The sequence below is a fragment of the Armigeres subalbatus genome, chromosome 3 (assembly GCF_024139115.2).
Source record: "Armigeres subalbatus isolate Guangzhou_Male chromosome 3, GZ_Asu_2, whole genome shotgun sequence".
Lineage (NCBI taxonomy): Eukaryota > Metazoa > Arthropoda > Insecta > Diptera > Culicidae > Armigeres > Armigeres subalbatus.
In genome coordinates this window covers 156,947,198-157,066,200 of record NC_085141.1, presented here as the reverse complement: position 1 = coordinate 157,066,200, position 119,003 = coordinate 156,947,198, and the positions used below count along the sequence as shown (strand labels likewise).

General features: G+C 40.9%; 1 protein-coding gene and 1 long non-coding RNA gene across 3 annotated transcripts; one reads left to right on the top strand and one right to left on the bottom strand.

Annotated features, from left to right (window-relative positions):
• Positions 1-11,680: 11,680 nt before the first annotated feature.
• On the bottom strand, positions 11,681-80,985 carry LOC134220287 (carboxypeptidase D). Of its 2 annotated transcripts, XM_062699299.1 has the most exons (13): positions 80,060-80,985; positions 54,414-54,649; positions 53,391-53,718; positions 53,188-53,336; positions 53,018-53,124; positions 50,404-50,521; positions 32,428-33,058; positions 31,959-32,368; positions 31,629-31,902; positions 31,197-31,570; positions 30,250-31,113; positions 29,892-30,187; positions 11,681-12,394 (listed from the first exon to the last, which is right to left on the bottom strand). In XM_062699299.1, exons 1-13 carry the CDS (start codon positions 80,546-80,548, stop codon positions 12,291-12,293), a joined length of 4,380 nt encoding a protein of 1,459 aa, XP_062555283.1. In that variant the 5' UTR covers positions 80,549-80,985; the 3' UTR covers positions 11,681-12,290. The 2 variants fall into 2 exon arrangements, with proteins under 2 accessions (XP_062555283.1, XP_062555284.1); XM_062699300.1 differs by lacking the exons at positions 11,681-12,394; positions 29,892-30,187; positions 30,250-31,113; ... (3 more) ...; positions 32,428-33,058; positions 50,404-50,521 and adding an exon at positions 50,915-51,978 and having other exon boundaries at positions 80,060-80,971.
• On the top strand, positions 62,925-64,054 carry LOC134220292 (uncharacterized). The gene is made up of 3 exons (XR_009981839.1): positions 62,925-63,382; positions 63,443-63,661; positions 63,736-64,054. It is a non-coding gene; the product is annotated as an uncharacterized LOC134220292 (long non-coding RNA).
• Positions 80,986-119,003: the final 38,018 nt, after the last annotated feature.

Here is a 119,003-nt window from a genome sequence, read left to right as displayed (position 1 = left end):
CGGCAGGTTGGCAAACCTCGGACAAAATGGCGATGACGCATGTCCACATCGGTGCAAATATTGCCCAAAACAACCGTGTCCGGACAGGAACTGTGTAAGGTAAAAGTTCATCTCACCATACCTCCTACTCACCCACGTTGACACATTGGGGATGAGCCGATGGGCCCACCTTCCATTATCCGCATTGTCCCACACCTGCTGCCACTTCAACATAGTGTCCCAGTCTCATCGGTACATTGCTCTAAATATAATATCTGAGGCTGGAGAGTGAAAACTCTCCAAAATGTCACGTGTCATTTGACATAATGTCATTTGAATGACATTTTGCCTCCCACGCCCCAGATTACAAACTAACAGCAATGTCTTGTTAGACGAATTTGTAGGTTGGGTTGGTTGAGATAGGTAAAATTTTGTCGAAGTTCAAATCAGCATAACTTTGCGTAGAATGGTGCGATTTCGATGAAACCGGGACCTTCGGACGCGGAAACTCTTCTAGTATACTGTCCCCAAAACCTCAGATTGGCCCTTGGCCACCGGAAATGTTTCGGGTTTTCTGAGAATATGTTCAAAATGCATTTTTCTTCTGCTTGTCGTTTTATCTGACGTTTACTGCCATCATGTTTTACACTTTCCCTGGAAACTAGAACTAATATGCTGACCAATGCTGGCTGCAGATCAAAAATCCGTTAGGTAAACGCAAAGAAATTGCCATTTTCGTAAAATCGATACGAGATTGGCCATACACCCTGAATAAATGTCACTTTCGCAGAACACCCGGAACCTATTACAAAATGGCCAGAGAGTGTTACAGTCCTCAAAATGTATCTTTAATAAAGATCCTATATTCATCGTCTTGGGAAAACATGAATTTTGACACCCATATACCCATGGTTCCAAACGGTGCCAAAGCCGGCTCCTCCTGGAAGGCCCTTGGAACCTGCTATAAGGGTGGGAGTGGACACTATCATTCTGGAAATGTTTCTGTAATCATCGTCTCGCAAAGCCATAAAGATACATACAGCGATTCCACGGGAAAAGAATAGAGTTAAAAAAAAGTTGTCCAATTTTGCTCAAAATCGCTTGGTATGTTCTTCATTGAAAATAATTAGACCCGTATTTTTTTTTTTTTTTTATTAGAGTGATATAAGGTCACCAGAAAAATCGCTATTTTTCGAAATTTTTTATTCAAAAATAATCATAACTTTTGAACCACTGGATCGATGAGCAATGTTTTTTTATGGATAGAAAGCTTATTACTTCTAGTTCTTACTAAAAATTTTGGTTTGGTGTATTGGTGTACTCAAATTTGCTAAAATGGTCAAAATATTCGTTTTTTATGATTTTTGAAATGTTGGACCACAACGACTATATATTTTATATTTTTTATGAAAATTCAAACATTTTTACATAACATATCAAAATTTAGAAATGTTCATCGAGCCGTTTTTGAGTTACATTTTTTTGAAAATTTTAAGTTTTCTACCCATACACACATGGAATGAACGTTATTCTCCACTATTTCAAATAGCTCAAATTAAATCAAAAGTATGAACATGTTATTCAAGAGTGTTTGTTTGGTCTCGTTTATTAGAAGAATTTACGAATCGCAATAGTTGAAAATAATTCAATCGGAATAGTCTGGTGTTGTTATTGATGACTTCAATCTCCAAAATCGGCAAAGCAATATGTCGTTTTTCAAAAAGGTTGGTTTTCAGCGATCCATACAATAGGTTACCTGCTTTGTTTATATGTTTTCAATATTTTGATGCAGATAATTCATTGTATTTTCTTTTTTGATTATGATTCATCTGTCTCCTTTTCCTTGTTCACTCTACCTAAATGATACCCAAAGGGACTATTTAAAGTGGTCTATAAGTGGTCTATAAGATAAAGTATATGTCAGTCAAGAAAATCAGTGAAATTGTCCAGTTGCCTTACTGAAGAAACGTTTAATACAATGAAGCACGAATGCTCAAATTGCCATGTTTGGAGTAATTGTTACAGGAAACTTACTCCTAAACTGTATTATTATGCAGCGGAAAGGAGAATAAAATTGGATAAAGCTGTTCCTACATTTGTAATACCTGCTATTGCCGACTTTATCGCATTATCAAGAAAGGAAACGAGCCAGCAGCTCCAAGTGCAGTTAATATACCTAGAATGTGAAAATCAAGAACTCACCGTTTCTGAACCATCGAAACTTGATGATCTCGCCGTTGCCGGACCATCAGGCACCAATAATTTCGCCGTGGCGGGACCATCTAGAGTGAACAATTTCGCCGCACCAGCAAACATCAATAATGGTGGTTTTTCGACATAATCGATCCCAATGCCGCTGGATCATCGGAAATTGACGCTGTTCCTAGTGTTGTTAATACAATGAAGCACGAATGCTCAAATTGCCATGTTTGGAGTAATTGTTACAGGAAACTTACTCCTAAACTGTATTATTATGCAGCGGAAAGGAGAATAAAATTGGATCAAAGCTGTTCCTACATTTGTAATACCTGCTATTGCCGACTTTATCGCATTATCAAGAAAGGAAACGAGCCAGCAGCTCCAAGTGCAGTTAATATACCTAGAATGTGAAAATCAAGAACTCACCGTTTCTGAACCATCGAAACTTGATGATCTCGCCGTTGCCGGACCATCAGGCACCAATAATTTCGCCGTGGCGGGACCATCTAGAGTGAACAATTTCGCCGCACCAGCAAACATCAATAATGGTGGTTTCGACATAATCGATCCCAATGCCGCTGGATCATCGGAAATTGACGCTGTTCCTAGTGTTGGTAAGTAGAATAATCTCTTCTTTTTGTTCATTCAGACATCATGATTTGCTACGTTATACTTGTTGTACTCGATTATTCGAAATTGAAAAAACATCAGTTCCGTATAATCTTACCTAATCCGACCTAGTAGCTCAATTTGTAGAGCAGTTGCCTATCATGCAACAAAATAGAATAATCGAATACAATATGTATTACATTATATGAAGAAAAATGCTCATAACTAATAGTTATTTTTCCATCTTTTCAATCTTTGTTTTCTTTGGAATCAACGAGTGCTGAATCAATTGGTAGCGCTGGTGCCCAGAAACCCGGAGACGGTCAGGAAATTCTTCAACAAATGAAGGCAAAATTTGATGAAATATCTGACAGAAACGATCGATATAGGATTCTAACTTCCCTTCCCAAATCCTGGACTGCATACAAAATGATGCAAGAATTCGGTGTTTCGCAACGAACTGCTCAACGTGCAAAGAAATTACAGATTGAAAAAGGTTTTATGAGCACACCGGAGACCAGAGTAAATATGTTGTCTTTGAGCGATGATACTCTAACTGTAGTTAGGGACTTTTATAATAGTGACGAGATAAGCAGAGCATGTCCTGGGAAAAGGGATTTCGTTATTGAAAATATGGCAGGAGAAAAAGTGCATGTACAGCGCAGGTTACTTTTATGTAACCTTCGTGAAATTTATTCAATTTTCAAAGAGCAATATTTTACTTTTAAAATTGGATTTTCAATGTTTTCCAGCAGCCGCCCAAAAATTGTATTCTAGCTGGTTCAAGTGGAACGCATACTGTCTGCGTATGCATTTATCATCAGAATGTTAAATTAATGTTTAAAACCCTTAAGGACAAGAAACTTATTCATAACCATTTAAAAACGTATCATGACTTGTTTTTTAAAATACTTTGTGAAAATCCTACAGAGAAATGTTGGTTGAAAACCTGTGATCATTGCCCGGGTACTGGAGAATGATGAATTAAAGTTTACAAGCTTCATAGCAATCGCAGAATTTACTAAACATAACCATGTTGCCGTTCGGCTGTTTATAACAAATTGTGTGAATTTCATTAAAAAAAAGCTACCTTACCTGAAAAATATCCATTTCCAGTCCATATCCAGTCAATACAAAAATAAGATGACTGCTTTCAATTTGTGCCACATGTACAAAGACTTCGGTCTTAAAGCAGAGTGGAACTTTTTTGCCACTTGCCATGGAAAAGGGCCTTGTGACGCTTTAGGAGGTGTTCTAAAGCGAAACGCTTCAAAAGCAAGTTTACAAGGCCATCATAATACAACTGCATACGAACTTTACTCTTGGACTGTTTCTAAAGTAGATTCCAAAATATATTACGAGTTTTTCTCGGAAAAAGATCACAATGCAATGGAAGAGAAAATAAAGAACCGTTATACTCGTGTAAAACAAATCTCTGGGACACAATCGTTTCATTACTTTAAGCCACAAAATGAAAATTACATTATCGTGAAACGGTTTTCGTTTTCAGATGAAGAAAAGTGTGTTAAATTGTAAGAATTTTGCTATGTAATATTTTTTTGATGAATTATGAAAAATAAAAATAATCAAATTAAATGCTGAGTTTTAATTGAAGGTAATCAGAGAAAACCATTGCTTGTAGTCTAAAGCTTTGAGATTTGAGCTACCATTCCTCAATATAGCAGAGCCAAGATTCTCTCAGACAGCGCTGGTTGCCAAATTTTTAATAATACCAATGGAAAGCATTCATTACACAAAGAATTTCAACGTAGATTTCATTGGTCGGAAAAAATGTGTTTTTTGGACTTCAAAATTGATTTTTTAACTTCACTAAATATAAAAAAAATTCTACACGCTAAAAAAAATATATTCTAGTTTCAGTTCGGTTCACTCAAAATGACCCTTTTGTGGAATAATTCAAAATAGTTAAGTTTACTCAGTCGTGGTTTACGCTACCACTCAAATTCGGCATGAGTGCCTCTGCAACCATTATGAGCACTCATGCTGAATTAGGACGCTAACGGACCATTGTGGTTCCAGTTAAAGCGTAAACCATGGTTGAGTAAACCCTAGCAATGTTGGTCTCTGCTTTTAAACAATTTGAGGGTGATTTATAGTTCTTACATTTAATGGGGTCAGAATTGGACAAGCCTCCCCTACTTTTGATAGGTACATTACTTCACAAATAAAACTAGATTTGTAAACATGGTTATCATGAATTTATTAGGAATAAGTTTGATAACTTCAACAGAATGATTCCCGCAGTTATTTTGAAGTGATGGAAAATTATGCTCATTCCATGTGTGTATGTTCAGAAAACTTGAAATTTTCAAAAAATGTAACACAAAAACGGCTCGATGAACATTTCTAATTTTTTGATATGTTATCAAAAAATGTTTGAATTTTCATAAAAAAATATAAAAATATATAGTCGTTGTGGTCCAACATTTAAAAAATAATAAAAAACGAATATTTTGGCCATTTTAGCAAATTTGAGTACACCAATACACCAAAGCAATATTCTTAAACTAGAAGTAATAAGCTTTCTATCCATAAAAAAAACATTGCAAATCGATACAGTGGTTCAAAAGTTATGATTTTTTTAAAATAAAAAATTTCGAAAAATAGCGATTTTTCTGGTAACCCTATATCGAACATGGTCACCCTAATAAAAAAATAAAAAAATACGGGTCTAATTATTTTCGATGAAGAACATACCAAGCGATTTTGAGCAAAATTTGACAACTTTTTTTTCAACTCTATTCTTTTCCCGTGGAATCGCTGTATGTACAAAAAAAAATGAGGGACACACTTTTTGTACTTAGCCATATCCGATTTGCTTGCAACAGGGTGCATTCGACGCGGAATCCAGCCTAATTTTTCGCTATCTAATATTTCGCCAGCCTATTATTTCTCGTAACATTTTAAAATACACGAGAAGTTCACCATCAGCGCTAGGTGGATTATTCTATTTTTCTTTAATATCAATAGGAAAAGTGAAATTTTTATCACACTTCCATTGGTAATATTTTTATAGGTCTACCAGTATTGCTCTACCAACTGCTCAGCAACTATTACAAATTTGCTAAGTATTTTTTGACAGTTCGCTATCATGAATACCGAAAGATCGGTAATTGAATTCGATTATCGAGGTGACTACCGAGAAAACGGTAATTCATTTACTGAGCCCGCCAAATAGAATTAAGTGTGCAGTCGTAGAGCATAGCGTACAAATCGTTTTTGAATTCGTTTCAGCCTGCCAATCCAGTTTGTTTTGAATGGATACCACACAACTGACGAGGATTCCAAGATCGACCAAACTAGCGAGAAGCAGAGTGTTTTTAGACAGCTAATATATGTAAAATCTTGTGTTGTTCTCATCATGAACGTCAGCTAATGATTTGAACAATCGACAGTCTGGACACCCAAATCACTTACTAATAAGGCAATTTTTTTTAAATATATGTTAACTAATAATAAATAAACTAATAAATTTATTAACTAAAATTATTTTTTTTATTTATCATCAGACTAAGGCCGGAGTGGCCTGTGCTGCACATAAAAGACTTCTCCATTCAGCTCGGTTCAAGGCTGCACTTCGCCAACCACGCAGTCTGCGGAGGGTCCGCAAGTCGTCCTCCACCTGATCGATCCACCTTGCCCGCTGTGCACCTCGCCTTCTTGTTCCCGTCGGATCGCTGTCGAGAACCATTTTCACCGGATTACTGTCCGACATTCTGGCTACGTGCCCGGCCCACCGCAGTCTTCCGATTTTCGCGGTGTGAACGATGGATGGTTCTCCCAACAGCTGATGCAACTCGTGGTTCATTCGCCTCCTCCACGTACCGTCCGCCATCTGCACCCCACCATAGATGGTACGCAACACTTTCCTTTCGAAAACTCCCAGTGCGCGTTGGTCCTCCACGAGCATCGTCCAGGTCTCGTGTCCGTAGAGAACTACCGGTCTTATAAGCGTTTTGTAGATTGTCAGTTTGGTACGGCGGCGAACTCTATTTGATCGGGGCGTTTTGCGTAGTCAAAGTATGTACGATTTCCAGCCACTATGCGTCTCCGAATTTCTCTGCTGGTATCATTTTCGGCGGTCACCAGTGAGCCCAAGTACACGAATTCTTCAACCACCTCGATTTCGTCACCACCGATAGAAACTCGTGGTGGGTGGCTCACATTGACCTCTCTTGAGCCTCTTCCTATCATGTACTTCGTCTTCGACGTGTGACTAGTCCAATCCGTTTAGCTTCGCTTTTCAGTCTGATGTAGGCTTCCTCCATCCTCTCAAAGTCACGTGCCATGATATTAATGTCGTCGGCGAAACCAAATAACTGGACAGACTTCGTAAAAATCGTACCACTAGTGTCATTCCCCGCCCTTCGCATTACTCCCTCCAAAGCGATGTTGAGTAGCAGACACGAAAGACCATCACCTTGCCGTAAACCTCTACGCGTTTCGAAGGGACTCGAGAATGTCCCTGAAACTCGAACTACGCACATCACCCGATCCATCGTCGCCTTGATCAACCGTATCAGTTTATCCGGAAATCCGTTTTCGTGCATTAGCTGCCATAGCTGGTCCCGATCGATTGTATCATATGCGGCTTTGAAGTCGATAAATAGATGATGTGTGGGCACGTTGTATTCGCGGCATTTCTGCAATACCTGACGTATGGCGAACACCTGGTCTGTGGTAGAGCGTTCACCCATAAATCCCGCCTGGTACTGCCCCACGAACTCTCTTGCAATTGGTGTTAGTCGACGGCATAAAATTTGGGAGAGTACCTTGTAGGCGGCGTTCAGCAATGTGATTGGGCGGTAGTTGCTACAATCCAGCTTATCGCCCTTTTGTAGATGGGACACACGACACCTTCCATCCACTCCTGCGGCAGAACCTCATCCTCCCAAACCTTGGTAATCACCCAGTGCAGCGCTCTAGCCAGTGCTTCACCACCGTGTTTAAACTAAAATTATATTGTTTTTATTTTACCGAAAATGTGGCTTGCACTATTAATGGGTAAACTGTTCTTCTAGTGGAGGTAAAATTTAGTTTTGATTCCCATAGTGGTGCTATATCTATCACATTTGTATGGGATCCACCACTAATTGGTACAAAAACTATACTATACTAGCTGTAATCGCATAATTGCCCCATATGAATAGGAAACCCAGAATAGAAGAAGAAGAATAGGAAACCTAGCAAAGATGGGACAACTATGCGATTGCAGGCAGTATAGTAATTCAAGGATTACCTTCAACAAAAATCTTCGTAATACGGAAAATCTCTTCATATAGTAATTCAAGCATTACCATCAACAAAAATCTTCGTAATACGGAAAATCTCTTCAAAAATCCATCGCCTCTATTATGGGTACTATCTCCACTAAGGATAAGATTACCCTACCTAAGGATAAGGTAACTGGCTACTACCATTGAATTAAGGTGGTTATACAACAAAGCCACAAATCGGCCATCTTGAAAACCACGTGCTTTTTCTATTGATTTTTCAAGAGCACGAATTGAGAGAACCACAAAGCCCATGGTGATGAAACATCCGTAGATCGTTTGCCTACTTATGCTAAACAATCGACTTTAATTTCAGCGTTGTACGAAAATTATTACGTTAGATTTGAACTTTTGATGATAGGAGTAGAAACCGTGTGGTGAATTTGAATTTCACCACTTGGCTTGATGGTCCAATGCACCGAATGAACACAATGACGTTTGAGACGGGCGCTGTTTACTAAAAATGAACACTTACATGAACTCGATGAATGAAAAAGTATTCATTCTTAGTAAACAGCGCACCGCTCAAACGTCAATGATGAACTCGGTGCATTGGACCATTGTATAATCACCTTAATTCAAAGAAACGCAACGACTTCTGATGGTCGCTTCCATGAATTTGACCCTACCTGCCCCATCAGGTATACGCACATTACGAGGGGAAGCACGTGGTATGCACTCACTCTCTTACCTTGCTGATTCACTCAAATGCGAAACGCCGGTCTCTGTGGCACACTAAAATGAAATATAACAGCAGTGTGTTGTGTATCGTGTATGACCCATAAGCAAGGCATAAAAAGCAGACCCTAGACCAATGCTGTGTTATCGTATCGTCCCATCTGGATGCTGTCTTCCCTACGCTTGCTGTTCTAGAATTTAATTCTCTTCCAGTTAGAAAAATGGGTTGAATGAGCGGATGGTTTGTTTGTTGGCCGATACACAATTTGGTTTCGACTGTCCTGTTTTTTAAATACCTAGGGTAACCGTACCCTTAGTGGAGGTAGCACCAATAGTGGAGGTAGTGGGGTTTTAATGAGATTTATCATATTTATACAGTTTACGATGGTTTCAGTTGATGCGTCGTGCTTTAAATATCCTGTTAAATGCAACTTATCTTAAGATTTCGCTTGAAAACTATTGAAAACAATGATTTTCCTTAACAAAATTGACTCCCTTGCACCTATAGTGGTGCAACTGTACCAATAGTGGCGAGTCTCATAAGAAACCAATGGATAGCACCACTATAGGAACCAAAATTAATTTTTACCGCCACTAAAGGAACAGTGTACCCATAGTGGTGCAAGCAATATTTGGTAATTGTTGATGTTAAATGACATCTATCTCATTTTTGTTAGCAAATTTATTAGTTTATCTATCGACCAAGATATAAGAGCAGTGCATTTCCCATAATTATCAATTTTTAAAAAATATTTTCTTTTGTGGATCTACTAATACCTCCACTATTGGTACCGTTACCCTACTAGGTATTTTTTTTGTATTTCCAAGGCTTTGGTCCGAATTGCAAATAAAATAAAATTATTATGCATTTAACACAAATTCTAAAAACCAGAGCTGTACATCTATCAGCATTTGTTACTTCCGACAAGTTTTTGAAATAAGTAGGGGGAAAGACGGCTTTGGCAGGTTTTGTTCTATTATTGGCAGGGGGGGTTGTGTCGACCAAATTTTATGAAATTTGGCCACAATATTCTTTGATAGGCAAAGAATGTTTAGGCCAAATTTGAGCATAGTCAGTCATAAAAACCCCTGCCAATAATAGAACAAAACCTACCAAAGCCGTCATTTAATTCATTGAAATAATAATTTCGACTGAAAATTGCAAATCTTGGGTTGAATATTACATTACATTCTTCCTTTATCTTTACTCTAGTTCCTCCATTTACCTTCTTCCTTCTCTCTTCTTTGTTTTTATTACATTCTTTCATCTTTCTTTCATCATTTTCCCTCTCTGATTTCTTCTTCGTTTGTCATTCTTCTTCTTTCTAGCTTTCTTAGTCGTTTTTCCTTCTTTCTTTTTCTTCCTTTTTTTCTTTTTCCATCTCTTATTTCTTCTTCTTTTTCAATTCAACTTTCTTTTTCGTCTTCTTCCATCTTTCTCCTGCCTTTAGTCAAATATTAGTTGAAATCGGTCCAGGGGCTCAAAAGGTACAACGAATTTTTCAGGTTTTTTCGTCTCCTCATAAATTTGATAATCTAATATAGCACTAGGGCCCTAATTGCAGCCTGGTCAGATGTGATGCCACGGACCCTAGGCTTCTCCTTACACTGACCAAAGCGTTCTTGTAAAGTTTTTATCACGCATTTTAGTGTAGTGAGGTCGACTGTAACGTTCAATCATAAATATGAATTTACAATGTTGTGGAAACTGGAAGATATTGATTTGGAAAATGTATTGGAGGCAACCACTTTCCCTTCGATGGGACTCGAACCCATGACCCTAAACAGTACGCTAGACTGGTGCTTTAACAAACTAAGCTACGAAGGACCTCCGTCGGCCTTCGCAACCTAGCGGCTACTGAACGAGCTCGAGATTCCCAAATTGGACGCATAGTCAAATCCATTTCTCAAGCCAACACTTCTACATGTGTATAGTACACGTTCACTGTCCCGTGTACATAGGAAATACCAGCAAACATGGGACAAATATGCGTATGACGGCAGTATATCATGAGGCTAACACGATGATACTTTTATGCCCAGGGAAGTCGAGACAATTTCCATACCGAAAAATAGCCTAGACCGGCACCGGGAAACGAACCCAGCCACCCTCAGTATGACCTTGCTTTATAGCTGCCCATCTTACCGCACGGCTACCTAACGTTTAAATGTTCCGGATATTCGAATGATTTGTAGCTCACTTTTTTAAAGATCCGGTTTACAAGTGAGTAAGAGAAAATTATAGAATGTATAGTTTATTTAGTTTAGTCCTGAATGACAACCGTTTCACGGTTTCACCATTTTGCATTCTTCTTACGCTCTGCTCTAAAGATCAGATCCGTATGAAAGATTCCAATCATTAGACTGAATTACCCAGATCTGATAAGTTTTGCCCATCTCCCAGAGCTAAACCGAATGTAAGCTCTTATTCCAGGTCGCACGTTCTTGGGCCGGCAGTCGCCAACCTCCCTGTACGCCGACCGCACGCGCATCTTCCTCGATTGCACACAGCTAGAGTGCGGGGTCTACCACGGAGCCGACGTTCTCTTCCAGGTTCTCTGGTAAACATGAAGCTGGCATCTCTTCGGCATACGCACTACATGTCCAGCCCACTGTAATCTGTCGTATTTTTTCAGTCTGCCGATTAGTTGGCAACAGAAATCTAAAAATTGGAAGATGGGTAGATGGCTGCATCATGCTTTTTAACATCAAATCGCCAAATTTTCATTTCACGCGATCATCATTCGCCTACAAAATCAAAATGACATAGTGGAATACAAACTAGGGTTGGAGTAGAACATGGATTAACCCAATAAATGTCTGGCTTAATAAACACCCCATACATGTGCGGCAACAATAGAAGAAAATAGTTCATAATTTGTAAAATGCTTTCTTTCATTTCCACGTTTCAACACGAACAGTTATTTCTAGCGTAGGTATTATCATTTATTACAAAAATAAGTCGTTCGCAATTAATGACGTTAGAATCGACATCCTCTGAAAAAACAATTGTCCAAAGATTCGCTTTGAACACCTACCGCACCAACAACATCTATATTTTAACCGTTAAAGGAGAGCGCGTCGTAGAATAACAATAAGTAAATCAACTAAGAGATAACTTTTTCCGTTCGATGTATTTCTAATCGAACTATTGATTGCCTTTGTGCAATTTTATTCTTTCATTTTAATAATCGAGTTATCACATTTCACATATCATTGTGCTTACGCTTATTTGCAAGGAAATAGTTGAGTTACTCTTGATTGCACAAGTATAGGATTTTCATTATAGGAAATTGACTGTTTCAATTGACATGAGATTGGAATGATTCGATTTCGGTCGAAAAATAAAAGCAATATTATCAGACTTTTGATCCTTTATGCAAAGGTGTTAAATTTTTAAACTGATTATTTCCAGCTAGGGATTAGCTATTTAAACTTAGCGGGAACCGTAGAAGGCGATTAGATCTTAAATATTACCTGCTGATGGCAATTCTGTTGTAACATTTTTTTCTCCAAAAGAACGATACTAGCCTAGCTGTTTCGGAAAGATGAATTGAGCATCACAATTTCTTCCTCACTGTCGTCCTCGGTGTCAGTGATTGGGTCTTGTTCATCATCGTAATAAGGTTGGAGCTCTGTGGGGGTAGAGTATGATTATATTAAATAATGAATGAATAGGCAATAATAATATAGATAGAATTGAAAAATCGTTTCGCAGTGCTACATATTTTAATAGTTTTTACATAATGGTCGTATTTCATTAAAATATAAATAGCTTTGGCTTTCTGTGACGGGCTCGCTACAAGATTTACCATGGTCACAATGTCAGCTACAGGCAAATCCTGACCCAACGAATACCTTCCTTAATATCTAACTTGTACTTATGAGGGTATCACTGGGTCGTATGAATAAAAAGTAGCAAAACTCAACGCTTGTAGTATCTACTCAAAAATAAATTCCACAGAGAAAACTACATGTTTGATATGAATAAAAACATTTTCGAACTTATGGCATATGCTACATTCGAACTTAGTCTTTACTACAGTTTACCAGAGTGAATGTAAATAAGAGTGGCGACACTGTCAGAATTGGAACAGAATTCATCTGTCATTCCCATACAAAATCGTGTTCCAAACGAGCAGGAGACCTGTCAAATGCGGCACATGTCGCCACTCTTAATTACATACACTCTGCAGTTTACTACCATTTACTACACGGAGAAACGTCAAAACAAAATAGACCCCATGATGACGATGATGCTTTCATCATTTTTTTTTTGCGGCTAATCAACAAAAGACATGTCTGTTTTGCTTGTTTTCCCTAAATTGGACTTCTATTTTCAAGAACAAAGCCGATTCGCTTCGATTCTGATGAATAATCTGCATTTGAAACATGAGTAGCAACGTCTTGAGCAGACTACAAGAAATCAGTAGTAAACTCTTGTTTTATTCATACCGAATCAGTTGTTTGTAGTATGTTCGAAATGTGTAGTGTAGTAAAGTCTCTTTTATTCATACGAACATGTTCCACAAGTAAAGTTGAACTTACTACATTTTATTCATACGACCCACTGAGTCGGGAGCCCCTCATTAAGTAAGTACTAAATCAACACTCCTTCCCCTTCCAAAGTTACGGTGGACAGTGACGTGGCCAGGAGTAGTAATCCTCATGCTTTCGCGATTTTTATCCTAGATTTATCCTCAGACTATTCAGCAGCTTCAACTCGTCGGGGATGTTCTTCTTTGGAAACTCATCCTGTATCGCGCGCATTTATATCTATTAACATTTACAAAAAAGTGGTGGAGAATCAGTTTTATTTTCAGAACAATTTTGGCGTTTATAATTGAATATCAGGGTAAATTTTGATCGATTTGGGTCACGTGCCCCAGCTTTACTCCACCAATGCCAACCAGAAAGAAGGGTCCGTCGAAGCTGTTAAGCTGACGGAATGTTGCTTTCCTAAAATACACTACTGTCTCTTTCTCGGCGCGATAGTATCGATATCGTCCACAAATCCCAAAAACATATGTGATCGTGTTCCAATGGTACCGCTCTTTTGGACACCATCTTTCTTAATCGCTCCCTCGAGTGCTATTATTGATCAATAAATTTGAGAGTGCATTGCTTCCATCTGAGGTTATAAGAGAACGCGGAACATTATAGACGTAAGCGGAGACAGCAGACCCCCCTTTTTCAGCAGAAGAAACGCCACCTAGAAGAAGCGGAGTGTGAGGAGATTGAACAGCTGTGCTGTACTCAAGAAACACGCTAGTTCTATCAGAAGCTCAACGCACCCCGCAAAGGCTTCTTGATAGACGAACGTGTGGTGATGGAAAGGTGGAAGCAGCTCTACGAAGAACATTTAAATGGCCCTGAGAATACAGGCAGTGAAAGTCAAGGCAGCGGAGGAGATGACTACGTCAGTTCAGTGGACGATGAAAGCCAACCAGCCCTACCTTGAGGGAAATTAAGGATGCTATCCAACAGCTAAAAACCAATAAAGCAGATGGTATGGATTGTATCGGACCTGAGCTCATCGTGATGGGCCAGGAAAATGGCCACTTGCCTGTACAACCTGATTGTCAGAATCTGAGAAACTCAACAGCTACCGGAGGAGTGGAAGGAAGGGGTCATATGCACCATCTACAAGAAAGGCGACAAGCTAGAGTGTGAGAACTTTCGAGCGATCACCATCCTTAATGCCGCCTACAAAGTAATATCCCAGATCATCTTCCGTCGTCGACAACGGACCAGATCTTTACTGTACGGCAAATCCTTCAAAATGCCGTGAATACCAGGTCCCAATGCAACATCTGTTCATTGATTTCAAGGCGGCATACAACAGTATAGACCGCGTAGAGCAACGGGAAATTATGGACGAGAACTGTTTCTCTGGGAAGCTTACCAGACTGATCAAAGCAACGGTGAATGGTGTGCAAAACTTTGTGAAGATTTCGGCCGAACACTCCAGTTCGTTCGAATCGTGCCGGGGACTAAGGAAAGGTGATGAACTTTCGTGCCTATTGTTCAACATTGCGCTAGAAGGTGTAATGCGGAGAGCCGGATCTAACAGCCGGGGTGCGATTTTCAACAGATCTAGTCAATTTATTTGTTTCATGGATGACATGGACATTATCGTCCGAACATTTGCAAAGGTGGCAAAACTGTATACGCGCCTGAAACGTGAAGCAACAAAAATTGGACTGCTGGTGAATGCATCGAAGACAAAGTACATGCTTGTGGGCGGAACCGAGCGCAACAGGGCCCGCCTGGGAAGCAGTAATACAATAGACGGGGACACTTCGAGGTGGTCAATGAGTTTGTCTACATTGGATCCTTATTATTATTATTATTTGCCTAGTTTACAGAAACTAAACAGATAACACTGAATCAACAATTTGACGCCACAATACACGGTTCGAGATCACATCTCTCCATCCTCGTATGCTCCCCACGCTCTTCAAGTCGTTTTGCACCTGGTCTGCCCACCTTGCTCGCTGCGCTCCACTCCGTCTCGTACCTGCCGGATCGGAAGCGAACACCATCTTTGCAGGGTTGTTGTTCGGTATTCTTGCAACATGCCCTGCTAATCGTACCCTTCGGGCTTTAGCTACCTTCTGGATACTGGGTTCGCCGTAGAGCTGGCTCGTGGTTCATTCTCCGGCGCTACACGTCGTGTACATGACACATTTGGTGTAGTGGTGAATATATTTTGGCCGTAGTTTCTTCTGGAGCCCGTAGTAGGCCCGACTTGCACAGATGATACGCCTTCGTATTTCACGAAGTGGAAGTCGGGCCTACTACAGGCTCTAAAAGAAACTGTGTTCAATAAAGATTTACTAACGCACCAAATGTGTCATGCACAAAACGTACATAAGACCGGTAGTCCTCTATGGACATGAAACTTGGACCATGCTCGAGGAGGATTTGCAAGCACTCGGTGTATGGTCAGGGCAATCTTTGGCGTTGTGGAAGAAGACGATATGTGGCGGTGAGCAGGAGAAATTGGCTCAATAATACCTAATTCTGTTATTGATACCATACTCTGTTATGAACTAGCCCTGCATAAGAGATAAAATACCAAAGGAATAATACCAAAAACTAATATGCGCAATACTTAAGCCAGTTATTAAATTGAATTTCAATACCAAATGCATAACCAATTATTATTCGATTGGTATTGAAATACCTAAGCATGTTATGCCTCAAGCATTCTGCATATGAGTTTTTGGTATTTTTTTTTTTTTGGTATTTTACCTCTTATGCAAGGCTAGTTCATACCAATTTCTGTTATCGAGGTCGTCGCTCCTGCTCGGATGCAGCCTCGAACTGTGTAATGTATACTATAGAGGTGTGCGCCGCACAGAAGAGTAACTAGAACAAATTCGTGGACAAAACCCAAAAAATAATTTTCAACATTTATACATTCTTATATACTTTTTAGATACTTAGAAACATTCTGCATACTATGGCTACTTCAGATGTGACCAAAATTTTGTAAAAAAAAATGTAATTAGGGCTAAAAAAAGGAGTTTTGAATTGGATTTTATTCACTTTATTTGTGGAGAATTTGGAAAATCTGATTTTTACACAACTTAAATGTTATCAACAAGCTATTATTAGTACACAATGAGTAGATTATAGTTGTATGTCTCTATTTTGTTCATGTTTATGGTCAAATTATAAATTTTATGTTTCAGGTGATGACCACTTGAAAATCACTATTTTTTCTATTTTTTTATGTTTTTCTTCAGAGGAAAAGTTAATCTATACGGCAAGATCCGGCAAAGATAAATCACTTGGGTGTAACTTCAAGATATGGACTAAGCATTCCACGTGAAAACTCGTCCGCAAACGTCCGCAAATTAGATTCCGAGCTATTTGAATAAAATGCGATTTTTCATCATTTTAAAACAAAATTTTACCATTTGCTCATAAATTACCACATATAACGAACCCAGAAGAAAAAATATTATATTTATTACATCACCTTGTAGATCAACAAACAATGTGATGTAATTTTGGGATATTCTGGGTCACCTAAACTGTTCTTGAGTTCAAAACTTGCGGAACTTTTTTTTTGTTACATATATTTTATTTATATTCACAGCATCTCCTGGACCAACCAACCAACCTGGACAAACCAAGACCAACTATCATTGTAAAATAGTTATGGGATATTTTGAATCAACCAAACTGTCCTTGATTTCAAGACTTGAGTTCTACAGCTGCTAAAATAACCTTTTCTGTCACACTCATTACATCTCTCGAAAGACCAACAAACACCGCAAGACAGCCTTGATTTAAGTCATCCAAACTGCCTTTGAGTTCAAAGCTTGCGATCTACAGTCATGACAGTAGCTTTTTTGTCACTCAAAGCTCCGATATATATCCGATCTAGCGGCATTTTTATTTGTAATGAATTTCCCAAAGCTCTTTTCCGATGTGTATTGACCTTCAAGGCGAATAAAGGAAGTTTGAACGAAAAAAAAACTTTTTAGTAGCTGTACATCTAAAGTCCTGAACTCAAGTATAGTTTGCATACCCTAGGGCGTCCAAGTGATATTAAAAAGTAGATTGTTTACCGATGTACCTCTATAGGTACGTTTGAATGATAATCTTATTTTGGAACAATACAGATGCTGCTAATGTACTGAATATTTTCTGTTTCCGAACTCTGCTATGTTCAGGACGTTCTAGGTTGTTGTAAGGCTTCAAACGCCCATACCTGATATTATTCCCTGATAGGGGAGTTAAGGAGAAAATAGTGTTCAAGCAGAAAACAGTGTTTACTTTTGTGCATGCGAATTTATACAACCATTTTTCTTTTGGGATCTTGGGCATGGGTTAAAATAAGTTAGATGTTTTTTTCCTATGTAAATGTTAGAAAATCCATTTAAGGATAGAGCTTTAACTACGGGTTTCTTGCTACTTTGTGAAATATAGCCATTTTAGAATCGTTCACGTAGCGGCAGCAAGAGATTTTGATTTTACATAAAACGCGAGGTTTTATTTGAAAACATATGAATTTTGAGATTTTTATCAGGTTTTACACTGTTAGGTGGATAGATTTAGTCAAAAAAATGCATTTTCCTGCATAATTGGCAATTATTACTTCGTCCTAGGAAAATCATGCCCAAATAACCGCAAAAAATAGTTTTGGCCAAGAATTGGCTTATTTACTCCTATGTGCGCCGGTCCGAAAATCGTCGGCGGCGGCGTTTGTCAAAATTTTGGTCGGCGGCGGCGACGTTTTCGGCGTCACGCCGAAAGCCTTTTTTTTGCATTTTTCGGGATATTTTCAAGACATTAAAAGAAAAATCTTTTGAATTTCGCATGAAAAATCTAATGAACTTCTCCAGAAAAATCTATAAGTTTTTCCATAATTTGGAAAATATTTTCGAGCAATCTTTGGAATTACCAAGAGAAGGTCTTTGTAATTCCCAAATAAAATTAAATGGAATTTCAGCAGAAAAATCGTCGAAATTTGCATGAGAAACTTCAGAATTTTCACAAAAAAATGTTCTTAGCTTCTAAGGAAAAGCTTCAGAAATTTACGAAAAGTTCCTGTTGAATTTCTGTTCACAGAAAATTCTTGATAATTGTAGGAAAGTGCGGTTGGTAGAATGGGTGTTTAACCGTTGGCTTTCTCAGTCTAGAATGATAAAGACGGCTATCTTGGCATGGCCAACAATAAAACAGTAAATTCTCAAAAATTTCCGTGGGAGACTTTCAAGAAACAATCTCTGGAATGTTCAAGAGAAATTGTCCGTAAGTTTACGGAAACTTCTTTGGAATTTCCGCGGAGGATTGTTCAAAATGTCTCCACGAAAAATTGTTCTAAAATTATTGGGTTTCTACAGGAAATTCTTCGTACATTAGACGTTCGATAACTAAAAATAATTTAACTGCAATGCTTTTAACAGCATTTCGATAGTTACATCAGCTTTGCAGTTATCGGACAGCTGAGCTTCAAAACGATGTTAATGTCGATGATAGCTGCAAAGCGCTGAACAATCATGTGCACTTCTATTCTGATGCCGTCTGACAATTTTTTGCTGTCTTGAATGCGTCGCAGTTATCGAACGCCATTCGCTAACTGAAACGAAAACAAGTTGCAGTCAGACCGCATCGTGCTTTCGTGCTGTGCGGTTCTTTCTCTCTTTGCGGAAGGAAGTTTTTAATACTACCCGAAGCTATTTTAATTTCAACGGTGCTTCTTAGCGCTATTTGTACCCACTGATCCCGTTACGATCTTTGCAAGGACCCGTGCCTTCGTTTTACGTTGGACCCGTTTGCGGAAGTAAAATTCCGACAAGCGGTGGTAATCCTGCAGGGACACCGTTCTGGGAAAAACCTCTTAGAAGGTCACGTCTCCACACTCAGCCATGAGCATTAATAAAAACAAGAGGAAGGGGGAGTCTCTGAATTCGCCATTTCCTTCAAAGAAACAAGGTTTCAAGACCGTCCTGCCAAAGCGCGGAAAAATAGAAGGAAGCTGGAGAATTCAGATATCCCTTCTAACTCTAATATCGGAAATAATTCTTCTCCAATCGAACTGAGCAATCAGTTCGATTTGATTAATGATGAAATTGAGCAAATCGAATATACCTCTAGCCCAGGTGATTCGATTCATGCGAAAAAGCAAAGGATTCCGCCAGTTGTGGTATCTGTTGCCGAGTTTTCTGGCTTCCGGAATGAGATTTTGAGTAACCTTCAGGGGATCAAGGTTTCATTTCAGATTGCTAGGAAGGGTGACTGCCGCGTTTTGCCGGGATCCTTTGACGATCGCAAACGTCTTCTTCAGTATTTAACTGAGAAGCGCCATAAATTCTTCACATACGACGACAAAACTGAGCGATTGTTCAAAGTCGTCTTGAAAGGTCTCCCCAGTGATGATAAATCACTGGATGAGATTTAAATTGAAATTTCTCAATTACTTGGATTTTCACCAGTCCAAGTAATTAAGATGAAAAAGAAATCCCACTCTGGTACTTCCCAGAGGGGCATTTCTCAAGAATTTTATTTAGTTCATTTTAACAAAAGTGAACTAAATAATATGAAAAGTTTGGAAAAGGCCTGTATTATGTCCCATGTCCGTGTTACATGGGAACATTTCCGCAGGCCTGGGGGGAATTTCCAAAACCCCACCCAGTGCCGTAAGTGCCAAAAGTGGGGTCATGGAACCAAACATTGTCACATGGATGCTAAATGCATGATTTGTGGTGGAACCTCTCATGCCAAGGACGCATGTCCTGTGAGAGAAGATTCCAATAAATTTAAATGTGCAAATTGTGGGGGCAATCATAAATCCAATTTCTGGGAATGCCCTTCACGCAAAAAAGTTTTGAATTCCCGTGCAAAACTGATGACGGGAAATTCCAATCGGATCCCAGATTCGACGGGTAGAAATTTTTCAAACGCTCAAATTTCGATACCGGTTACCGGTCGAGCAATTCATACCCACCACAATTCACAAACAAATTTTGCCGCTCGTCAACGGGTAGCAATCACTTCAGTAAATTCCAACTTTTCCAATGTACCTACGTATGCAAACATCGCTGCTGGTAGAAAAAATTTCTCTTCTCAAAATGAGGTTCATACCCATGTCCCAACGGAAAATAATGGTCATGTTGCCGATTCAGATAGCATGACTGCTCCCGATTTTGATTTTTTAACTGAACAATTGCATCATATGATTGATGCAATGTTTAAAGCAAATACCATACCAGAAGCTGTTCAGGTTGGTATAAAGTACACACAAAAATTGTTATCGGACTCCGTTTTAATGGATCTAAATAATTGTGTGAAAGTTCTAAATTGGAATGCCAGCTCTCTAAAGGGTAAGGAAGATGAATTATTCAACTTCCTAACAGTTCATAATGTGCATATTGCCATTATAACAGAAACTTATTTAAAGCCCGGACTCTCCATTAAAAGAGATCCAAATTATTTTATCTACAGAAATGATCGTCTTGACAGCGCCTGTGGTGGGGTCGCCATTGTCATTAATAGACGTATCAAACATAAATTATTTTCTTCGTTTGAAACCAAAGTTTTTGAAACCTTGGGAGTTTCTGTTGAAACAAATTTTGGTCAATTTTCCTTCGATGCAGCCTATTTGCCTTTTCAATGCAATGGGCAGCAAAAGAATTTGTTGAAAGCTGATCTTCAAATTCTGACTCGCAACAAATCAAAATTCTTCGTAATTGGTGACTTCAATGCCAAACACCGTTCATGGAATAATGCTCAAAGCAATTCCAACGGCAAAATTTTATTTGAAGATTGTTCTGCGGGATATTATACTATTCAATATCCCAATGGCCCTACTTGTTTTTCTTCCAGTCGAAATCCTTCTACAATTGATTTAGTTTTAACGGATTCAAGTCAGCTGTGTGGCCAATTGGTAACTCATGCTGACTTTGACTCTGATCACCTTCCTGTGACATTTGAAATCTCACAAGAAGCCATTTATAATCCAATCAGCTCTACTTTTAATTATCATAGAGCTGATTGGGATTTATATAAAACATATATCGATAGGAATTTTGATGTTAATATTCCTTTGGATTCCAAAAGTGATATTGACAATGCGCTCGTATCTTTGACAAATTTAATTGTCGAAGCCAGAGGCATTGCAATTCCTAAATGTGAAATTAAATTCAACTCCATTATTATTGACGACGATCTTCAGCTACTGATCCGTCTTAAAAATGTGAGGCGAAGGCAATACCAAAGAACTCGCGATCCCGCGTTGAAAGTTATTTGGCGAGATTTGCAAAACGAAATTAAAAAACGTTTCGCTATTCTGATAAATACCAACTTTGAGAATAATGTCTCGAAGTTGGATCCCAGTTCGAAACCCTTTTGGAAATTAACGAAAATTCTTAAAAAAAAACCTCAAAAGCGAATTCCAGCGCTTAAAGAGGGAAATAAAATTTTATTAACAAATGGCGAAAAGGCTCAAAAACTTGCTCAGCAGTTCGAGAGTGCCCATAATTTTAGTCTAGGTCTCACTAGTCCAATTGAGGATCAGGTTACACGAAGCTTCGAAGACATTCTCAACCAAGATAATGTTTTTGACCCTTCGTTGGAAACTAATTTGGATGAAGTGAGATCTATTACTAGAAAATTTAAAAATATGAAAGCACCGGGTGATGATGGTATTTTCTACATACTTATCAAAAAACTTCCTGAGAGCTCTTTATCCTTTTTGGTTAATTTATTTAACAAATGATTTCAATTGACATACTTCCCAGATAAATGGAAAAACGCCAAAGTTGTTCCTATTTTGAAGCCGGACAAAAATCCAGCTGAGGCTTCTAGTTATCGCCCAATCAGTTTGCTTTCTTCAATAAGCAAACTGTTTGGAAAAAATATTTTAAATAGAATGATGGTTCATATTAATGACAATTCTATTTGTGCTGATGAGCAATTTGGTTTTCGCCATGGGCATTCAACCACTCATCAGTTATTAAGAGTTACGAACTTAATTCGGCTCAACAAATCTGAAGGATATTCGACTGGAGTTGCTCTTCTTGATATAGAGAAAGCATTTGACAGTGTTTGGCATGAAGGTTTGATTGTAATATTGATGAATTTTAATTTTCCTCTGTACATTATTAAACTGATCCAAAATTATTTATCAGATCGCTCACTGCAGGTAAACTATCAGAATTCTAAATCTGATAGATTACCTGTTAGAGCTGGTATCCCCCAAGGCAGCATACTGGGCCCATTTTGTATAACATTTTTACTTCTGACTTACCTGATTTACCACCAGGGTGTCAAAAATCTTTGCAGATGACACAGGTCTCTCAGCCAAAGGGCGTAGCCTTCGTGTCATTTGTAGTAGATTGCAAAAAAGTTTGGACACTTTTTCCACTTACTTGCAAACATGGAAAATTTCCCCGAATGCTTCCAAAACTCAGTCTATAACTTTCCTACATAAGCCGGGAGCTTCTTATTTAAAACATTCTAGCAGACATATTGTCAATATGAGTGGGGTTCCAATTCATTGGTTTAGCGAAGCTAAATATTTAGGACTTTTGCTAGATCAAATATTAACTTTTAAAAGTCACATTGAAGGCATTCAAGCCAAATGTAACAAATATATTATATAGTGTCTATATCCACTTATCAACATAAAATCAAAACTTTGTCTTAAGAACAAACTTTGGATTTACAAACACATTTTTAGACCAGCCATGTTGTATGCTGTGCCAATATGGACTAGTTGCTGCAATACCAGAAAGAAGGCACTTCAGAGGATTCAAAATAAAATTCTGAAAATGATTCTGAAGTTACCTCCGTGGTATAGTACCAATGAACTTCATAGAATTTCTAATATTGAGACATTGCAACAAATGTCCAACAAAATAATTTCCAATTTTAGACAAAAATCGTTGCAATCTTCTATTGAAACGATTAACTCCTTGTACCCTTAGTATAAAATAGGTTAAGATTAGTTTAAGTTGAAAACATTGTAATTCCTACATGGTTCAATTCAACCAGAGGAAAAATTCTAACTGCCAGAGGCAATTGAAATGTATTAATAATAACTAAAAATATAACATAGCAAATAAGGATGATAGTGTTAAGAAAACACGGAACACCTAGTCTAAGAGATGAATGCATGTATTAGATAATTAGCAAATAAAATTAGTGGAAAAAAAAAACATGTTGCAGCTATTGAACGACTAATGTATTGTCCATAAGAAATTGTTGGAAAATCCCATTGGCCGCAAGCGACACACGGCCGAACTGGTAATTTGGCCCAAATAGTCGTTTGCCCTAACAGGTCGTTTGGCCGAATAGGTCATCAGTCCAAAAATGCTGTTTGGCCGAAATGGTCGTTTGGCAGAATGGAATATTTGTCCGAAAATATAGTTTAGGCCAACAGGTTATACGGCCAAATGTCAATAACTGAACGGGTAATTTAATCCAAAATATCCATCCATTTGGCCTAATAACATTTACGTTGAAAAGGCTAGTTTTCAAATGATCCTTGAACGAAATTTCGTAACCTCTCTACTTTTTAAGCCATCTAACCAAATCCCATTAAGCCGAATTGATATTCGGATAAACGTCTTTTTGGCAAAATGATCAATTCAGCCGAACAACACTTTTCAAAGAAGGTTGCAGAAAGTACATTTTTGGGCCAAATGGCTCTTTCTACAGAATGACATTTTATACCAATTTTTGGTCAAATGATCTATATTCGGTCAAACGACTTTTTCATCCAAACGGCAAATTCAGCCAAATAGTTAGGGTAAACGACTTTTTACAAGTCTGCCAAAATTTTCCTTTTACCATTGCCACAGCCATTGCTTTCGGCCAAACTACATTTTCGGTCAAACCTGATAACAATTTCCGTGAAACGTTTAGTTTTGCTAAATGGTACCTGGTTAGATGTCTTTTGGCCTAAAGGCCAGTATCGACTTAAAAATAGAGAGGCCACGGAATTTTGTTCAATAGACAAAAAGACCATTTCGCCAAACGAATGGCCAAACAAATGACCTTATTACCCGTTCAGTACGAGGATAAGTCATTGAAATTTGGCTGTATTACCCGTTGGACCAAATGACTTTTTCGGCCAAATGGCCCATTCTGTCAAAAAACTATTTCTGCAAAATAGCATATTTGACCAACGATCGTTTCGGCCGGGCAACCTGGTAGGGCAAACGACTTTTTCGGCCAAATTTCCAGTTCGGCCGTCTGTCGCTTTCGGTCAACGGAACTTACCAAGAATTTCTAATCGAAAATAGAAAAAAAATTCTGAAGAAATACAAAAAAATCCTCAAAAATTACGAGCATTTTTTCGATGTTTTAAAGTTGGCTATGCCAAACTAGCCGTTTAGCAATGATCTTCTCTTTGCGAAAAAAATACTCTAATAAAGGATAAAAAACTAACCGTCTTATATAATCCAGATTGGAGAAGTCAATGTAAAGCATCTCTTTTACCAATCACAATTTTCTGTGTGAATTTCAAAGGATACTGGAACAATTTCCCGTGAAAACTCAGAAATTTTCATGTGAATCCCAAACAATTTTCCTTGGTAAATCCAAAGAGCTCCTCTTGGTAATTGGGTTTTTCGACCCCCCCCCCATGTAAGATTTTTTTTCATACAAATGATTGTTTATTTATATGAATCGTAAGATATTCACCGACCCCCCTCCCCCCATATGTGTACGGCCCCAAAGAGATATTTGAAAATCTGAAAATAATTTTCGAATAACTATTCTGGAAAAACTGGAAATCTTTCGTTAAAATGTTGAGGCGAAAATCAAAAGATTCTCCCGTTATTGTCTTGAAAATATCCAAAATGACTTCAGCCGAACGACACTTTTGACCGAAAATCCTTTTCGACCAAACGACTATTTCGGCCGAAGGACATATTCACGATTTTTTTAGCCAAAGGAACTGTTCGACCAAATGACATTCTCGGCCAAATAACTTTAGGCTAGATATCCTAGCGAAGTCTGAAAACGTAATGAGATCGCATAGAAAACATATTTTGATTTTCAAACATCATGATCATCAAACTGAGTTATTATTCGTTTTCAAATATGTGTAAATCATTATGATTGATTACATATTTTGTTATCGGAAACCAATATCAAAATTAGTTTTCGATTTGCTCTCATCGATGTCACAGTAAGATATTTCTGCTATAACGTTTTGTTATTTTAACCGTTAAAACGATAAAAAAGATACAATTGGATTTTGTTTGGAATTGGATTGGTTTTGGATGGAATTTGGATTTGATTTGAATTGAATTTGGATTGGATTGTATCTGAATTGATGAAATTGAAAAAAAATGAATGAAAAAAGATTTTTTTTTAGATAGAATTTGAACGTGGAAGAGTAAAGGCAAAGGATAATGTGGTAGATATTATATGTAGATAGTGGAATATGTAGATGAGCGAAGATAAATCCTCCGTCTCCAAACGAACTGTCAAACGTGTCTCCAAACGAGCACGACGTCACGATTTCAATGGAAATGTTTAGGGCTGTGACGTCATATGTGCGTGTGCATGGTCAAAAAATCGACTCAACCATGGTTTCGCTTATCTATAGATTCTACTATCTATAGTAGATATAGTTGATAATAAATTCTTGACAAAACTGAGTTGAAAGTGTATTAGTGGGTGATGGAAAATGTAAACAGCAAATGGTGACGTCCATATTTGCACAACTTCTTATGGGAGCTTGTTCGAAACCTTTTTCACGCACACAAAATATGGATTTCCATACCGTATTTATTTCATTGGAATATGAGTGTTTCGACTGTGCGTCCGATTTGGCAATCTTGGGTGTATTCAGTAGCCGCTAAGTAGCGAAGGTCGACGGTGGTTAAAAGCACCAGTCTAGCGTACTGAGAGCCGAGGGTTCGAGTCTCATTGAAAGAATGTGGTTACCTCCAATATATTTTTCAAATCAAAATTTTCCACATAATGTATTTGCGTATTCACATCCGAGTTTTCATAACATTGTAAACGTTTTAAGTAGCAAATTCGTCAGATTTGCTTGAAAGGATTGATGATGATAAGTTATTTGTCTTTCGCAGTTTGTATTTTGGCAGTTTATGCAGCTTGGAAGATGGGACAATTGTTAAAAATATGCTGAAAAAAAGCTGACACTTGCCTGCTTCGCTCATGGGTTGGAACTGACCTCCGCCGAGATTGTGTGTGACGTTGGTGTGCTAAACTGCTCGCGTCGGTTCGTCAGATCACCTCCCGGGAGGGTTGTGTTTTTGACCATCCGGCAGAACGTCCTGTGATGGTGCCATTCAGTCACCTGAGCTGCCTATAGCTCTTGCTTCACCCAATTCTTCGCGTCGGCTGCCGGGAACTTCTATCTCAGGAACTGGCTATTCTATCAAAGCATTTCTTGATACAGTGATCACCTCGTTACTATCCAAGCCATTCCTGGGTGAACGTTAGGCAGAATAACAGCTATTTCAGCAATGATTGTTCTCACATATAGCCCTCTGCTAATCTTCAGTTTCTATTCATTTCACACTTGCCGCTCGCTTGTGGTGTCAATCGAATCTGTATCTTTATTACTTTCATCTACTCTTTTTCGCTTAGACTTAGTATAATTATCACAGAAAAAAAACAATAATGTAATTTCGATATTCTGTCAAATGTTTGAGAGTTTCCCTGAATGCCGCAATGACTGAGGATCCACATGAGGGTAACATTGCTGTTGGTGACCGCTTAATTTGCCTTTATATAGGGATGTTTGCTGACAATGCAATGGTTTGGTAGACGTAGACTGTAGAAAGCTTCTTCAATGGCGTCAGAGGCGAATCTACCTTCGGCTCTCGACACGTCCGTGAAAATGATTTCTGAGTCCGTGTACGTACCACGTACCGTCTCCACGTACCACGTACCGTCCGCCATCTGCACCCCACCATAGATGGTACGCAACACTTTCCTTTCAAAAACTCCAAGTGCGCGTTGGTCCTCCACGAGCATCGTCCAGGTCTCGTGTCCGTAGAGAACTACCGGTACCACCGATAGAAACTCGTGGTGGGTGGCTTACATTGACCTCTCTTGAGCCTCTTCCTATCATGTACTTCGTCTTCGACATGATATCAATGTCGTCGGCGAAACCAAATAACTGGACGGACTTCGTGAAAATCGTACCACTCGTGTCAATCCCTGCCTTTCGTATTACTCCCTCCAAAGCGATGTTGAATAGCAGACACGAAAGACCATCACCAACCCTCTACGCGTTTCGAAGGGACTCGAGAATGCCCCTGAAACTCGAACTACGCACATCACCCGATCCATCGTCGCCTTGATCAACCGTATCAGTTTATCCGGAAATCCGTTTTCGTGCATTAGCTGCCATAGCTGGTCCCGATCGATTGTATCATATGCGGCTTTGAAGTCGATAAATAGATGATGTGTGGGCACGTTGTATTCGCGGAATTTCTGCAATACCTGACGTATGGCGAACACCTGGTCTGTGGTAGAGCGTTCACCCATAAATCCCGCCTGGTACTGCCCCATGAACTCTCTTGCAATTGGTGTTAGTCGGCGGCATAAAATTTGGGAGAGTACCTTGTAGGCGGCGTTCAGCAATGTGATTGCGCGGTAGCTGCTACAATCCAGCTTATCGCCCTTTTTGTAGATTGGATACACGACACCTTCCATCCACTCTTGTGGCAGAACCTCCCAAACCTTGGTGATTACCCAGTGCAGCGCTCTAGCCAGTGTCTCGGGACCGTGTTTAAACAGCTCTCCTGGTAGTTGGTCAACTCCAGGGGCTTTGTCGTTTTTCAGCCGGCCGATCTCCTCCTGGATTTCCTGGAGATTCGAAGCTGGAAGTCGCATCTCCTGCACGCGTGCTAGGTTCATTACCATACCGCCACCGTTGTCTGCCATATCGCCATTCAGGTACTCTTCGTACGTGCTCACGCTCGTTTGTAAGAAGGTTCCGGTTTACGTCCTTACACATATCGGGCTGTGGCACGTGACCCTTACGTGAACGGTTCAACTTCTCATAGAACTTTGTGCGGCACACGGTCGCTTTGGCGGAGTCTACCTGCGGATTCATGCAGCTTTTTATAGAGGTTTAACAAGGCCCACTGTCAAACCCCACCACATCCTAGGCAGGCGCCACAACTCGCAGATGGCCTGGGAAGGGATCGTCAAGCCCTTGTACATAGTCCCTGCTGCCCCCATCGGTTGAATGTAGGTGCAAGTGTTTTGAGGATGTCTGGAAGGTACATGCTTGTCAATTCCAACTTGTAGAGGAGTCTGCTGTTGATGATGGTCTTGGCGACTCAGAGGGGTGTGGGGCGATCGCTTCTAGTTCTTTGTCGGGAGATGGATTTTGTTGGAATATCAGGTAGTGTGCGACGCTTCGCTGTAGATCGAAGATGGATAGGAGGTAGGCGCCAGTTGGTTGTAGTTGCTCTTGGGTAGATTAAGGAATATTGTTATGGATGTATTGTAGATACCTATTGTTGAATAAAGAGAACTGCAGCTACTGGCAGAAGTATCAGTCAGTAGCCTGCCGTGGTGTAGAGAGGGAACTCTAGTTGTTATTCTTTGTAAGGGGGTTCCCTTGCTCCGGCCAACAGATTTGAGCATGTTTATCCTGATCGAACAAGAATTAAACAACAATACGCAATGACAAAATTAACCATGGTGAAATTTAACAGATATCTGCAATTTATTTTGAGTGTGGTTTTGTTTTTCTTTGACTGCATGACAGGATGCATGGTAAAAAAATGCCAACCATTCCCGTCGCTGTGGAATTATTTATTGCAATATTTATTACAATTATGGAACCTCAGAGGACCCCGGTTTCTTCCTTCACTTATCTGGATTTTCGATTCCCGAGCACGACTTGGAACGAGCGTATAGAAAAGAAGTTCTTGACAAAATGTAGTAGGTTTCCGGTGATCCCCAAAAGCTTTAGCTCCTTTAAATCTCCAGACGTCCAGATGCGATTGTAGGCCTTGCAGAAGTTCAAGAAAGCTAACTCGCTAACCAGCTTTCCTGGCCCAAACAATGCAAAATACGTACTGGTTCAGCGGCCCACAATGGAAGGCGTGTTGTCTTCGTATGCCATTAACAATTTCATAAAACCTCCGCATATTGTTCTGTTCCATACTTTCTTGTACCGCAGTTATCACTTGTTTTTATATTGTCTTTACTTCCATGCGGTGACATTCTACATTAACTAGCTGGATCTTAGTCGCCTTTGCGCAGGCTTATAACTTCTCGTGCTGTTCTGTTCACCTATCCATTGATCGACTCCCATAGATCGTTTTAGATTTTGTCGCTCACGTTGATATCACTAATCTGTTCGTCGAGCTTCCGGCGATATTTGACCGATAATTCTTTCCCTGACAATCACTGGATATTGTAACGCATCGTTCGCTGTGATCCTCAACTTCCCAATATACCCCATTTAACTTAAAATTGTAATTTAACCAATTTCCCAGATCTGATCTGCTTAATTGTCAGAACCGTCACCAAGATATCCAATAAGAATGAAGATAGTATAGACAGAAAATAAAAATAAAACAGTTTAAATAGAAGTATGGACAAGTAACAGACATGAAAATAGTACAACGCGAAACGGACAACCGCGCTGATAAAACTTACTCTTCGTTGGCGCTCGAAATAGTTCCGTTTCACCGTCCTCGTCATCCTCGAACAGTCGCTTCGTCTGCTCACCCTTCTGGGGTAGCATCGAGAAGCTGTAGTAGTAGCGAGAATTTCTCCGGCGGGCCTGAATGTACATGAAGCACATCACGCCGCCTGCAATTATGGCAACCGATGCACAGCCGGCCAGAATGACGAACAACAACCTGGGTATTCCCATCACGCGTTCGTCACGTTTCAGGTGGAATATCACACCAGACAGCTCACCGCCCGCAACCGGATTCATATGAAGGGTGCTACGATTTTTAAATACGAACATTAGAAAAATCAATACTCAAAGACCAAGGAGAAATCTTACCGTTCATCAGACGTGTACCCGGAAACCTCCGCGTGCAGAACGAAATCGGACTGTTTTACTCCATCTAGTTGAAATTTGCCCAGATAGTCGGTGTACGCCGTAGCATTGGTTATTCGATTCTGGATAAAGACTTTTGAATTGGCAATCGGATGGTTGCCTTCATCGAGAATTAACCCACTGACCCGGCCTTGGGTCAAACCGCCATCAGTGGGGAAAATTTTCATTTTTTCGTGTGGTTCCAACACACCAAAGCTTCCGTGCTGTTCTGGTTTCACGGTGGTCGAGGCGAAGATTTTCGAGGGGACAGGTTCTACGCTGCCTTCACCTATGGGCCGAGCGGCCAATTGCATCACAATATCTCCCATATCCAGAACTTGGTCCTGATTTAACAGGATGGGTCGGATTATCGAAGTGTAATTGACGCAACTGAATTCGATTTCCATTGAACCGGAGGGTAGAACTACACGGAAGTGGGCCATGTTAGGTGTGACCTTGTAGATCAGGTTGTTTCCTCGCACTTTGAGTATCGCCTTACGCAGGGGGCGACCAGCGGAGTCTCGTACAAATCCCTTTATGCCGGTGTCGATCAATCGGAGGAAATTAGTCATTCTTTCAAGATTCTGACGCCATACGGTGGCGATGTCCGCTTCTTGAGGCATTTTACAGCATCCCAACTGTAGTGTAAACATGGGGACTTTGTATAGACTATGCAGTTGGTTGGTAAGCCGTTGGATGGCGTCGGCTTGGTGAAGTCGTGTAGCCGATTCGGGACACTGCTGGTTCGTAACGACGGTGTATTTGTGTCCCTTAATTTTCTCGGCAAACCGCGGATATATTGCCACTTTGTCATCGGTGTTTGGGTAGCTGCGAAAGAAAAATTAAGAATCTGAAGTTCTATCTAAGAAGTATTTGGGAATTTTAATCTCTGAAGGCCGTTTATTACTTACAATACATCATTTCCACCAGCGGCAAAATTCAGTGCTAAATCGTACTCTTCATCTTGAAGCATCCTTAGCAGCATATCTTTCTGATGATCAGTTTCAGCACTCAGCAATTTATCGGCTAATTCTTCCTGTACGAACGGATCACACACACTTTGGTTGGCACGGAACTGTTCCAACAAATTTTGTGAGTCCATTTTTATGGGCACAAAATGAAGAACTACATTCTTCAACAGCTTTATCAACGATGGTTCTGGAATCCGGTATCCGGCAAGAACATGTCGAGCCAGGTTTATAACCATCTCGCGACCAATAGCTGTGCTTTGAAAGAGCGATGAGAGAACCAGTATATGCAGCTTAGTTTCTTCTGGGGTACCAATCTGTTGAAAAGATCTTTAGGTTCTAAACTATTTGGAATCCGGACCTTGTGAAACTTACGTTGTCAGTCATCTTCACGGATGGGTATGCCATCGCTACTTCGTTATCACCAAATTCCAGGGAAGCGGTCTTGTAGTTCTTATTCTCAAACTCACTCATAATCTCATGCAATTGCGAATCACTGTGGTAACGCGTCCGGACGACATTCTCCAATGTGCGATAATCGTAGGCAGAGGACCAGTGCTGAGGATCGTCGCGCATCAGTAGAAAATCCACCAGGACCGCTGAGGTTGCCTCCGGAGGAATACGAATTTGCATGATTTGGGGTTCGTAGCTGGAAAACAGAAACATTAAACATCCCGTACAAACTACGAAGCGGCTTCGTCTTACCCGGCGGCATCAGCCGTCACATTGTATAATCCAGGTAGCAGCATTCTGTAGAAATCACCTTCCTCGCTGCTAAAGGTTACATGTTGGATGTTGTTCACTTGAATTGTTGCATGGGCAATCGGATGCCCAATAGTACTCTTAACAGTACCATAGATTCCATGCTGGGCCTGCTCCACGTATCGCAACAAGGCTTCCCGATTCTGCAGCCAAAAGCTGGGCAGTTCCTCGGCCTTGGGGAATTTATCACAACCAACTTCCAGAGTCAGTTCGTAGGCACCCCCTACAATATAGGACCAATCTTGCATACCTCCTGTAACGGAGTACCAGGCAGCACCGTTTGTAATTCCGTCCTTGAAGCTTTCCTTAATGTAAGTAGGACACGGCTGACCCAAATGCATCGTAGTGTGAGCCTAGAATATGTTCAAACTTCAATTTGATAACCCCAGAAACCACAAAACCCATAACTCACGTTCGCATACGTATGTGCAAGATATTGGAACATCTCGTCTTCCTCGGTGGGGTTTTTAACCGTTCGAGGATCTCCATACCCATTCGAGTAGGCAAAATCCTTCGGAGAATCATCAAACGGATAGTTTGCCACCAACGCCCCGCCATGCAGATTGGCCGACAGAATGAACGGAATCGACAGCGACCAGTTCATGACGGCGTGCGTCTCCGGCTCCTGCTTCATGTTGTAGCTATTTCGTCCAAATTGGTCCGGGAAATTCCTATTCAAATCCACGTTATTGGCATTGGCTCGACCTTTGAGATTGTCTTTGTCTTCGATTTCGGATATTTCGTACCCGTCCGGGTTCATGCTGAACAGAATATGCAGCCGGGTGCTGTTGACCAGTTTCGTGACCCGCTCGGTGCGGTTGTAGTTCTCGCACAGATATTTGGCAAACAGTAGGAGAAGCTCGCGCCCAACCACTTCGTTGCCATGCATGTTGGCAATGTACTTCACCTCGGGTTTACCGGGCACGTGTTTGCCTGGGTTGCGTGTGATTTCCATTACCCAGAGATCACGCTGCTGTACGCTTTTTCCGATGGAATATAGGCGGGTTATCGACGGATAGTTTCCGGCCAAATCGTGAATCAAACTGAGAGGGCGATAACGGGAACACAGTTAATAGGAGATGGCATTGCCATAAAAGAACTTTAGTTAATAATATTCTACATTGACGTAAATAAGAGGGGACTAGGGGGGGGGGGGAGTTAGCCCTCCATAGAACAAAAAAAATGGCCCCCCATAGGATTTGAAAAGTTAGTAGCAGTGATATCAATTTTCAACACATAGCATAATGAACTACAATAAGTTTGAAGACAAAAGAGTTATTTCACCATATCATATTCTCATTTATGAGAAAGATTCCTGAAATTTAAATTGCACTTGGTGTTAATTATGAGGGGGCATTCAGTTAAGTGAATATCCCTAATATCTAATTGATTTGAAAAAATCAAAGTAAGCTTGATATGACCAACAATGAAGAGCCAGTGACAGTTTATCAGCAGACGTCCATTTGCCTAACATGATGATAATCTCCACAATTACCATCAGAATCCAACACGGTATACAGAAAACAAGGTAGGCTCGTTAGAAAAATGACACTTCGAATGTGACGCATATTTTATCGCCACATGTTGGAGTACAAAAGTAAGCATGCTGCGACCGTAGAGCATCTTCTCGGTCCAGCTTGTGCGAAGATAGCAGTGACGTCACATGTTTACATTCAAACTGAATGTTTACATACTTGATGAGCCTGCCTTGTTTTTTGTATGCCGTGAGAATCCAAATGGAATTCCCATCAGAATTCCTTTCAGAATCATCGAAGACATACATTCGATTCGTAATTGAATCAATTTTGCATTTTAAATTTCTATAGAAATTTAAAAATATATAATTAGGTAGGTATATAGAATTTTGTATTATTTTTTCAGTTTTCTTTCCATTAAAATAAAATCTAGAATTATTAGAAAGTTTGAACGTTCCCATTCAATATTCTTAGAATATCTAAATTTTCAAGGTTTTGGAACTTATTCCTTGTTTTCCATGTAACAAGTTAAAAAATATCTTAGAGTACATCCTTTACCATTATAACCTTCGATTATATTAATTTTAGGTTAGTTGTGGAATAATACTAAACTAAAGATATTTTACTCTTTGAAATCACAAAGTATTAAAAAATTACCATTTTCAATAAATTGTAGAATTTTTTAATTTAAATTTCCAAATAACTTTTGAACATGTGCTTTTGAACTTGTTTCGTGGATTAATTCATTTGTACAATATTAGTTCGAATTTATATTTCACCTTCAATACATTCAATATTTCATCTTCAAATTTTGTTACTGCTTATTTCTGTAGTTTTCTGATACATCAGAAAGAAAAAAACAAATTAATTGAAGTAGATAAGTTTAACAAAACAGGTGCAAAGAATTGCTATTTGATCACATAAAAAAAACTCACTGTTTGGACCCGACAGCTACCAGATATAGCCAATTGGTTTTGCATCATAGATACATTATATATCTAACAAATCATGATTGCTATTTGAAATATGACTAATATTGACCATCTTGACATATATTATAATCAAAATGCATTCGATTGATTTTAATATTGTTGATTCAAACCTTCTAAAATATGGCGAAACATGAATTTTTTGACATTTTTGGTAAATTTCAAATTTTGTAAAAAGTTTACGACATGAGAATCTGATATTCCTGATAGATAAAGGACTTTTCAATAGCTTTCTTTTGTAATATATACAGTGAGTCCAAAAAGTATTCGTCTAGCTGTGTGTTTTCTAGAAAATGTCAAAGACAGAATCTAGTAAGCTCAAAAAAATAAAACTATCGATTACATTGTGTTTTTATTAATTAATTCATCTTTATTGTTAAAAATCAAACAGAAAAATACAACAATAAGAAAAACAAAGTTAACAAAACATAACAATTCATTAAAAACGGGCTCAAAAAGTATTCGTCTATTCAGGTTTAGCGCGCTTTTGAAACGAGTTGTAGAATGGAATTCAATATTTCGTTGGATTCCCCAGTGTATCTATGACGGACTGTAGTTCTTGTGGCATGGAACTGACCAACCCTAGCAACACAGTTCATGCCGATTTGGTTGAGGTAACTCATATATAACTAAATTTGGTCGTATATGAGTAATATAAACTTGTTTACAACATGTGTGCTGCTCGGGAAATTAGCCGTAACTGGGGACGGAATATTCTTCCATTCTTATTTCAACACTAATTTCAATTCGTTGTTGTTGGAAATATGACTTTCACGAATTTGACGAAAAGTTTGTCGTCCAGAACCTTCCAATGGAATTAATTGCATATTATTCGGCAACTCGGCCGTACGAAAACCATTTTTTTGTTAAATATCTTGTTGATATGCACAGCATATGTTGAAATGGACAAATTGATATGAAATTTGCGAAAAGAATCCACGTGTCTTGGAGGACTCGAACCCTCAGTAGGAGGTTGAGGTTCTGAGTCCTCCAAGACACGTGGATTCTTTTTCGCAAATTTCATATCAATTTGTCCATTTCGAAACATATGCTGTGCATATGCACTTCCAATGGAGTTAAATTGGATTCATATCTGGGCTCTGAAGAGGCGTTTTGAGTTGATTGGGGTATTATAGAGTAGCTACAGCTTAGTACTTTGAGCTGTGTGCTTGAGGTAATTATTACCCCGTAAGATGTATGTTGTTCCCTGTAAGCCCAATTTTTCAGCACTGGCGTTCAAATTTTCTTTCAAAATGCGGATGAACATTTTGTGATACATAACTCCTTCAATAATGTGAAATTTTCCCACACCGGTTGCGCTCAAGCATCTCAGAGACTATGACGGAGCCCCCACCATGCTTTACTGCTCAAAAGAGATTCTGCGGCTGTATCTCAATATTCCTTTTCCGCCATACCATACATCGGCCATTTGATCCAAATATGCTGTACTTGCTTTCGTCAGATAACATGACTTGATTCCGAAAGTCATCCTTCTTCCAGCAATATTTTTAGCTGAAATCGAGCTGTTTTTGATAATTTGATGGCTCACTTGAATTTTCTTCCGTGATACTCACCCATTATACCCATACTTTTCACAGGTATTTCTGTTCGTATTGGTTCATATCTGACCATTTCTTCTCTGCAACTCACTTGCCTATATGGGTAAACTCTTTTTACAGGATTTTTTATTTATTTTCCGTACAATAAATCGCTCATCGTTATCAGTTTACCATCGCTGACGACCACTCTGTTATTAAATTTTGTTTCGATAGATTTTTGTGGCGCTGATGCGACCAACCACAATTAAATGGTTGAATTCTTTCTTCCCTTCATGGGCGTAGCCAGGATTTCGAGAAAGGAGGGCAACTTTTTGGTCTTCTAAATCGTAGTTTTATAGCAGTTTTATAAAAACACATGAATATTAACATATGAAACCAAATCCAAACCAAATCGAAACAATAATGATTAAAACAATAATGGATTTAAAAATGCATGATTTATTGCTCATCATTAATTTGTGGGGCAGTACCAGGCGGGTTTTATGGGCGAACGCTCCACCACGGACCAGGTGTTCGCCATTCGCCAAGTACTGCAGAAATGCCGCGAATACAACGTGCCCACACATCATCTATTCATCGACTTCAAAGCCGCATATGATACAATCGATCGGGACCAGCTATGGCAGCTAATGCACGAACACGGTTTTCCGGATAAACTGACACGATTGATCAAAGCGACGATGGATCGGGTGATGTGCGTAGTTCGAGTTTCAGGGGCATTCTCGAGTCCCTTCGAAACCCGCAGAGGGTTACGGCAAGGTGATGGTCTTTCGTGTTTGCTATTCAACATCGCTTTGGAAGGGGTAATACGAAGAGCAGGGATTAACACGAGTGGTACAATTTTCAATAAGTCCGTCCAGCTATTTGGTTTCGCCGACGACATAGATATTATGGCACGTAACTTTGAGAAGATGGAGGAAGCCTACATCAGACTGAAGAGGGAAGCTAAGCGGATCGGACTAGTCATCAACACGTCGAAGACGAAGTACATGATAGGCAGAGGTTCAAGAGAAGACAATGTGAGCCACCCACCGCGAGTTTGCATCGGTGGTGACGAAATCGAGGTGGTAGAAGAATTTGTGTATTTGGGCTCACTGGTGACTGCCGAAAATGACACCAGCAGAGAAATTCGGAGACGCATAGTGGCTGGAAATCGTACGTACTTTGGACTCCGCAAGACGCTCCAATCGAATAGAGTTCGCCGCCGTACCAAACTGACAATCTACAAAACGCTAATTAGACCGGTAGTCCTCTACGGACACGAGACCTGGACGATGCTCGTGGAGGACCAACGCGCACTTGGAGTTTTCGAAAGGAAAGTGCTGCGTACCATCTATGGTGGGGTGCAGATGGCGGACGGTACGTGGAGGAGGCGAATGAACCATGAATTGCATCAGCTGTTGGGAGAACCATCCATCGTTCACACCGCGAAAATCGGACGACTGCGAAGGGCCGGGCACGTAGCCAGAATGTCGGACAGTAACCCGGTGAAAATGGTTTTCGACAACGATCCGACGGGCACAAGAAGGCGAGGTGCGCAGCGGGCAAGGTGGATCGATCAGGTGGAAGATGACTTGCGGACCCTCCGTAGACTGCGTGGTTGGCGACGTGTAGCCATGGACCGAGCCGAATGGAGAAGACTCTTATATACCGCACAGGCCACTTCGGCCTTAGTCTGAATAAATAATAAAATAATATTGCTCATCAGATATGTTTAAATAAAGTGAGAAAAATATTAACGAACTTAGTATTCAGAAAGAATATAAAATCGGCTATAACAATTATTATAAAAATCCTGCATTCTTCCATAAGTTTAAGGTAACTAGAACCATACATCTGAATTACTAAACAAATCCTCTCTGAAATAATATTTATTATAAAATAGACAGAAAAATCAATATGCAAGCTTTCTCCAGGAATTCCTACGACAATTGCTCCTGGCATTGTATCCGAAATTATATCAGGGATTCTTTAGGAATGCCTCCAGCAACTTCTTCGGCAGTGTCTTCAGGAATTCCACCATAAATTTTGCCGGGAATTGATCCGAAAATTCCACCATTATTTACTCCAAGAAAATCTTCACGAACTTTTTTATAAGTTCTGCAGAATTCCCTGCAATAATTCAAATAATTTCGTGCTGTTTCCCATAATTTTTAAGAATAAAAATATTCCGTGGGAATTCCGCAGAATTGCCAGTAAACATTCCTGCGAATTTCACGAAAAATCTTCGAATTTCTTGTGTAAATTCCATAAAATTTTCCGTGAATTGTTTCGAATAATTTCTTGTGATAATTTCAAAGAATTTCTCCAGGAATTCCACCGGAAATTTATACAGAAATTATACCGAAAATGAAATCAACAATGGAATTTTCGGAGGAATTCCTAGATAAATTCGCAATGAGATCCTGAAAGAATTCCGGTGGAAACTTCAAGATTTCCACTGGGAGATCCTCCAGGAGTTTCTCCGAAAATTCCTCCTGGAATTCTTCCAGGAGTTCCACCGGCATTTCCTTCGAAAATTATTCCGGTAGTTCCATCGGCAGTTCCTTTGAAAATTCTTCCGGGAATTTCGGCAGAATTGGAATTTATTTAAGCTTCTTCAGGAATTTATATAGATTTTCCACCAGAAGCTCCTCCGAGAATTTCTCTGCGAGCTCCTCAGGGAATTCTCTGGGAGCTCCTCTGATGATGATGATGGTCCAGCTACAAACCCTAACAAAGGTTTCAGCTAGACGAGATTTGTCTATAAGATAAATTCTCTTGTTTCCGAGAATGCTTCTGGTAGTTTCCCCGGGGTTCCTTTGAAAATTCTTCCAGAAAATTTCTTCGAGAGTTCCTCCGGGAATTCCACCAGCAATTCATCCGGTAGTTTCTCCGGAAATTGCTCCGGGAGTTCCACCAGAAGCTATTCCAGGAAATTATTCAGGCTTTTTTCAGGCAATCATTTAGGCTTTCTTCAGAAATTAAGCTGGAAATTCCTCTCGAAGTTCTTCCGATAGTTTCTCCGGGATGTCCTCTAGGAATTCTTCTAGGAGTTCCTCCTGAAATTCCTCCGGGAGTTCTTACGGGAGATCTTACGGGAGCTCCTCCGGCAGTTCCTTTGGGAATTCCTCCGAGTGAAGTCCGGAAGGAATTCTAGTACACTTCCGCGGAAAATCTCCCGGAGAAATTCCTGAAGGAATTCCTGGAGAAGTACCTGAAGAAACTCCCAAAAAACACCTGTAAGAATTTCTGGGGAAATTCTTGGACGAATTCCAGGAGAAATTCATGAAGATATTTCTAGAGGATTTCTTGAAGGATATTCTGAAGTAATTGCGAAAAGAATTCCAGATTGGAATGCTAGGAAGCGTTCCGAGAGGAATGCCCGGAGAAGTTCATAGAAGAATTTCCGAAGGAATTTCTTATAGATTTACAAGTGAAATTATGGAGCTAAATCGGAGGATTTCCGTCATAAATTTTTGAAGAAACTTCTGGTAGAATTTTGGGAAGAAATTCCGTATGTATTCTTGACGGAACTCTCGAATGCATGCCTGAAGGAAATGCCGGATTCTTCCTGAAGAGAGAATAGCCGAAGAAATATCTAGAAGTAAATCTTGGAGAGAAGAAAAGAAATCTTCAAGGAATTTCCTCATGAATTTCCAAAAAAAAAATTTAGTGGGGGGTTTCTAGATAAGGAGGAATTACAATTACATGAGAAGGATTTTCGAACGATTTTCAGAGGAATTTGTGGATAACTTTCCGGAGGAATTCAGAATTTCCCAGGGGAGCCTCTAGAAGGATTTCAAGGAGATTTTTTGAGCCCGAAATGTTTCGAGTTGTTTTGAACTTTCATATATTATGGATCCTGGATGCCCTAATAAGTTTTTGGGAATCTTTTAAATTTCAACCTGTGCCGGAGACGAGCCAGCCTCGGGCTGAAAGTCTCTTTAATAAAGACACAAAAAAAAAAATTTCAACCTCCCATTTCTGTATATGATTGGATCGTAAAGTGCACATGTTTGAGGGAATTCATTTCAGTACCCGTTCAATCTTTCCACAATTTAGGGGGGGCGACGCCCCCACCCCTCTGCCCCCCTTGGCTACGACCTTGCTTCCCTTGGTCTACCCACATTTCTTGCAAAGTCATAAGTCAACTTGCACTAATTATACAGGTGTGGAATAAGTTTTTTTTTCATTTGGACTCATCTTTTCACTTTTCCTACCCATGGTGCTTCTATTTTCCGCGCCAAGTTCAAACAAAACAAAAACATTATTTGATCTGTCATTGAATGTTGACAAAAATGTTGCTAGACATCACTAGAGTGTGCTAGTGTAACTACATGCGAATAAAACTAATATATTCGTGTTTTACTCGATTATTTTCTGAATAGACGAATACTTTTTGAGCGAACGAAATTGACGAAATTTAGATATTCTCTACATACCAGAAAAAGTTGATCAGTACAGTTGTTGATGAAGAATGTGTATAGGTGCCAGACATTCTAAATACTCACGCTCCTCTAATGTGGACGTGTACTATACACATGTGGTAGTGTTGGCTTGACAAATGCATTGCGAGTGATTTTGACTATGCGTCCAATTTGGGAATCTCGAGCTCGTTCAGTAGCCGCTAGGTTGCGAAGGCCGACGGAGGTGCTTCGTAGCTTAGTTGGTTAAAGCACCAGTCTAGCGTACTATAGGGTCATGGGTTCGAGTCCCATCGAAGGGAAAGTGGTCACCTCCAATACATTTTCCAAATCAATATCTTCCACATCACGTACATATTCACATATGAGTTTTCATAACATTGTAAATTCAGAAAAAGTAATTGAAATTTCTATTTGTTTTTGAATAATAATCATGTGTTGATAAGTTTTCTACCAAATTTAGAAGAAAGTTTTTTGATTTCACTTCTATCACGCCTAAGTTTTACATTTTACTAAAGAATTTGCAGAATATGCAAGTATTCGTCTATACTTTTTGGACCCACTGTAAGATAATGGAGGGATCTCTGCAAGTGCCGTTTTTAGAAGTGTTCGGGCTTCGGGGGTGTCCGGCGCTGGGGACAGACAGGACAGAAAGTGTGGAAAGCGGGCATCGAGCGGCTACCTTCTACCAATTAGCTGTGGCACCACCAACGAGCTGGGAACCGGGTTCATAGTTTTGGGCAAGATGTGCCCACGTGTGATTTGGTGGTAGCCAATCAACGCGAGGATAAAAGGCCGTTTTTCAAATATAGCATCATCAACGTGCACTGCCTACATGAAGGGAGACCCGACGACGAGAAAGAAGCGTTCTAAGCACAGCTGGAGCAGACGTACAAATGATGCCCACTGCGGGACGTCAAAATGGTCATCGGCGACATGAACGCTCAGGTAGGCAGGGAGAAAATGTATAGACCGGTTATCGGACCGGATAGTCTACATACCGTATCGAACGACAAACGGCCAACAATGCATCAACTTTGCAGCCTCCAGCGGAATGGTAGTTCGAAGCAGTTTCTTCCCCCGTTAGAATATCCACGCCACATGGAAATCACCTAATCAAGAAACGGAAACCCAAATCGACGGTAAATTCTTCTCCGACATCACGAACGACCGCGCTTGCCGCAGTGCGAATCTGAATTCTGACTACTACCTCGTTGCAGTATGTCTGCGCTCAAAACTCTCGACGGTTCAACATGCGTCCTCCACCGCGGCTAAACATTGGGCGGCTACAAGACGGCAGACTACGCGCAGCAGCTGGAAGTGCACTCCCAACGGAAGAGCAGCTCGGTGCAGCGTTTCTTGGAGGTGTCTGGAGAAATATTCGATCCGCCATTGGAAGCACCGCAACCGCTGCACTAGGCACGGTGCCCCCGGATCAAAGAAACGACTGGTATGGCGGCAGAGAAGAATGCAGCATGGGCGAGATTGCTGCAACACCGCACGAGAGCGAACGAGGCACGAAACAAACGGGCGCAGAACAGACAAAACTCGATTTTTCGGGCGCCAGCAAGAAGATCGAGACCGTGAAAAGACGGAGCAACTGTACCACGTTAATAACGCACGAAAGTTCTATTAGAAGTTAAACCGTTCACGTAAGGGCCACGTGCCACAGCCCGATATGTGTAAGGACAAAAACGGGAACATTTTTACGCAAGGATGTTAACGATCATTCAGTAATTTGCGTTCGATCATTTAGTAGTTTGTCAATAACACATTACATAAGCTGAATTTCAAAATATGTTGTATAGTGGACTTCTAGTGCGAAGGTTTTTCTACAACTTTGCCTAATGGTTCGTTAGGAAGATCGTAGTGCGCCGTGCTTCCGATTGAACGTGTTTTTATTTCATTATGATTTATTCTGTTCAAATGTATTAAAAAATTAGATTTTTTTCAAGTGCCTTATAAAGTGAAGTGCAGTATTTTATCTGTGTCATATAGGGAAAAGACGACAATTCGGTGAGTTTGTTCCTTGGTACCTCTGTTTAATGACAAAAAAAAACAATTATGGCGTTAGATCCTGTGAGTAGAAAATATCCAAAATTTTACTGCTTTCACTTACTTTAGAATCAATTGGATCAATCGATTTGCTTGATTTTCAATATGTCCAGTAATTTAAAATATGCGGTGAATCTGAAGCATTATCACATAGTTGAAAAAAAAAGTTTATTTTTGTTAAAGTGAAAGAACTTGTGAAGTTTTTGAATATACAGCAGTTTTGTTAGAATTTGACATCATATAAAATATACCTACTCCCTTTGTAACAACATTTTAATACCTTTTTTTTCTAACAAAAATTCTGTTCCATTCCATGTATTTCAATACTTATAATCAATCTTAATGTAGTGGCAAACTAGAAGATCACATTTATTTAACAAATAAAATTGCTGATGCATTTTGCATTTTTCTCTTGCTCAATCTCTTGGTTTAATAATTGCTTTAAATATTTCATATCTGAAATCTCTTTGAAAACTTTGCTAAGATTAATCAATAATTATAATCGTAGCGTTCATAATCATATCATAATTATCATTATTTTTTAAATATAATAACGTTGTTGTAGAAGGGAATGGAGTTTGCAAGTGTTTATATATCTCGTTTCAGAGAGCGATCAATGGCGCTTGAACCTAGGCTTCTTAGCCAGGGCACAGATTAAATACCTTGTCCCATCCCAGGAAGAAGACGACAAAGGAAAACGGAGTTACAATAACTTTCTTAGCAACGTAACTCCCAACGTATTTACGAAATGCATTCTGTTATCACTTGCTTATAGTGATGATTCCCGTACAACATCCCTCCCAACCATCCAACTCCTTGACATCTATGAGGGCGTCGGTGAGTCGCTGGCCTCTTGTTAAGTAGATGTCATATCATCATTTCCTTCCCTTTCCTTGTAACGGAGAAGATGGGCGTGGCCAGCAATGGTAGTTTTCATGCTTTCTCTTCTCAGACCTCCATCTGGATTGCTATTAATTCCCAAATAGTATTCCATAAGCATTTGGAGTAAGGAAGTTAAAGATATACATGACAGCTATCAGTATGCAATCTACGAAATACTCCGTTACCAACGCAACGCAACTTTGCCTAATGGTTCGTTATTAGAATTCAACTAATAACGGAGTTAGAGCGCTAGTTGCAGTAACTTAAACTAAATGATTGGAATTTTGTTATCATTTAGTCCAAGTTACTGAAACTATAGCTATAACTCCGTTAATAGTGGAATTCAAACAACGAACCATTAGACAGAGTTGTAGAAAAACCTTCGCACTAGAAGTCCACCATACAACATATTGTGAAATTCAGATTCTGGAATGTGTTATTGACAAACTACTAAATGATCGAACGCAAATTACTGAATGATCGTTAACATCCTTGTTTTACGAACGAGCGTGAGGTGATCCAAAGGTGGCGGCAGCACTACGAAGAGCACCTGAATGGTGATGTGTCAGACAACGGTGGTGGTATGGAAATGAACCTGGGAGTAAGCGGGCAGGACATACGACTTCCGGCTCCAAATCTCCAGTAAATCCAGGAGGAGATCGGTCAGCTAAAAAACAACAAAGCCCCTAGAGTTGACCAACTACAAGGAGAACTGTTTAAACACGGTGTGGGAGGAGTGGATGGCAGGTGTCGTGTGTCCCATCTACAAAAATGGCGATAAGCTGGATTGTTGCAACTACCGCGCAATCGCAATGAACGCCGCCTACAAGGTACTCTCCCAAATTTTATGCCGCCGACTAACACCAATCGCATAAGAGTTCGTAAGGCAGTACCAGGCGGGATTTATGGGACGCTCTTCCACAGACTAGGTGTTCGCCGTCAGGTATTGCTGAAATGCCGCGAATACAACGCGCCCACACATCATCTATTTATCGACTTCAAAGCCGCATATAATACAATCGATCGGGACCAGCTATGACAGCCAATGCACGAAAACGAATGATCACGGCGACGATGGATCGGGTGATGTGCGTAGTTCGAGTTTCTGGGGCATTCTCGAGTCTCTTTGAAACGCGCAGAAGGTTAAGGTAAGGTGATGGTCTTTCGTGTCTGCTCTGCAGCATCGCTTTGGAGGGGGTAATACGGGTCAGGGATCGACACGAGTGGAACGATTTTCACGAAGTCCGTGGAGGAAGCCTACATCAGACAGAAAAGCGAAGCTAAACGGATTGGACTAGTCATCAACACGTCAAAGACGAAGTACATGATAGGAAGAGGCTCACACAACCCTACTTCATCGAGCGCAGTTGTTGATGACGCAAGTGTGTAGGAGCCAGACAATACTAAATACTCATCCTACTTGGTTGGCATTGTACAAAAATAAATATAAGAGAGTTAGTTCTGAAAATGGATTGCGAGAGTTCAACTACGTGCCTGGTGCTGGGAATTTGGTTTCATCAGTACCCGCTAAGCTGCGGAAGACGATGGAGGTCCTTCATAGCTTAGTTGGGGAAGCACCTGTCTAGCGTACTAGTTTCGTGGGATCAATCCTCACCGAAGGGAGTGGTTACCCTCCAATACCTTATCCAGCCTATCTATCACATGTTGTGCATATGCATAAATCGAGTTTCAGACATAGTACTTAGTCTGATAATTAATAAATAAATCTATGCTTGCCTCATGACACAATATTTATGATATATGTTATTCCAAATGAATAACAAAATGACCTAGTTACAACCCAAATTGGATTTGGGGAAAGGATTTACTCAATTTCTGTACCTCAAACCTCGCTTCATACACACCATGTACTGAAATCAAATAATTTAGTTTGAATGTTTTTGATTAAAATTGAGTAATAAACATTGAAGAGTGAATCTTTTCCTTATATTAGCTTAATTAAAAACTTTGAAGAATTTTGAATGTAACTTGACAAAAATTTATTTTCCCGGTACATGTCCTGAATTCCCGGGTTTTTCCCGATTTGTATTCCGGGGCCCTCCTTAGCCATGCGGTAAGACACTCTCGAATCTACTGTTCAATATAGCGCACTAGGGAGCGATTAGGAGAGCTGGTGTGCCATTACAGTAAAACCTCCATGAGTCGATGTTCCATGACTCGATATCGACTCATGGAAGCAAATTATGTCATATTAAAAAATATTTTCTGGGTTACTGTGATGGTCCCTTCAATCAGCTTCCCAAGGATTTTCTATTCCACATCTCGATATTTCCAAGAGTCGACGGTCCCTTCAACATCGACTCATGGAGGTTTGACTGTATCACAAAATCGCATAAGCTCCTGGGATTTGCGGACGATATCGATATTATCAGGATTGATCGCCGTGCCGTGGAAGAGGCTTTTGTGCCTTTCAACAGGGAGACAGCGAGGATTGGACTCACGATCAATACCAGCAAGATGGTGCTGGATGGTGAAAAATTTGAAGTGGTAGAAGAATTTGTGTATCTTGGAACATTAGTGACGTGCGATAATGATGTTGAAAAGGCGTTTTGTTTTCGCTCATTTCGTGTTGGTTACTACACAGCTGAGTAAAACAAGTTGAAATGCATCACCAGAGCTAGTGTTCCCCGCATTTGGAGCTTTGTAAAAGAAATTTATCATGGGGTATACTGCCGTTCTACGCATGCTTGTACCAAATTAAAAAAACGACAAATGAGAAAATGGCATTTGAAATTGAACACTAATTTTCATTACTGACGTATAACCTGAATGAAATATAAGATTATTACATCACAGAACCATTCAGAAGAATTAATTTCATTGAAATCATTCTATTTTTTTACTCACAAATAGAATTTGCGACAACGATCATGATAATAGTTTGACGGGACAGTTATGCCGAGAAATAGAGCACTTGTTTTGTGGTTTCTACGCATATCAGCCCCGTTCAGTGCATGATTTCGTGAATGACTACTGCGATTGACATATGTCTCCGCATGCTTTATCTATGAAAGTGAACCATCCACGTGGTTGAAGTGATTATGTCGCTTAGAATGAGAATTGTACAAATTGCCCTCATTAAACCAGTTCAACAGGCTAAGATTGCAAGATCTAAACAGAAAATGCTATTTCAATGTGTGTTGCTCCATAAAATATCAGAATCCGCCATAATGATGAATTTAATCACCGCGAGACAATTATGCATAGAAATTAAGCAATGGGACAAATAGACTTGATGTTGTTTTCAATGATTTTCCGAACAAAGTTTGAAATCTGTTAGAGTTTTCTAAAAGTATACATCAAAATAGACTGCTCTATGGTGAAAAGTCAAAATCCATAAAAACTAACATGGGACAATTATACATAGAAGAGCAGTATAGCCTCCCGAATATCTATATCGTATATATATACAGAGATGATAAGTGAGAGACTTGTTCATTATATTTTAAATATATTAGGATTCAATATCTGGTTCTGGCAAATTCGTTCAGTATGATTTACTATCGTTATTGACGAGCGGTAAACTAACTTTCAGCAAAGAAGTTTTCCTCTCTTCTGATATTCCTTTCCTAGTCTTGCAGAAATAATCCATCACTTTGAATCCGTTTCATTTTTTTTTTCGTAGATAGATCGGCTCATTTCCGTCGAGAGCATTGCTGTAGAAAAGCTTGAAGCTTTCCTTTCTAAAAATTATGTTTTTAATTTTGTCAATTTACAGTCGAGTTTTGCATTGATTTATCACGTCGTTAATCGTCGCCATGTTCAGGACATCCATGTTTTTTTTCGCACTTCCAACTATTTCTGAAAAAATCTGAGAATGTTTCAAAATATTTGAATGATATTTTGCGAACGTTCACAACGTCAGAGTTGATTAAAAGTATCATGTGTTGGAACATATTCCAATTTTTAATTTGCGCACTGCAGTTATGTAGCCAAAACATTATTTCTCCCACAACTGGTTGACCACTCGATGGAAACAGCTCGTAATGTGCCAGTGACCACTGGTGGTCAACAAATCAACATGAAATACGACATTTTCAAGGGAAACGTCATTGGAACATAATCCCTAGAAGTGCAAGAATTATGTCCCCTGTTCTGAATAAATTCAGCATACTTCTGAAATAATGTGTGGTCCTTGCTCGTTTTGCCCCGAGGGGGTAATCATATTGATGGTAAATAAAAGGCATCCTAAAAATACCTTTTTTAAACCACATTTTAAGATACTGAAACGTCATTATTCAGTGTTTATGATACCCGGGTAGAAGATAATAGCAAAAGAATAATATATTTCACCATTAATATGTGAATAACAGAATAGCAAAATCTGATGTTAGTTTGTTTGTTAATAGTTGCTAAAATAACTAAAATAATATCAGAAATTATTCGAGCAAATAGCTAAAAAATAACTCATTTTGTTATTATAAGAGCAAACCAATAGCAAAAAAAGAAATATCAAAATCAGTTATTATTGATATATTGAAAATGCAAATGATAAATGAATAACAAACTTTGTGATGATTACATAATCTGTTTTTCATGTGTTGTTCGGCTCTTCTTTACAATGACATATAAAAAACAAATTTTACTATTATAACAAAATTTGTTGTGAAGATGTTATTTTATAATGATATGGAAATGCTAATATCATCTTCCAAACTTGGACGTACATACGTAACACACACGAAATCATTAATTTAGTGTACTACCCTTGGTGGGGGCATCCATCAATTCAGCTGTTGTTGGTCGACGGTACAGCAGCAGTGCCTTTCTCTGCTTTGTTCTCTCCGAGGCAGCCAAGTTGGTTGCGACGAGACGGACGCAATGAGAAAACAGAACTGTGCAATAAAAATCCTATTCGACTAAATGCTGATGTCATATTAGAAATTTGGAGACAGTACTCGTCGATAGCAAATCCTTCCGCACGCGATGGCATATGAGCAAGTCAAACCACCTTCCTTTTGCCAGTGGAGATATATCAGCTTCCACACTGATATTCTTCCCTCCCCTTCATACGGGAGCTTGGCAGAAGGAAGGTCGTGCGATATGTGCCATCACAAATATTGCCCTCCGCTCGCTTTCAAATCGACTTCTATAAAAACATTCTTCATGCCTGCCGTATCCTAACGGAACTATCAATTCTATACTATCGCCTCTAATGCTATCATGAACATGTACGTCCAAGTTTGGAAGATGATATTAGCATTTCCATATCATTGTAAATCGTTTAACTTCACGTAGAAGTAACACACACGAAATCATTAATTTAGTGTTATTTTATGTTATTCATGAATAACAAAACCTTATATAACAGCAAAATTTGTTATTATTATGTTATTTACCTCTACCCGGGTACTCTCGAGGACAAATCAGCAGAATTCGAAAGAGTGTTACAAGGGTTACCACTTAGGGTGGCCATCTTGTCCCACTTTCCCCTACCTAGACTAATTACGATGCTACGATCGAACAATACAATGAGAGAATCGTCTTCACAATGTATGCGTGTATGAAGAATGTAACCACATGTCAGTCACACTCAAATTATTGAAAAAAAAAATGATTGTTATCAATAGTTTTAACAATGTTTCTACTAAAAGCCATTAATTCTGTATTATAGCATGGCTTTTTTATATCAAATCAGTCTAAACACATAAATAGTAGAGAAAACATGCTAAACTTTTGCAAGCTATTTTCTCGTTTTCATTTTTTACAGATGGGACTGACTTGCGATTCGCGGCAGTGTACCAGGTGCAGGGATTGAATCCTAAAGAGAAAGAGCAAGTCTTTCACTTATCATCTCTGTATACAGATACGATATGTAGCATAGCGTGAGAAACTTTTTTCGCAAGCTGTCATGATAGAGAACTGATTCGGAATGTTATACCCCATGATAAATTTCTTTTAGCAAGCTCCAAATGTGGGGAGCACTGGCTCTGATGATGCATTTCAACTTGTTCTACACAGCTGTGCAGTAACCAACACGAAAAGAGCAAAAACAAAGCGAGAATCATCATTTTTCTGTGGGGGCTGCCTATCCGATTCTATTTTTTCGCACTGGTATACAAGTTTGATAAATTTGTTATCATGGCTTGTTATGATTTGGAACAGTTTTTGCCTCTCTTTTATCGTTGTTCGTTATCTATTGAGAGCGATTTCTGCAAACCCTGACCAGGTGTATAAAAGGGCTGGATATTGTTAAGCTTATACAACACGGCAGACTACGGTGGGCTGGACACCTTGTTTGTATGCCGGAAGAAAATCAAGCGAAGATAATATTTAGTGAAGAACCTGGAAGAGGCCGCAGGCTTCGTGGAAGGCCGCGTACACGATGGCCTTTTCCAGTTGAAGAGGACCTGATGGCGCTCAATGTTCAGGGCGACTGGAAGCGATTGGCCCAGGATCGAGTCCAGTGGAGAAGGATACTCCATTCGACGTAGATTCATCGAAGAGCTGTAGCCCATCAAGTATCAAGTAAAGTTTAGGCAAGTAACTTTGAATGTAATTAAATCAACGATTTTTATAAATTGTGCAAGAAAAATCTGCTACAACAGAATGTGAAAAAGTGTAATTCAATCTCGTTCACAAGAAAAATCAATACTGCACAAAGGCCAATAGAAATAGGTAAAAAACAGATGAAAGATGCAAATTGATTAGATGTTATTCTGGATTCCAAACTATCATTCATAGATTAATATATATAATCATATTATTTATAAGGCAAGCAACATGCTTGGTTTCATCATCAGATTCAGTTACAATTTCAATGATCCTTTCACAATCGAATCTTTGTTTGTTACACATGTTAGGCCTCTCTTGGAATACTGCAGCCTATAGAAACTCAAGTACAAGACACTGAAGACGGCTTTACTGTTGAGGTCGAAATACGTATCTCTCAAAGGTACAATCAAGTGGTGGAATTAAATGGAATTGTACGAGCTTGTCTTACGACAAGTAATACATTTTACTTACTTAAACTCTAGACTAGATACATAATCAGAACTTACGATTCCATAGCGGTAAAGTTGTGATGCTCAAATTTGGGTTTAATTAGGAACCCATACTCATCCGGTTGTTGTCGCACCACCCGTGGGTGCTTGGTTTTATCCGCGACAGCTACTGCAACTGAAAGATGTTATGAACCATGTTAGTTACGCTTGTTAATCGTCGTATTAGCAACGGATTTCTTCAGTCACAATAGCATTATAACACATTGGTTATACCTTAATTAGTTACCTTAACCCAGTTAACTCACTAATATGAACAATTTTAATGATAATAAAAGTGCTGCATTCACTTACGCGTACGAATGTAATTTTCCTATTCAAACTGTACAAGCGACTTAATAGCTCTAATGCACCAGAACCGATATGAAGCGTTCGAATTGGTTTAGCACTAACACCATATACGTAATACACATACACATTTACCGCCGCCCGTTGCTATTCGAAATTGAAATCATAGCTTGACAAACCAATAACGAACAATAAAAACCTAAAATCGAATAAAAGACCAGAATTGGGTGAATCAATTCGTTCAAAATTGCTTTATTCATTTTGTGTATAGACATATTTCCATTTTTTATTCATTTTTACAATTTTAACACACTTTCACATCGGTAAAACTTATTCTGTTCATGCTGTGCTAAATAGAGTAACTACTGAATATGTGCATTATTACATTTTGTTTTGTTTTTCATTTAATTCACAATTGTTATTTTTTCCAACACCATTCCGCGTATCGCGTGTGAAGGGATATTTTCTTCTTTTTTTTTTATCAGCAATAATATGTTACATGAAAGAATGGAGGGCTAAGAGAAGAATTGCGACAAATTGACCTCCATTTAGTCACATTTAGTCCTTGAGCTGGGATCATAGATGTAGAACAGTTTATGAAAAGGCAAGGGGCTTGTGACCAAAGGTGCGTTTTTTGTGCCTTTCTTAAATATGTTTAGCGTAATTTCTATCTGATAGCTTGATTGGTTTTTTTAACATTCGAGATTAGCTCCCTAACAGACATCGAGCTATACGGTTTTGATTTATATCATTTTTCCATCTTGTTTCGAAATGTGTATATGTATAAGTATGTGTGGTGGATAGAGCATGCTTGAAAGTAACGTGCCTGTGTATTTTGTCTGTTTTGTGGCTGAATGACTGTGTTTGGAAGTAGGTAGTTGTATCTATAATTCAGAAGCTAATTTTTACATGCACTACTGAATAAATAAATAAATAAACTTTTTTTGCATAATTGTAGAGATTGTTCTTTCACATATTAAGAATTTTATCGTCTATTGTCGACGTACCCCCTGTAGAATTGTGGTTGAGGATAGTAGTTGTAATATTGTTGGTAATAGGAGGATTGTTGAAGTGGAGACTGTTGTTGCTGTTGATAGTTCATTGGTCTGTCGTAGTAACGGTACTGATAGTAGTAGGGACGAGGGAAGGCCATGCGAGTTCCGGTTTGGTACCAGTAGGGTACCCACTCGCGGATATAGGGCGTCTGTGGCTGTCTGACAATTGGGGTGGTCGTCGTCTTTACCTTAGTTTGAGGACGTCTTCTGCGCGTAGGCCTAGGCTTTCTCACTGAAACACGTTCGAATGGTTTGCCAAATAAAGATTAGTACCTACTACTTTTACGGCGCAGTTGTGTGAAGCCAAACGAATGCTATACCTACTGAATGGTAGTTCCGGATGAAGGGTAACATGAGAAGCTTGTTAAAAAATGTGTGTAATTATGTTATGAGACAATACGAACACAAAAGATAATAAATAAATAACTCAAATTGGATTCTGCGGGAAGAAATGCTAAGATTATAGAAAATAGTGGAATGTAAGCAAAATTTGATTAGATCCTCGCTTAAAATGTTTCATAATAAAAAGAAGTGTTAAATTTATAATAATCCAATTTACAAAATATGCAATAATTAGATCTCTAAAGTTGGTGGTGCCATAAAGTCAGAATAGTTATCAAATCTTTCATTTTTTTAATCCTTTTGATTTTGCAGAAATTGAAATTGGTTAAGGATGAAAAAGACTTCGAAAAGTCAACTAGGAATGTGAGAAAAATGCATGCAAATGAGGCAAATTTGAAAGTAAAAATAATAAAAACAAATGATACTGCGGAAATACCTAAGTAAAAAAGTGAAGCAACAAAGTTACAGCTATATTAAAAATAATTAATGATCATCGTATTTTAAGATCAATCACCCCCTTTGTTTGTATCTAAAACGGTGAAGATTTATTTTTTTGCATTCCTAAATTAAGTACATAAAATACAGAATAATTTATGATATTTCCAATCACCCAGAACCTTAGATGATTTGAAAAGACAAACATTTCCAGAATCCGGTTAGTAGACTCATCGTTTAAATACTACTAGAAGTGACACTAGCAATAGTAGAAGTAACGATGAGGATGTCGTTCTGGTTGTGATGAATGCCGTACTGCTGGCTAGAAAGTGAAACAGGCGGATGATGATCATATCTGATGGCAAACCAATCGAACAACTGGTGGCAACGGGTTAACAAGCTTATAAATCCAAACCCATATATCTCACAACTACCGCTGGTGCTGGTGGCAGTGGCACCGGATGCAGCACTATTGCCATCTCTGATTTATTTACCTGTACCATCACCGCCCTCGTCGGCGTCATACGACTTGAGGCTGAAGTTGACACGCAACGGCTGTTCGGCGGCGATCGTAATCGGGACCTCCTGGCTTGGGTAAAATCTGCAGAATCGTAAGGAAATTAGAAATATTGGAGTGGGAGCGAATTAGTCACAGAAGACCTACCCAACGGCCTCGACGCGAAGTTTGTAGTTGCCCGGCACTAACAGTCGCCAGTATTCTCCCCGCTTGGTGGTACGGATGTTCTGCTTGATCCCATCTACGATTACATCAGCATCCTGGATTGGATAGCCATTGCTGTCCGTGACCAGACCCTGAAATACACAGTTCCTTCAACTGTTGAACTCATATTCGCACCAAGAACTTACCCGCACTCCGACATGCGTCAGCTTCATGTACTCGATCAGGGAGCGCTTGTTCTTGTGCCACTCTTTGGGTAGTTCGTTGGCAGACGGATACTTGCAGCAGCTCAGTTCCAGCGTAATTTCGAAACAGTTGCTAAACACGTAGTTGAAGTCCTGCATGCCTCCGTTAAGCTCGTACCAGTACGCTCCGTTAGTGATACCATCCTGGAATGTTTCATTACAATCGTGGCCGTTCTTCATGACCGGGTGATTTTGGGCGTACACCAGCGAAGCGTACTTGAAGAAGTGGTTGTCCGGCGTCGGGCTGTCCTCACAGCATTCGTGGTGATATCTGAAAGGATGGAAGTAATATTTGTTTGAATCGAGATGAACCTCATTTATTATGTAAGCACATTTTCATACTGTTCGCATCCAAATTGTTTATGAATTTTATGAAAAATGTCTTCTCTATCATTTACAATTATCTTCCTGAGTAAAACCAGGGGTGGCATTGCACATCTTGACTCGAAACGAGCGACCATGTAAAACTGTCATACGAAAGAGCTATCGAAAGGAGATGCACAATGAGGCCCAGATGACCGCAAAATTCGAATGAAATGTGTCGTTTATTATTTTTTAATTGCTAATAATATTTAATTTCTTTTTCTGTGAGAAATTTCTAGTGTCTATAAAAATTTAAACTTTAACTCAAATTTAAAAAACTTCTGCCATCAAATTCAGAGCGTTTCTATCATTCTCAGAATCAGACAGTCTGTTATCCACATACCGCATGAACCTACGTCAGGCATGAGCCGGCTCTTAAACCAACAAGTCCTTTGAATCCGAAAATAGATCCAGACCGACATCGTTAAACATCCTGTGGATGAGTCTTCAAAGATAAAAATATATCTCTTTCACGAACAGCAATTTGCACTTACATGTCATATCCTCACCATTCATTCTTAATCCTCTGCAGCATCAAACAACATAAATCGAGTCCCACGAAAGGATCCACCCACACCAGTCAGTATTAACTATTATACTTACATCGAGTTATCGTACGGATAACTGGCCACCACGGCGCCTCCGTGCAGGTTCGCCGACAGCACAAATGGATTGTTCAGGATCCAGTTCATGACGGCCACGGTTTCCGGCTGCTGGCGGTTGCGACGCAGATGCCGCACCCGATCATTGTCGAACCGGTCCGGGAAGTCCCGATTCAAATCGACTCCGGCCGCGTTGTAGCGTCCCACGTAGTTGGGCGGTGATTCGCAGCTACCCTCCTGGAATGGGATTAGACGGGGAGAGAAAATCGATGAAATGATACAACAAACAGATGCGAAAAGGAGATTATGTATGGTGCGAAACGGCTACATAAGCTGCGTGGGTGGGTGGGCATTAGCAACAACAGGTGGGTGTTCTTATTTTCCATAGTCATCAGTAGTGCTAATTCGTGCGTGCGAAAATGCAATTTTGATTTCACCGCTGCTGATGTATACCGTCGTCGGATAGAATATTTTTAGCGTAGGAAGTTCCAATGATTCAGATGGCAATTACATTTTTGCACGGTTGTTGTTTGTCATTTTGATGGGAACACGCTCCAGGCTCATGGTCTGCTGGAGTCAAAATTGATACGTAAAAAATAAGAGCAATCACAGGTAGGCAAAAATCTATTTCAATGGACATTGACAAGGCGTAAAATGGTCAATTCGGAAAAGGAAGGTCCGAATTTTGGTCCTATCCAGAACGTTTTGTTGTGGAGAACAGTTTTGGCTTTCTAGGCATATTATGTTTACCATGTTTGCTGAACTATATCTAGAATCATGCATTGGAAGGCATAGAAATCCTTCAATTAATAATTATGGGAACATTAACAAAGTTGGAAAGCATTGTACTACCTCGAGTAAAAATAGGTATGGAAGAAATTCGAAACCAACGAAAATGACATATTCTTGACTTATTTGCGCCCACGCTGCGTTCAATCGGGTCAAATGGTTTCATGTAACAGATAGATAAATAGTCAATCGGGTCGATGCCGCTCCGGTCAATCCAATTATGGCAAATAATTCGCACTCCATGTGCTAAAATATTGGACATCGGTGCCCACAAAGACAAAAGCAACATCAACTATTTATGCTGTTGCTGCTCAAATGGTTTTATGCTGCCATAGAGAATGTTGCAATGGTTTCATGGCGCTAAAAGGATGTCCGGTGGATTTAATACGACTGGCTGGCGGCGGGCAATGCCATTGATGAGCACGAAGCGAAAATTGATAAAGTAATTACACGAGTTCATAGTGGCTCGACACAATATGTAATTCATTAGACTGATCATCAAAGCGCAACCATCAATAATAGGGGCCTGTCTGTTACAGTAACAGTCTATTTGGATTCGTTTTTTTTTACAGATATCTGTAACGAGATGATAGTTGGATGAATATAAATGTGAAATATTATACAAGTATCATACAAAACTTTTAGTTGGATGCCTAAAGATTTTAAGAATCACATTACATCCAGGAAACTTTTCATAAGATTTTTCAGTCGATTTCAATTTTTTGCTTCTACACAAATAAAATGAGCTAGGCTGATACAAGTACGGAAAGGCTCAATAAACGAGCTTTTTATAGAAGGCTCGTTTATAGTGTCGTACCAATCGAGTCTATGTGTGCGTGTGTGTGTCAGTTCTACCTCGGGAATTGACTCCCCGTAGACCTTGTTACGATTATAACACCAGGAGGGAACTTTAACTTCAGAACCCCGTCGTAAATAAGGTTTCGGGCCCAGTATTGAACATTGCGGAACGCTTCTCTGACAATCATCGGTCTCATCAAGCCGGTGTAACGAGTGCGATGGCATCTCAGCTTGCACTGTTGAATGCGTTCTTTACATCAAGTGTCACTAACGCACAGTATCGAAAACCTAGCCTTTTCTGTTGGATTGCTATCTCGGTGGTCTTCACCACCGAGTTAATAGCGTCCAACGTGGACTTACCCTTGCGAAAATCAAACTGACTGCTTGACAGGCCGTCCGTACCCTCTGAGTACGTGGTCAGCCTGTTGAGGATGATCCTCTCTAGCAACTTGCCTGCCGTGTCTAACAACATATTGGTCTATAAACCGATGGGTCACCCGGTGGCTTCTCAGCCTTTGGGAACAACTCCAATTTCTGCCTTTTCCAACTTTCGGGGAATCTACACTCATCAATGTATCCCCAGACCTCGGATAATGCACGCCATAGTTGATCTTAAAGCGAAATTAGCCTGTTGATTGATAAAACAAATAAACAAATGCTAGATGATCACTATCCAACGCGCACTTGGAGTTTTTGAAAGGAAAGTGCTGCGTACCATCTATGGTGGGGTGCAGATGGCGGGCGGTATGTGGAGAAGGCGAATGAACCACGAGTTGCATCAGCTGTTGGGAGAACCATCCATCGTTCACACCGCAAAAATCGGACGACTGCGGTGGGCCGGGCACGTAGCCAGAATGTCGGACAGTAACCCGGTGAAAATGGTTCTCGACAACGATCCGACGGGCACAAGAAGGCGAGGTGCGCAGCGGGCAAGGTGGATCGATCAGGTGGAAGATGACTTGCGGACCCTCCGTAGACTGCGTGGTAGGCGACGTGTAGCCATGGACCGAGCCGAATGGAGAAGACTCTTATATACCGCACAGGCCACTTCGGCCTTAGTCTGAATAAATAAATAAAAATAGATGATCACTATGGGTGTAATCCTCATCCACCCTCCAATCCAAGTCTGGTGCCAAACGAGGACAGACAAACGTTAGGTTGCACAGTGGTTAAGATTCAGCTGTGTTACTTGCACGGCTTATTCTTATTGTTCTTTCCGATGTTACACGAATACCCACCCATAACGTGGTTACAGGCTTGCTTTTTGCTGGCGCAGATGAGGCACTTTGGTGCCTTATCGCATGCCTGCGCCTTGTGCCCTTCCTCACCACAACGACGAGACATGTTGCTACGGTCCGAGCCCTTACAGTTGTAGGACTTGTGCCCCGACCATAAGCACCGATAGTACCTGTCCACTGAAGGCGGCTGGAATTTGCTTACTGGGTATATTGATCAGCCGAACTTCAACTTCCCTCACACCATTACCTTTTTGGCTTCCGCAACCGGTATTCTAGGGTAGGCTACCTGCGTGCCAAAGGGACCGCCTCTTAGGCGTACACATGTTTTCTCGACCTCTGTACCGCACTGCTCTCTGACGGCAGATACGACGTCGTGCACAAAAGATAGAAAAATGTATTCAACTTCTTATACTAGGTTCTCGCACCATCGTGGTTGAAAATAATTCCATTCGATTTTGCCGTGACACTTGCCATCTACAGTTACCATGCCGGCTTTTGCCTGAAGATCAAGGGACATGGTAAGATGGTTTTGGGCTATCCAGTGTAGAAATCGTGTCGTGTAGAAATCGTTTTTTTTCTTTTTTGGATATTTTTCCAAAAAAATTCAGCGAATTTCACGTCAGTCCGCCATACAACACTTTTTTGTAGGTCTCGTCATTTTAGAGTTACATCGATTTTTAAAAAATCAATGAAAAAACTCAAAGGTGCAGCCCAATGAGAATAGATAGAAGGTGAGAAAGAAGACCAAATGCAAGTGTATTAGTGGATGATAGAAAATGTAAACAGCAAATGGTGACGTACATATTTGCACGGCTTCTTATGGGAGCTCGTTCGAATGTAGTAGTGAAAGGTTTTTCGCCATACACGAAAGGCACGCACACAGTATATGGATTTCCATACCTTAGTATTTATTTTCATTGGGTGCAGCCCAATTGGGTTGTACGCAAAGGTGACGTAGGACTACGTAGCTATTCAAAATTTATGGTATTTGCCATAATAATTTGTGTCGTTTTATTAACATTGAGCAAACTGCCTGGAGGCCAACTGAATCAAGAAGTAGAATAGTTGTTCCCAGTTGGATGGACTTTGAGTCTCTAACCGTGGAATGACCATGACTCATCGTCCACTGAAACCATTCGACTGGCTTTCAGTCGGGGATCACAATCCATTCTTTGCCACGTACGCTTACATCGCGGGCGAAAACCAAACGTTGCAAATAAATATATTTGCGTTTGGTTTCACGCCACTTCTGATTCTGCTTATTTCTCCTTTATTTCGGCCATTTCTGAGGATGGTGATGGTGTCCTCCAAAAAGGTCTTTATACAAAGGAAGGTTGATCCGACAATCCGATATGAACTTTCTTCAAAGTGCAAAACTCAATCGTAACTAGCAAATTTGATAGCGCGGCGGAGGGAGATGATGCAATTAATTTTAACGGAAGCTACCACGCTAAACCCGATGCCGCCGAAACAATCCAGTTTCGCAATTAACTCTTTCTTTCCCTAAAATGCTAGTCCTGAGAATAATTAACCAATTTTTTTTCCCGATGAGTCTTTTCAATAACTAACTGCATTCGAACGCTTGTCAGCACGTTGCGTTGAAACTATCCTACCGCCACTTGATGATTTTTCGCTAAGCCTCCACCATTTGGAATAAATTTTCAGCATTACCACTGCTACCCACGCCCAAGATTTTTTTATGTACAGGTTATCCGACTTCGTCAGTAGATGGAAATAACCAGCGCGGGGGGGAAACAAACATTTTCAGTGCAAAACGTAAACAAACGAGCATAAATTCAATACAAAGATGGGGATATTGACATGTCGGATAACCTGTACATAAAAAAATCTTGCCCACGCCTTCGTGCTGCTGTGTCCGCTCCGCTGCATTAAATTTTGTCGAACCGCTCATTCCGCTCTTTCCGCGGAAACCCGATCAAAATGGCTGGCGAGCGCCGGAAAGCAGCTTTCTTGTATTCAATCATTTAAGCCCGTTAGCGCCGCCCCTTTGTAACTGATATGGGTGTAAATAAAATGTGCACTCATAACGATTAATGAAGGGGCGGGGCTAATGGAATTCCTTCATAAGATATAAGAAAGCTGCTTTTCGGCACGCTAGCCATTTTGATCGAGAATCCGCAGCAGACAACAGACCGTTCAGAGAATGACAAATTCTAAGAATCCTATGAAATTTTCTTGCAAGATTCTGAATTTGGTTATGATATGTTGGTTATCTAAGATGCGTATTGTTGCGAGGAATAACAACAGAAATTTGACTCAAGACGAAGTTTCTTCATATTCCAAAACATTATATCTTGGCATCTGTCTGTCCGAGCAACGTTCACCGATGGGTGGTTGCTGTAGATAGTTTCCACTGAGATGGCGTCTTCATTGATTTTATACAAAAGCCACCATTTTATACAAAAGAAGGTTGATCTGACTATCCTTTAATCTTTCTTCAAAGTACAAAACTCAATCGTAAATAGCGAATTTGATAGCGCGTCGGAGGGAGGGATGCAGTAAATTTGAATAGATGGAACAGAAACCAAGCTACCACGCTAAACCCGATTCCACCGAAACAGTCCATTTTCGCAATTAACTCTTTATTTCCATAAAATGTTGGTCCTGAGAAAATATAATGTGCACTCATAACGATTAATGAAGGGGCGAGGCTAATAGAATTACTTCATTAGATATAAGAAAGCTGGTTTTCGGCGCTCGCGAGCCATTTTGATCGGGATCCCGCAGACAATGGACCGTTCAGAGAAGGTTATTTGCCACTCCCTTGCAAGCGGGAGAAAATGCAACAAAAATAAATAAAAGTTTTCAAAAATTAGGTTTTACGTAAAACAAATCTAAACAAGTTACATTTTCTTAGCAAAGAGTCCTAGTTGGAAAACGCATCATAAGTGAAAAAATCATAAGGGTTGTGCACAAGACACGACCGCCAGACGTAAACTACGTAAAACCGTTTGGTGAAATGAAGAAGCTAGCAAGTCTCATCATTCATAAATATTACAAAATTGTTCTTTTGATTACTTTTGAGACAACACTGGTTTCGAGCAATATTCAAAACATAAAATAAAACGATGGCAATATGTTGCAGTGTAGCGGTAAAATCATAGAGCCAGCATCTGCATTTAAGTGAAATACTCTTGTGATATTCTGACTATCGAATGGTTGCTGTTGTGTTGGTGATTAGGAATCCGCATGATCTGAAATCTGTCCTTTTCAGGGCATTAAATTTTTCATTGGAGGAATTTGGTTTGACTGAGAGTAAATTCATGAGATTGTTGCGTTAAATCGGCAGCAGTAACGCAAAAATTCATTAGATTCAATCCATCATTTGACTTCTGCAGAGTTAGTGATTAAAAATCCATCGAAAGATAAAGACGCTATTAGCGTTTGGAATCTATCCTAATTTCGTGACGGTCTCGAATTTGGAAATTTCCGTTTTACACCCTGTATCTGAGTCTTCCCCTTAGACGTAGTTTACGTCAAAAAATTATTTCAACTTAACCTTCCTCCCAAACATAATGGTGGTCCTGAAAAGAACCGATTCATTTCCACTTATGTGACTCACCAACAGCACGGCGTTGATTGCCAGATTTAAATATGCTGTTGGGAACACGGATGTAAAAATGTACTGCTGTTGCCACGACTGCCACCACCACCCAACGAAAAATTTCATCCGCATCATTTCATAAATCTCAATCAACGAGCCCTTTCGTGCGAACGAAATCATATTTGATTTTCAAGGAATGCCTCACGCTTGAATTTGTAATGCTAAAACGCATCATTTCGCTCATTTGCCAAAACATCATTTTGGTTTAAAACGCATTCGAAATTAATTTGGGGGCAATTTATTGCTTATACATGAAAGAGTGTCTAATATTTTATGCGAGAAACGTCAATTCACTGTTTTTAACAAAGGAGAACAAAAGAAAACATACGATGATTCAACTCATCCAGGAGTTTTAAGGTGCTGAGTTGGGTGCGTTTCAACGCACGCTTGATTAGATTCGTTCATGAGTTTTGAGTTTTTACCACCACAGACCAAACCACAGGCGTTATCGCTGGAACCGCCCTGGTCCGTTCACCGCGACATCCATAATGAAAATGACGCGCACACGCGAAACACGGGGCTTTTTATACACAGGGAAAACAAAACAGTGGATCAAAAGGCCCGTACCTTACTGCAATCTGATGTCCGTGTTGGGGATTTATGAACGGAATTGAATTTTTCACCCGGTTTGGAAAGAAATAACATTTTCAATAGTTTAACGTTGATAATCAATAGTATCAATAGAATTGGCAAATTGCTGGAGAGTTTCCGAATCTATTGATAAGCAAATCTCGAAAATCCATCGAAAGATAAAGACGCTATTAGCGTTTGAAATCTATCCTAATTTCGTGACGGTCTCGAATTTGGAAATTTCCGTTTTACACCGTGTATCTGAGTCTTCCCCTTAGACGTAGTTTACGTCAAAAAAATTGTTTTGCACTTTTTTCCCCAAGCAATTTCGTCAAAAATACAAAAACCAAATATACAAGTAAGGCAAGGCATTTTTGCTAGTCCTGAGAAGAACCAATTTTCTTTCCCCGATACGCCTTTCCAACAACTAACTGACACCACAATTTGTAATAAATGTAATGTAATAAAAGCATCGCCACTGGCGGTACGGGATCGCAACAGTGCTATATTTGTAGTCAACCCTTTCTTCATATAAAATGCTGATTCGTTGAGGTTGAATGATCTGCAGCAACACACCGAGGACCACCACCAATGCGATGGATTTCCGTTGAAAATGTTACCAGCGCCTTCGTGATGCTGTGTCCGCTCCGCTGCGATCGCTTTGATGCGTCCGCTCTGCGTGAAATCTTGTTCAAACTGAGGATTAGATCCAAACCCGCAAGTGATTGATTTTTGATGTCTGTGCTAGTGATGCATGTACGTGATTGGTTGGTTTACCTTATTCTACACTTTTTATCAATTTTCGATAAAAAATAGTAAAAAATCAGTATTTTCAAATAGATACAAAGAAGCGTTGACTCATTCTTGATCGAATGGTCCAAAAAAATTGAAATTCTATCGAGAAACGGCTGAGATATTAAAGTTTAAAGTCTATCATATTTTTGTCAGGAACTAAAAACCGGGACCTGACACTCGGAATTTTTCGGTGTTGCGCGTAATTCTAAATCGGTGTGTAGGAGTCCTAGGTATACAACTGAAAAGACACTAAGCCAGACGCTGTCAGTATTAACTTTTGCGCTTAAATTTCTCGCCGTGCACAACTGACAGCATTGATGTTTTTGTTTTTCGGTAGATCTGTCATCATCATCAGAATCGTCAACATCGTCAATCCATCTGCTCCGGGTTTAGTGAATTCTATTCGTTTTCGTCGCGATGTGAATTTTCTCTAAAAGCTTTAAAAATTAGTGAATTTCGTTCGAAATTAAAAAAGAAATCGGGAGGCAATCGAAAGTTCCGTGATCAAGCACCTTCAATCCCGGAACTAGTTAACATTGCGTTCGCGATAAAGCTACCCAAGTAACCATTAGCACTATATTACGCCAAATCGCCATACAGGACCACTATACGGCTATTTAAAAGCTTACAAGCTTTAAAGTAGCACTATATGGCCGATTTGGCGTAATATAGTGCTTATTGGTTACTTGGGTATTGATTCTTTTAGTCATGTCGAACTCCGACGTAGCTGAATGGTTCCCGACCCAGTGAATTAACACTGCGCTGGAATGAGTGGTGAAAATATGAGGCTATCCAGTGGAATAAGTAAGAAGGTGGATCCGACGGTGAAATAAATTGCTGCAAGCATCCAGTTTTTTAGTAAGAACGACGATATGGAGACCGACGAAATAACGATGTTCCAACCAGGAGGTGCATTCTAAGCGGTCTTGGCATTATATCCCCCATTGGGACATTGCCGCCTCGAAGCATAGTGTTCATTAAGCATTTCCACAGTTGTTAACTGTGAGGTTTCTAAGCCATTTTTGCATTCGTACATCATGAGGCTAACACGATGATTTATGCTCAGGAAAGTCGAAAAAAATTCCTAGACCGGACCGGACATCGAACCCAGCCACCTTCAGGTCTTGCTTTGTAGCCGCGCAGTAGCTGATCGAGGTATGATAAACCGTGAGAAGTAAAATTCAATAAAAACAAATTCTGATTTATAAATTTCAGATTTTCAGATTGAAGAAACAGCTATACGGAATACTTTCTGCCCTTGATGGAAACGATCGATGCAATGAAGGAGGAAAATGATAAAGCTGTCGATGGGAATTATGTACGTTCCAGAGGCAGTTCTGAAGAAGAAGAAACTGGGCAATGCTGTATCGGCTGGAACCACCTGGAACGTTCCGTATATAATCAGAATATGGTTCGAAGCATCATTGGATGTTGGTCGGTGTTGTTGAGAGCACAGGAATATTCCCATTGGAAGCTGTCTCCAATGTAAGTTTTTTATGCAATTCTAGCTAAACCTAAGAAAATCAGCCCAACACGATGATGTGGCAGTCATTCACGGAAGCAGGTTTATGCTACCACCAAAGAAGGCATCGAAAAAAGGCGAGCAGATGGATAAGATGGATAACAGTGAGCTCTAGCAACCCTTGGTGAAGCGCCATCCAACATAGGGGCAATGAAATGAAGTCTCGGAGCAATAATGCTATTAGACAGTTAACAAATAAAAAAAGAAAAGATAGAAAAAAATAATTAGGTTTTATTCTTTGGGCTTCCTTTCATAATTGGTATACGAAACATATCTGGGCTGGATGGCTATAACTCAAGCGAAAGTGTGTCCCACCAAATCTCCTGCAGTAGTTGCTCTGACATACCACTCGGAAATATATCGAATGTCAAACTTATTGATGCGTTGTTTAGCGCATCTTTAGTAAACCTGTGCGCCGATTGAAATTTTACCCGCCGCCGTGATAGATCATTTTCAGTCAGCAGCGGCGGCGGCGGCGTGAGCCAGCGTGGTCTAATTTCAAGCGTCAATAATTCTCCGGATTTTTCCAGAAGTACATCAACGTTCGATGGGAAGATCATCAAGAAATACCTCTGGACATTCCTCCAGATATTTCTTCGGACATTATCCAGGAATTCTTCCAGAAGTTCCTCTAGGATTTCGTCCGGAAGTTCCTCCAAGATTTCGTCCGGAAGTTCCTCCGGGATTTCGTTTTAAAGATCTTCCAGTATTTCATCCGGAAGTTTTTCAAGGATTTCGTCAGAAAGTTTCTTCAGGATTTCGCCCGGAAGTTCCTCCAGGATTTGGTCCGGAAGTTCCTTCACAATTTCTTCCGGAAGTTCGTTCAGTTTTTCGTTCGAAAGTTCTTCCAGGAAATCTTCCGACTGTTCGTCCAAAAATTCCTCCGATATTTCTTCCAGGATTTCGTCTAGACGTTCCTGCATGATTTGGTCCGGAAGTCTCTCCAGGTTTTCGTCCGAAAGTTCCTCCAGGATTATGTCCACATATTTCTTCGGCAGTCTCCAGGAAGTTTTTCCATGAATTCTTCCGGAAGTTCCTACAGGGTTTCGTCCGAGAGTTTCTCCAGGATTTCGTCCGGAAGTTCATCCAGAATTTCGTCTGGAATTTCGTCGTTCCTCTAGGACTTAGTCTGAGAGTTCCTTCAGGAATTTCAGGAATTCCTCCGGAAGTTCATTTATAAATACCTCAGGAAGTTCTTCCATTATTTCCTCCGGAAGTTCCTCTAGGATTTTGTCTGGGAGATCCTGTAGGATTTCGTCCGGAAGTTCCTCCAGGGTTTCATCGGGAATTTCCTCCAGGATTGCGTCTAGAAGTTCCTTCAGGATTTTAACTGGAATTTCCTCCAGGAAAACACATCACATCCTCCAGGAAAATTCTTTTAGATTTTTTTCGGGAGTCTCTCCAGGAATTCTTTCATAGGTCCTTTTTCGCCTGAAAGCCCCTCCTCCGTAGATGCTTGGAGAAATTCTCCAAACTCCTCCAAAATCCTTTTTAAATTTTTTTTGCAGTTCACATATTTCATTGAAGCTATTACGACATGTTTCCGTGACTTTTTCCAGAAATTTAGATTTTTTACGGATATTCCTCTATAATGTCCACAAGTTTTTCCTTAGGGATTCTCCTGAAATTCTCCCTGGAGATCCTCCATGAATTCTTCCTAAATAACTTCGAGAATTCTCCAGAAATTTCCACTGAACTTCTTTCGAATCTCACATAGAATTTCTAAAGCTACTCTCACCCAAAACCGAAGTTTTTTTAGGTATACTAATGGACATTCAATGGTGAATTCCTCCAGGAATTAAACCGGAAATCCCTCCAGGTGTTTACCGAAACGCCGAAACATTACTCCAAGAAGCCCCAGGAGAATAGTTTTGGGATTCTTCAGTTATTTCTTCAGAAAATGTTCTGGAAAATATATATTCGAAGTTCTCCCGGCAGTCCCTACAGAAACATTAACAGAAATTCTTTCCGAAGGTCCCTAATTTGTTGGTCCTTCCACTCAAATTTCGGCCTTGGAAATTCTTCCAAAAATCCTCCTGCCTTCTCTTGCTAGAGTTTCTTCAAGATTTGTTATGGAATTTACTTCAAGATAACTTCTATAGATTCCTCTATAGGTTCTCCAATACTTGCTTTAAAAAAATGGTTCGAATTTCTCCCACAAAATTCCTTCACGATGGATTTTTTGTGGATTATTCGAAGGAGTTCCTGAAATATTTTATGGAACAAGTCCGTCTTGAAGGATACATTGAAGAAGTTTCTGATGAAACTTGCGATGGAATTTCTGGTTCAAATTCCTATAAAATTTATAAATTTAACGATAATTATCAATTTATTAATAATTTTAGATGAAATTTCTAATTGATTTCTCAATGGACTTCCTAGAGTTATACTCAAAAAAAAATCACATATAATTAAACCATCCATTGGAAGCTGAAAAAGAGGTTATTTCGTTGAAAATAAGCTTCTTCAACTAAAAAACTAGCTTGTTCAGCTAAAGTTGTTGGGTTAGTGGTGGGCTGGATATTGTTAAACTTATACGACACGGTAGACTAAGGTGGGCTGGATACGTTTTACGTATGCCGGAAGAGCGTCAAGCGAAGATAATATTCAGTAGAGAATCCGGAAGAGACCGTGGAGCTATAATAGTTCATCAAGTTAGTAAGTAAGGTATTATATTTGTTATTCACCCTTTTTTGCTCTCTCCGACCACCTTTATCTAATTTTATGTCGATTGGACCAAATAATTATACGAAATCAGACATAATCGAACACGGTTTGTTGTAATCGTTTGCCGAAGAAAGGCAACGATTTGTAGGGAAGCCATAACGACACAACCAGGAAGACTGCTCTCCCGCTGCAACAGTCATGAGCCAAACGGTTCTCGGAGAGCACTGCATTAAGGTTTATGTCTAGTTATGGAGAGCTTATGGGTTTCTATGCAACCGTTGAAACAGCTAACATCTTTGTTGAGGGTTTTGTTATCTGTGACGAGAAATTCTTTGCGAGCATGCGCATCCAGCAAGGAGAAGTGCGATTTAAGTCGAAATAAGGAGTGATACCAATTTGGCTAGAGGCACAAGAGGTATAGATTTGAAAAGACTTGGAGCACGTGCTGAAGCAGGCCTCAAGTTGTTTGAAAGTGAACTTAACACGATTTAAGTCGTACGCTAAAACTGGAGGCGAATGATCCTGCCGGAGAGGTGGGCACGATGGTGGCAACTTCTAGTTTCTATATCTGTAGCATAGTTTTTGCCAAGAATCTATAAGATCACGATAATCGGAACGGATGCCTCGCGCAGATCCAGAAAGATCGAAGCCAATCGATGGCAATCCAACTGGAGAGGAAGTCCCAGACTTGTACTCTTGTTCTTTCGTCTAAAATATAAGAGCTGAAAGGTTTTAAATAAACGGATGCTACTCAAGGATGCAAAATTTATTTGAAGTACTGAATGCCAGAAACGTTCGAGCGTTTAAAAAAAATATTTCAGTGGAATTTACTGTTGACACACTACGATCATGTTTTGGATATTATCGTTGCTTCTGATGCATCGCAATCCGGAATATGTGCATGTCTACACAACTTCCCCGATGACTCTCTCAAAGCCGTCGCACATGCTTCCCGCTTACTCACGCCCGCGGAAGCAAATTACCAGTAACATTTAAATCGGTGCGCAGCGCTACTCTCCAGTATGCAGTTCTTCAACAAGTAATCCAGCCAGTACATACATCGTGGATGGCCGTCCAAAATCTGTGACATCGCTAATCCTGTTCTTCTCTCTTTCTTCGCTCATCGAGATGCATTATCGATTGTATTATGATGTCCAATCGTCTGGTCATCCCGGACAGTTTTCGTCAAAGAATTGTCAAGCAACTGCATCGAGGACATCCAGGAATGGAACGGATGAAAGCTGTTGCACGTAGCTACGTGTACTGGCCAAAGATCGATGACAACATTTCGGATTTCGTTAAGAATTGAGGAAGCTGTGCAACACATGCGAAAACGCTCCCAAGTTTCCACTACAGTCTAGTCATTGGACAAGTAAATCATAATGTTCTTCTGGATGACTGGTACGGACGGAAGAAGCTTATCAGGTCACACTCCAACCAACTCAAGTTTCATTCCAGTTAAGTAACAATTAGCGCAACAGGTATAACACCATTGGGTATCCTGGTGGACATGTTTGGTCTCCAACCTCCAAGACCAGCAACACGGCCCGCTAATCAAGGTGAAGCCGAGCATGAGCCACACTCTGTTCGGTTATCCTCCTCGGTTATATCCGAGGATCCCAATCAGCAAATCGAATCAGGTCCAAGCGAGCTCGTTCAAGCACAGAGATTCCACAACCTGCATTCATGCAGAATGGAGAAGACGTATAATCACCAGAAGATTCCATTCCAGAACCAGAACCACTATTGGTCCGACCGCAGAGAGTGATCAGGATGCCTTCTATATTCGAGCCATATATGTTCTGGAAATAGGAAATGAGCAAATGTTAGCCACTGACACAGTTGTCGATGGTTACTATCAATAGTTACCCATAATAACTTATATTACCATATAGTTATATGATATATAACGAATTATCTGTGAAAATTTGTTAAGTCGTTTTTTCAGTCGTTTTTAAATAAAGATGTTATAGAAATATAAATAACAATTATTTAAGAAATTGATCGAACTTCGAAACCAGTTAGCGAGTCTCAGGAAAATAAAACAAACAAAGATTGAGGTTTAGAATAAATGTCAAAACTCACAGCAAAAAAGTTTACACTTCTCGAAACACTTTCAAATAAGTTAACCAAAATATGAGTAAAATACACTAGCGCCTCTGGCGGTGCTGGTCTCGTTAGCTCTTCTGGGTTGCATGAATTTTTAATCGGTTCTTCGGGACACTCACGTCCCGGTTATTTGTTCCTGGTTTTGTGACGGTCCCCGATTTTCGCAATCGTAAAGTGTACCCCAATATAGAAAAGACAGACGTAGTTTTACGTCAAAAATTAGACCATCATCAAATGTTACCCTTGACAATTTTTTAAAAACTGAGTATGCAGAGTGGCTTAGAAATGCCATATATTTTTGCCCACCAAGTTTCATTCGATTCTGAGATAGTGCTGCCAGCCCCATAGAAGGGTTGGCGCGAAATTCGTCAGCTGTATACTATAGATCTCAAGTCCAATGTGGACTACCCAGAATATCCCCAAATTATCTTACGATGTATGTTGACCTCTCAGGAGATGTAAGGATACAATTGAATGCATATTGAAACTTTGAGTATCAAATAAAGCTTCTAACTAGCTGTGGAACTTGAAATCAACTTATATTATATAAAGAATCACAAAAATGAAGATACCATAAAACCGAAATTTGCTGAAGAGATAATGAGCGATTCCAAGCAACTGCATCAAAATTTAACAACATTTTTAATTCATGATTTTCTATTGAGTTGAAACTTTGCACAGTTTTTCAATTTCATCTAAATCGTCATTTTTCGATATCAAATCTTTTTATTGAGTCACGACTAACTTTTCAAAAGGGTGTATGTGAAAATGGTTCAAAAAACCTGTAGATCTCAAGTACCGAACTCAAGGACAGTTTGGATGACAAACAATATTTCAAAACTATTTTACGAAAGTCCTTTACCATAATTTAATGCACGTCGAAGCTTTGAGTACTTATAAGCAGATGTAGATCTCAAGTCCCTAACTCGAGGACAGTTTGGATGACCTAGAATATTTTAAAACTATCTTACGATATCCGTTGACCTCCCAGAAGGAGTAATGGATAGAATTGAATGCATATTGAATCTTTGAGCTTTGAAAAACGATTTTCTTGTAGCTGTAGATCTCAAGTCATGATCTCAAGGATATTTTGGATTACCCAGAATATCTCAAAACTATCTTATGATATATGTTGACCTCACCAGAGATATAATGGATATAATTGAATGAATATCGAAGCTGAGTACCGAAAAGAGCTTTTAAGCAGCTGAAGATCTCGAGATCCGAATACAAGGACAGTTTGGATGACCTAGAATACCTCCAAACTATTTTACGTTATCTGTTGAGCTCTCAGGAGGTGTAAAGGATATTATAAAATGTATTGAGTAGTATATTATTGAATGTAACAAGTAGCCAGGGAATCAATATTCGAGCAACGCCTAACAATATACCCTTTGTCGTCAACAGAGTTTGTTAGTGACAAACGCACCTCGCGACAAGCCCTTTATCAGAACCCAACCACAATATGACAAGAATTATTTGCCTTGCATGCTCTGATATTTCTGAGAATACGATGCTATTTTTGTAATCATAGTTAAATTCTCGAAGATTTCCATAAAAGCAGAACCTATGATACCATAAAACCGAAATTTGCTGAAGAGATAATGCAAAATAACAGGATGATAAGTTAGTAACAAAATTGTCTTCTTTTTAATTGCTGACATTTTTTTTCGAATCTTTGTTATTATTATCTCCGTGAAAAACAAAGCTTCGCCGTTGATTATCCTTTGTCGCTTGTTTCGTATGCGCATCCAAGAAAAATGTATTCCCTGCAAGTAGCTACTTGTTGCGAGGGTTAAATATTACTATCATGGAGAATATGTAATCCCTTCCGTTTGAAACAACAAAACTGTTGGTTGTTTCACAAACCACAAAGTTGGTTGTTTTTAAATCTAAATTAGATCTTTCAAATTCCACTGAAATGTTTGAAACTAATTCGTTTTTTAGGTTGGGATTACCCATACCCATTCGAAAGGTAGAGTGTAGGTGTCCAGCCTACATTAATATAGTGATATTTGACAAAATCACTCGCGGTTTTCAGGAGCCTCTTCGTAATAATGTAAAGATAGTAAATGTCACTAATGAGCGGAATTGAATGAGCACAGTACCACCTAGAGGTAAAGAAGTGTAAAGTCTGCATTTTCCCATATATTTTGTCGATTTTTTCCATATAAACTTCATGCTCATTGAGCATCCACTTAGACATGACGGATCTGGCTGAATTTTTACAGTAGCTTCTGGGAGCCAAACACTTTATTTTCAGGGGGTATACGTCTAGAAAAAATGATTTTGATTTTTTTCATATAAGAGTGGTCCACCTCAGTGTAGGTAGATCGATATTGACTTTCATAACAATCGGCCATTGCTTAAAAAAGTAAAGAAGGGAAATGATTTTGGAATTTACGCGGATTTTTCCTCCTTTTCTCCTTTTCGAAAAGATCGGGAAATACGTAAAAATTCAGAAAAATCGATTTCCAATGAAATTATTTTACGCGGTTTTTTGTATTTACGCGATATTCATGTACGCGGAACGTATCCCCGCGGAACGACTTCGTCATCAAGGGTGACAATCGGCTACTACTTCAACAACTTAATGTCGGTATGATGGAATTAATGTATCTAAGGACAAGAAAACTAAAATATAGGAGAGCTTTTCGAACGATTTAGTTACCTGACAGACTGTTCATAAAGGCGACGGCCCAATCTCACTGTCACCCCCATTGACGATACAAAATGTGTTACAGTCAGACCGCGTAAGTAAAATTTGGAACATATCTCGCTTAACTTTTCAAAAGGACCTAAGTAACATTTTTTTCATGAATTAATTTGAGTACTGCAATCAAAAGCTTTCATGTTGTTCTGTTGATTGCGCTATTCAAATTAATAAATAAAAAAAATGTTACTTAGGTCCTTTTGAAAAGTTAAGCGAGATATCAGCAGATTCCGCTGCAAATCAAATATATTCAAAACTAAAGCAATAGTAGAAAGCTAAGCATTGTAACCGTTATATCTACAAAAGGAATAAGCAGAAAAGGAATACGTAAGTGTGACCAAGAGATAAATTACGGCTATGAATCATTCGCATCATTTATCACATGGCTTCATTAACACATACAGACTAGAATATGAAGTTATTACCTAAGATCCAACAAGATAGCAGAAAAAGATTTGGCTTTAGTAAATCGGAAACATCACTCTGGGGTTTGCATTCGAAAGTAGTAGGTCATACTGAGAGGTGTGAAGTAAATTGTATCGTTTTTACAAATTAACGAGTGCGAGTTAAAAAGGAAATTTTGTCTAATCGTATTCTTTGTTTATTATTATAATTAGAGTGACACGCGGCAATGTGGCCACTCTCTGCAGAGTGCATGCCGGGCAACACACTTTCCGACTTATTCAGCTTCGTAGACCGGCGATCAGAGTTGTTGTGTTGTTGCGCTTCAGTAATTTTATCTTTTCACATAATATTAGAGCAATCACCTAGCCTGTGTTGACTGTCAACGATTAAAAGTTGTTTCGCGATAGAACAATGCCTACAACGGAAATTACCTCACCAATCAGCGACAGATAGAGGGCAGTGGAATTCAGTGAAAGTTATCGCATAACAGAACAATCTGAGGTGCATTTGTCATAAGACGAGTTTGTACTATCCCATTTAATTCCACCACTTGATTGTACCTTGACAGATACGTATTTCGACCTCAACAAGTACGACCTTACTTTTGAGGTTAAAATACGTATCTGTCAAGGTACAATCAAGTGGTGGAATTAAATGGGATAGTGCAAACTCGTCTTATGACAAGTGAAGACATTCCACTAAAAAAAGCTCAAAATATTTTTTTTACAGTCTGAGGTGTTGTTGCTGCTTAGAAGAAATTTTTGAGTTGGTTGGACATTTTCTAGATTTTTCAGGGCATATGAGTATTCATGGCTCGGGCAGCGTGTAGTTAATAACTTCAGTTGGAATGTAGAGCCATTGAAGAAGTTATTTACATACCTCTGCTTCTAACCTTATCAAATAACAAAAGGTGATGGAATATTTTCACAATTAAAATCTTCGCGAAAAATTGAAACAGAGCCTTTTTTATTACTTTTCGTATACAACAAAATTACAAAGTCACACCGTCACCAACGGTCAAAATTGAAGCGAAATTTGTACATGCGTACAATCAAAAACAGTGAAACATTTGTACGATTCAAAATGATGAATGAGATCTGCGTCATTATAATGCTTAACATTGAACAACGCAAGAGGTGTGCCCCATAAAAGTGAAAGGTACAACACGACATGAAGACTGTATCAGGTCAGCGACAAACAAAAATGTTAAATTGCTGTTAGGAAATCGGTTCACCGCACTCGGGGCTGTGACGTTATCAGGCTTAGTCTCTAGCATGTGTTGATGATACATACTGAAACAAGAAAATCTTGAACGATTGAGATCGCAAACATCCAGTACGAGACCAAAATGATTAAATCTTCACTAACGTTCGCGCTTCTGTTTCGTACTAATGTATCGCACTGCTGGTTGCATTTTGATGATGCGAAATAAGCCAAGAAGGGAAGCAAAGTACTGAAAATGCGAATGATGTCCCCGACTGGACGGACATGGGTGAATTTGAATTTAGATGCGATAATTTATCCCACACGTCAATCTGGAAACTAATAGCGCAATGATCCTCGATTCAATGAGCACTGGTGGCCAAATCAACTATATTTGTATGGATTGTAGATTTCACTAAAATTTTGGCATTATTCAGGGTTAATGCAAAATCGAATACGGCTCAAGAATGTATATAGGATGTTCTGATACCAATTGAATACCAAATCACTGTTTTTCCCTTGGAACAAAATGTTTGTTGGTTAGAACGGAAATTCATAGTAGTGAATGAGGTGAGAGTATGCCTTGGTCAAGATATAATTGTTTTCCCTGTGCTTGTAATGTCCGGAATATTCAAGTTGATGAGGATTCGGAATTAGATTTTCATTTCCAAATGCAGAACTTACCCATAGATGCTGTCGACTGACAGGCGATCGTGTGATGCAATCATACGGACTTAACTCAACGGAAAATATCAATATTCCACGACGAACTCCATTTGGACTTCGCTAAGTATGATTTTATTTATTATGTAATTAATTAATATTTGTTTTATGGCGTGCTATTCTGTTTTGTAATAGAGCCAAAAAGTGGTAAAAGAGCCTTCAAGAGCAAGGATTTTTTTTTCAATATTTTTAGCTGAATTTCTTCAAAAAATATTAGATCACGCAAATATTGTCCTACACGTAAAAAAAGTAATTATTTTATTTATTTAATTGGATACATATCCTTCATTATGTATAGCAATATACATTTCATCAAACTGGATATAATCTTTATAACATATTTGCTTACAATATATTTAGCGTGTTCATAAATTTTATTTCGCTTTGCTATGGAAAGTATAGGTTTGCCTAATGGCAAAAATGTATTAAGCAAAACCTATATTTTTGATTAGAATCATAAATGAGAAAAAAGCAGCATGGCGGGAGCAACTTGGAAGATTTGGATGCGGTATTTTTTCTTCACAAGTTTAAATAGGGTAACCGGCGGTAATGTTAGCCCTTCTTCTTCTTCTTCTTCTTATTGGCATTACATCCCCACACTGGGACAGAGCCGCCTCGCAGCTTAGTGTTCATTAAGCATTTCCACAGTTATTAACTGCGAGGTTTCTAAGCCAAGTTACCATTTTTGCATTCGTATATCATGAGGCTAACATGATGATACTTTTATGCCCAGGGAAGTCGAGACAATTTCCAATCCGAAAATTGCCTAGACCGGTACCAGGAATCGAACCCAGCCACCCTCAGCATGGTCTTGCTTTGTAGCCGCGCGTCTTACCGCACGGCTAAGGAGGGCCCTCAATGTTAGCCCTGGATGTAACATTGGCTCATCATGCAAATTAATCAATATTTCAGCGAAAATACGTCGATTTGTAGGAAGATATTAACCACTGTATATATCCTTGACAGTTATAAAATGTAAAACTCGAGAAATAAATATAACTATAACTGTAACATTACTAAAGATGCCCTTAGGTTTATCGTTTTCAATTTCGTCGAACAGTTAGATATACCAATTAAGAGGAAGAGATTCGGTTATGGGCACCCTTTTAATTTTGGTCCATCACTTTGGCCCTATAGTTGATCATCCCAAACTCATATGCTGTTTTCGTTGACTTTATAATTGAAATTGGAAACAAATAGGGGGAAGGGGCATTTTATATATTTTTTATTTTCTTTCTCGTTTCAGAGAACGAACAATGGCGCCTAAACACCGGAACATCATCAATGGAGTGACATAAACTTCTTAGCATGGTCACTCTCAACGTCTATTCAAACTTATTATATCATTTGCTTACGATGATATTCCTAAAATCATATTCTCTACCAATCATCCAACTCCTTGACATCTATGAGGGCGTCGGTGAGTCGCTGGCCTCTCGTTAAGTGAATGTCATATCATCATTTTCTTCCCTAGTAACGGAGAAGAGTTCCCTAGTAACGGAGGTAGTTTTCATGCTTTATTATTTTTGACCGCCAATTGGAGTAAGAAAGTTAAAGAATATACATTACAGCTATCAGTATGCAACCTACGAAATACTCCGTTACAACGCAACGCAACAAAACGCAACATAAACATACCGAACGCCAAAATCCAATTGGGTCTGTATTTTTCAAAATCGTGGTCTTAAAAATCTTGAACACTCCTCTTTTTTGTAGGCGTGTGCGTACGGAATGTTGCCTGTATTTTGTTATTGCTAATCAGATGTCAAAATGGCGTCGATTCAAGAGAAAGAGGCCTGCTCATAAGACCGGTAGTTGTCTACGGACATAACTTGGACCATGCTCGAGAAAAACTTGCAAGCACTTGGAGTATTCGAGAGATGGCTGCTTAGGACCATCTTTAGGGGTGTGCAAAAAGACGGTGTGTGGCAGCGAAGGATGAACCACGAGCTAACCCAGCTCTACAAATAACATCTCTTCAGATAAGACAAAATTAAGGTATAGGGTGGCCAGACCTAACGATTTCTCGGTAGTCCTACCGATTTTTGACTCACCTACCGATTCACAGACGTAGGATCTAAAACTACAGATTTTTCAAAATTCCTGCCGAGAACTACCGATTTTCAACCCGCCAAACAAAACCACGGTCAACATAGTAATTTTTCTTATAAATGATAATTCCAGTTAATTCCCAGACAATTGATTATCAGAATAGTTGAATCTCCAGTGCATACCTTAATTTTGTCTTATCTGTCATTATTGACATTTTGCATCAAATCCACAGTCCAATCCACATAAGTAGATTAAAGACTCGATCAGAGCGTTGAATAATTATCTTTCGTGTCACTTGCAACATTACTTCTTTGGTAAGGATAATTTGAGGATAATCCGCACCTATTACTTTAGAATATCTTTAACAGATTTGCTCAATAATTACCAGTAATGTCATTTTTCTACGAACCTTTACACTAACTTTTGCCTGCTGCTTTTTTGTAGCGTAGAAACAAGTGTGGTATTTCTCAAGTAAATCCAAATGCGATGATCCAACTATTCTTGAATTAAGGAGAAGAGATTTCTCTGATTATTCTACAGTTGTTCCAAATTGCTTCTTCCATGAGCACCGATTCACCTGATTCCGACAACCGGGAGAAAAAAGGATTTTGACATCTCGCACTTTTGAATATCTCACACTTCTGAAGTGCGGAGTCCAACGAATGCAATCAGTTGAGATTCAATTACTGGAAGCTGTCATATCGCTTAGTTCTATTTTCTGCGTATTCAAACCTCAAATAATCCTGAAGATTCTTTTTTTGTTAATTGCTGGTGTTCAGAAAAGTTCCACATTGACATTTCTAAAGTGAATTGGTTTGATTGTCGACTTTACAAATGTGGGGCTTTGCTGAACAGAAATATAGGTTATAATTATAATAAAATATATTTTGAATATAAAAAGACCAGTACTGGACGAACCATGAATTTTGTTCTTTTTTTAGTTTCAGATTCGAACCAGAAAAGTGATAGTGAAAGCACATATGAAAAACAAAACATAGCTCTCAAGAATCAACTTCCCAATAATGAGATTAACATATTTTGGAAGAGGAAAGTGCTTCTTTAATATATAATTCCATAGAATTTGATACTTTTTCCGGCCTACCGATAACTACCGATTTTTCTACAATCAAGTAACCGATTTATCAAAATGAAAATATAATCTGGCCAATCCATTCGAGTGCACAGTAATGAGTAAGCATGAGCATGAGCATGATGATCGACCACGCATTTCGTAGTTGCTACTCCGTGATTGACAAGAGCAATCGTTATTGCACAGGGAATCAATGGATGGCAGCATTGGACTAGCTCTCCAACCTCAATGTGTACAGTTCAAGAACTCTAAAACTCGGCGCTGGCCACGTCCTCACGATCAATCGGGGATGGGAAAAGATGATGCAATCACTAGCCCACTGCAAGCCGAGTTACCACGAGTTGATGCGGATTTTTAATGGATTCTGAAGGTTCCATGACAGTAGTTCGTCGTGGGTAACGGGTTGCCAAATGTGATAGTAAGAAAAGGATGATATATTCTAATTGAATGCCGGAAACAAACTGTACGCTCATTTCAAATTCTAACAGTTGTATGTATAGAGGGACCCTCCTTGGCCTAGCGGTAAGATGCGCGCCTATAAAGCAAGACCAGGGATTCAATCCTAGAGAGAAAGAACAATTCTCTCACTTATCATCTCTGTATACATATACCACATATACGATATGTAGCAAACCGTGCGAGACTTTTTTCGTAAGCTGTTATGATAGAGAACTGATTCGGGATGCTATACCCCATGATAAATTTATTTTACAAAGCTCCAAATGCGGGGAGCACTGGCTCTGATGATGCATTTCAACTTGTTCTACACAGCTGTGCAGGAGCGAAAACAAAGCGAGAATCACCATTTTTCTGTGGGGGCTGCCTATCCGATTCTGTTTTTTCGCACTTGTATACTGCCGTGTCAAGCATATCTGTCCCATGTCAAAAAATATGCAATTGAGAAAAATGCGATTGAAGTTGGAAACATATTTTTTTAGTTTGTAGCTAAATTTGCCCCATGAAATTTTGATTAATAAACGTATATCGATGAAAATAGTGTATTTCTAATGACTTAGTATGTTTCAAAAGATAAACACTGTTTTTTTAGTGGAATTTATTCAGTGGGACATTTATGCTGCGAAATTGAAGACAAAATTGATAATTCCAAGCATATTTGTCCCAGTGCTAAAGTATCATCAGATTACCTTGCGCTTAGCAAAAGTTTAGTTGGGTCTGGATAACAACCAGTTTCAAATTAGATGCATTAAATCTTTTCAAAGCGTATTGTAGTAAAGGGCCGTACACTAATAACGTAATCTTTTGGGGGAGGGGGCTTACGCTCCATAGAAAAAAATATGTATTAAAAAGCTGACATGGGGACGAGTGTGTCTGAAACCCCCAGAGATATTATATCTTACATAAGTATAAGGACAGCGAGAATTGGTTCCTATACATAATTTAATCCTGAAATAAGTTCTGGTCAGTGGCGTAGCCATGGGGGTGGTTTTGGACATGAACCCCCCCCAGAGACAAAATTTTTAAAAGAATTTTTTTTTTCGAAGAAAAAAAGTTCGGAAAACTCCCCCCCCCCCTTTTTCTGGCAACGCCACTGGTTCAGGTGAATTATGTTTCAGCGCAGATGGATTTTTGGAAGAAGCATCAAAATCAGATTACGTGGTAACTCAATACCGCAATACTGCGAAGGTGTTTGATGATTCCTATAAAATTTATTTCAGATTAGCATCTGATGTGTCGAGTGGAAACTTCCACCTGTGTGTGGTGCGTGTGTGAACATTTGTAAACACATGTTAAGGACCATTTATTCGTAATAAGTTGTACTCGACGGGAAATTCGGCCCCATTGTTTGCTATTGAAAATCGATTAGTCACTTTCGAAGCTATTGGAAAAATCTTGTATATATGTAAATTAATTGGGCCTACCTTATAGCCATGCGATTAGAAGCACGACTACAAAGCGATGATGCTTAGGTGGCTTGGTTGGACTCACGGTCAAAGGAATTTTCGGGTGCAATTAGGCATAAAAGTATTATCGTGTTAGCCTCATCATATACGAATGCAAAAATGGTAATGCCAACAAGAAAAGAAGAAAAAGTCTAAATGAATACAAAGAATGCGAATAAAAATGAGAGACTATTCTCACTCAAATTTTAATATAAATCATCTTAATATGCTTCAATTATTACTTTTCAATTTTCATAATGCACAAGAAAGGCATCAACGATGTTAGGTGGATTAACCTTTTTACCCATTGAAACTATACCACAACCCATATTCTTTCTCTGAATGATTTGATAATGAAAATTGGCCTCTTCGAAGTAATTTAATACATGTTATATGAAATTTGTTTCAATGGGACAGTTATGCTTGGAAATTCTACAATGGGACAAAATGACCCGATATTTTTTCGCCAAGTTTTCGAACAAACTATATGTATTTATTTGTTCACAATAAAATATACATTAATTTAGAACGTTTGGTGCATAAAACTCAAAAATGATAAAAATCGACATGGGACAGATATGCTTGGGACGGCAGTATACAAGTTTGATAAATTTGTTATCATGGCTTGTTATGATTCAGTTTTTGCCTCTCTTTTATCGTTGTTCGTTATCTATTGAGAGCGATTTCTGCAAACCCTGAGCAAGACCATGCTGAGGGTCGGTGCCGGTCTAGGTAATTTACGGTTTGAAAATTGGCTCGACTTCCTAATAAACATTACCCCTCGCGAATCTTGTCACCAGTTATTGAACTCATGTGGATGCTAACAGATTTTGGCAGTAAAATGCATAATCTGAGATAAATGGGAACCAGAATCAAGCGTATTTTTTACGAGGATTAAAGCTACCTTCAAGTATTGTTTCAATTATTTTTCGATTCAAATCAATTTCAAACAATATTTCTTGAACTCAATCACTCACTCTGAATACCAGATTAACAGCTACAACTTAGTACGTATCTAGTTGTTAGAAAAATATCCTCTCGTCAATCAATCAGCATTTGTTGTGTACGGAATCTCCGATCGTGGTCATAACATAAACAGTAAACACAAAGCATTGATTAGAATGTTGAATGCCTCGTATGAATGGAATGTGAGCGAAGTATTTTAACCTATATTAATCTCGATCAAATTTACGCTACTTTGCCAAACAATTTTGTAATGCAAATGCATCAACACATTTCCCTTCCCATCGTATTGCATCTCAAGCCTATACGTGAGTTACTTCTGTTTGTCAATCAATTCGGAAGGATGACGTCAGACATTCGCATGAAACACCAGCCCCTCCGCCGCCATCGGCGACACAAACAACAAACGTTGACGTCGAAACATATACAATATGGTGCCCCAGATAAAAAAAAAACATAACCAATTCTTTCCATTCGCCCTTACCTTGGACCGATGGAACCCGTCCGGATTCATGCTGGGCATCAGGAAGATGGCCGTGCTGTTCACCAGTGATCCAATCTCCGGATCCTGGGCGTAGTTGTTGACCAGATACTGCGCCAGGTAGATCAGCAGCTCGCGACCGACCGTCTCGTCGCCGTGCATGTTGGCCACGTACTTGAACATGGGCATCAGCAGCGGCCTCGGGCGATCGATATTCGGTCTTATTTCCACGGCCAATAGCGGGCGGTTCTCCAGAGATGAACCGATGCTGTGCACTTTCACCAAGGTCGGATGGTTCTTCTGGAGCCGCGCCAACAAATCCTGCAGCTCGTCGTTGTTTTCGTAGCGAGGATTCTGAAGGAAACTTTCATCCTCCTCGATTATGGCCCCAGCGGGAGACGACTCATTTGGCAGCGTGAAGCCATTTGCCGCTAACACGAAACAATTTAGAGCAATCACAAGCACTGCGGATAATTTCTTATTTTGCACCATTATCGAGAGCTTCGTTCCGGTGGCTGAAGCGAATCGGACAGATTTCACCCACAATATGGAACTGAAATCTCTTCCAGCCCAACTTTGCCACCACTTATTTTTCCCAGCACTTCACAACAGCACCAGCAAGTAAATCACAACCCCGACAGCTGCGAAATTTAACTTTCCATCAAATCTTCTGTCCGCTGATGGAATCCTTTTTCTTCCTACGCAGAGGGCTGTCTTCCACCCACGCAAATGAGGGCGTTCGGGGAATCCTCCCTCCAAGCACTTTTACTAGACGCGAAAAAAACCCACTAGACCAGAATAAAATGAGAAAACCGCGGACGACGTGTGCTAACTCTACGGACAAAACTTCACGTTTAAATGTCGATTCACAAGTTTCTGACCAGCCAACTCACGGAGCGCAGTGGCCACAAATTTTACAAACACAACGATTTGATGGAAAAGCGAACTGTCAAAAACTTAGTATCCTCGCGTAACTTTTCAATAACTCCTATTTGAAACGATTCATTCCTTCCCTCTTCCGAGGAAAACGATAGCCGAACCATAATACATACGGTTTACAAGTTTTCCACGTTTGATTTTGCTCGGAGGGAGGTTGGTGTATGTCTACACCCAAAAAATAGGCAATGTTTATAGACGAATCCAAGTAAAAATAAGAAGAAGACACACGACGGTGTTAACTTTGACAGATCCTACAGCACAGCGGAGATCATTTTAAAATGCTTGTATTGTATTAAATAGATTTACTTGACCAATGGATTCGAAGGTCGGTTCACTTGCCTATTTCAAACGTTCCCTTTTCCAGCAAGGTTTGCCAATAAATGTTGGGTAGATTACCTTGTTTTTTGCTCCTTGTCTATCAAAACAGATGTTAAACTATCGGAAAAAGAAAGAGAAGTCCGAGGGAAACAGCAAAAAGCACGTGGCAGACTTGCCAGTTTTGACAGATTTTACTATGAAGATGGGTGTGAAGGTGAAAACGCAAGGAGCGACTATTTCGAACGGTCGGGTCCAATAGGGAAATCCACGTACAATAATAAATTCTAGACAAAATGTAATTAAAATCTGATTGATGTATGATACGGAAAAAGTTCCGAACTGTATTGCGCTTTTTGCATAGCATAGCACCCATCTGTTTCTCGACTCAGTCATGAACCCAAACTCTGCTGCGTGGTTGGAATTCGTCCTCATCCTCCAATAGCAAATAGCTACAGGCAAAATTGGCCGCAACTGAAGATGCCGTCGATTCCATATTCTGAATTGTTTAAAATTGGTTTGAAAATTTATCATTTTGAAGCGAAACAACAATGACTAATGCGAGTTAGACGACAAACAATGTACTGTCTTCTGAACAACATTTGACAAATAATTAAACAACATTTTTAAACGTAATATTTGACAAATAGGTTATATTCAAATATTTACGCATCGTGTACTGGCACATGTCAAATAATCAGCAAACATCAAATTTTGTTAAAACATGCTATGACAAATATTTGTCGATTAGACAAACAGTGTACTGAATGCTTAAGAGTTCTGCGAGATTTTTTTTCTCACAGTCATCTTTTTCTCACACTCAATACACTCAAAAAAGTTTGATTTTCCGTGCATAATAAATATTTTAGTGTGAGCCCAATCTGAAAACAAATAGACGTCAAATCATGGCGGGAATCGATTTAGTGTGCACGCTTACATGTGACTAACGAGTAATGGGTTATAATTGGGTAAATTTCAGTAACAAAAATCGATCAAGCCGATCAAGCAATACACTAATAAAAATCCACACATTTTTATTGGCAAAAATCTAAAGAAATTTCCAAATAAATTTTATGTGTGCGTTAATAACCACCCGCTATAGGAGAATCCACATAAAGGTTATTAGTTAATAATGGTTATGTGTGATTCCACATATATGCTATGCGAATTCACATAGCCGTTATGTGGGAAATGCTATAGTCAAAATTTATGTGTGCCACACATAATGGATATGATTGGATTTATGTCAGTGTATATGATAGATACATTTTTGGAAAATATTCAAAAAATTGAGATAAGCTTCCAGATATGTAATTTAGAACTTTTTCCGTACCGTAAATCAATCAGATTTTAATTACATTTTGTCTAGAATTTATTATAAGTAGCATTTTAAAATGATCTCCCTATGCTGTGCTGTAGGATCTGTCAAAGTTAACACCGTCGTGCGTCTTCTTCTTATTTTAACTTGGATTCGTCTATTACACTGAGGTTTATTTTTATGCGGTTATTATTACGGTTATTATTACGAAATCAAGTATTCGGATTGCAGACGAAGTGTCAACCTCGTTTGTGACCTTAGACGAATTGAAGCAGGGTGATGCACTTTCGAATTTATTGTTCAACATTGCACTCGAAGGCGTTATTAGGAGATCTGGCGTGCAGAGGAACGGCACTATCATCACACGGTTGCATATGCTCCTGGGCTTTTCGGACGATATCGACCTTATTGGAATCGATCGCAGAGCAGTACCCAAGTAACCACCAAGCATTAATTCATGCATGTAATCAATCACAGATCAGCATATTAAATGCTAATTGCATTAGATCGGTTTTACCGATGTAAAGATGCATTTATTCATCGTCTGTCAAGCAACGATACACTAGTTCAGCGTTACGAATGCAAATCAACATGTCAAAGTAATAACGGCTTTATTTTGGTCGTAAAAGGGCCTTTTTCCACTTTAAGTCAACAACCATTAAGGCTGTATTATTTGCAAGTATATATAGCTCCTGGTTACTTGGGTAGTGGAGGCTTTTGTCCCACTGAAGAGGGAGACGGCGAGGATAGATTTAACCATTAGCTCTACCAAGACAAAGTACATGGTGGCAGGTAGAGATAGAGGAAGATGTGGATGTGTTTGAAGTTGTTGAATAATTTGTTTACCTTGGAACGCTTGTGACATGTGGCAATGACGTTTCCCGTGAAGTGAAAAGACGTATTGCTGCTGCGAATAGGGCCTTTTACGGATTACGTAACCAGCTTAGGTCCCGCAGCATGCAGACGGAAACGAAATTTGCTCTATACAAAACTCTAATTCTACCAGTGGCCCTTTATGGACATGAAGCATGGACATTAAAAGAGGGGTTTTCAAGCGAAAAGTGCTGCGTACAATACTCGGAGGGAAACTAGAAAATGGTGTGTGGCGCAGACGCATGAATCATGAGTTGTATCAATTATATAAAGAAGAAAATATTGTGAATCGTATGAAATACGGCAGAGTTCAGTGGGCTGGTCACTTAGTGCGAATGTCGGAAGAAAGAATAGCGAAAACAATATTCAACAGAGAACCAGATAGGGGCCGGCGACTTCGTGGAAGGCCACGAACACGCTGGCTGCATGCGGGGGAATCGGACCTGGAGGCCCTGAACGTTCGGGGAAACTGGAGCAACATCGCTCCAGACCGACGATTATGGAGTTCTACAATACGCCAGGCATAGATGTATCGATGATGTAGCCAACCAGGTATCCAGGTAGGTATTATTACGCGGTACCGCATGAATTCAAAACTGTAAAAAATTCAAAAGTCAAGTTACAAAAAAAAAACAAAATTTAGAAAGCAAGATTTTAAGCCCCCTAAATTTGTAACCGTTGGTCCCAATTTTGTAGCTTGTTGGCTCCTCCACAAGCATCCCCATGTCTCGTCCCCCACGCCAGTAAGAACCAAATGCCCAGTCCATCCCTAATGAAAGTAGTAGGACAGCCTTACTGGTGGCGATCCCAGCTGTCCGAAATAAAAAGATTCGGCCCTATCGTGAAAGGCATAGTCCTTGTTTCATTCATCCCCACCCACACTGTACTTTCTGCGGTTTGAGTCTGGACAATAACCCGTAACGGTGTTGACCTAATCAATACCCTGCGCGGAAGTGCTGCCAACCTTTACGAAGATGTGAAGAATGACTCTTCAGTTTTTCGTAAGAGGCATAGAAGAGAAAACGAAATAAGACCAAAAGAAAGATTAAAAAAACTCAGGTAAATAGACCGTCGAGAGGGAGTCGGGGCTTCTTTTCTGTCGAACTACGAAGACAGTTGTAGTGCGCGCCGCTGTGATCATTTAAAACTTTGTTAAAATGATAAAACTTAAGAAAACTTGCATGCATATGAAGTGAATTAGTGCTAAACAAAAAACAGAGGCTAAAAAGTTCCTGTGAGAGACTTGAAAGCTAATAGTACGGTTAGTTACAAGTGATAGTACGGTGTAATTCTAAAGCTAATTGTAAAAATTGTATCTTTTGGTACTAGTGAAAAAGATAATAGCATCTCTTTAGAAGCCAGCTCACCTTCAATAGGTATTAATTTGTATAGAAGAAAAGGTAAATCATATTGTACAATGTGCTTAATTGATATGGGAGAGTGGTGTTAAATGCGCTAGAGAGAGTGATAATATGGTGTGCTAATTGCTACGGGGCAGGCCTGATTCTGGTTCCGGGCCTTTTCTTTTCTTTTTGTGCCCACGGGTGTGACCCCGGAGGACATTCTATGCCGCAGTGCCATCCAGAAACTAGTTCACGATCCCAAAACTGGAAGAAACTAGTTGGCGTGGCTTGTGTCAGTTTTCGGTGAGGCAAAGTACATCAGGGAACGGAATCAATCACCGTCCGAGCCTGCCTGGTCGCCGGAAATCAGCTTTCGATCGACGACGAATAAAGCCCCAAACGCAATACAACGGAACGGCGACGGAAACGGAAAATTTGACAGAGCCCATATATTTTCTGTCAAATTTGCCGTTTCCGTCGCCGTTCCGTTGTATTGCGTTTGGGGCTTAAGGGCGAAGCCAGAGTAAACGCGACGAGCGATGCGACGCGACGCGACTCACGTAAAAGAATAACAATCATTATCAACAGGCTGTCAAATTGCACTGTCGCGTCGTGTCGCATCGCACGTCGCGTTTACTCTGGCGGGCACCTAACTCTCGACCTTCAGCAATCGCCATCGCTCCATTTGGGGACACAGGCCTACAGAACGAGTGGCGAATACGGTTCCCCCCCAGCACGCGAAGTGGAAGTGGACCCGGGTATCCAACTGTAAACCGTCTGGCCATCTCTAGAACCCGCCGCCGGTGCTCACCACGTCGCATACTCTCCACCGCCCAGCCATCTACGAACTTCCAAGACGATCCGAAGCAATCAGGCTCACGAAATCCTCGCATACCGCTGGAGGTCATCCATCGCCATCGACCCAATGCTAGCCGACGAGACCATCGCTGCCTGACAACCCCCGTAAAAGCGCAAGTACACCATTTCTCTCTCTCTCCATATAATATGCCCAAGGGGCGAATAAAATCATAATGTTAAGACAAAGTATTGAGTCAGGTCATTTATGAGCAGCACTCCCTCATTGCATATGCATGGTATTGTTCCGTTCCGTACCTGAATGGTATTCAAGCCTTGGTCTTGGTAGTTCACCTGGATAAGACTCCGTTACCTCGATTTTGGTCCACCTTGATCGATAGAACCGGTTGGCTGACACTTCTCCGCAAGGTTTTTAACTTTTATCGCTCCTGCTTAAGGTAAGTGAAGAGTGGGGCAGTGGGTAAAACGGTGCTATACAATTAAACGACCCAGTGCTCGACAATTTCCCACACTCAATTCCTTCTGAGCAGCCGAGAGGCTTACAAATTATATCCGATGGAGCTCAGATTTTGCATAAGGGCATATTTTAGGGCTTAGGGAATGTTTGCGCAACGTCCGGTTTTTAAATTCGATGAAAAATTGTTTTCGCCATAAGATTTTTTTTTGAATCCCAAAACAGACGTTTTTTTTAAATAATTCTCGAAGTTTCATGCATTTTGAGTCCTTTGGCATCAAAAAACAAAAAAAAATTCCCCCTTGTGAGAAAAAACAAGTTTTGATTAATTTTGAGCACCCCTAAATCATGTCCGAGCTCAAATTTTGCATAGGGGGATAGACTACGAAAACGTTTGCGTATCGTTCGGTGTTAAAATTTGATGAATTTTTTTTCCAAAATTGTTCTAAGAGAAAAAATCGATCATTTCTAAAAACATTTTTTTAAATAACATCAGATCTCGATGTTTCATGCATTATCAAGCCATGGCATAAAAAAAATCGATTTTCGACTTTTTCTTTGGTCCCCCTTGGCAAAATTTTCATGGGTAAAAATTTCAAAACTTTTAATAATTTTAGGCACCCCTAAATCATGTCCGATCAAGCTCAAATTTTGCATGGGGTCATTCATTCATTTATTTAGTCTACATCTAAACAGATAACACTGAATCAACAATTTGACGCCACAATACATGGTTCGAGGCCGCATCTCTCCATCCTCGAATACGCCCCACGCTCGCCAAGTCGTTCTGCACCTGGTCTGCCCATCTCGCTCGCTGCGCTCCACGTCGTCTCGTACCTGCCGGATCGGAAGCGAACACCATCTTTGCCGGGTTGCTGTCCGCCATTCTTGCAACATGCCCTGCCCATAGTACCCTTCCGGCTTTAGCTACCTTCTGGATACTGGGTTCGCCGTAGAGCTGGGCGAGCTCATGGATCATTCTTCGCCACCACACACCGTCTTCTTGCACACCGCCAAAGATGGTCCTAAGCACCCGTTTCTCGAATACTCTGAGTGCTTGTAAGTCCTCATCGAGCATTGCCCATGTTTCATGTCCGTAGAGGACAACCGGTCTTATTAGCGTCTTGTACATGAAACATTTGGTGCGCTGGCGAATCTTTTTTGACTGCAGTTTCTTCTGGAGCCCGTAGTAGGCCCGACTTCCACAGATGATGCGCCTTCGTATTTCACGACTGACATTGTTATCGGCCGTTAGCAAGGATCCGAGGTAGACGAATTCCTCGACCACCTCGAAAGTATCCCCGTCTATCGTAACACTGCTTCCCAGGCGGGCCCTGTCGCGCTCGGTTCCGCCCACAAGCATGTACTTTGTCTTTGAGGCATTCACCACCAGTCCAACTTTTGTTGCTTCACGTTTCAGGCGGGTGTACAGTTCTGCCACCTTTGCAAATGTTCGGCCGACAATGTCCATGTCATCCGCGAAACAAATAAATTGACTGGATCTGTTGAAAATCGTACCCCGGCTGTTACACCCGGCTCTCCGCATGACACCTTCTAGCGCAATGTTGAACAACAGGCACGAAAGTCCATAACCTTGTCTTAGTCCCCGGCGCGATTCGAACGAACTGGAGTGTTCGCCCGAAATCTTCACACAGTTTTGCACACCATCCACCGTTGCTTTGATCAGTCTGGTAAGCTTCCCAGGGAAGCTGTTCTCGTCCATAATCACTTTGTAGGCGGCATTAAGAATGGTGATCGCTCGAAAGTTCTCACACTCCAGTTTGTCGCCTTTCTTGTAGATGGGGAATATAACCCCTTCCTTCCACTCCTCCGGTAGCTGTTCAGTTTCCCAGATTCTGACTATCAATTTTACAGGCAAGTGGCTAGTTTCTCCGGGCCCATCTTGATGAGCTCAGCTCCGATACCATCCTTACCAGCTGCTTTATTAGTCTTTAGCTGTTGGATGGCATCATTAACTTCCCTCAAGGTGGGGGCTGGTTGGCTTCCATTGTCCGCTGAACTGACGTAGTCATCTCCTCCGCTGCCTTGACTTTCACTGCCTGTACTCTCAGCGCCATTCAAATGTTCCTCGTAGTGCTGCTTCCACCTTTCTATCACCACACGTTCGTCCGTCAAGATGCTCCCATCCTTATACCGGCACATTTCGGTTCGCGGCACGAAGCCTTTGCGGGATGTGTTGAGCTTCTGGTAGAACTTGCGTGTTTCTTGAGAACGGCACAGCTGTTCCATCTCCTCGCACTCCGCTTCTTCCAGACGGCGTTTCTTCTCCTGAAAAAGGCGGGTCTGCTGTCTCCGCTTCCGTCTATAACGTTCCACGTTCTGCCGGGTACCTTGCTGCAGCGCGACCGCCCGCGCTGCGTCCTTCTCCTCCAGAATCTGTCTGCACTCTTCGTCGAACCAATCGTTCCGTCGACTTCGTCCCATATACCCGACGTTGTTCTCCGCTGCGTCGTTAATGGCTGCTTTAACTGTATTCCAGCAGTCCTCAAGAGGGGCCCCATTGAGCTCACCCTCTTCCGGCAACGCTGCCTCGAGATGCTGCGCGTATGCAGTGGCGACATCAGGTTGCTTCAGTCGCTCTAGGTCGTACCGCGGCGGTCGTCGGTACCGAACATTGTTGATGACGGATAGTTTTGGGCGCAGTTTAACCATCACCAGATAGTGGTCAGAGTCGATGTTAGCGTTACGATATGTCCTGACGTCGATAATGTCGGAGAAGTGCCGTCCATCAATCAGAACGTGGTCGATTTGTGATTCTGTTTGCAATGGTGATCTTCAGGTGTACCGATACGGAAGGCTGTGTTGGAAGTAGGTGCTGCGAACGGCCATATTCTTGGAGGCGGCGAAATCAATTAGTCGTAGGCCGTTTTCGTTCGTCAGCCGGTGTGCGCTGAACTTCCCAATGGTCAGTCTAAACTCCTCCTCTTGGCCAACCTGAGCGTGCAAATCTCTTATGATGATTTTGACGTCGTAGCTTGGGCAGCTATCGTACTAACGTTCCAGCTGCGCGTAGAATGCGTCCTTATCAGTGCTTCCGGAGTGTGGGCTATGGACGTTGATTATGCTGAAGTTGAAGAACCGGCCTTTGATCCTCAACCTGCACATTCTCTCGTTGATCGGCCACCACCCGATCACGCGCCTTTGCATGTCGCCCATCATTATGACAGCTGTTCCCAGCTCGTGTGTGTGGCCGCAGCTCTGGTAGATGGTATGATTACCTCTAAACCTTCGCACCATTGATCCCTTCCAACAAATCGCCTGCAACGCTACGATGCCGAATCTACGGTCCTTGAGCACATCGGCGAGTATGCGTGTACTCCCGATGAAGTTGAGAGATTTGCAATTCCACGAACCGAGTTTCCAATCGCTAGTCCGTTTTCGTCGCAGTGGTCTTCGCCGATGGTTCCGGTCCGTACTCTCTTGTTGATTGTTCGTTGCGTGAGTTTTTTTTTTGGCTGGCTTGCAGGGCCTGACACCAAACCCCCTAAATTTGCGGATGACCATTCCTCCTTATTTCCGGTGGACCATGGTGCACAGTTTCACTTAGAGTCCCTCGCTGGCACTCGGACGATGATCAGCCGCCCCTAACATGGAGAACAGACGCTGTTGTGAGCCGATCCTAACATGGAGAACAGACGCTCAATAAGATTTGCACCTCCGGAGAGGAGCAAACCCCCCTTCCCTGTCAACGACCATAGTTCCAAATATTATATATTAACAATATAGCCCACTCTTGCTAAAAACAGGCGAACGCGACAAAAGCGCGCCAACGGATGGCGGTCGAACTATTAAATCACAGCCACGCTTGAAGGCGCATCATTGCTTCTATATCGACGCGTAAAAGCGCATCGTTGCATCCAACAATTAAAACAAAACAAAATGTCAAACAATTAAAACAAACGTCATGTCATGCTCCCAATCATCTCAAGCCACCGTACTTCGGCTTCTACTTCCCAACTAACAAAAAAATCCGGTCATCATCTCGACAGGCTTTATTGCCTAATCAAGCTCATATGCAAACATTTGATACTAACAAGCATAAAATTTCATTTACTATCTTTTTGGTCAGCTCATGGAGCAGCTATCCAATTATTAGTTTCGACTTGCGTCTCATGAATATACAAGGGGCCCCATACACACTTCGACATGTTGTAGAACTTTGACACCGCCCCCAGAAAATTTGGTTCAGTCGAGGTGAAGTCGGACCGTCTATGGGCAAGTTGTACTGTCCACGAGTCGTACAACTTGCCTACAGACGGTCCGACTTTACTCTGACCGACCCAAATTTTCGGGGGGCGAAGTTAAAGTTGTCCAACATGTCGTATGGGTCCCTAGACCAGATACTCAATACGTAGGCGAACCAATAGAAGACGTTAATGGCTATCTACAAATATTAAAAAAAATAACACAGCAAATAATTCTTAAATATTTATTTTTTCTTTATAATATTTATGAATCAAAGGGCGATCTCGATGTGGTCGTTAGGGATCTGTTGGGCCCCATGGATGAACAAGCATAAATCAAGAGAGAAAAGCATGTGCCTAATAGTCGGTAACCGTGTATGGAAGATCGCTTCCCATGCTGCATACATGAGTTTCTCTGGTTTACACCCTTTTAAACTTCATCTTCACTCCAACATTCCGCTTGTGCGCTTCCGGGTCCGGACTTTTTTGGATGTTAGCAATCGGGGGTGAGCCCTCGAGATCTTACCAGGTCCTCGTATCGAAGGTTACTATCATTTCTTTCCGGGGTGAGGCTTACAAAGAGCACCAGCACAAATAATCTCTGAAAAAAGCAAGTAGTTGACAATATTTGGAACGACACCATATTTCCAGGGGGCACTCACCTGTGCTCTTCCGGAGTCACACGGAACTCGTTATTGTCTTCGGTATTGCATGTTCCTCTGGTACTTCTTACTAGTGGGTACAATCCAAAACAGGAGGTGTTCTTCCCATTAAACAAGCCCGTTCTTGAGGCCCGTTTGTTGAGGATTTCAAAGTCTGCCATCACAACAGTTCAATTGAGCTTACGATGGAACAGTGACATTTCAGCAACAATTAAAAATCATGGTCAACTTGATCATTTTTACTAAAATGGTCCGACTTTTCAGCACCAGACCGCGCTGCTATCAATAAAACCCAGATTAATCCACCTAGCGGTGATGATGCCTTTCTCGCTCGTTCAAAATGGTTGATAAACATATATGAAAAGTCTAAAATAACAATTGGTGAATAAGACTTATTTTTCACATCTTCACATTCTCGTAAATAAAGATAGATAAATAAAGATTTATTGAATTGAAAATTCACATTTGTTTATACACATTGTAATAATTGCTGCCGGATGCAATTTGTTGCAAGCAAATCGGATGAGGTTAAGTGCCCTGAAAATGTGATGAGGTTGAGCATTTGCACAAATCGAGTTTCAGACATAGTATAAAAATTTGTATTTTGGCCATAACTTTTGAGCCCATTCCCCAGTTCGACCTGATTTTTAATGTGCAACAATGGGACAGGATTCCCCGTTTAAATAATCGGTTCTGGATAAGATTTCGACAAATGAGTTAGATTTTTTTTGCACACACACGCAGACACATGCACATACACACACTTCTTCTGAAAATTCCGTTTTGAAGCCAGAATCCAGCTGAAATTGTTGTTTTGAATAATATGATTCTTCATATAGATAAAAGTTCAGTTGACCATCCCCGTCAAAAATTGTATTTCGTTTCATTGTTTCAGTCGATTCTTTGGCTTATTTAAGGTCAACTTTCCCAAAGAAAATATGGGTTCTTTGAAGCCTCTAACTATTAAATCGAAAACAAAAACCAGCCGCTGCAAACTTATAGGCCTGGAGACACTTGCGCTTCGTTGGACTAATCTGCAAAGGCTGTTTGTTTTTGATATTTTAAAAAATGTCGTGCAGTGTCCATATTTATTGCAAAACGTTACGTTTTACGCTCCTTCTCGGCATCTGCGTGAACGCGATCTTATCATGATTCAGCGTCACAGGACGTCATATGGTTTTAACAACCCTCTGGAAAACTGTTTTCGGTCGTTTAATAGTGCAAGTGCTGTTTTTGATTTTAATGTGTCTAAACTAGTTTTTAAGAATAGAATAAGAAAGATTAGATAAGAAGCAGTCTGAGGAGTTTTTTTATAATTCAAGACGAAGAAATAAATAAATGAAAGCGAAATAAGAAAAAACCGAAAACGTGTGCACGTGTTAACCGACCTGAAAAAAATCACTCGATGTTCGTTCAAAATCGGGCCAATCTTAAAAAACAGCACTTTTTCGATTTTTGTTTTAAATTTAAAAAATACTTAAGCGAATAAAAATTTTTGACGGGAAAGGTCAATTTTTGCTAATGAGTAGTTCCGTTTTTGTCATTATCATTCAAACACTTTTCAACAAGATTTATGAATTTGATCTGATTTAAAAAAAATCTGATCAGAATTCTACTGGGGTTGCTTTTCTTTATATGGAAAGCATTTCGCCATAATTATGAATGTATGGTTAAAATTGATTATTTTGATTTCTAAACTGATCCAAAACTATTTATCAGATCACTATACAGGTAAACTATCCAAGTACAAAATCTGATAGATTACGCGTGACAGAGCTAGTGTTACCAAAATCAGCATTTTTGAGCTCATATTGTGCAATAATTTACATCGTAATGATTACATACCTGATATACTATCAGAAAATCGAAAATCGTTGCTTGCCTTCGGGTAATTTGTTATGGATTGTGGCAAGGATGTTTTCGATCATTAGTATTGTGCCTTGCAACAAAATTACAACTTTCGTGATCATTTTCCAAGGCTCTCAAAGATGTGAAAAATTTCTCCGCAGTACAAATAGCACGTGCTATCCAAGCATTCACCGCCGGAAAGTAACACGTGGCGGCCAAATTAAAACAAATATCGAATTGGCTTTTTTTCTGGAGGTATGTTGTTCTTAGGCGACTATCTGGCGCGTATTTTTCGTTGCGACCAAAAATGAGCGGAGGAGTAGATTTTTTATGAGCGGTACAGTAATATAGGTTCGATAATTTAGTAGTTTGTCAATAACTCATTCCAGAGGTTAAATTTCAAACGTGATATGTGGAGGACTTCTAGAGCGAAGGTTTTTACAACTCTGCCTAATTGTTGTTTCTATTGCACTAATAACAGAGTTATAGCGCTAGTTGCAGTAACTTATTATACAAACTGATCGAAATTTTGTTATCATTTAGTATTAGTAACTAATGCTTTAACTCTATTATTAGTTGAATCAAAACAACAAACTATTAGGCAGAGCTGTAGAAAAATATTCGCACTAGAACTCCGCTGTAACACGTTTTGACATTTAACCTCTGGAATGAGTCATTGTAGTTTGTCAATGGTCGAACTAAGACTATTAAATGATCTAATACATACTTGGATTATAGAAAAGTTTGGATACTTTTTCTACTGACTTCCTAAAATAGAAAATTTTCTCCGAATCCTTCCAAAACTCAGTTTCTCCTTCATAATCCGAGTGCTTTACAAACGAAATTAATATCCTATGGAAAGAACCACGCGAATAAGGTTGATATAGCCATTTAAATGCTAGTGTTCGGAATATGAGTCATTTTCGGGACTTGAGTCAAAACGGTTTATATTTTTCAACGTCCGATTAAATGCCACCGAACCAAAGCACAGCACCCGGTGCGTTACCGCACGTATGCACAAGCAGCCGATGTCTTGATGCAGTGAAATAGTTCTTTATTACAAATCGCGTAGCCTCTTGTTCTTCGAACACTGCCCTGTCAAGAAACAAAGATAGTTCAGGGGTAACGTGATAGGCTCTCAACCAGAGGATTTATGTTCGGTCCTCTTGTTAGCCATCTTATTTTTTTCAAAACTCATATTTTCTAGGAGTGTGGTATAATATTACGCATTGCAAGAAAAGTTTTGAATACTAGAAAATTCAAACAAAATTTTTGTATTTAACATTTTCCATGCTAATAATCAATGGAACCTAATGCTGTGTATTGTTTATATTTATATTCATGACATTTCTATAATTGAATCCATCTGATTATTTGGGATATTTGAAAGAATTCAGGTCTGAACTTCCAGATGATGGAGGAGATAGGAAATGAAACATAAATGCATAAATTGAGAATCGATATGTACTCAACAGTTTTCTTTAATGATTGTTAGCAGAAACAAAATAGCTTTTGATTTACCTCGGTAGTAATCAAACTTGCCCACCGAGTTTCAATAGAGAGTAAACATAAGTGGAAAATTATATTCGATTGCTTCAATGCACAAAGAAAAGATGCCTTACTGAATAGAAAAGACATAATTTTCAATAAAATTAGAAGCTTGCGAGTTTATTGGGCAGCAGACACTATATCCAAGTAATTAAGACCGGGGATTTCCCTCTGCGCGTTATTTCCGCGCAGACATCTAAATTATTCTTTTTTTCCGTGATACTCATGAACCAGTTTCCCCAAACCTCATTTGCTCGGATCAACATTCAACCCAGCTGAGCTAAAAATAGAACATTGCCGCACGCAATGCGATGTGTGTTGGTGATGCTTCATACGGCAATATTCATCCGACGGCAAGAGACTGAAGCGAATGCGCATGCGTCCCACGTCTTCCCGCACACCAGCTGCGCTCCCATATGCTGATTGAACGCCACAAAGAATGATGCATATGCGTAAAATAGAACAGAAGCACGGCTTGCCGCTGATGCTACGATGGTTAAGCCGACCGATCCACAGTGGCGGAAATCCAGACAAAACCTAAAACAAAAATCGTTCTTTCGTGAAGCTGATATTATTTTAATTTTGCACATTTAGTCAAGGACTTGGCTCAAGTTGATGCTGTAAAGTATCTCCTAAACATATATGTATGGGAAAATTAAATTTGACTAAATTTTTTATCGGGAAAGATTCGGAAAGAACTGATATCACGCATTGAAATATATATTTTGTCTACTTAACAGTGGTTAGTTTGGCGAATTGCGCTTTGCTGCACCAAAGCGGAAAATTTACTGTTTCAAGGTTAGAATTAAGACGCTACTGTGGCTGCAGATCCTAAGTCATGGGCTTCCGTAAGTCTTTGGATACCATAGCATATGTCGGAACTATCTATATTTCAAAATGAATTCAGCGTTACAAGATTACTGTTGCTAAATTTTAAGCGCAATCGTAGGTTTAGTCGAGCATTTGTATGGGGGACCACCACTGCGCGACGGCACATTGCCATTCCTTCTTTTAGGCGCATTCGTACGGGAGAGCGTTGAACGTGTTGAACAAAGCACGATGAAAAATATATTAAGCTCGTTTAGTGGAATGTATTAAACCGTCTAAGACGAATTAAGTACTGTCCATTTAATTCCACCAGTTAATGGTGGAATTAAATGGACAGTACTTAATTCGTCTTAGACGGTTTAAAGCACGATGCTTTTTGAAATTGCGTCAGCTGCGCTACTGTTTTAGCAACGCGTTTAGTAGCGACCGGTAAAGTGTCAAGTAATGATATTGCGCTGACAAACGGCTTATACTCACCACGGCATCTTGTTCTAAGTTAATGTATTGAAACTGTATATTTTAATAACCAACGAGAAAAATTAATATTTTCTTTTCTCAATCCATTAATACTTCCAGTATAGGAAACGATACCCTAGCAGGATGAATTCTGTTGCTTATAGAGGCAATGAATATATGCCCAATTCGATGATTTATATTTGTACGTATCTTCTCACATCTTATGTGTATCGATGGTACAGTGGTGTAGTAACCGCTTCCCGTTTCAGAGGTCACGAGTTCGAATCCAGAGTGGAGCGTTTTGCTTTTTTTTTGCACGTTAAAACAGTTTTTTGGCCATAACTCCGAAACGCAAAGTTCGATCGATCTAATTTTAAATAGGAACCAATGGGACTGTATTCCGCGTCGAGTGCAACTTGTTGCGAGCAAATCGGATGATGCTAAATGCCCAAAAACGTGTCTCACATTTTGTACACATACACACACACACACACATACATACACACATACAGACATCACCTCAATTCGTCGAGCAGAGTCGATTGGTATATAACACTATGGGTCTCCGAGCCTTCTATAAAAAGTTCACCAGTGGCATATATGTGATATTGAAGAGTGGGCTATCTTGTACTTAAAAATCTTTGATAGTTCCCACCGGGGTTGGTTACCCGATCTTCCCTAAGGTTACTCGGTTACTACCCGGCCAGCACCGCGGAGAGGTAGGGATAGGAGTTGCTGGGTAAGAGGCTAAGGACCGCGAGATGGGGTCTATTTTATTTTTTCAGGTACGCGAAGTACCAATGGTACGCTTTACATTGGGGTCATGTTTTGGGGTAATGAAACTTGTGAGCAATGTAGTTTTTGGAAATTCGAAAATGTCATTTTCATTGGCATCCTAATCGTCACCCAAGCAACCAAAAGTTCAGATTTTACTTAAATTGGTTCCTAACCGAATCAATTGGATCACTCTTGGTTTACATTGAGTTCTAAGCCCCTTAACGAAACTTCAAAGTTCACTTCTGCTGGGAGCACATACAAAAAAAAATACTTAAAATGCGAGCTGACATCCCATCTTATCCGTACTTTTGGTTGCTTGAGCAGTTGGCCACCTTTATATGGACTACAATTGGGTTGTTTAGCAGAGAAAAATATGAGGTTTTTTGAAGTTTAACATAAAGAGCATGCTTTTCTGAACTCCAACATATTTTTATTTTGTTTGTAAACCTTTTATTTACATTTTTATACAGCAAACAATGAGCCATTTCAATCGATAGAATGACACTAACATTCATAGAATGACAGTTGGCCCATACAGCATAAGAACAAATTTTTAGTCCCACATAAATTTAAAATGCAAATTAAAAATAGTTCCGGGGCTCCAAAAATTCTGAAAAACTGGGGTTAGGCTCAGTTTTTTATGCAGATGCAGAATATGTCTCGCTTAACTTTTCAAAAGGTCCTAAGTAACATTTTTTCATGAATTAATTTGAATAGCCCAATCAACAGACCAATATGAAAGCTTTTGATTGCAGTACTCAAATTAATTCATGAAAAAAATGTTACTTAGGACCTTTTGAAAAGTTAAGCGAGATGTAAAAACATATATACTAGAGTGGGGCGTCATGGTCATTTTTTCAAATCAATGTTTTTCCGAAGCCAATCAATGTTTTTTCGAAGCCAGGACCCAGCTGAACAACTGTGCAGAATTTGGGACCGATTGGTTGCTTCCTCGCTTTCCGCATCGCGTTTGAAGTTTGTATGGAAATTAGTATGGGAGAACGTATATTTTTGCATTTTTACTACTAGAGGTTTCCGTTCATCGTAAACCAAGTGGCACATTACGTTAAAGTATAGCCCAAAGGATGCCGAAAAACTTTGCTGAAGAAGGCACGTTGCTGGAACGTCCACGAAAAAAGTTATAACGCTTCGAACATTGAGTGTTCAAACCATATGCAAAAAATCGTTTATTCTGCCAGCACTGCCGTACTAAGTAGACCAATAATTTAACTGAGTGTTATTTCAAAATAATTGATCTTATAGGGCTTTAGAGCTAATGGGAGCTATCCGGAATTATTTCACAAAGAAAAAAATCCGATAAGAAGGAAGATGGGTTTTGGCCTTCGATAACCATAGGTTGTCCGGTAGTGCTGGCAGAAACACTGATTTCTTGCATATGGTTTGAACAATCAATTTTTGAAACGTAATAACATTTTTTGTAGACCTTCCAGCTACGTACCTTCTTCGGCAAAGTCATCTTCGGCAAAGCATCTTCCAGACTATATACTAACATATTGAGTCACGTGATTGATAATTAATTGAAACCGCTAAGAGCGAAAATACGTTTTCCCATACTAATCTCCATATAAATTTAAAACGCGATGCGGCATGCGAGGTTGCAACCAATCGAGCCCATATGTTGCACAGTTGATTGGGGTCCCAAAACGATTCAGAAAAACCTTGATCTCACTTGATCGGACGAAGTTTGCGTTTTTCCATACAACTGCGCCCCACTCTAATATATACCCCTAAACAACCCAATTGCACCGAATATCGCGCATAAACGGTTTGTTTGCTGATTTTTCTAAAAAATGTTCCCAATACTATTTCAGAGATGACAAATAATGAATGAAGACAATATTTCTGTAGAAGTTCTAGGTTCTCCAAACCATTCTGGATTTCAGAGCCTTGGTCTAGCAGGTCAATTACGCTTGGTACGAAACCATAGCAACGCATGATGCCCATACAGGCCCTTAGCGGCCATGCGCATAGTTTACGATCTGGATATGTCCAAAACGATTGTTTTCCACATCATTTTTGAGTTGAGCCGAATTGGTCTACCAAGTCAACTGGGCTCAATATCAAGGAAATAACCACACATACAGGAAATAACCACACTTAAAGTGCTGCGTACCATCTATGGTGGAATGCAGATGGCGGACGGTATGTGGAGGAGGCGAATGAACCACGAGTTGCATGAGCTGCTGGGAGACCCATCCATCGTCACACCGCGAAAATCGGATGACTGCGGTGGGCCGGGCACGTAGCCAGAATATCGGTCAATAACCCGATGAAAATGATTCTCGACAACTATCCGACGGGCACAAGAAGGCGAGGTGCGCAGTGGGCAAGGTGGATCGATCAGGTGGAAAATGACTTGCGGACCCTCCGTAGACTGCGTGGTTGGCGACGTGTAGTCATGGACCGAGTCGAATGGAGAAGACTCTTATATACCGCACAGGCCACTTCGGCCTTAATCTGAATAAATAAATAAAATAATGATTAACGATCTAGATATGTCCAAACCGGATGTTCTAAGTTCTCCAAATCATTCGGAATTTTAAACGAATTGGTCTACCAAGTCAACTGGGCTCAATAAAAATACAATGTTGTGCATTTAGAACAAAACTGTATGTATGTCGCTGATGAACTGGCAGCAAGGCCATCTTCCGACGAAATTCGCACGGAAAAATAAAATAAATATGCAGCACTGTACGGTGTTATCTGTCACGAAATCGAGCTTGTTTTGTCGCTTACAACGTCGCTGGCACCAAATTGAAGTTCAGAAGTCGATTTCCACACTTCCGTATGAAACGGTTCAGAATTTGATCGGAATCGATTCTGTTTTTCCTTCAACTAACTTCACTTTTGCGCCAAGCAGACGACCAGATCATCTGCATGTGTAGCAGCAAGAATTGTTTGCCCGGTGAGACTCAGGGCGAGTCCATAAAATACACGTGGAATGACTCAAATCGAACCCGTCCTTGTCCGACCACAAGATCGACCCAACGGCAAACAAATTCTCAAGAAATCCCCAATTATAATCCCCAAAATTAATCAAAACCCAATCCAATCCAAACTCTTTCTTCCTCTTGAGCGACTAGGCCAACGTTCAAATTTACAAGCTTATATTGTGGTTCAATTCCTAGCTTCCTAGATTCCAATTGAAATTTCGCACGGCCGTGCTTTGCTTTGGTCCCTATACTCGCTGTTTACAATAAGGATATATCTGACCCAGTGGCGTAGCCAGGGAGGTGGTTTTGGGCATAAACCCCCCCCCCCAGAGACATCATTTCTAGAAGAATTTTTTTTTTCGAAAAAAAAATGTTCAGAAAACCCTCCCCAGACCAATTTTCTGGCTACGCCACTGATATGACCTGAATCTGCTCGCTTCGCTCGAGCTCATGCGTTGTCCAACGATGGATGCGACGATGGGGTGGCGGAGCAGTCTCTGCTGAGTACGCCGCCGGACCAACGAAAACGAAAGTGGTTGGCGGTGAGTTTGCCGCCGGAGCTACGACGACTGTGTCGTAGTGTTGTAATCACGCCGCCGGTGCGACGAAGGTTGCCGTTGTGTGCGTGTGCAAGGCCGCCGGGCGACGAAGAGTCGGTATTGGCGATCGTATCGGGCACGGTGACGATGAGTTCGGTAGTAGTATGCGTGTGCGCAATCGGCTACCCGATGGCTGTCAGTCGTCTTGGTGCTGGTGCTGGTCTCCACCCGGCGGTGCGGTGGGTGGTAAACGTACGCTCGTAGTGTGCGCCGACACTATCTCGTGCAGATCGGTTAGCGTCGAACTGCCAGCTGTCTCGAGGCCAACGAGATGGAGAATCCTTCCGACAATTGGCGATCGGTTGGTAATTCTCGAGAGACGTGGATCTCTCCCTGGCCCGTAGGTACGATGGTGTATCACTGGCCGGACGATGAGGCTTAAAGCCTACAAACCGCCAAGCTTCTGGATCCACCTAGAGAACTCGGAACGTCCGAATCCCCCTACAACCTACTTCCGGGTCTAGAACCCGGCCGGAACACCTTCATGTGAAGGATTTAGGTTCCTTCACGGAGAAAAGAAAGAAGCGCACACGTGTAAATTAAACCACAGCATAACATTTGGACGACACAATCTTATTCCGTATACAACACACAAACGCATTTACCTGAGCCTCGAGCAGCAGATTCACTAATTAGCTGATTAGACGTCAGCTACTATCTTTAACAGATCTACAAAACGTGACACAAAATCTACATTAATTTCTGACTATCATCATGGCGGTTCTACTAACTCACATAAGAAATCTTGATTTCCGCTCACTTGGGCCTTTGCAATTTCCACTAGTATAATTAATTTTCCGAATACTAGAACAATTAAACAATGTATTACAACAATTTAAAAAATATCTATTCGGGCTAAATCTGACTCACTCTATTTCTTCAAACAGCTAATAGTCACTTCACTAAAAATTCCACTTTATTCTGGGACCACGTCCGCTCTAAATCACTGTTTGACTCGGAAAGACCTTTGATTGGATTTTTATTTATTTCTTTGTTGAGTTTTAAAGATTATAGAACATTTGCTGTTACAAGAAACGAACTCATCAGACAAACAAGCAAATTAAGTCAGTGAGTGGTCATAAAATTGTCTCGGGATAAGGAAATAGAGTGGTTGAACTATTAACCACTAGGAGGCGCGACGTTTAATAAAAATTTCAAATTCTGGCTGCATTCTGAGGCTTTCGATTTAATCAATCTTTAAAGACGAAAAGATGGTTAATCGAATTAAAATCAGAATTTAATTGCAACCTTGTTCAATTTTGTAACAGCGTTACACGTATATTCTTTCGACAATGTGTTGGTAGCAAATTCAAATTTTGTTCTGACGTTCATATTTTCGGAAGTAAAACGTCAGAAGTCGGAATACAATTTAGTGATGGCGACATATCGAATCAAAAGTATCGAGTATTTATTCGTATTTACTTGTATCGATTCATTCCTACTTGGAGGCCATATATATGATTAACGATTTAGATATGTTCAAACCAGATATCCTAAGTTCTCCAAATCATTCTGAAGTTCAATTCAATTTATCTTTCAAGTAAACTGTGCTTGCAAGGTACAAAGCCTGTAGCAATCCATTGTGTCTGGCTACTTGCGCTCAGAGACAATGTGCATGGTTTACAATTTATATCTATCCAAATCGACTATCCTTATTTATCCAAATCATTCTGGATTTCAAACCATCTAGTCTACCAAGGCAACTGGGCGCGATATATACAATGATGTTTTGAACTCATTATTGCTTGCTATCGGATCTGTACCTAACGTTAATAGAATGGTGGACTGATTGATCTTAACTGCAAAGACATGGAGAACCTAGAACGTCGTATTCGGTAAATTCTAAACCATAAACCATGAAAATGATAATCAGGGACCTAATTGATACGAAGGAGTCGCCATAGATTTTGTACCAAGCGTAGATGACCTGAACTTCGGAATGATCGCATGGCTGCTAAAGGTCTATATGAACACCATGTGTTGTTTTTGATTTTGTACTGAACCCAATTTACTTAGCAGACCAACTGGTCTGAGTTTGTGTCTGAATTTATGCGAAAATTTTCGAAAAAAATGCATTGTTGATTGTTGGTGATTATAGAATGAAGCCAGAAATCGGCCATTTTGCAAACCACGTGCTTTTCCAATATTTTTTTCAACAGCACGAGATGAAAGAACCATAACGCGTATGGGGCTGAAATAATGGTAGATCGTTTGCTTAGTTATGCTGAACAATCATAATTTGAGTTTCGGCACTGTACGAAAACTATTACGCCAGATTTGCGGTTTTGGAAATGTATGTAGATAAACATGTGGTGAATTTGAAATTCACCACGGGCTTTGGACTTTGGCGGATAAAATTCGGTCAATGCGGTCAGGGCCAGTTACGAACCAGGAGCCAACCCGATCACGGGATCCGGACTCCTTTCCGGCCATTTAAGCCGGTTCTTCCCCTCGCTGAGAGGTGGAATTGAATTGCCCTTCCCGATCGGTGGACAGGACACTCCAGTTGTGCGACGGGCATTCCGAAGATAGTGCGTCTCGTGCTGATAGGCAAAATTAAGTCTGGTTGTAAAGTGCATTCTGTGGCCCACAGTATTTCAGGCGGAAATATATGCAATATTAGAATGCGTGTTATTATGCCTGAGGAGAAAGTATAGATTTGCAAAAATATGTATTTTCTCTGACAGCCAAGCGGCACTTAAGTCGCTTAATAACTACACTTGTAACTCAAAGCTAGTGTGGGAATGCATTCTGGCTTTGAAAAACTTATCCATACGCAATCGAGTCTACCTATATTGGATCCCAGGACATACGGGTCTAGAGGGAAACGAGATTGCTGATGAGCTAGCCAGGAATGGATCTAATGAAAGGTTCATTGGCCCTGAGCCCTTCTGCGGGATCTCAGACTGCTCTGTAAAAATGGAACTGAACAAATATATGGTCAGTCAAATCACATCAAACTGGAATGCACTTCCCCATACGAGCCAATTCAAAAGGCTCGTAACGATTAACCCCAAGAAAACCCAACAACTATTAAGTCTCAACAAAAGGGATCTCAACATCTACACCGGTCTAATAACTGGACACTGCCCCTGCAGATACCATCTACAAAAGATCGGAGCAATCCAAACCTCAAATTGCCGCTTCTGTGACGAGGAGAGAGAAACATCAGAACACATCCTCTGCTATTGCAGTGCACTCACCCAACGTAGGTTCAAAGTTCTCAGCAAGCCCTTTTTAGGGCCTGCTGACATATGGATCTTATCCCCCAAGGACGTGGTTGGCTTCATAAAGCTAGTCTCGCCAGAATGGGGGAGTCACATACTGTAACTCAGGATCTCTATTCATCAATAATAGATGGTCTTGAGTAGAGGCCTTGATAAGAGAAACGCGGATAGAAAATGTAGCTCTGCCAACACTGCAGCTAATCTTCTTCATCAAAGAACAACACATGAAAAGGAAGAAATGATTTATCCTGGTTAAATTTTACATATCGCTATTTAATGTGTTCACATCACATGACAATCGAATCCAACAAATAAAACGATTGCATTTCATAATCTATCATTGATTTGCAAAACAAATTAAAATGCATTTAAAATTGGTTCATTCATAAATGGTGTTAAATCGAATTTAGCCGTTTTCAGTATTTGAACCGATGTTTTGGCTGCCTGACAGGTCTCTTGCTCGATTGGCTGCTGTTTTTTGACGGATCGATTGGCGGCACATGTCAATCCGCGTTTCTTTTATCAAGGCCTCTAGTCTTGAGTTCAGTCGATACCAAGGTATCTCAGTGACAAACATGTTACTGAGATAACTTGCGTATTTCACAGCAAAAGGGTATATCACAATAGTCCTAAAATCTGGACGCAGTGATCTTCACCCGACAAACGAGGAGAAAGTGCATTCTCTGTAGGAAGCCACACTCCTGATCTTCGGCGAACCTGTGTTTTTGACCCTTCCTTCGGAAGTGTCTATAATTTCACTTTGTATGCGTTACGCAGGCGTGTTATGTATTAATCTATCAATAAATCTCTTGAATTATGGAATAAAATGTATAGTATTTAAACAAATTCACTTTAATATTAAAAATATAATTATAACAAATGATATGATATGAAAATATGCTTAATTTGCTTAATTGTTTCAAAAAAACAAATGATTTTATTTGAGGAACATATAGAAGCATGTAGGGGAAGGGGAGGCAAAATGCCCTAGCTAAGCAAACACTGATTTAGTGTCTTATTTGTAACGCTATTCATGGGTATTTTTACATTATGCAACAGTTAAACAAGATAGCTAGTTGATGCCATTCAAAAATTGTGAAAAATCTCAATCATATTGATAATATTCACATTTCAAAAAAGTGGTGATATTCTGTTGTCGGAAAACTCATGAGGCAAAACGCCTTTTAGCTGGCAACTACTAGGGAACAAAGTACCATGCGTCGGCGAATCAGCATTCTGGTGTGGATAGTGCGTGGAGGCGCAAGTATGTATTATTATTTTTTTTATTTTTTTATTAGCTTTATTAAGGAGACTTGCAGCCCCAGGCTGGCTCGCCGCAAGTACATTGTAGGTTAGCGCAACTAGGGCGTTTTGCCTCGCCAAAATGTTAGATGTTTCTTCAGAATGTGGAAATTTCGGTTTTTCCGACCCTCCCATACACTATTTTGAAACTTTTTTCGCCTAACCTACATAATTTTAGATCTAGTTTTGTTATGGTCATCTTAATGACGGTAAATATGACGGAAACCACAAAAGGCGTTTTGCATCGGGGGGGCGTTTTGGGGCCTCTTCCCCTACCAAAAAATCTTCCCAGAAAAGCAAAAACGTAAAAATTTAAAGGGATTTCAAAAATTTCTTCAGTGGAAGCTAGATAGCAAATGTGAGCATGTTTTGAGGCACTAATAGACCACTTGAATGTATGTATGTATGCGTATGTGTGAAAATTCTGAAATTTACTACCATAAAAATTTTGCTCATTTTTAAGGTATTAAACAAGATTAGTTTTACAAAATTAAGCATCTATGTGGCGAAATATATGTTAGTATTGAACGCTATTGAGTTTCGTTTAGATCAATGACTGATTTAGTTAGTTCTGGATTAATTAATATCGTAGTCTCTGAAATTACGGGTACAATATATGCTACCAGCGTTACGATTGTTACTAACCATATCACAATAGTTATTCGATCTGAAGAGCGCCTTATGGATAGGCAGCATGACGTACAGTACGTTATCATTCGTTGTGTTGTCACTCAACCCATGACATCCGCCTTTGGGTAGGCAATTATTTGGTCAGCTTCACGGTGAATCACCGTGGGAAGCGAAGTAGTTTTATCTCGTTTTAAATACTGGAGTCTGGATATATTTCCTTATAACCAAGGAAGGGTCAAAATCTCACTATAGGTTGATTAATATGGGTTTTTGCAATTGAAAAGGCTCAGTGACGTTATTTTTCAGTCGTTCGGTCTGGAAAAAAGTGGTGGAGATGCATAGTGGTTTTTTTTCCATTTGTTTTGGTGGAGTTACGGGACCAAACCCGGAAGGATCGTTTTGTAAAGAAAATCTCGCTTAACTTTTCAAAAGGTCCTAAGTAACATTTTCTTCATGAATTAATTTGAGTACTGCAATCAAAAGCTTTCATATTGGTCTGTTGATTGGGCTATTCAAATTAATTTATGAAAAAAATGTTACTTAGGACCTTTTGAAAAGTTAAGCGAGAAATGCTAATTTCCGCCCGTGCCGATTGGCGGAGCGAGTGCGGGAACATAGAGATGGCCTCGGGCCACTCCAATCGCCTAGGGAACCCACGAGGACCCAATAATGGCACAATTGTGAATTACACAGATGGTGTTTATACGGTTCGCAGGTTACCACAGCACCTCGCCAGCGCTGCACAGACCAGCAAACGTGCAGAATTTGCAGAACCAACGACCATCGACACATCAAGTCTCGTCCTTTCTACCTGATGGAAGTGGAGGTTCAGTGAATCAAAGTCAACCGAGGCATCTCGTACCCCAAATCCCGAAAGGAGGTCGAGGCATGCTGCGAATCCGGCCAGGCTGGTTCCTTCGCAAAAGTGGTAAACCAAAAGTAACGTAAACCGGAGTCGGGAATCGTATCGAGACAACCCAAAAAAAAAAACGGTATCGTCGAGAACCTAGTGAATAAGGTGACGACAATTACCGAAACAGTGGCGAAACTCCAGGAGTCCCTAGCGGTAAAGGATGAACTCATCAGGAAGCTGCAACCCCTCTTGAAAGAAGCATCTAGCAAGAGCAAGGCACAGAAGTACATAAAAATATGCAAGGCGGAAAAGTAAGCGACGGAGTTAAGAATGTGGAGCAGGAAAAAATCAAGAACAAGGCCACCAAATTTCAAGCGCAAAGTCAGGATGCATACAACAGCCTTTTCACCGATGACTCTGATTCAAGCGATGCTACAACCAGACCTGTCGCGGACGAAAGGACTAATGTACTTCTAATTTGGACACTACATCGGTGGAGCGTCCAAAAGAGTAATTGATGGTTAAGACACGACTAACGTCGCGTTAAAACTTATTCGCGAAGGATGACCTTACGTACCGGGACTTTATAAAAAAATGGAATTCGCGTAGAGAACTAGCGCCTTTACAAGCGACAAAATCCTTTCCTCTTAAGTTTTAGAAGCAAGTCTAAAACTTAATGAGATTATCTAATAAACAATAAACACTGGGAAGGGCCTGAGTACCGTTCTATGGAGCGGTGTCAATATCCTCTTCCGAGAGTGTTTGTAATTTATCAGATTTATTTGGATAGTGTAGTCAATCCTGCGTTTGACATAAGTACTGGAAAGGGCCTGTTTACCGACTATAGAGCGGTGCCAATATCACCTTTCAAAGTATTATGTCAAAGGCTAAGGAAGTGAGACTTGAAGAAATGAGACACGTTTAGATCCAACGCACTACAAAGTCTGGTAAAGTCTGTTTTATTCAATGAAATGATTTTCCTTATATACTAGATTGAGCCCCTACTGGGCTCCTCTTAACTCTAAGGCTAGAAAGAGATGTCATTTCTGACGTCTCAATTCCTAAAACTATCTCCCCTGGAATAGCTACCAGAATAGAACACGCGTTCCAATTTTATTACTTTCTTAAATCACGGAGTCTAATCGAACCTGCGAAATGCATACGCGGTACTTCATTTAAATTCTCAGTTGCACCCAACAGCAGTAAGGCATATTCTAGCTGCATTAGGAACGGCAGCGCTATCATTGTTCGATTATTTTTGGGAATTTTATTACCCTGCCGGGTGATCGTCCCTTGGACTGACGGTGCATTTTCTCGGGCCCCGTTACATGGAACGGTAGCACACAAGATCAGTTTGTCCCTTATAATAAACTTGCGGTGGCAGTTGTTTACTTTCCACCAAAAACGAGACGTACCATCACCTCCGACGCAAGAGTAATTATGGTCGAAAATTTATGACCCTTTTTTCCTTTCCCATCTTCTTATGCGCTAGCCGACTAAGCAAAGCAGGCCCAATGCCTTGCATGCACTTATCAGCTGGGCGCAACCGCTCACGCCTAAGCTTGTGCGTGCTTGTTGTATTGCAAGAGCATTGCATTTCTCCTACGATCTCTCCCTATCGTATTCCACTCGAAGTGGTTTAAATGCCGTCACCCGGTAGCTATTTCGGGGAAGGATGAAATTGAACCTTTTTCCTTAGCAAATTCTAGCGCACTTGTTGCGCTCATGTAAGATATGTCCCTTCTTTTAGGATGTGGAGATTTGGGTTGATGACCTTTTCGTTTGTAATAAATTAACCCATAGAATTTGCGAAAAGGAACGCTGTGTCGATAACAAGACCCAAGATGAGACGTGGTGCAAGTTAACAAAGATTTCTACTGCCAAAACAAGATCCCCCATATCCGAACTCTACAACAAGCTCACCAGGCGTAGATTTGGCCCCAAACCCCACCATCCTGGGTGGACCATGATGTGTACACTCCACACCGGTTTCGACACCAGTAGACGTTAGCGGTGAGGGACTTGCCTCCGGAAGAGCTCTGAAGATGGGGGGGTGGGGTGTAGGGGGCACACCTCCGCCACCTTAACGCCAAACAGTCTGTCATCCACGCTGCAGTCACAAGGCCGTAGCTCTCGATCCACCACACCAGTATTAGGGCTGCGAAATGGTGAGTTGACATCTGGGTAGCAGCGACCTACACAGCTCTGGTCCTCACAAGTTCCAATCTCACGCTTCCACGGGTCTTCCGATGACAATCGACCGCCAGCTAAGGGTTTTGTACTTAGCTGGTAGTGCAGCATGGGCACTGTTGCCCTTCTGACATCAGCTAGAGTGAGTGGGTGCGACCAAAGGGACCATCGTCCCTAACCCCTAATCCCAAGGCGTTAAGCGACCCGTGCCGAGGGGATGCATGGCCAGGGGGTGAAATAATGAGCTAGGCCTTTAACGGAGCCTGTGGGGTACCTGGGCATCCTCCACAGTAATTGTCCCTTACCGCGTCATGCTGGGCTCTGGCGTGGTGGACCTCTTTTCCCGAGCAACTCGTGGGACCAAAATGGAAAACCAAGTCAATTCTTCAATTAGTGGTAGTAGTGTAGGCGACAACCCCTTCAGGTCTCACCTAGGAGGCCAGAGGCAATAGTCGGCAGCTCAGTGCGCAGCGCCAGCATGGGTCACTTAACCTTCATCTCGGCTAAAAAAACGCCGGTAGAGGTTATTGACGGCCCATGGCTTGTGGAGGCGATTAACCGCAAACGCGATGGGCTTTCGGCCTTCCAGGTGGCGACGGAACAGCTGGACGCCATCATCGACTTTGCGTCATCGAAGCATAATATCAGTAAGGACCTCAAGAGGAGCTTGCTGAAACTTCGAAAGTCGATGTTGGACGTCAAGTTGGAGAGGGCGGTCAGGACGGCCAAGTCTAACCCCGTGAAATCCGTGGAGTCGAGGTCTACCCAGACTGAGGCTCAAAGATTCGCAGACTCGGGCAAGGTCGAATCGACCGAGGGCGTGCCAGCGAAGACGGTGGTGCCAAAGTCTACCCAGACTGAGGCTCAAGTATTCGCGGGCACGTCGGGGGTGACTGCTCCAACGGAGCAGACACAAAAACGGTGGAGACAGTCTTCAGGGGATGAGCTCCCTGGGGGCCGATCCAAAACGCGGAGAGTTACTACCCCGAACAAGGGTAGTAGGGCTGGGATGCTGAACCTGATGCTGGTCAAGAACAAGAGGAAACCGAAGACGTCAAGGGCCGAAACGAAGGCCCAGGCGAATGAGGGTAGCAAGGAGTCTAGGGTAGGCGCTAATCGCTCCAGACGCGATGTCATCACGGCGGACGAGGCCAAGTACTTGGACGTCTTGAAGGCGATGAGGAGTGACGTCAAGCTCGGTGAACTCGGCGCCGACGTACGTCGTATAAGACGTACCCGGATGGGCGAGATGATCCTCGAGCTGAAGCGGGGCGTCTCGCAAAAGGGCGCCGCCTACAAGAAGTTGGCGGAGGAAGTCCAAGGCGAGACGGTCAAGGTGAGTGCACTCACGGCTTAGGGGAATCTAAGGGTTAAAGACCTGGACGAGATCCCCGAAGTCGAAGAGCTCGTCACGGCACTGCGGCGACAGTGTGAAGTGGAGATGCCCGCCGCAGCCGTTCGGCTACGGAAAGGTACGGCAGGAACGCAGGTAGCATTGGTTCGGCTATCTGCAGCGGACGCCTCCAAGGTAGTCAAGTTAGGGAGCGTCAAGGTGGGATGGTCGGTGTGCCCTGTGGGCATATACGAGCAACCCGAAGTTTGCTTCAAGTGCCTGGAACCGGGGCACAAGCAATGGGACTGCAAAGGCCCTGACAGAAGCAATCTCTGCCGACGCTGCGGATTGGAGGGACAATGCTGCACGAACCCTCCAAATTGTTTGATTTGTTCCAGCAAAGCTGTGAACAGCAAGCACCCCATGGGGGGTTCGATGTGCCCGGCGTTTAAGCGTGCTGCAAAATCACAGTGCAACCCGAGTGTTTGGTGTGCGCAGGTTTAGAGGAAACGACGGAACACGTGTTGTTCGTGTGCCCACGTTTTCGCGCAATGCGTGACCACATGCTTGCCACATATGGTCTGGACACTACCCCGGACAACCTAGTTCGGAGGATGTGTAAAGATGGAGTTGGCTGTAACGCCGTTTTATCGAAGCTACACAGAAGGTGGCGCGTGGACTCATGGAGGGTTAGTTCAGGCGCAAATAAGAGGTGGTCCAAGGGATCGGAGTCGGCTTCATGGGTCATACCGGTGGTCATGCTCTGTGGTCGAACTCGATCCTTTTATCGACCAAGTGGCCGTGCGAAGAACAACATGGTATAGTCGCTTTCGCGGCGTCGGTCAACCGGGCGGGTTCCGAGCCCGAGGACGGAAAGGGGTCCTCGTTAGAGCTGGGGCAGGCGTAGGCACCGCGTCGGCAAGTCCCTCTGTGAGTTGGCGAATAGACCCTGTCACAGAGAGGTCAATTTGGGGTGCACGTGGCATCATCATTCTTGATACCAGTCGTGCAGAGGGAAGCAGGCGCGAAGTCGACCCTTCCCACCTTCCGAGGACATAGGGCGTGGTAAGGCCACTTGGAAAGCCGGCAATGCGCTGGCACGATACCACGGTGTTCTTCTAAAAAGCGAGTCACGATGTTCGGTGCTGCAAGGACGCGCAGCTAACCTCGAGGGTGCGTTATGGTGCGTTTGAGAGGCTACCACCCGAGCTGGAGCGACGACCTAGATAACAGAAATTGGTATGAACTAGCATTGCATAAGAGGTAGAACACCAAAACATAATACCAAAAACTAATATGCAGAATACTTGAGGCATAACATGCTGAGGTATTTCAATACCAAACGAATAATAATTGCTTATGCATTTGGTATTGAAATTCAGTTTAATATATGTTTTTGGTATTATTCTTTTGGTATTTCACCTCTTATGAAGGGCTAATTCATAACAGAGTATAGTATTAATAACAGAATTAGGTATTATTGAGGCAATTTCTCCTGCTCGGGCATCCCCAGTTGTCATGCTTGGTGAAATGAACGTCTACCACCATTCCTGGGGTAGCCGCTCAAACAACATCCGCGGTAACAGTGTTTTCAACGTGGCAACTAGGGTGGTCTAACCGGTAGTACCGAAACCGGTAATACCGGTATTACCGGTCAATTTTAGGTACTGAAAATACCGGTATTAGAGACGGAAAATACCGGTATTTTCGGTATTTCAAATGTTGCTGTCAGTATGAAAAATCTCGAATAATTTTCACCTACACTGCCGTGAATCGCATATCTGTTCCATTTTTGCTGGGTTTCCTATTCATATGGGACACATATGCGAATCATGGCAGTAAATGTATCAGGTCAACTGCTTGTAATCGCATATCTGTCACATATAAGTAAGAAATCCAGCAGAGATGAGACAAATATTCGATTACAACCAGTAAAGACTCATCGCCCAAAAAATACTGCAATTTAATGCGCGCATGAGTAACTTTGCCCGAGTAAGCATTATTGACGACGTTCACGCTACAACAAAAATCGATCAACATCGTCATTAATCACACCTGTTGCTTCATTCTCTTAGCCATCTGTCGAACTGCGAATGACCGTTTTTCTGCAATGAACATTGTTGACATCGTCGAGAGTTTTCCCGCAATGTATAAAATTATGAAAAAGGCCGTAATAGTGCTTTCCCGGAGATTACTTGTGAAAAATGATTTTCTGCAAAAATATGTCCGTTCTGAATTCGGAAAAGAATGTGAATAAGTGGCGGATGCCAAGGTACGCTGGAATAACATGTTACCTATGCTCAAAGGGATCCATGAGTTGAATGAAGCCAGCGTGGCGCTCCAAATTATGTTGTACCAATTATCAAATCGAACCACAGAAATTTCTGCCACTTATTCGATGCTTTTAAGGAAAGAATCCAAGAGAGCCGATCCAAATACGCCAATCTTTTTTATTTTTTGAATTATTCTGTAAGGAATTGAATACTATGGATCTGAAAGGATTAAGGGCAAGTATTTGACACTGTTTCTTGACGGTCTTGGAACCATTCGTCGAACTTTGGTTGAACCAGAGAAGGCATTCTCAGTAGTTGGCAACATTGCTAACAAAACCCAATGCGGATTAGGAGATGAGTCGCTTAGTATGTAATGTCTACTTTATTTTCGCTTTGCCCAGCCCAACAAGCAATGATTTTAACATCTGAAATTTGTCAATAAATATTGTTTTTCATCCAAAAGTCAAAATCAAAAGTTTTTCTTTTAGTACCTGAAATTTTCACAAAAACCGGTATTCTACCGGTATTACCGGTTTTGACTCCACCAAATACCGAATACCGGTATTTGACAAAAATGGCCAATACCGACCACCCTAATGGCAACCGAAGCTGCCTAAGTCGTGCTCAACGACGGCACTCCCACCTTCCGCCGAAGGTCAGTGGAGTCTGCCATCCATATTTCGTTAGCCTCGAGCTCGGTCATCGGAAAGCTCTTCTGGACCACAGACGGTGATCCCAGGTGCAGCGATCATGCACATATGCTTCTGGCGCTTGACAGCACACCCACCGAGATTTCCCGACAACCGCACTGGCTTTACGAACGAGCAGACTTAAGCAGGTACCAACAGGAGATGGAACACGAGCGGCAGGAAGTACAAACACCAATGGTCATCGAACTCTCGGAGGCCATCCTCCGACATGCCACCAAAACCATCCCAAAGACCAGTACAAACCCCGGCCGCAAATCAGAGACCAGAAAGGTAGTCAAGCGTAGGAAGAAAGCACTTCGTGCACTTCAGAAGGCCAAGGAAAGACTAACCCCGGACGACCCAGCCCGACCCAATATGCGAACAGAGTACTAAACGGCCAGGAACGAGTGCCGGCTAACCATCCGTGAGGGAAAGGAAAATCTTGGATCAAATTTCTTGATGGAATATCAAACGAGCAATCGACTACCGAGCTGTGGAGGCGCGTGAACAGCTTCTTAGGTTAGAGGCGCGCTAAAGGCATCACATTATCCGTAGACGGTATCATGCAGCGGGACCCGACAATTGTAGCTGACGCCCTAGCCGACCATTTCTGTCGTCTACTATCGTACCAGGAGTACCCAGTGGAATTCCGTAGGAAACACCCCAACGACTCAGGCGAAATCCTCGCTTTCAATGTTCTTCCAGATGTTGGATCAAACCTCAACCAACGATTCTCTTTGCCGAACTGGAGTATGCGCTGAGAAAGGGGAAGGGGAATTCCGCTGGACTCGATAATCTTGGTTTTACCCCATGCTCCAAAACCTTCCACCAAACGGAAAAAATAGCCTTCCTGAATGCCCCGAACAAAGAGTGGGTGAATAGAACATATCACGCCGAATGGAAATCAAGTGTTGTGGTACCAATTTACAAAAACCAATAATCATCCAGCAAAGCTAATGGATGCCGTCCAATTGCACTCACGAACGTGGTTCACCTCCTCCAATTCATAAAGAACTTTCTAATCAACCGCTCGTTCCGAGTACAACTTGGAGCAACAACAGCTAAAACCATGGAGGAGGAGACCGGGGTCCCCCAAGGATCGGTTACTGCAGTTACCTTGTTTTGATAACTATACACCCCAAAATGCTAAGAAGAAAAATCCAGGCCGCGCTCAGCAGAGTAGCCAGATAGGTCCAATCCGCCGGATATGTTATGGCTGTCATCAAATGTGTACGTATCCACGTTTGCGCATCACCCCACCGACTTTCCAACCGACCCATTTTATTAGATGGCATCTCCGTACCGACCAAAAACAGCGTGTAACTGTTAGGCGTGCGGTGGTTAAACGCCTCTCCTCCGACGAACATCTCAAGTGGACTCGTGAAGCCAGTAAAGCCAGAATTAACATGGTGGTGCTGATGTTTCGAAGAAGAACCAGAAGCGACCGTCCAACGCGAATCTGAGTAGCTGATGTAGTCATCACCAGTCGTCTCCTTTACGGGCTGGAATTGACATCGATGAACTTTGCCAAAGTGACCCAAACACTCGCGCCGCTCTACAACCGTACAATCAGACTGGTTTCTGGCCACCTGCATCGGCGGATGCAGCCTGTGCTGAACCCGACGTACTTTCTTTTTGTTTAAAGGCCCCAGCAGCACTATGCTGTAAATCCATCAGTTACCTCGAACGAACCAAAGCCAACGACAACCGCTGCATACTCCGCAAAAGAGAAAATCAAGCTTTACAAGAAATTCGAAGCCAGAACCTCCCCAAGATATATGGCCTTCGCCATATAGGGCCGAGAAGCTAGCAAAAACCCAAACCGAAGTTCGACCACCACATGAAAAAGCATCTGAAGAAGAAGCCGAACCCTCTGTTCTGCAGCTAAACCAAGGAAAAGTAGCCTGAATCCGAGATACGCTACACGGATGGGTTCAAAGCCAACGAAAAGGTAGGTATCTCCCTTAATCTGATAGAAGAGTCCTACCGACTACCGGATCCGTCTACTCCGTCTACTCATGCCATCGTCGACAGTGACGTCACTCTCATGTGGGTACCCGGACTCTCCAGTATCCGTGGCAACGAAATCGCAGACACTCTGGCCAACCTTGGACGCAAAGGTAGTTGCCTGCGCCGAAAAGTCCCAGCCCCTGATGCAAAGCTATGGGAGAAACAGGAGACTGCATGGCTGCATGGGCCGCGGATTGGCACCGACAGAGAAACTTCTGTCGGATGGTTAAAAACTCCACGCTGCCCGGCAGCGATTTTCCTAGCAGGCGTGAACAAGTTGTTCTCTCCCGCCTCTACACTGGGCACACCAACGTGTCTCACAACTTAGGCAATAACAATTTCCATCGATCCTGCGAAATCTGCAACTGCAGACTTTCTATACTTCACATTTTCGACGTCTGCCCAGTTTTTGAATCGGCAACATCAGCAATGCCTACACAGCACTACGCAACAACGAGCTGGATGAAAGAAACACCATAAACTTTTTTAAGGACATCCACCTCTACAACCGAATTTGACGACTTTAAAAATATTTATTTATTTATTGTACATAGTCTTCAACTTGTAAATTGCACAGACTGATTGTTTGGCTCAATCCTATTTTTAAAAACTAATTTGGTAACATTAAAGTCGAAAAAACAACACTCTCCGTTGAATAGTCTGCAGCATAAGTCCAATGGATTATTTTGACCGTAGTGTGTGCGGTGACCACGGATCCATAACAGTTGATGATTCCTGAGTTGACGAGACGGTGCATGAAATCGAACATTCTCCAGGATGTAACGGCAGTCGATGTTGCACGTTATGACGTCGAAAATAAACATCCTCTGAAGCATCACTCGACGGTCTGCCATTGGTTGTAAGTCAATCAAAGCACAACGATTTCGGTATGCAGGCAGGTTTGATGGATCGTTCCATGGTAAGCGGCGCAAGGCGTAGTTGATGAAGCGTTTTTGTATTCTCTCGATGCGTTCAATGTGAACGGAATGATACGGAGCCCAGATTTGCACTCCATACTCTAGTATGCTCCGAATTAATGCACAATATAATGATTTGCCTGCACTTGCCACTTGCCTGCACATACTGATAGTCAGAATCTGGGAAACCGAACAGCTACCGGAGGAGTGGAAGGAAGGGGTTATATGCCCCATCTACAAGAAAGGCGACAAACTGGAGTGTGAGAACTTTCGAGCGATCACCATCCTTAATGCCGCCTACAAAGTGATATCCCAGATCATCTTCCGTCGTCTGTCACCATTAGTGAACGAGTTCGTGGGAAGTTATCAAGCCGGCTTCGTTGACGGCCGCTCGACAACGGACCAGATCTTTACTGTACGGCAAATCCTTCAAAAATGCCGTGAATACCAGGTCCCAACGCACCATCTGTTCGTTGATTTCAAGGCGGCATACGACAGTATAGACCGCGTAGAGCTATGGAAAATTATGGCTGGGAAGCTTATCAGACTGATCAAAGCAACGGTGGATGGTGTGCAAAACTGTGTGAAGATTTCGGGCGAACACTCCAGTTCGTTCGAATCGCGCCGGGGACTAAGACAAGGTGATGGACTTTCGTGCCTGTTGTTCAACATTGCGCTAGAAGGTGTCATGCGGAGAGCCGGGTGTAACAGCCGGGGTACGATTTTCAACAGATCCAGTCAATTTATTTGCTTCGCGGATGACATGGACATTTTCGGCCGAACATTTGCAAAGGTGGCAGAACTGTACACCCGCCTAAAACGTGAAGCAACAAAAGTTGGATTGGTGGTGAATGCGTCAAAGACAAAGTACATGCTTGTGGGCGGAACCGAGCGCGACAGGGCCCGCCTGGGAAGCAGTGTTACGATAGACGGGGATACCTTCGAGGTGGTCGAGGAATTCGTCTACCTCGGATCCTTGCTAACGGCTGACAACAACGTTAGTCGTGAAATACGAAGGCGCATCATCTGTGGAAGTCGGGCCTACTACGGGCTCCAGTACGGCTAAGATGGAATGTTTTGGCTTAATCAGCACGTATTTTAAGTAACTTTTTGTATGGCGGGAGCGCAGAAGTGAACTTAAAAGTTCCGTTAAGGGGCTTGGAACTCAATGTGAACCAAGAGTGAACTAATTGGTTCGGTTAGGAACAAATTTAAGTAAAATCAGAACTTTTGGTTGCTTGGGACTGCGGTCGAAAAAGATTCACCACCGCACCAAATGTGTCATGTACAAGACGTTAATAAGACCGGTAGTCCTCTACGGACATGAAACATGGACAATGCTCGAGGAGGACTTGCAAGCACTCGGAGTATTCGAGAGACGGGTGCTTAGGACCATCTTTGGCGGTGTGCAAGAAGACGGTGTGTGGCGGCGAAGAATGAACCATGAGCTCGCCCAACTCTACGGCGAACCCAGTATCCAGAAGGTAGCTAAAGCCGGAAGGGTACGATGGGCAGGACATGTTGCAAGAATGCCGGACAGCAACCCTGCAAAGATGGTGTTCGCTTCCGATCCGGCAGATACGAGACGGCGTGGAGCGCAGCGAGCGAGATGGGCAGACCAGGTGCAGAACGACTTGGCGAGCGTGGGGCGTATCCGAGGATGGAGAGATGCGGCCTCGAACCGTGCATTGTGGCGTCAAATTGTTGATTCAGTGTTATCTGTTTAGATGTTAACTAAATAAATGAATGAATAATGATTTGAGAGCATGGACATCATCGAACTGTGCTGTATTCCGCCGTAAGAATCCAAGCATAGCATTGGCCTTAGCAATGGTAACTGATAAATGTTCCGTAAAACGAAGCTTACTGTCGAGAACGATTCCAAGGTCTTTGATCGATGTAACCCTCTGAAGCGCTGTGTGATTCAGACAATAGTCATAGGTTATAGAAGATCGACAACGAGTGAATGTTATGGCTTTGCATTTAGTCGGGTTCATCTGCATACCATTGATCTTGCACCAGTTTGCAACATTCACAATATCAGTATGTAAAGCACAACAGTCTACGAGCGATTTTATGACACGGTATATTTTCAAATCATCCGCATAAAGCTGTTTTCCAGAGCTCAGGTTGCTACATATGTAGATCATTGACGAAAAGAATAAAGATGAGCGGACCTAGAATACTGCCCTGCGGTACTCCAGAGGGAATGTCATAGGTATCAGACTTGGCGCCAAGTACTTTGACGAAAGCCTTGCGAGAGGATAAGTACGATTTTAACCACCGCATGATCCAAGTAGGTAAGCCAAGTCGGTCAAGTTTTTCTATCGCTAGTGCATGTGGCACCTTGTCAAACGCCTTTGAAAAGTCAAAATAAATAGCGTCGACCTGGCTACGGTTCTCCAATTCGTCTAGCACTGTATGAGTGAATGCCATTAGGTTGGATGTCGTCGAGCGCTTTTTCATGAACCCATGTTGATACTCGGAGATGATAGACTGTACTGCTGGGTATAACACTTCGTGCAAAAGACTCTCAAAAACTTTGGCGAAACAGTTCAAGATTGATATCGGACGGTAGTTCTCTACACTATGTATGTTACCGGATTTGTACACGGGAACGATCGAAGCAAGCTTCCAAGCTTCCGGGAAAACACTATCGCTTATAGATCGATTGAAAATTGAAGCAATGGGCATTGCCAGCGATGAAGCACATTGTTTGATGAAGGTGGGCGGTAAGTGATCAGGTCCCGGTCCTTTTGATGTGTCAAGCGAGCTGAGAGCTTCAAAAATATCCGCATTACTAAAAGTGACTTGAGGAAGCCGGACGGAATACGACGGAAGACTTTCGATGTAGCTTTGATCCAATGGAGGAGGAACCGACAATGTTGCATACGAGTATATTCTTCTTCAGCTAACCGCAGATTAGCCGCGTTCACTTCCATCCTGTTTCGGAAGAACTTCTTCCTGCATTTCCGCAGACGATTGCGAAGATTCCGGAGCTGTGGCGTCCACCAGGGTTGATTGTACTTCTTCGATGGTCGGCAAATTTTGACCGGCACGTTTTCTTGGATGATCTGTTCGATTGTGCGATAGAACGCGGTAACAGAGTCGTCGATTGAGGCATAATTCATAACATGATTCCAGTCCAGGGCAGCAATCCGTGCATTGACGGTTTGATAATCACACCTGTTGAAATCGTAGTCAATGGTAGATATTGGCACTGATCTTTCATCGCGAGAACGGACGTCAATGGTTAAAACTAATGGCTTGTGATGAGGGTCAATTTTTAAAAGAGCAGATGGCGACTCGAAGAGATCTATGATGCATGGATCGCTTACGAACACCAAGTCAAGAAGTTTGCCGTCCGCGTTCAGAAGATCATTGATCTGATGCATTCCGGAGGATAACAAGGACTCTGATAGGGCAAGCTCCTGCTCAATTGACGCGTTGACAGGCAAGTATCCGTTAATTTCATCATCGAAATGCCAGACTAGATTCGGCAGATTGTAATCTCCAAGGCAAACAATGACGTCGCAGGGATCGGCACGATTCAGTATCTGGCTAATAGAATCCGCGTGTTTCGTGTAG

Coding starts and splice junctions, on each gene's coding strand:
- LOC134220287 (XM_062699299.1), bottom strand. CDS start 80,548: ATGGTGCAAAATAAGAAATTATCCGCAGTGCTTGTGATTGCTCTAAAT. Junction 32,369..32,427: donor TTGCACATACGTATGCGAAC/GTGAGTTATGGG, acceptor AACATATTCTAG/GCTCACACTACGATGCATTT. Junction 31,571..31,628: donor CCGTGAAGATGACTGACAAC/GTAAGTTTCACA, acceptor TCTTTTCAACAG/ATTGGTACCCCAGAAGAAAC.